At 44.1% G+C, this 120,603-nt stretch overlaps 1 protein-coding gene, 1 long non-coding RNA gene and 2 pseudogenes across 3 annotated transcripts; 2 read left to right on the forward strand and 2 right to left on the reverse strand.

The window, feature by feature from the left end:
• Nucleotides 1-33,174: 33,174 nt before the first annotated feature.
• Nucleotides 33,175-75,448, reverse strand: LOC138847732 (uncharacterized). 2 transcript variants are annotated; one of them, XR_011385681.2, is made up of 3 exons: nucleotides 75,267-75,448; nucleotides 35,289-35,456; nucleotides 33,175-34,656 (listed from the first exon to the last, which is right to left on the reverse strand). It is a non-coding gene; the product is annotated as an uncharacterized LOC138847732 (long non-coding RNA). The 2 variants fall into 2 exon arrangements; XR_016228526.1 differs by lacking the exon at nucleotides 75,267-75,448 and adding an exon at nucleotides 54,424-54,582.
• LOC100341820 (serine/threonine-protein phosphatase 2A 56 kDa regulatory subunit delta isoform-like) lies at nucleotides 35,727-38,111 on the reverse strand (annotated as a pseudogene).
• ZMAT1 (zinc finger matrin-type 1) lies at nucleotides 53,860-89,788 on the forward strand. Its single transcript, XM_089324941.1, has 8 exons — nucleotides 53,860-54,169; nucleotides 67,319-67,369; nucleotides 69,223-69,317; nucleotides 77,229-77,330; nucleotides 77,407-77,581; nucleotides 79,503-79,571; nucleotides 84,747-84,846; nucleotides 87,029-89,788. The coding sequence occupies exons 1-8, from the start codon at nucleotides 53,869-53,871 to the stop codon at nucleotides 88,344-88,346; spliced, it is 2,211 nt and encodes a 736-aa protein (XP_089181067.1). The 5' UTR covers nucleotides 53,860-53,868; the 3' UTR covers nucleotides 88,347-89,788.
• A 6,387-nt stretch (nucleotides 89,789-96,175) lies between these two features.
• On the forward strand, nucleotides 96,176-98,492 carry LOC100342332 (high affinity cAMP-specific and IBMX-insensitive 3',5'-cyclic phosphodiesterase 8A pseudogene; annotated as a pseudogene).
• Nucleotides 98,493-120,603: the final 22,111 nt, after the last annotated feature.

A 120,603-nucleotide genomic window follows, 5' to 3' on the forward strand; every position in this document is an offset into this window, starting at 1 on the left:
GGTGCGCCGGCCGCAGTGTGCCGGCCGCGGCAGCCATTGGAGGGTGAACCAACGGCAAAGGAAGACCTTTCTCTCTGTCTCTCTCACTGTCCACTCTGCCTGTCAAAAAATAAAAAAAAATAAAAAAATAAAAATAAATAAAAAGAAGACACATGCCTTTTACATGATCAGCTCACGGATTGGACTGCTGTGTGCATGGACACTATAGTGCTTCTGATTGGTCACTGCGGGTATATAAACCATGTGGCTTTGTGCTGGGGGCGCTCTCTGGACTTCCGAGTTCAGGAGGCCCGTCTGCACAGATGCCGAATAAATCCTCTTGCTTTTGCATCAGCTGGTCTGGACTCTGAGTCTTTGAGATGTGCCTCTCGACGTGTTAGCATCCTCACTCAGGGGGTCTAACATCATCACTAGATTTTTCAACTTCCTTTTCTTTTCTTGCTTCTCAGTTACATTGTAAAATGCTTTCTAGTCAAAGCCAAACATTACAGGACATTAATGGCCCTCTTTATTTGTTCTTGGCTTTGGCAGAATGCTACTACCATTTCCTCATTAAGTAATACACTAGCATTTTTGTTAAAGTGTGTGCGCACATACATATATATATATATATATATATATGCCATGATATCAACCAATTCCTGTTTTCTTAACTTTTTAAAAACATGAATGTACTGTGGATGCATCAAATATTTTCTCTTTATGAAGATGCTTGTATGATTTCTCTGCTTGGCTCTATTAACTAACATGCATGAGCTCCAACTTAGGCAAAACGGATGGCCCCAGAGAAGTTAGAGTGTTGCAATTAAGATCTAGTCTGCTTCTTGCAGTTCTAGGAGGGAACAGGAAACTGAGTGTCCACACCTCCAGACCAAGTCTGCTGTTGCAACAGGCAGGTGGTGAAGAAAAGGTACATAAACTACCTTAACCTTTCCCTGTCAGTTTGAGTGTGGGTTTTTCTTGATTGTTATTGATTGTGTTAAGGTAGAGAAGCATCCACCGCCCAAGGAACGACTCCAAGAGACACTCTCATGCAATCAGCAGGGGGTTTATTGATCCAGCATGCTGGGGCTCTCTGACACACAGGAACAGAGCAGCCCTGGGAAGTCGAGGGTCAGAGTTTTTATACAATTTTCAGAGGCACTCCACACATCATGGTACCATTTAGCAAATCATCTCATCACACAGGAAATTCAAAGGACATCTCCCAAAAATGGGATGGCTTTGGGATTGATGCCCTTTGAATTGATTGGCCGAAGCATAGGGTCTGAGCTGCTGGGGTGTACGTGCCAAACTGCAGGGTCCTACACAAGATTACGGGAAGGTTTGTGGCTTATCTGGGAACTCAGGGACAGGGAACTGGTTGGGGGAGGCAAGATACAGGAAAGGGGTATGGAGGGGCTTTGTGCAAACAGCGGGTGAGGCAGAGGTTACATAGTTTGTTTCGTTTTGTTTTTTTATCTTTACAGCTGCACATAGTTTCAGCTTTGGGGGAGGAGGCTTAGGCCTGTAACTTTAAATCCAACTCCCCACAATCAAGTTTTATAGTGAAGAATTGAGCTTGCAGAATAGGCAAAATCAAAGAGAAAAGCAGACAGCACAACTTTCTATTTGACTGCTGACACATAGTCAAGAACAAGCTCAATTCTTCAATTGCTGTAGACATTTGACCATTTTCTAAATCTCCTATAAAGGTCCTTTTTTCAGCCTCTAATTAATTATTATTATTATTATTATTGTTTCTTTGGATAAACACCTACCTGTAACTGCCATTTTCCTGGTTTTACTTCTTTCATTACTTTCAATTTTATGTGCTTTCTTCTCTTCTCCTTTTGCCTTGCATGTTTACATTGGAATGATATCTTTCTGTTGAGCTAAGCTTAGGAAGGAAAAAGTACAAAATAACAGAATTTGAAGAGGAGTCTGATGTATAACAGACTGAAATAAGAAGACTGGAATCTCAAAAACAAAAACAGTTAGTGTGACTGGTGTTGTGGCACAGTGGATTAAGCCGATGCCTGTGATGCCGGCATCTCATATCGGAGAGCCAGTTTGAGTCCCGATTGCCCTGCTTCCTAATCCGCTCCCAGCTTACGCACGTGGAAAAGCAATCACAGATGGCCAAAGTGCTTGGGCTCCTGCCACCCACGTGGGGGACCTGGATGGAGTTCTAGGATCCCGACTTTAGCCTGGCCCAGCCTCAGCCATTGAAGTCATATGAGGAGTCAACCAACTGATGAAAGATCCCTCTTTATTTCTCCCTCTCCCTCTCCCAAAACTGCCTTTCAAATAAATAAATCTTTCTATTAAAAAAGAAATATATTAATATTAAAAATACCAGGGGCCACCATTGTGGTACAGTGGGTCAAGCCACCACCTGTGACACCTGCATCCTGTGTGGATTCTGGTTCAGGTCCCAGATGCTCCAGCTTCCTTCTAATGCATCTGGGAGGGCAGCAGAAGATGGCTCAGGTGCTTGGACCCCTGTCACCCACGTGGGAGACCTGGATGAAGCTCCTGGCTCCTTACTTTAGCCTGGTCCACCCCCATCCATTGCAGCCATTTGGGGGAGTGGACCAGTACATAGGGGATCTCTCTCTCTCTTTCTCTCTCTCTCTCCCCATCCCCATGACTCTGCCTTTCAAATAAATAGGTCTTTAAATAAAACAAAAGAATAAAACCCCCAAATTCTTGATGGTGGTCGCCTCTGTAGAAGGAGGCTAATGCAATCATATAACTGGCAATATGGATTTCAGTTGTATATGTCTATTTCATTTCTGAATTTGAGCAAGCGGAAGTCTTTAGCAGGGAGCTGGATCAGAAGCATAGCAGCCAGACTCGAGCTGGCAGTCATTTGGAATGCTGGCATCACAGGCGGCAGCTTAACCTGCTGCACCACAACACTGGTCGCTTTTCTTAATGTATTTCACTATAGGCTTATTACATTGTGTATAACGTTACGTAAAACATGATATTTTTGGCATGGTTGTACCTGTTGGTGCTGGCTATCTGGTGGAAAGGAGGAGAGAAGATATGTAAGGAGAACAAATACACATTTATATATGTACAGTCTCAGCTGCTATATCTGCCATCTTTGCCATGTATATTCTTTTTGCAGAGCTACTGAAATGGGCACAGCCATTTTCTCTGCTGTAATGAGCAATAACAGATTCTGAAAATATGATTTTCAGTCACCTTTTCCCAAAATGTATTCAAAGCCCTATAGTTTCTCAATTTCTGTTACAAAATAATTTCTCGGTATATCCAGAATGTGAAACATTTTTCCATTTGTTCAGACCTAATTTACATTTTTTTCATTCACATTGTTACTCCCCAATGGCATTGTTAACTTTTTAAAAAATATTGCTATCTATATAATTTTAAGTAGCATTTTTGTGACTTAAAGCACTTTTTAACAAAAGTACTAATAACTGTACTATTTAAGGGAGAACACATTTATACCTGCATCTCAGATTATCAGGTGATATGCATAACTTATGGAGCTTTCTCAGTAACAAAAGGCTTGGCAGCGAATTTTTTTTTTTTTTTTGACAGGCAGAGTGGACAGTGAGAGAGAGACAGAGAGAAAGGTCTTCCTTTGCCATTGGTTCACCCTCCAATGGCCACCGTGGCCGGCGCGCTGCCGCTGGCGCACCACACTGATCCGAAGGCAGGAGCCAGGTGCTTCTCCTGGTCTCCCATGCGGGTGCAGGGCCCAAGCACTTGGGCCATCCTCCACTGCCTTCCCTGGCCACAGCAGAGAGCTGGCCTGGAAGAGGGGCAACCAGGACAGAATCCAGTGCCCCGACCGGGGCTAGAACCTGGGGTGCCGGCGCCACAGGTGGAGGATCAGCCTATTGAGCCACGGCGCCGGCCTTGGTAGCAAACTTCAACAGAGAATTCGAACAAATATATCATAAACTATAAACAGACCAGCATATGCCAAAATCCTAAGATCTAAGACAAAAATATAAATCCTATAAACGTGAAGTAGAATGTGATTGCACCTTGGGACAAGACTGTGTGGGGGAGCAGGCATATGTATATCTCACCTGCAGATGTGGGGACAACACCTGGATGATGCACACCATTCTGCGGAACACAGACAGGGGGCAAGAGTCAAGTTGTTAAGAAACACAGATTAAATAAGAGCCATGAATACAAATTTTTATACTGTTCGACATTTTGTATTTAGGTGAAAAATGTTTTGATAAATTTCAACACAAAACATTTATTTTTTAAAAGATTTCTTTATGTATTTGAAATTCAGAGTTACAGAGAGAAAGGGTAAGCAGAGAGAGAGAGAGATCTTCCATCTACTGGTTCACTCCCCCAATGACTGCAATGGTTGGGGCCAGGGTGAAGCCAGGAGCCAGGAGCTTCTTCTGGTTTCTCATGGGGGTTCAAGGCCCAAGCGCTTGGGTCATCTTTCACTGCTTTCCCAGGCACATTGACAGGGAGCTGGATCAGAAGCAGAGCAGCCAGGACTCAAACCGGTGCCCAGCACTGCAGATGGCAGCTTAATCTGCTTTGCCACAGTTCTTGCCCCACACAACAATTTTTCTGAAGAGATTGATAAAGTAATGTTCACATATATTCATTAATTTGAAAGAGCAGTGATTACACTCAATGTTATAGTAAAATTAAGTAGATGACAATTGACTCGATTGTGTGTGTGCGTGTGTGTGTTTCGTATTTCTTCTTTACCTCTGCTCCTCAGCAGTTTAATCTCAATTCAGACGGGGGCTAAAACCAATCTCACTTTTAGATAAGCCTGGACAATAATGGATGCAGGGAGCTTCCTACTATTATTGCAGTAATTCCAGAACATTCTGGGTGATATATTGGAGTCACACTCCCACCTTCTGTCCTTCCCTTCTTTCGGACTTCATGGGCAGATGCACTCAAAGTACGATGCTGGTTCTGGCCACCTGATGGCACCCATCTCAATTTGTCTTTTTCTTTTTTTCATGAAAATGAGTACATATTACACAAGGTAATACATGTTTTTTTTTTCCTAAAAGATTCATTTATTTATTTGAAAGGCAGATAGAGATAGAGGTAAGGAGGGAGGGGGGGAGAGAGAGAGAGAGAAAGAAATATGCATCTTCCATCTATTTGTTCATTTCCCAAATTGTTCATTTCCCAAATGGCCGCAATGGCTAGGACTAGGCCAGGCTGAAGCCAGGAGCCTGAAACTCCATCCACTCCATCTGAGTCTCCCAAGTGGGTGCAGGGGTTCAAGCACTTGGGCCATCTTCTGCTGCTTTCCCAGGTGCATTAGCAGGAGCTTGTTCAAAAGTGGAGCAGCTAGAATTGAACTGACGTTCATATAGGATGCTTAACCTGCTGTGCCACAGATGTAACACATCTTAAAATGCTTTGTCTGCACTGATGACCATTCTGTTTGGCAGATTCACATGTGTATGAAATCAGTACAACTTGCTGTTCGTCCCACATCTATACATGCACTGTGATTTGTCTCTTCCCTCTCTGTGGGTTGAGGTGGCCACACTTCAGGAGTCCCTTCCAGAGAGCAGGGTATTCACCCTGCATTACCTCACCCCTGTACAGGAGTCACCCTTCTCCAGGATGCTATGGCCACACCTGTCCAAATCCCAGTATGGCGCTCTCTTCCTCTCTGTCCCCCCACCTGCCACGAGCCTGCCCACCTGGGACTGCTAAGGTGCCTGTGAGCTCCCTGGTGTTTCATCATATGGATGGCCTAGAGCATATGATTTTTTTAAGATTTATTTATGTATTTGAAAGTCAGAGTTACACAGAGAGAGTAGGAGAGTCAGAGAAAGAGAGAGAGAGAGAGAAAGAGAGAGAGAGAGAGAGAGAGAAGTCTTCCATCTGCTGGTTCACTCCTCACTTGGCTGCAACAGCAGGAGCTGAGCCAATCCGAAGCCAGGAGCCAGGGGCTTCTTCCAGGTCTCCCACATGGGTGTAGGGGCCCAATGACTTGGGCCATCTTCTACTGCTTTCCCAGGCCATAGCAGAGAGCTGGATCGGAAGTGGAGCAGCCGGGACTTGAACCAGCACCCATATGGGATGCCGGCACTGCAGGTGGCAGCTTTACCTGGTACACCACAGCGCTGGCCTCAAGCATGTGATTTTTTTTTTGACAGGCAGAGTGGACAGTGAGAGAGAGAGACAGAAAGAAAGGTCTTCCTTTGCTGTTGGTTCACCTCCCAATGGCCACTGTGGCCGGCGCGCTGTGGCTGGCGCACCGTGCTGATCCGAAGGCAGGAGCCAGGTGCTTCTCCTGGTCTCCCATGCGGGTGCAGGGTCCAAGCACCTGGGCCATCCTCCACTGCACTCCCGGGCCACAGCAGAGAGCTAGACTGGAAGAGGAGCAACCGGAACAGAATCCGGCGCCCTGACCGGGACTAGAACCTGGTGTGCCGGCGCCGCAGGCAGAGGATTAGCCTAGTGAGCTGCAGCGCCGGCCAAGCTTGTGATTTTACAGTCTCCTTTCCTACCTACTGAATGTTTTCCAGACAGAATAAGAAGCGTTCTGTACTTAGGTTCCTAGCTGGGTTATAAGGGAGATATTATGTTTTTTGGTCTTTGTTGACCTGTTGCCTTTCTAGTTGATAATAGGGGTACACTGCTGTCACTTTGTGGCAGAAGCCTGAAATGCAGCTGGAACTTGGCAGAGCACGAAGTTGAGCGGGTAGGGTTGTGGCCCAAGCCCACCCCACAGGAATTTCTGGAAGTCTGGTCAGGGAGGGAACTGTGATGGCCCCAGAGGTTGGCTTAGGGGTTGTTCATTCTGAAGGAGGGAGATTTGTCACTGTGCAAAGCGTTTCTCTAGGGAGGTTCCAGAAACACCTTCTCCCACTGCAGGGGGAGTCCTTGGCATGGCTGCCACTGCCCCTGTACAGACACAGACAGGCCTCCCTCATCAGACAGCAGAAGGATCCGCAGGGTCTTTGGCCTTTGTGACTCTCCCATGCAGCACTGGGGGTGGATGAGGCAGTGCAGTTCTAGGGTTTGTTACTAGAGAGCCCACGTGCCAGCAAGGCCATCTCGTGTGTGGGGAACAACTCGGACTAGACTAAGTTACTGGAATTAAGACTTATTCTATGCATCTGCTCTCCCACAATATGGTGCTGAGAAGGGAGTAAACAACTTCTACGCAGCTGCCTCTTGCCAACTTGAGTGATGACCTGCAGGAGCTGTTCCTGCTCCTGATTGGAGGAGAGCAGCGTACTCGGCGTGTGGGTAGCAGAGTTGGGATTGGTGGAAGAGGACTATAAAGGAGGAGAGAGACAACATGCATCGGGAACATCTAAGGGGAACATCCGGATAACATCTGAGCAGCCCCCGAGAGAGCCGGCCGGCGGTGTGCCGCTTCTCCGTGGAAGCAGGGAAAGTGGCAGGGGGAGCCGCCCCTCCACGGAGGTGGAAGGGACGGCAGCCAACCCGGGAAGAACCAGCAGCAAACCCGGGAAGGGCCAAGCAGACAAAAGAACAGCGCAGGGTTCTGTGTCGTTCCTCCGTGAAGAGGGGGAGCGACATAATGGTGCCGTGACTCGGATATGAAGCCTAGGAGGGATAATGGTGCTGTGACTCGGATTTGAACCGAGGTTGCTGCATACCCATGGTGGAATCCAAACAGATCCCTGCCTTACAATTGGAACATTTCCAGAACTTAATCCATGAGCATTGGATATTGAAAAGAAAACCGAAACAAAACCAGGCCCAACCCTACACTTTGGTTTGTCATGGTGTCAGTGCAGCAGCCTACAACTAAGTTCCTAAATGCCACTTTGGACTAATTTAAAAAAAGAATCCCAATTTTTACTTTTACTCGATGGTGAAATTGGTTGCTCTTGTATTTTATGAAAAAATGATTTTTTTAACCTTCATACATAGAAGCAAAAATACTTTAACTGCTGTAAACCTTCAAAAGTTAATAGAAGTGAGATCATACTGGTTTGTTTCTTATTTTGATTGGAGAAAAATTAAATTGCTGCATTTCGCAGTGACACATTTACATGGTATTCTCAGCTTAGACTGCATAAAAAGAAATATATGTGGTGAAATGTTAAAAAAAAAAAAGACAAGAGTCCTCTTCCACCAATCCCAACTCTACTACCCACACGCCGAGTACGCTGCTCTCCTCCAATCAGGAGCAGGATCAGCTCCTGCAGGTCATCACTCAAGTTGGTGAGAGGCAGCTGCGTAGAAGTTTACTCCTCCCCAGCGCCATATTGTGGGAGAGCAGATGCATAGAATAAGTCTTAATTCCAGTAACTTAGCCTAGTCTCAGTTGCTCCCCACACTCGTGTTCTCCACTATTGCCCTCATATGGAAGAAAGTCCGGGTAGCGTTCTTATTCATTGTGGATCTTCCTAGTTGGTAGAAAGATCAGACTTGGAGCAGGAGTGTATGTGGGGGACCGACCCCTCATGATCCTGCATTTTGGAACAAGGACATTGGAGTAATTGGGCAACCACTGAGACAGAGGAATAGAGCTCACCCCGTGGGCAAAGCAGAGCAAGTGGCCCTGCAGGGACGCTGCGTCCTCAGAGTTCTGGAGGGAGAGGGCCTGGCTGACCAGTTTTTCTCCTTCCAAACTCCTCAGCCAGGAAAGGCATGCTTGCTCTAGAGGAAGTGAGTGTGGAGTGGGACCGGATGTGTTGTGGTCATGGCCGCCCCTCCCATGGTAGAAAACAGCAGGAATGAGGGATTAGAATTCCCCAGGTTAAACTAATAAATAGTGGGGTTGATTAGGTTTCTGCCTACAAAATGACTATTCTTCTAGGCCTGCCTTCTGGAAATAATTCTGAAATCCCTAAAATTCAGTTGATTCGCAGATCATTCAGTGACATGATAATGGACAGCCTCTCAGGATTCTGCCACACAGGGGTAATTTCTTAGTGTAGTGTGTGCATCCTCACCCCTCGGAGGGCCTAGCTCACCTCCAGGAGCCCAGGACAGTTCTCCAGGTCTCTGTGTGCTGGCAGTCCTCCCCTGTTGCCACTTCTAGAGCAAGCAAGATTCCTGACAATGGGGATAAGCTGTGTGCCGCCCAACTGGGCAGAGCTTCACAAAGCACCAGTGGTGTAGCCTAGTTCCTCTAATTGGTAAGATGTCTCAGGTGGCGGCCTGAAGCATGAGGATGTTTTTTCTCTCAGGGAAAGACAGACAAAGAAACCTGCCAAGGCAGTTCTGGTGTGGAGGACTAGCCTGTGCATTGCAGTTTGCCCAGCCATCATCAGGGCAACCTTGCTGACTTTAGTTATTGAGACCAGTATGACTTTTCACGAGGCAAGCCCAACCTGCCTTCAGATGTGTGGACTCAGCTGAGGGTGTGGGTCCCCTGTGGTGGGCACTGAAGTTCCCTGGGGTGTGGGGAGACAAAGGGATCCCAGCTCCAAGCTGGCTCTGTCCTTCTTTGGGACTTGATGCCCCACTGTTTCATGAAGGAGAAGGAGGCGGGACCCTCCTGCTCCCAGGGAGGGAAGTGTCCTGCTCCAGGATGTAAATGGGGAGTGTGGGAGGATGGGACAGGTAACAACTCTCTCTGACCCTAGATTCCACTCTGTGAAATGAGGATAAACTGGCTGGCCCGCAGCATTATGGTAGCCATCAGTGATAACACCTGCTAACTAGAAATCAGCAGCTCCCACTCCCGTGTCTCTCTCTTTCAGATGAGTGTTGAAATATGCAGCTGCTTGGGGCCGGCACTGTGGCATGACAGGTTAACGTTCTGGACTGAAGCGCCAGTATCCCATATGGCCGCCGGTTCGAGACCCAGCTGCTTTACTTCCTATCCAGCTCTCTGCTATGGCCTGGGAAAGCAGTAGAAGATGGCCCAGGTCCTTGCACCCCTGCACCCACATGGGAGACCCAGAAGAAGCTCCTGGCTTCGGATCAGCGCAGCTCTGGCCATTGCGGCCATTTGGGGAATGAACCAGCTGATGGAAGACCTCTCTCTCTGCCTCTTCTCTCTCTGTGTAACTCTGACTTTCAAATAAATAAACAAATCTTTTTTTTAAAAGACAAGAGTTTATATGACATTAGTTAAAATGGTCGGTCAGTGTCAGGTACAAGAATTCAGTGTTTTCAAAATTTTCATGTAGTTTGCTCTATTACAATGAGACTCTGCTGTGTCCCCTAAAATAACCAGATAAGTCTAAATATTATATATCTTTCCCAAGGGCATAACATTTTCAATTTGGTAGTACCCAGTCTTACTACATCTCCTTCTGCCCTGTCCCCAGGCAAGTACAGCATTTCTGTCACTACAGATTTCTTGTCCAAGACATTTATTTAAGTGGAATCATAGAGGTATTTTTGTTCATTTCTTTAAATTTGGGGGGTTTGGTTTCTGTCATTCACCCTATTTTTAGATTCATCTATTTTATTGCACGTATCAGCACGTCTTTTTATTGCTGAGTATTATTCTACTGTGTGTGTATAATTTGTTTTACCATTCACCTCTTGAGGAAATACTGGATTGCTTCCAACTTAGGAATGTTGGACAGTGTTGTACTTATGTAAGTCTTTGCACAGACAAATGTCTTCTTCCTCTAGGAGAAATAGTTTGTAGGGCAATAACTGGATCACATAGTAGACATAAGATTAACACTGTAAGACACTGACAAATGGTTTCCAGTGTGGTTGTACCATTTTTCATTGTCCTTGAATTGTGAGAGTTTCATCCTCCACAAACCTTCCAGTGTATGGAGTGGTTAGGTTTTCTTTTTTCTAATTATTATTATTTTGGTAATTCTGTTAGAATGTAGTTATGTCTCATTATAATTTTCATATACATTTCCTTAATGATTACTAATGTTGAGTATTTTTTTCTTGTACTTATTTGACAGTTGAGTATCTTCTTTAATGGATTACGTATTCAAATCTTTTGACTGTTCCTTTATTGGATTGTTAGTCTTCTTCTTCATATGAGACTTTTATATGTGCTGATTACAAATGCTTTATCACATATATGATTTTAAATTATTTTCTCCTAGCCAAGGTCTTGTCTTTTCACTTTTTCAATAGTGTTTGAAAGAGCTGAAGTTTTAAACTTTGAGGATTACTTCTCTTTTGGGTTGTAGTTTTTGCTGTCTCATTGATGAATTAATCTAACCCAGGAACACAAGAATGTTCTCCTGTATTTTCTGCTAGAAATTTGATAGCTTTAGGGTTTTTTTTAATTTTTAGATCTATGATCCCTTTTGTGACTTTTTTTTTAACAGGCAGAGTGGGCAGTGAGAGAGAGAGAGAGAGAGAGACAGAGAGAAAGGTCTTCCTTTGCCATTGGTTCACCCTCCAATGGCTGCCGCGGCCGGTGCGCTGCGGCCGGCGCACCGCGCTGATCCGAAGGCAGGAGCCAGGTGCCGCAGAGCTGGCCCTTGAGTTGACTTTGTATATGGTACAATATAGGGATCGCATTTTATATCTGAGAATATGGATATCTGCATGTACTTTCACACTTTGTTAAAAATGCAGTCCTATCTTCACGGAATTGCTTTTGCATCTTTGTCAAGCATCAGCTTCTGTATACGTCTGGGTCCGTTTCTGGGTTCTCAATTCCCTTGCTTTGCTGTAATTCTCTACCTTCGTGCCAGCAGCACACTCTCTGGATGACTACCGGTGTTTCAGGAGTCTTGACATCAGCTATGATTTTTGTCCACCTTTGTTCTTTTCAAAATTGTTTTCCCAGTGGTTCCTTCCTGAGCTTTAGAATCAGCACTGTCAATTTCTTTTAAAAACGCGTGTTGAGATTCGTGTTGGGATTTAAGTGAATCCATCATCAGACTGGGAAGAATCGAGATCTTCACAATACGGAGTCTTCTGATCCATGAGCAAGTGTGTTGTCCACTGATTTAGGTCTTCATTAGTTCTCTCAGAGAGATTCTGTGGTGTTCAGTATACAAGCATTGTCTGTTCATGAAACTTCATACGTTTTGATGCTACTGGAAATGGTTTTATTTTTTAATACAGTTGCTAATTGTATTTTCTCTGAGCTGTCAGTGACTAAGTGTTTCTCAGTAGCTGTTGAGGAACTTTTTGATTCAAAGTGCTAGTTATTCTAAGATGAGAAAAGCATGTGGTGATTAATGTGTGTGCACCTGCATTTTTGTATCAGTTTTAAGAAGCCACTGGCGAGGTCTTGAAACTAGGGAGGAGTATGTCCCAGAACAATTCTACAGGTTCATCTTCAGAAAAAAAAATGCACTAGACAGTATAGTTTAGTAGTTTTCAACTTGACATGTGTATTTAGAAGGGAATCTATTACAGTGTGTGGTTTTGTTTCGTTACCTCCCAGTAAATCCACCTCTGTGAATTCCTGGTATTGTGGTGGTGAGAGAGAGAATGGGAAACAGCATGTGCGCATGCGCATGTGTGTGTGTGCGTGTGTGTGTGTGTGTGTGAGAGAGAGAGAGAGAGAGAGAGAGACAGAGGCTGCCAGAAATGTTTATTGTGACTGATACTTGAGATTAATTACTGACAATGTCAGTCATGCTCAATTCCTAGGCCATATTAGGAATAACATCAGAGTCGTGGTTATTTGGGTTGTTTCTCACAGATTTCCTTGGCCAGAATGGTTACCATGGTGACTCAGTGACTGCTGTGAGATTTAGTGCAGATTGAGCGTCCCTTTATGATTTTTGCCTGAGTCACTTATTACTATGGTAACCATTGAGTGCTGCTTTTCCAATGCTGTTATTCCTTCTAGAATTGAATCTGAGCACACGCAGGTGTTTCTCTTCCTTTGCATCTATTCATTTATGTTCTTCCATGTATTAGCATGCCTTGGAGATTTCTGTTTTTCTCAAAGGATTACCCTCAGTCACTGTCATTATATATTTTGGTACCTAAATTGGCCAGTTGAAGGTCCTTCAAGTTAACCGCACTATTTGACACCACCCTAGAATTCCTTGAGCACGTACTTTATCTCTGAACCTGTCTCCCAACTCCAAAAATGAAGTAGCAATGCCTCTCTCAGAACATAGCCTTGGGATTTGAGTAGAAAAATTTGAAAATCACAACTGACTTCATGTGACATATAATAGGCCCTGAAAAATGTTACTTTCCCATTCCGACTTTACTGCTTTTGCTTTTTAATGAGATGCCTCTGATATTAGCATGATAGTATGGCTGCAGGAAGAACACTTGTGAATGTAATAGTAGGCAATGATAAGCCCATGTATTCATATGTCTGAGCTTCAGTATCACAGCTGTGTGTGAGAAGGGGTTGTGGCTGGAGCTGGGGAATAAGAAAGGCATCATTGCACAGTGCCCTATTAACTGAGTGGAGATAGGCAAGCCATTGTCACCCCATCTGCTGTATTTCATGAGCTTTCCCATCCTCCTACTTTCCTCTTTCTTCTATGTACTTGCGTATCCCCTTACTGTCCTTTCTTCTAGATTCACACCAGGGAAGGGTGTGGACTGTGCACCCAGAACCAGAAGTTCTAAGAGGCGATGCAGGTGTGGAATGGAGCTCCTAGACTGGCTAGCAGAGCAAGAGTGAGGAGATCAGGCTCCCATCGTGGCGACAGTAGAGGTAAGTCACGTCCCTCCACCAGCCTCATTTACACAACAGGATGACAACTCCAATGCTCCTGGTAACCAGGAATCCCCTGAAGACTGAGTGATATTCCATGTGGGAAAGCGATCTGAGATACTAGGTGGGAGGGAAGGACCTGTGCACTTTTGAGTGATTGCATTAAGAGAGATACTCTGCATTTCTCAGAACTCTCCATGAGAGGCAAAAAAGTAGGAAAAAGAGAAAGGAAAGAAGGAAAGGAGGAAAGGAGGAAGGAAGTAAGGATGGAAGGAAGGAAGGAAGGCAGGGAACTGTACTCAAATGTCAACTGTTTGAATCAGGATTTTCCAGTTTCGTACTTGCACCACTTCGTCAGAATTTCTAGGAGGTGCTTGTTAAAGTAGCGCATATTGTTTTCCAACCTAAGCCTGCTAAAGCAAAACCAGGGAGCTGACGGTATGTGGGCAGCGGGTTGTTGCTGGGGGTGGGGGATGCCTATATCCATTTGTAGTTATTTTCCAGTTGATTCTGGTGCTCATTCATGTTCAAAAGCAAAATTAAGTCTTTATAAGAATGTCCTCTAATATATTGAATCCTTTAATGTGTAAATGCACTGTTGGTTGCTCTTGCTACTCTGTGTTAAGTGTCTGTGTCTTCTCTGGTTTGTTAGCTAGGGGACAGATCTTGCACTGAATAATGTTCATTCAATGATTTGTACGTGAGGCTCTAATCTAGGCAGCGTCCCTTGAGCTGTCATTCTAGTTGGGAAAAACTGGCTGTCAGCAGGTAGAAAAATCCTTTAGCAGTCATGATTTTTATTTCACGGTTTCTGCTCTAAAGAAATTAAACACAGAGGAGAAAACGACTGGGACAGGGACTATAATAGATGGGATGCAAGTGAAAGTCTGTCTCAGTAAGTGACATTTGAGCTGTGTCCTGAGTGACAAGAAGCCAGGTATGAACAGACCATTTAGAGCAGTGTAGCTGCACCGTATGTGGCAACAGCTGGGCCAGGAGCAGAGGGAAAGCTGGTGTGGCTGCAGCCTGGCGGACACGGTGCACTCACTGGGAGGGGACGTGAAGGGGCCGATGGGAGCCACGTGCACTGGGCCAGGTCAGGATTCAGCTAGGATTCTGAGTGAGGAGGGTTAGAGTCTGGGAGAGACGCGATCTGATTCTTGTCAGAAGGAGATGCTGGCCAGGGTGTGGGAACGGACTGGCGAGGACAAGACAGTGTGGGCGCCATCAGGGGACCTTGAGGAGGCCAGGGGAGGGAGGAGGGATGGGTCGGTGCTTCAGCGAGCAGAGGGAGGGCTGCACCTGTGCAGCGCACCTGGAGGTAGGGCAGGGGAGCCCTCAGTGGCTGAGCCTGGGGGTGTGTGGGCCCAGGCAGAATCAGGGCCGCTCCCTGTTCCTGTGTGCAGTAAGTCACCTTTCAGCGGCTCAGAGGGCACCTGCTTGTCTGAGGTTACCTGGAGGGATGGAAGAGGACGCTGTGCACCTTCAGACGAGAGGAGCGTGGTGCCGATTTTCCTCTCCTTCCCCAACTCCACCGTTAGATGAAAAATTCTGGAGTCATGTATAATTTCTGTCACTTTGTAGTGATAATGATGTGTGTGTTATTGGCATTATTCAGTGCAATTAGGAAAAAATTAACGCGAGCTTTTCCTATCTCACAGCACAGCATCTCCGGCCACCGTGACAGGTGCAGATTTCTCCCCACCACAGCTGATCAGCTCTGCAGAGGTTTCCCAGTGGGCAGCTGGGCGACCCTACTTCCATTCAGCTCCACCACTGCCCACCGCGAGGCAGCTTCACATCCCACAGGTGAGGGCCTGTTCCCACTGCAGATGCCAGCTTGTGACCCGGGCTTCTGAGTGACAGGTTTGAATTGGGATTTCCAGCGGCCATTGGTGACCAACCTTAACCTTCAGCCCCCCTCCCCTCCGCAGAGATTGGGGGTGGGGCTGAAAGCGCCAATCCTGTGATCATGCCTTGTTCTCTCTGGGTGAGCGGCCCCATCCTGAAGCCTTCCATGTCCCCAGGCTCCAGGCATCTTATGGTCATACAAAAGAAGTGGCTACTACGCAGCGATGTCAGGTTTTAGAGATTATTCTCAGGACATGGAGGGCAGCAGAGGCCAGATACGTATTTCTTACTATCATAGTGAGTGTTGTTTATCTGTGCAGAATGGGATCGTGGTTGGTGTGTACTCTTAGACTGCGTGGCTGTTTCACGAAGTGGTTATATGTTTCTCTTGTCAGCATTTGGAATTTTCTACTTCTTCGTTTTAAAGATGTATTTATTATTTATTTGAGAGGTAGATTTACAGACAGAGAGAGGGAGAGACAAAGAGAAAGGTCTTCGGTCGTGGTTCACTCCTAAAATGGCCATAACAGGCAAAACTGGGCCAATCCAAAGCCAGGGGCCAGGAGCTTCATGTAGTTCTCCCACATGCATGCAGGGGCCCAAGGACTTGGGCCATCTTCTGCTGCTTTCCCAGGCCACAACAGAGCGCTGGATCAGAAGAGGAGCAGCTGAGACCCAAACCAGCACTCATATGGGATGCTGGCACTGCAGGCAACGGCTTTACTTACTAGGTAAGCACATTGAACATTTCCTTATTGGAAACCCTAGAGTTTACATATTTAAAACTCAGTTAAATTTATTAGATGAGAATCTTCTACCTCCCCCCACTGTCTGCACAGCACATTAAATAAATCTGTCACTTTCACCCATCAGATTCTGAACATGATTCTTAGTGTACTTCCACATCATTTTGTGATGTGGTTCATGGTTTCAGTATGCACAAAGCTTTCTTATTTTAAAAACTGTAACTCAGGGCAAGCTCCACGGCTCACTAGGCTAATCCTCCACCTGCGGCACCTGCACCCCGGGTTCTAGTCCCAGTCGGGGTGCCGGATTCTGTCCTGGTTGCTCCTCTTCCAGGCCAGCTCTCTGCTGTGGCCCGGGAAGGCAGTGGAGGATGGCCCAAGTGCTTGGGCCCTGCACCCACATGGGAGACCAGGAGGAAGCACCTGGCTCCTGGCTTTGGATCAGCGCAGCGTGCCGGCCGTGATGGCCATTTTGGGGGTGAACCAACGGAAGGAAGACCTTTCTTTCTCTCTCTCTCTCTCTCTCTCTCTCTCTTACTGTCTAACTCTGCCTGGAAAAAAAAAAAACTGTAACTCAGGAGCTGGTCTGTGGTACAATGATTTAAGCCTCTGCTTGCAATGTCGGCATGCCATACTGGAGTGCTGGCTCGAGTCCCCGCTGCTCTGCCTCTGATCCAGCTCCCTGCTACTGTGCCTTTGAAAGCAGTGGGAGATGGCCCACGTGCTCAGGCTCATGCCACTCACATAGGAGACCCAAATGGAGTTTCTAGTTCCTGGTTTGGGTCTGGCCAAGACCTAGATGTCGTGGCCATTTGGGGAGTGAACCAGAAAACAGAAGTCTACCTCCCTCTGCCTTCCAACTAATCTGAATATCTTTGTCATATTAACCAATAACTCCTTTTGCCATTTAAGACATATCAAAGACAATTAGAATGTTGAGCCAGAATTGTGGCACAGTGCATTAAACCGCTGCTGTGATGCCCACATCCCATATTTTAATGCCAATCCCGCTCCCTGCTAATGTACCTGGGAGATCTAGATGCCATTCCAGGCTTCTGCCATTTCTAGAGTTGACCCGTGAATAGAAGATCTCTGTCTCTCCCCTTCTCGGTTACTCTCCTTTCAAATAAATAAAACATCTTTAATAAATAAATAAAATATATATTAGAAGTTAAAATTGCTTTGTATCTTTCTGTTCCCACTTATACCCCAATCCCAGATCAAAGACCTTTTCTTATTGGCACCTATTTTCCATATGTATACCATAACATACCTATAAGTTATTTAAGTGTATTCTCTACCACGATGGAACAATATTGTACATTATATTTTGTGACTTACCTGATTGACTAATTCTGATTTTTTTCTTTCTGCTTTCATTTGTTTTCATATATTAACTGAGGAATTTTTTAATTTAATTTTTTTTACAATTTTTAAAGTTTATTAGAAAGGCAGACACACAAAAAGAGAAGACAGAGTGAGACCGATATTTTTGGTCCACTTCTTAACTCTTCAAATGCCTGTAGTAGTTGGAACTGGGCTAGGCCCAAGCATGGAGTTTCAATTCAATCCCAGTCTCCCACGGGGGTGTCCCGGGACCCAAGAACATGAGCCATTCCCTGCTCTCTGCCAGGGTGCACTTCAGCCAGAAGCTGGAATCAGGAGAACTGGGCCCCGAGCCAGGCACTCTGATTTGGGATGTGGCTTCCCAAGCAGCAATCTAACTGCTGCGCCCAACGCCTGCCCCTTATTCTGCTTCTGTTGTGCACTCTTAATAGCATTGACTTTTTTTTTTTTAAGATTTATTTACCTACCTGAAAGGTGAGCTACAGAGACAGAGGTCTTTCATGCGATGTTTCCCTCCCCAGATGGCCACAATGGCTGGAGCTGCGCCGATCTGAAGCCAGGAGCTTCTTCCAGGTCTCCCACATGGGTGCAGGGGCCCAAAGACTTGGGCCATACTCCACTGCCCTCCCAGGCCACAGCAGAGAGCCGGACTGCAAGTGGAACAGCCGGGACTTGAACCAGCACCCACATAGGATGCCGGCACTTGCAGGCGGCAGCTTTACCTGCTATGCCACAGCGCCAGCCCCAATACCATTGACTTCTAAGAGTAATTCATACCTCAGGGATACAAAACTGGTAGAGGTTGGAAGTAAGTTTTCCTGGGTGTCACACTTCTTTGTTTTCTGCTTTAACTATACTTGTGGAATTTTATGTAGTATTGATAATGTTTGGTAATACACTGTTTTTTGTATTTTTTTTTAATTTTTTGACAGGCAGAGTGGACAGTGAGAGAGAGATAGACAGAGAGAAAGGTCTTCCTTTGCCGTTGGTTCACCCTCCAATGGCCGCCGCGGCCAGTGCGCTGCGCTGCGCTGATCCGAAGCCAGGAGCCAGGTGCTTCTCCTAGTCTCCCATGGGGTGCAGGGCCCAAGCACTTGGGCCATCCTCCACTGCACTCCCGGGCCACAGCAGAGAGCTGGCCTGGAAGAGGGGCAACCGGGACAGTTTCTGGCACCCCGACCAGGTCTAAAACCTGGTGTGCCGGCGCCGCAAGGCAGAGGATTAGCCTAGTGAGCTGCGGCGCCGGCCCGGTAATACACTGTTTTTAAGGGAACAACTCGATAATAATGGTTTGTACATTAAATGTCTATCATTGTTAGTTTCCTCTGCACCCACTGTCCTCTGGGCTGTCTTATGAACAGTGACTGTCTTTCAGTCTCAGAGCAGGAATTTGTAGTTTCCCGCCCAGGTCAGTTAAGCTAATGTTGTATTTATGTTCCCCGGTGCTGGGCAGCAGTCTGAGGGTTAAGACGGGACGGAGTGTGAAACCCACTCCCTGCAGCAGGTGTGTGCACGTGAGCAGCCTGGCCGTCAGCTGCCCTCTCAAGGGACAGGAGCTTGTGCTGCCCCCTGGGTGCAGTTCCGCCTCTCAGGGCACACCCAGGCAGGCCTCTTAGCCCACGGGGCAGGATTTCATCCCACCATCACCGTCAGCAACAGAACACTTAACACAGTGCCCGACTGCAACAAGGGAGCTGCCACGATCGGTGCTTAAGCTCGGGGCTGAAAGCCGTCATCTGGGCGGGAGGCTGCAGGCTGGCCTGAGCAGAGGGGAGATGTACGGACCTTCTGTGAGTCTGAGCCTGGTCCTCTGTGAAAAGGGACTGGGGGAGTCTTCCGTTCAGACTTGTTGTCGGTCGGAAAGGAGGAAACCGGAAGGAACGTCACACACAGAGTAGGACCTTGTTCGGTGTTGCTCCTACCGCCCTGCCTCCTCTGTGGCACAAAGCACAGGACCTGAAACAGCAGCGGGAGATGCGGCAGCATGAAGAATGCTGGACCCGCCTCCCCTTGTACTTTTGTCCCTGTGCTTTCCTGAGTCTCTGTATCCTACTTTGATTGCTGAAGCAGTTTCTGAGTACGCGTCAGAACGAAGTTCTACTGAAGAGTAAAGGGTACTAACGGGATGGCTGGACGAAAACGGAGTCACCAAGCCTGTGGCCTCCTTACTCAGCCCAGTGACTGAGCACAGGACTGTGAGTGAGTATCCTCTGCTGGCGTCTCATGTGACACAGAAGCGCACTGAACACATAAACACCAGTTCAATGTATGGGCTGGGGTTGACAAGAGCCAGTGTTTGACCCTGACAATCATTGATTGTTGGTTGCATGAATTTGATCAAGCACTTTATCAAACACGTGGCATCTAATTGTATCTTTTATTGTTTTTTTTTTTAATATTTATTTGGAAGGCAGAGTTACAGAGAGGCAGAGGCAGAGAGAGAGAGAAAGAGAGAGGTCTTCCATCCCCTGGTTCACTCCTCAGATGGCCACAACGGCCAGAGCCGCGCAGATCCGAAGCCAGGAGCCAGGAACTTCTTCAAGGTCTCTCACGTGGGCACAGGGGCACAAGCACTTGGGCCATCCTCTACTGCTATCCCAGGCCATAGCAGAGAGCTGGATAGGAAGTAGAGCAGCCTGAACTCGAACTGGTGCTCACATGGGAGTTGGAGGCGGCAGCTTTACCTGCTACACCACAGCGCCGGCCCCCATTTGTTGTTAATTGTTGATGATGAAGATGGTAATTCTTTTTTTTGACAGATTAATTTATTTATTTATTCAAAAGGCAGAGTTACAGAGAGACAGGGAGAGGCAGAGAAGTCCTCAGTCTGCTGGTTCACTCCCCAAATGGCCGCAACGGCCAGAACTGGGCTGAACCGAAGTCAGGAGCCAGGAGCCTCCTTCTGGTCTCCCACGTGGGAGCTGTGGCCCAAGCACTTAGGCCATCCTCTACTGCTTTCCCAGGGATGCCAGCAGGGAGCCGGATTGGAGCAGCCAAGACTCAAACTAGCAACCAAATGGGATGCCAGTGCTGCAGGTTACAGCTCCACCTGCTACGCCAGAGCGCTGGCCCCTGAGGATGGTGATTCTTACCACTCATCCCAAGAGTGAATGGTAGGAGAGGGGATTACAGGGCACACATTACAGGGTTCCAGGAACCTAGGATTTTATCACCTGGGATGGAGGTGTTGACCTACAGATTAAACAAGGTGTACAGAAGTCTCATAAGTAGGAGCTATGTCTCTACCTTTGAAATCAATAAAAACAAACTCATAAAAATGAAGTTAGAATGTCTTTTATTTTGATGTTTAATACAAATGCTTCACCTACAAGTTAAAGTTAGTATATAGGATAAAAGTTCAGATAAAAGAAAAAAAACAGTTTTTCCTCTCGGGTCTGAACTAGGAGTGGAATTGCTGAACCACGTGGCAGCCCTGTTTCTCTGTGAGAGGAGCTCAGTGTGCTTTCATGCCCCTGACGGCCTGAGGGGTAGTGGCCTAGTTAGCTGTTTTTCTTGAGATTAGACCAGGACTATGTGTTTTGAGAGGAATGTCACCTCACATCTATGAGTGCGTGATGTCCACATGACGTTGTTGGTGACGGTGACCTTCACGGCAGGTGACGGTGTTTGTGATGGGTCTCCGTGTGCAGCAACTCCCCTCTGTTCACTCCGAGAGCATGTGGACAGAAGGAGGAAATCGCTAGCATGGTTGTAATTTCACTCTCAGTCAGTGCTGTTTCCAGGTGGTGGCATGAGCGCCCCAGTGGGGCTGGAGGAAGGGAAGACGGTGACTGCATTGTTTCTGTTCAACTGTAGACCCAACCCTGTGGACCTGACGCCATGCGTGGAGCGTGGGGTAAGGGAATGAAGTCTCCACCCTCCCCATGCCCTGGGGTTTCTCGCTTGTTTTCACTTCCCTTCTCTGCCCCTCCCTGAGTGACCTGAACTCCTGCCTTCCCTCTGCATCCCCTGTCGTCACAGAGGGTGGAGACAGGCAGCAAAGACTGAGCAAACAGCAGAGGTGGGGCCCCTGGAGGACCTGCTGTTTTGTTTTTCCCACCTGGGGGAGTTGGGCAAAGGCAGAAAATCATCATCCTGTATCTTCTTTCCCCCTGCAGGCAAACTCATGGCTGAGCCGTCCCTGTGACCACACCCCTGGCTTCGTGGCACAAAGGGCCTCTCCATCCTCCTCCTCTGCATGAGGGTCTCCAGAGTGAGTGCCTACAGGACACAATAGTGTGCAAGCGTGCAAATCATGGTCCACGTGGGAAGCTGCCAGTTGTGCTGTGGGGAGGGCGAGAGGCCCTCCTTCCAGTGCTGCCTCTTACCTGGAAAGGCAGAGCTTGGTCTCTGTGACCGGAGCTGAGCCATCTGTGAAATGGGACTCGGGCACCTGCTTCCCGGTGCTGTGCGAGGAGCGGGGCGTTAAGAAAACCTGGGAACTGACCAGGGGACATTGTAGGATTCAGCGTGTGTGTGTCAGTGCCAGCCCCCTGCCTGCTCCCTCCCAGGGTGATGTGCCCTTAACATGAACGTGAGTGAGTTCCTGTAGAGAGAGCACATGGAGAAGCAGCCGCAAGAGGGAAATGTGTTCCCACAACGTGTTAGCTTGGGGCCAGCTCTGAGCCCTGGGGTGAGTTACCTGTGGGAGTTGGGGACAGTATCTCGCTACATCACAAAGCCAGCCCCAAGATGAGACTACATAAAAATGCTAACCTATATAATAGTTGTTAAGTCACAATATTATTGAGAATGAAAGACACATTCTAAATTAAAAAAAAATTCTGTGAAAATCAGGGAGAGAACATTTGCAAACCCACATACTAGATTAGTATCTCAGGTTCGTATAACACATTTACTAATAAAGAAATTAAGGAATAATTTCAAAAAATAATTCACATAAAATCTGAGTATACATGAACATCATACATGTTAAAATATGGCCAAAACCAAGAACATAAGATACCGATGTAAACCCTGAGAATTAATATTAAGTGGAGGCCGGCGCCGCGGCTCAATAGGCTAATCCTCCGCCTTCGGCGCCAGCACACCAGGTTCTAGTCCCGGTTGGGGTGCCGGATTCTGTCCTGGTTGCCCCTCTTCCAGTCCAGCTCTCTGCTATGGCCCGGGAGTGCAGTGGAGGATGGCCCAGGTCCTTGGGCCCTGCACCCGCATGGGAGAGCAGGAGAAGCACCTGGCTCCTGGCTTCGGATCAGCGTGGTGTGCTGGCCACGGCAGCCATTGGAGGGTGATCCAACGGCAAAAGGAAGACCTTTCTCTCTGTCTCTCTCTCTTTCACTGTCCACTCTGCCTGTCCAAAAAAAAAATATTAAGTGGAACAGAATTGTTGCAAAAGGTGAACACTGTGGTTTTGTTTCTGGGGGAAAAAAAATGTGTACATCTAGGTGTGTGTGTTCATGCATACCTCACCTACAGGGACCTGTATATTGACAACAAACCCCTTGGGTCAGGGGGTGGGAGTCAGGCTATTAGGAGACAGATCAATTTCAATTTATAAATGTATTTTTGAATATGGTTTGAAAATGTTCAAATCAAGAAACAAGTATTTTCATAGATATTTGAACACAAAATGTATTTGTGAAAAGCTAATAAAAATCTTTTGGAAAAACATTCATGGTATTCAATTTCATGGAAAACAACGTAGAGAAAAACAACTATTTTTACAGGGTTCTCTGTGTGTGTGTGTGTGTGCGTGCGTGTGCGGGTGTATCTGTTTCTGTGTCTCCTCTGTTAGGAAGAGTTACAGACTGGTGCCTCCTCACATGGGGAACCAAAATGTTGGGAAAAGATGTGCAGAATATAGAGGAGGCAGTGTACAAATTTACAACCAGACCAAATTTATTCAGAGAAAATAAATTTGTAGAGGTGGGTGACCAACTGCCCGTGTGCATATTGATGGAACAAGTGGCAGAAGGCCCTGACCCCTAAGGGCCCTAGGGGTGGGGGTGTGGTAGGGGGCAGTAGGCAAAGGGGAATTCCTGGAACTGGTCTTTCAAGTGTTCAGAGCAACTGGTCTTTTTGGTGGCCATGGGGGGTGGGGTATAAAGGCAATAGGGTGTGAGACCCAATTGAGATTCAAGGGCAAGGAATAGATTCTAATGTTTATCTATTCTTCAGAACGTATTCTAAAGAATACATTCCAATGTTTATCTATTCTAGCAAGAATGGCTAAGGCTTTTGTCCTTGTTCCATCATCCTCTAGCTTTACCACCCCAAGTACGTATTCAGGGGAGTTGGAGTCTTAGTTCAGATATTCCGTAGAATGATAGACACATTGATTACTATAGGTGGGTGAAAAATCCAGAAACTTCTGGGTGATCCCGTTAAGTAAAATTCCCAACCTCTTCCCTTCCCTTTCCTCCTCGTGCCCCCCCCCCCCCCCCCCCGCCCCGTGGCCCTGGTCAGAGGCTTTCAGAGCTGCAATCCTGCCTGTGGCCACCAGATGGAACCCGTCTTCACTTTGCTTTTTGTTTTTAAAATTGAGAGTGGTTTTGAAGGAGTAACAAATGCCTTGGAAAGATTTGCTTACTGTGAAATTAATTGTGTTTGGAAAATCCATAGATATATTAGAGCAATTCTATTAGATGCTTCTCTCAAGTCCCATAGCATTCATTGATTTAACTCTTCCCTCCTCAGTGTGGTGCGAGGTGTCCACTTTGGACACTCAGGTGTCCATTCTCCATTACCTCACACCTAGACAAGCTTCCCAGACCTCCTCTCACTTATCTCTTTTTCAGAGCCCTATGCACACAAGGCCTCAGACCCCGCTCCGGCGCCCCCATCTTCTCTCGGTCACCTCCTACCTGCTCAGCCTTGCCCTATGCCTACCCTCTGATGACTGCCAAGGAGCATTAGAGCTACCTCGTGTTTCATGGTATGGGCACTCCTGCAGGTGGGTGCTTTCACAGTCTTTTTAAAACAGCCATCATTTTTTTTTCTTAGCAAACTGGAATCACTCTGTAGCTGGGATCGTAAGCTGGATTTTAAAGGTTTTCTAACTTTTTGCCACTGGCACACAGCTCTGTAGTAGTGAAGTTGAATGAGGATGGTATGTTGAGGTACCATCTCATCACAGAAACTTAAACTGCAGCTGAAACATTGCTGAGTCGTAAGAATGGAGAGAGGGGCTGTGGCCCAAAGATGGAACTTTCTGGAAGTCCTGATGCAAAAGAAAATGGAGCATTCCAGATGCACAAGAAGAACACTGATGGCTTCCAGATGGAAAGTATAGCCCCTGACTGTGTTGAAGAAAAAGTGCTATGTGAAGGGGCCAGCACTGTGGCACAGTGGGTTAAAGCCCTGGCCTGAAGCGCCGGCATCCCATATGGGCGCCGGTTCCAGGCCAAGCTGCTCCTCTTCCAATCCAGCTCTCTGCTGTGGCCTGGGAAAGCAGCAGAAGATGGCCCAAGTCCTTGGGCCCCTGCACCTGCATGGTAGACCCAGAAGAAGCTCCTAGCTTCTGGCTTTAGATCGGCGCAGCTCCAGCCATTGCGACCAATTGGGGAGTGAACCAGTGGATGGAAGACCTCTCTCTCTCTCTCTCTCTCTCTCTGCCTCTCCTTCTCTCTCTGTGTAACTCTTTCAAATAAATAAATAAATCTTTTTAAAAGGTGCTATGTGAAGAGATTAAGTACATCATTTTTAATTTCTATGCTTTGAAGTCTTTGTACAAACAGACATCTACTAGTATATAAGCAAAAATTAATGTGTCTTTCTGACCTTGGTAAGGTGCATTTTCTCTTATTATGGCTATATTTCCATGTGAGTACATTTCTATTGACAACACTTTAAATTATTTTACAACAAAATTTCAATGTTTTGTTGTTTTATATTAGCATGATGTTTCATGGTGTGGGATACTTCAAAATTCACTTCTTCAGTTCCCTAGTGATAAACATATGCTTTTAAAAAAAAAAAAGATTTATTTATTTGAAAGGCAGAGCTACAGAGAGAAAGAGAGAGGTCTTCCATCTGCTGGCTCACTCCCCAAATGAGTGCAATGGCCAGAGCTAGGCTGATCCAAAGCCAGGAGTCAAGAACTTCTGGGTCTTCCACGCAGGTGCAGGGGTCCAAGCACATGGGCCATCTTCCACTGCTTTCCCAGGCCATAGCAGAGAGCTGGATCGGAAGTGGAGCAGCCAGGATTCGAACCGGCACCCACATGCACTGCAGGTGGCAGATTTACCCATTGTGTCATAGCGCAGGCCCAGAACATATGCTTTCATTACCATATTTCCTCTTACAAACAATAGTACACTTTGTAAACACTTCTGTATAACAGATACCTGAAAGTTTTCTTTCAAAATCTAAAAATTTTCACGGTATATTAATACTTTGCATTCAATATATTGTTGCTAATCTATATTATTTAGTTAGGTCTTTTTTTTTTTACCTATATTATTAACAGAACAGTACAATAGTACCTGTTTTTTCCAAACATTTTAAATAATGCAACTCATTGCTTATGTGATGGTCAAGATATCACGTCTCCTTGTTTGTTTCAATGTAATTCATTTGTCCTACCTTCTGGAATTCCATTCTCTGGATGTTGCGTAACTGATCCTCACAACCTCAGGTTATCCAGAGTGTCATGCCCTATTATCGACACTGTGCGGGTGCGTCTTTTCAGGCTGTGTACATTGCCAGAGGGCATACTTCAGGGCAGAGTTCCAGTGGCTGTTTGCGCTGGTGAACTGAGTATCCTCTGAGCCAGTGACTGTCTTGGGAGAAATCTTGTATTGTGATGACTGAGCCTGGTTGGTATGTGAGTGTGTGTGTGTGTGTGATGACAACCACATGTTTCTCTGTCCTGTTTGGTCCTGCTTCCTAATCTCCAGCCCGAAAGTGAACGGTAGGAATTCTCAGAAAGGCAGTTCTCCTAATCAGAGCCCCTCCACTTCTCTCACTATCTCCTAGGGACAAACTTCTAAAAGGAAAGTTGTTGGTGCAAAGGGCATGCACCTATGTAGCCCCTGATAAATGTGGGCTCACAGCCAGGGAGCTAGTGCCACTTAGTCTCCCCAAAGTGGAATCTCATGAGGAAGTCTGGAGAGGAATGAAAATCGTAAATATGGTGACATCCAGTCACTGAGGGCAGGCCCCAGACTCTGTCTTGGACCCACTCTCCAGCCACTGCCACAGTAGGAAGAAGTGGAACTGATGAGGCATGAACTGGGCTGTGCATACGAGTGCAATCTAGGGTGGCATGTGGGGCAGACTGGGGAAAGGGAATTGGTTGAGAGAACACAAGATGCTGAGTCAGCAGGCCTGGGATGCAGCTGTGCTTTGATATAAACTCATATAAAGCATGTACCTCCAGGCTGTTGTGTGGAAAAGGTAAGTCATTACTGTGGTACAACAGAAGACCAGGCCATAATCATATTTTGAAAAAGGCAGAGGGACAGAAGGAGACAGAGACAGACAGAAATCTCCCATCCACTGATTCATTCCCCAGATGGCTCAGAATGACCAGAGCTAAGCCTGGCCGAAGCGGGTAGTTCCATCCAGGTTTCTTATGTAGGTGGCAGGAGCCCAAGTACTTGAACTGTTACTGCTGCCTCCCAGTGTCTGTATAAATAGGAAGCTGGAATTGGTAGCAGAGCTGGGATTCGAACCCAGGCACTCCAATATGGGATGTGGGCATTCCAAGGGCCATCCTAACTGCTAGGCCAAACACCTGCCCCAGCATCACCACTTTTTTTTTAGCAACTTTAGCATAATCTAACTTACACACAATGAAAGTCACACACATAAGGATAAATCTTTATTTTAGTAAATTTATGGACTTGAATAATCTTCACCATAATACAAATAACACTTTTGCAAGCATACACAGAAAAATGTCAAAAGTGTCTAACCCTGGGTGACAAAATTTAGGCTGTTTGTAATTTTTACATAGTTAATATTCATCCTTGTGCATTTTAACAAACAATAGCTAGCAATTTTTAAGTGCTTACTTTAGGCCAGGCACTCATGCTAAGTACTTTCCGATGTAGCCTCACAACAATCAGACGAGGTAGGTCTTTAACGATGAGGAAAGAGGGGCGGGCATTTGGCACAACAATTAAGGTGCCACTTGGGATGCCTGCATCCCATATATGAGTGCCTGGTTTGAGTCTGGGCCACTCTGCAGCCGATCCAACTTCCTGTTAATGCACACCCTGGGAAGGCAGCAGGTAATGGCACAAGTATTTGGCTCCCTGCACCCCACATGGGAAATTTGAATTGAGTTCCAGGCTGCTGGCTTCAATATAGTCCAGTCCTTGCTGTTGCAGGCATTTGGGGAGTGAACCAGTGCATGGACGATCAGTCTCTCTCTCTCAAATGAAAATAAAAGAATAAATAAGATTTATAACAACGTGGAAAGACACAAGATGTTAAATGACTTGTCCAAGGATACTTAGCCAGAATAAAGTAGCAGAGAAAAATACTCCCCACAGATTCTACAGAATAACTACTCAACTGCTTAGTGAGAAGCACCCTAAAGCTGCAACGTGATTAAGAGGCATTAATATATTACTTATGTTTTACCAACATAATTGTCCACATTTATTAGCTTCAAATAAGTTGCAGAAAGTAGGGAAGCCACAAGGTGGGCTTGGAGAATCTTGTTATGCCAAAAAAAATAAGGATGCTTTAAAAACTAACGGAGTCGTGATAAAGTAAACAGGATACGATTATTTTGCTTTCTTAAAAGATTTTCTTACTTTATTTGAGAGGCAGAGTTACAGACAGAGGGAGAGACCGAACGAAATGCCTTCCATCTGCTGATTCACTCCCTAAATGGCCACAACGGCCAGAGCTGGACAGATCCGAAACCAGGAGCCAGGAGTGTTTTTCGGGTCTCCCATGTGGGTGCAAGGGCCCAAGCACTTGGGCCATCTTTCCCCCCAGGCTATTAGCAGAGAACTGGATCAGAAAAGGAGCAGCCGGAACATGTGCCCATAAGGGATGCCAGTGTCGCAGGCAGAGGCTTAGCCTACTGTGCCACAGTGCCTGCCCCCAGGATACAATTTTAAAGGGCCATAGTTGTGAGGATTTGAACATCAAAAATAAATATTGGAGGTGGGTGTTGGCACAGCAATTTAAGCTATCACTTGAGATGTCTATATTCCATATCAGAGTGCCTGGGTCAGCCTCTGCTTCAGTTCCGGTTTCTTGCTGATGCACACACTAGGAGGTAGCAGGTGACGACTCAAGTGCTTGGGCCCCTGCCACCCAAATCGGAGACCTGGATGGAGTTCCAGGCTCCTGGCTTCGAAATGGCTCCAATATGGCTATTGGGGGCGTTTAGAGTGAACCAGTGGATGAAACAGGTCTCTCTCTCTCTCTCTCAAATAAAAATGACAATAAATTTTTAAAAAATAATTATTATAGTTATTGAATTGAATTTATGAAAATATATAAGTCTAAAACTACACGTAAGAAAGATAAATGAAAGGGAAACTTATTTATCATTATTTTAAGTGATTATTTAAGAAACTTTACATTTGGAAAATTGGTAAATTATTTCAAAATTTATTTTAGTTTTATGTATTTGAAAGGCAGAGAGAGAAAGAGAGAGAGATCTTCTATCTGCTGGTTCACCCCCACAAATGCCCAACAACAGCCAGGCTTAACCCAGACACGCATTTGAAACTGATAACTTAAAGGGGAAAACACAAACACATTTGTATCTTTACAAGTGCAAACTGAATACAGGGTAACTAAACAGTTCCCTCTGATGAAAGCTCTACTTTATAGAACATCAGCTAAACATGTAGATAGGTTGACATAATAAAATCTTTTTTTGGTAGTGCCTGATCAGGCAAGGATTAATGATTACTGTTAGACTTTAGATGAATGATTGATGGGGACTGGACAAATACCTTCATGTCAAAGTAGCAGCAAATCAATATTTCTTGTCTCAAAAGGGAGAACCTAAAGTGCACAATGGCAGGATCAGAATGTTGTAACCCTAATTCGGTGAGCAGTAATGGCATGATGCAAAGTGAGTCCTCACCATGACCCCATGCACAGTACTCTTGTTGCTTAAAAAGTCAACGTAATGGAAAAATATTGATTTCTATTTAAATGAACCCAAGGTTTATAGTAACCCAATGGATTAATGTGGTCCCTAATTAGTATTAGTTTAAATTGAGGTCAGTTGGGATAATTTGAATATTGACTACTTTGTTATGGAATAGTTAATTCATTTTGTTGAGTGTAACAATGTCATGTTGACTGTGTGGAAGCCGTGTCCTTATTTTTTTTTCTAGAGATGAATGCTTAATGCCATGATGTCTCTAATTTATTTGAAAATAACTCAGGCAGAAAGGGCACAGGGAAATATGTGAATGCCCAGGAAAAGCAAAACTGTTTGTCAAGTAAACCCAATGTATGCATCTCAAGTAAAGCCAATGTATGCATCTCTCTGTACAAATCCAAACGCAGCCCCTGATGGAGACAGGCTCATCAGTGTCGCCACCTAAATAGACAAGTCCTGAATCAATGAAGAATGAAATGTTTCTGGTCTTCCTAAAGGTATCCATCTGTGCATAGTGCAGCTTCCAGTGGACACCTGCACTGAGCAAACAGGTTTCAGATTGAAGTTTGGGCCCAGTAGAACTAACTACTCACTTACTTCATTCATTTGTCTTCTACCAACATCATGGCCCACTTTAGGTTCTGGGTGAGTAGCCTGATGAATTGGAGTGTCTGTGTTAAAAAAAATCTATGCCCATCCAATGGCAACTACTACATTCTTCATCAAATATAACTCTGTTGGTTTGTTTTATATGTGTATACAGTTTACATTAAAATAAAACACATGCTTTTGTTAGGAACAGATTCAGATAGGTGAGACAGAAAGGACAAATTAACAGTGGTGTAAATATACAAGGTAATATTGTCTCACAGAAAAGAGATCCCGAGGAAGGCAATGTGAGGATAGTTCACTGGTTCTGTGGAGCAGCTAGTGAGTCAGGCTCCCTGCACTTACTCTCTGAAGGCAATTCTGCACGGCATTTCTTCTGTTTTGTGTCTGATATTTTTCCCTCAAACTATCTTTTTAATGATGTTTTCAGAGAAACAGCCTTCAAAGATAGAGATGGTGTCTCATTCCAAGTTAGAAAGCAGATTCGATTCCTGGAAAGAATAGTAAACGTAATGCCTCTTTGCTGAGCAAATATTAGCCAGATTTTCCAGCCATCTCCTTGTAAAATTAGAATTTTCCTAAATCCAATGTCCTGTGGCTGTGACACTATTTACATTTTACATTCTGTATGTAAGTTGAAATATTTACAGCAAGCATATGCACTATCACATTTATACTCTGCAAAAGCGTTGGAGTTATAACCTTTAAAATATTAAGGAGAGGTGGATATTGGGTGCAGTGGTTTAGATGCTGCTTGGGATGCCGACATTTCACATGAAAGTGCCTGGGACTGAGTCCTGGCTCTGCTTCTAATTCCAGTTTCTGGTCAATGTACATTATTTTTCCTCTAGGTTAGCAACTACACTGTCCCTCACTGTGCTGCAAGCCAGGCTCACTCCAGGTTCTTCCTGCAGCTTTATTGCCAGTGGCTTGGACTACTGCATTCTGGTCTTGCCTCACTCTCCAAAGCTGGTGCTGAGGCTCTTGGCTGCTGGGGTCCTGAGCTGTGTGCATCCACACCTTCCATGTAGATCTACAATGTCCCTCTAATTTATGGGGAGTTTCCTCTGCAGTTTGCTCCCTAACTCTTCCCTGAGATTACACTCTGTCCACTTTTATGTTAACTATCTTGCCCTAGACCAGAGCAATAAGTTCCCCCCCTGTTCTGCCATCTTGGAATCCACAATCCTGGATTGAGTTCTTGACTCTTCGCTTTAACCTAGCCCAGTCTCCACTGTTGCAGGCACTTGGAGAATGGCCCAACAGGTATGAGCTCTCTGCCTCTCTCATTCTCTCTCTCTTTGACGCTCTCTGTTTCTCTGTATACAGTCTCCTTGCTTTTCAAATAAATTTGAAAATAAATAATTTTTGAAAATAATAAGGAAGTTTAAAGGAAGGTAAATGATAGCATGGTAAAGATGGCTTTACAAATCTCTTCATATATACATGTCTCCAAACTACTACCAGTCTAAAGTGAGTGACAACATGATTGCAATTAGGTAATTCCATAATTATCTCATGTTTTACTCTCCAGAACTAGAATTATCTAAGGGAAAAACTGCAGAGGGAAAAATGAGAAGCCAGTAACAACCCAAGTCCTGGCATTGATAGTTAAGATTCAATATAAATGGTTGGCGCCACAGCTCACTAGGCTAATCCTCCGCCTTGCAGCGCCGGCACACCGGGTTCTAGTCCCGGTCGGGACGCCGGATTCTGTCCCGGTTGCTCCTCTTCCAGGCCAGCTCTCTGCTGTGGCCAGGGAGTGCAGTGGAGGATGGCCCAGGTCCTTGGGCCCTGCACCTGCATGGGAGACCAGGAAGAAGCACCTGGCTCCTGGCTTCAGATCAGCGCAGTGTGCCAGCCGCAGCGGCCATTTGTGGGGTGAACCAACAGAAGGAAGACCTTTCTCTCTGTCTCTATCTCACTGTCTAACTCTGCCTGTCAAAAAAAAAAAGCTTCAATATACAATAGTGATTACTAGAGTTTGGGAAAGGTGTGATTAATGGGAATAGAGAGAGGTTTACTAATATACCTCTGTAACAGATACTGAAAGAGATAGAAGGGAGATGTACTTGTGTTCCACAGCATACTGGGGTGACTAGAGTTCACAATAACCTATTATGTATTTTATGGGTGAACCAAGGGAAAAGGAAGACCTTTCTCTCTGTCTCTCTCTCTCACTGTCCACTCTGCCTGTCAAAAAAAAAAAAAGAACTAAATGTTCTAGATAAGCTCAAAAGCTCCGAATATTAAAAAGAGATAAAGAGATGGAAATACTAACTTCTGTGATTTGATAAGTACATACTGTATAAATGTTTTTTTAAAAAAGATTTGTTTATTTATTTTGAAGTCAGAATTACACAGAAAGAGAAGGAGAGGCAGAGAGAGAGAAAGGTCTTCCATCCACTGGTTCACCCCCAATTGGCTGCAATGGCCAGAGCTGTACCGATCTGAAGCCAGGAGCCAGGAGCTTCTGGGTCTCCCATGCGCGTTTAGGGGCCCAAGGACTTAGGCCATCTTCTACTGCTTTCCCAGGCCATAGCAGAGAGCTGAATTGGAAGTGGAGCAGCCGGGACACGAACCAGCACCCATATGGGCTGCCAGCACTGTAGGCGGCAGCCTTACCTGCTACGTCACAGTGATAGCCCCATGTATAAATGTTTTAAATATTGCACTGTACCCAAAATATGTACAATTATTTCATGAAAATAAAAAATGTACAAAATCCTTGAATAATGTTAAAAAAAAGATAAATTACAAAAAAGGAAAAAAACTGGGCAGAGGGAGAAGAAGGAACAGAGTTGTCCCTTTGGAGAAGCTGCAGGAACTAACAGGGACCTTGGTAATGGAACTGAGGTTCACATGCCATTCTTCGCTTCATTCTTTCCTCTTCTTCTAACAAGAACTTTTTCATTTCTGTTCTCACAATTAACCTCTTCATTTGCTCCCAGAGACAAGGACCACTTCCACAGACAGTTCTACATGCAAATTCTTAAGTCTCCATCGTAAACACAAATGCAAGCAAACAAAAAGTTTTCTGTTCTTTTTTAAAGATTTATTTTATTTATTTAAATGACAGAGTTACAAAGAGAGGTAGAAACAGAGAGAGAGGATTTCCACCCTCTGGTTCACTCTTGAAATGGCCACAACGACTGGAGCTGCGCTAATCCAAAGCCAGGAACCAGGAGCTTCTTCTGGGTCTCCCACGTCGGTGCAGGGGCCCGAGCACTTGGGCCATCTTCTACTGCTTTCCTAGGCCATAGCAGAGAGCTGATTGGAAGTGGAGCATCCAGAACTCGAACCAGTACCCATGTGGGATGCTGGCACTGCAGGCCGGGGCTCTAACCCGCTGTGTCACAGCCCCGGCCCCCAAAAGATAGCGTTTCAATTCTTGAGGGGATGAAAAGACCTCCAGAAAGTTTACAGGTTCAGTTGTGTTCCGTCCCAATTCTGAGAAATTGCTGTGGCTGTGGTTTGGAAAGGTCAAGTGTTTCATCAGCTGAGCCTGCAGACAGTGAAGCGCGTCACGCTCTGATTGATCCCTGCCGTAGTCACAGTGTGCTTTCCCACACTGCAGACCGTGAAGCACTTGTTAATCATGAACAGGGTACTGGGGGGAAGAGAGAGAGAGGGACACAGCAGGAGACAACAAAATGTCAGAATAAAATAGGGCAAATTAGAAGATGAATCTCAGTATTCAGAGTTCTTGACCCAATATTTTGTTTAGCTATTTTTGTGTATTTGTGTAGTTCCTTGTGTTACCTGGGTCTATTGAAAAATCTATTTTTTTAGTATGGATTAAAGCAAAGTTTGAAAAACTGAGAATAAAATCCACAAAATGTAGGTTCTATAGGTAGGGTATGTGCAAAGTTATTTTGCTATAGACTTTCTACAGCTACTTTTAGCCTTTCATTCTCACTTTAGTTGGCATCCAGCAGGACAATCCAAACAGAGTTGAGGTGGGGTGTCTCATTTACATAAATTCGTGCATTGCACATATCCATGATGACTATAAAAATGTTGAACATCTTTTCATGTGCCTCTTGGCCACTTGTACACACATACATATTCTTGGGAATAATGTCTTTTCAAGTTATTCACTAATTTTCTAATTGGGTTGTTTGGTTATTGCTATTGAATTAGATTTATTCTTGATATATTCTGGATATTAGCCCCTTAACATATATATGTATATATATATGTGTGTGTGTGTGTGTGTGTGTGTATGTTTTTTCTCTCTCTGTCGCACCCTTTTCTTTATGTCACATAAAGATGTCCTTTAGCATCTGTTGTGTCAACTTTGTATAAAATGAACTTTCCATAGACACAGGGATTTACTTCTACACTCTCAATTCTGTTCCATTGATCGCCATGTCTATGCTTATGTTATTATTATACTCTCTTGATTATTGTAGAAAGTTTTAATGCCAGGAAATGGAGTCTTCCAAGTTTATTTTTTTCAGATTATTTTGAACTTTCAGATCCCATGAAATTTCCTGTGACTTTTAGGATCTTTTCTGTTTCTGCAAAAAAAAAAAAAAAAAAAAAAAAGATAGTTGTGATTTCTGTAGGCTTTGCCTCAAATCTGTATATGACATTGGTAGGATTGCCATTTTAATATTATATCTTTCAATCCATGAATACTTGATACCTTTCAATTTATTTAGTTTTTCTTTCATTTATTTTATTTATTTATTTTTTTTGACTTCTCAGATACCCACTTTATTCAGTTCTGTACATATGGAGACATCAGCCCAAGTCCACTCAACCTTGGCATGTATTACACTGTGGAGAATAAAGACCCCTATGTACACAGCCAGAACTTACACTGCTTATGCCCCTGGAACCTCGGTCCAGCTCTCCTTGGCCCCTTGCCTCTGCAAGGTGCCTAAAAGGGACAGAGAGCCTGCCCAGCATCAGCACGAACAAGGAAATAAATAGATGCCAGGGGATTCTCGGGTTACTGCTCCCTGCTTCTTTCTTTGTAGCTTTGGGAACCAACCACACCGGAAAGCAGTCAGTCCCAGGGTGATCCCTTCCATGTTTGTGATCCCCAGGCTGCTGCTCATCAAAAGGGCAGAGGGTGGGGTGTTTGTTCATCCTCCCATTTTGGTCCATCTGGGCCCGAAATTCATCACTTCTGCTTTTGACCTACCTTGTCTTGGTCAGGCAGGGAGTAAGAGAAAATAATAATACCACCTCATCAGCCTGCACACTGCTGGGGCTGGGGGCTTGGGACTGGCTCCTCTCCAGCTACTCCAGAGGCCAATGGAGGTGGACATATGTTTGTTGAGAATCATCTCTTGCTACTCGCTGTGAGCCTCTGTAAGGGAGAGAGAAGAGGAGACAGCTGGAGTTGCGATGAGAATGGAGGGAAGGGGAGAGGAGCATACATCTTCCTGTACACTCCTCAGAGCAGCCTCATGTAGCTGTGGGGTTAGGAGCAGGAGGGGGACAGGCATCCCCAGGTTGTCTGAGCATCAGTGCTCAACCTGTGTGTACTAGGCACAGGGAGGCATGAACACATTCTGGGGAGAAGAAGGAACACTCTAGTTGTCCGTACTTCAAGAGTCTGCTTCCTTCTCTAGGAAAGCTAGAGAGGTGATACCTTGCCCCAAGTCAGCCAGTGGGGAGCAGAGGATGGAGGGCTGGGGCAGTGTTCCAGGGCCGAGTGGGCTGTTACTCTCTGGTGGGAAGGTGAGGGGTCAGCGAGCCTCCCGGCTTTCTTGATGGCCTTTAGCATTTGTGCAGCCACGGTCTCCATTGTTTTCTTCAGAAACATTGGGTCTCTGTCTTCATGGAGTACAGGGGCCAGTGGCAGAGGAGTTTGGAACATGGGCTACTGGGGATTAAGCCAGACCAGCTCCTCCGTCTTCTGCTCCCTCTTCTCTTTCTTTCGTTTGGAATCAGCCCTTCTGCTTTTTTGCCTTGTATCATGTGCAGTCATAAATCAGCTTCTGATTCATTTCTGTGAACAGCTTCAGGGCATTATGAATCGGTCCATGGATTGTTTTGTTCCAGTGGCTCTTGGAATACCTTTAGTGTGCAGGGAACATGATGGGGAGGACGTGGGCAGCATCGTCAATTATCAGGCTCCTGATGCATTCACTGTTCCAGCAATAGAGCGTGCACTCTGCCACCTGGAAGTAGGGACTGGAGACACACTTGGCGAGCTGGTGGAAAAGGGGCTCCACACTTTGCTGAATTCTGAAGGTTCAATGATGTCCAGAATCCCCTCTAGCTCATTCAGGAACATCACTTCTTTGGGGCTTGTAGTTTTGGGCCAAAATTTGAGAATTCTCACAATCGCAGCTCAATCACTCTGCTCTCCTTATCCAGAAGTATGCCAGCTGTGGGTGGTAGACACTCAGCAACTTGACCTTGTGAAAGGGAAGCAAGACATGGATGAGGAACATCTTGTGCTCTTTCCTAAGGGGCAGGGAAAAGCCATTGGTTGCAGTGACTGTTCCTCGCCACCGCCGGAGAATTAGGCAGGCTGCCCGCAGCTTGCCTTGACCGAGGAGGGAAAAGTGTGCCATCCACCACTCAGCCTTCCCCAAACCTGGGGGACAACCAGGCGCAGTGTGGAGCCCAGTCGAAGCAGGGTCTCACTTTATTGTAAAAGGGAGGTGTATATATAGCTGAGGTACAGAGCGGATGAGCGGATGCGGGCAAGGGGTGGGGTGTTGTGATGCAAAAGGGTCCTAGCCACTCCTGTTATACCACCTTAATGATCCTTAGGCAGAAGCGCCCTGGGGCTGGGGTGTTTGCTACCAGGGATTTGAAACTTAAAGTCAGGTTTTCAAATTCGAGGCAGGCTCAGGAAGTTCCTCTAGGCCTCTCCGGATTCAGCGTCCCCCACAATTGGTGACGCCGCCCAGGGTCTTCAGGAGCTCACCAATTCCATTGTGACACTCCATCTCATAGATGAACCTGTGATGTGGTTGATCTACCGACGGATGCAAGCCCAGAGCCCCCAAAACTTGCCATAGATGCCATTCTCAATGTCGAATAGATGTAGATGTAGATGTTTGGCTAGAAATCAGACTTGTGGAAACGTAAGAAAAACTCTTTGGATCCTGAGTTTTGGCCTAACAGATTAAGCCTTGGCTATAACTTGAGTCCTGGTTGCTCCATTTTCAATCCAGCACACTGCAAATGTACCTGGGAAAGCAAAAGAAGATGGACCAAATACTTGAGCCCCTGCCACCCACGTGGGAGACTAGATAGAGTTCCAGGTACCTGGCTTAGGCCTGGCCAAGCCATTTGGGGAGTGAAGCAAAAGATGGAAAAATCTCTCTGTGTGGGTCTCTCCTTCTCTAACTCTGACTTTCAAATAAAATAAATATTTTAAAAACAAATAAACAATACAAAGAGAAACTCAAACATGAGCTGGACATGTAGCTAGGCAGCTTTCAGGGCACGCTGCTCTTCCTCTGCGTCAAACTTGGCCCTGTGAGATCGGATGAAGATAGCAGTGTCTGGAAGAGATTCACTGAAACCATAGTGACAGCCTCAGGGTAAATGGCCTCGGCGACACGTCACGGCTATCTCGTTCAGACTTGCCCCTTCGCCACCTTGAATTTGAGGTCACTGAGTGACTCTGACACAAAGCCCAAAAGGACATAGCATTGGCGGAGCTTCCGTGTAAATAGCTCTGCCAGCTCCTTGCTGGGCAGGGAGCTTCTGCAGCTCCCAGGTCTTGCTGAGGTTGAAGTGGGAAGAGCTTTGCCATTGCCTCTTCTTAACAATCTAGGGATCCCTGAGTACTTGATCTTGCTGAGCTGCGTACAGTGTGGTGTGCTGTTGCTGACACGCTTGTTGGATGACAGTGGCTGTGATTTGAGGTGGTGCCTTGTGATTGTGGCTGGGCCTCTTTGGCATTCACGCCTCCACCATCCTTGTCCAAGCTGCTGGGCTTGGCTGCATCTTTGGCAAGCATAGGGGACCCCTTCTCTTCGCTCAGGTTATAAGGCATCTTGGCCCATGCAGATCTGGCCCAGCTCCTGTGGACCCATGCAGCTCTGGCTTTGCTTTACTGCACTTGGCCTTCTCAGTGTTTGAGTGCCACCACCTGCACGCTGAGCTCAGGTTGAACAGTCTCTGTCTCATTTATCTCACCAATATTCTTTTGGGTGTTCAAAACATGTGTCTGCTTGATTGAATTGATTCCTAAGTATTTTATTGTTTTTCATGTTGTTATAAATGACATTGTTTTCTCGGTTTTGAACAGGAGAAAACAGCAGAAGAAAAGCAGAGGAAGTGCATTTTCAGGGGAGAGTTGGAGAGAAGTTTGCAATGGAAATTCTACCGAAGGAAGAAGGATGCCATAGAACAGTGAGGAAGGTGTGGACACGCAGCAACCAGCACAGCCACCACACATGACCCCTGCAGCTGGTACCTAGCAGAGATGCCAACTTTGGAGATCATGGTGAGAGCAGATTGCGGCAGCCCATGCCACTGATGATACTGCCTGAAGGGGAGCCTTGCGGACCACACTGTCTTCTGTCTTTGAGTCCTTCCTGGAGCCCTAGTGGGGGACAAGATACCCACCAACTTCAAGGAAAGAAAAGGGCGCCTGGCAACTGGCAGGGAGAGGGGCCATTTTGACACCAGTAGACAGAAAATCAGCAAAGAAACAACAGAGCTAATATACACTATGGACCAAGTGGATCTAACTCATATCTACGCAACATTTCACCCCAGAGTTGCAGAATATACATTCTTTTCATCAGTGCCTGGAGCTTTCTCTTGTATAGATCATATGCTAGGCCATAAATCAAGTCTTAGCAAATCGAAGAAAATCAAAATCATACCAAATATCTTTTCTGACCACAATGGAATGAAGCTGGAAATTAACAACTTAAGAATCTCTTGAAAATATGCAAACACACGGAGGTTAAACAACACTCTCATGAATGAATGTGGTCATAGAAGAAATCAAAAGGGAAATAAATAAATTCCTGGGAATGAGTGAAGATGACAACACAACATATCAAATCTTATGGGATACACAAAAAAACAATGTTAAGAGGGAAGTTCATAGCAATTGGTGCCTACATCAAGAAATTGGAAAGGTATCAAATAAATGAGCTATCAACACATCTCAAGGATCTGGAAAAATATCAAGCAAAACCCCAAATTAATAGCAGGAAAGAAATAATTAAAATTAGAGAAGAAATAATCAAAATTAAAACCAGAAAAAAAGACAATGTAATGAGCTAGGTTTTTTTTTTTTTGAAAAAATAAACAAAATTGATACACCATTGATCTAATTAACCAAGAAAGAGGGAGACAACCAAAATTAATAAAATAAATTATGAAGAAGGAAATGCAACAACGGGTACTAAAGATATAAAAAGAATCATCAGGAAGTATTACAAAGAGCTATATGCCAAGAAATTGGGAAATCTAGAAGAAATGAATAGATTCATGGATACATACAATCTACCAAAATTGAGTCATAGAAAACCTAAACAGACCAGTAACCAAAATGGAGATTGAATCAATAATAAAGACCCTCCCAACATAGAAAAGCCCAGGACCGGACAGCTTCACTGCCGAATTCTACCAGAGATTTAAAGAACTAACTCCAATTATTCTCAAGCTGTTCAAAACAACTGAAATGGAAGGAATCTTCCCAAACTCCTTCTATGAGGCCAGCATCACTTTAATTCCAAAATCAGAAAAAGAAACAAAAAGGTTTTAAGAGTTCTAATTCATTTTTGTGATTTTTTGCAAATTTGTCTTCTCACAAATCTTACTGTGTGTAAACATTGTGTGTGCACACAAAAATGTTGAAACTTCTTCAGAGGTGAAGAGATGCCCTTGTTTGTATATCTACACTTGTAAAGACAAAAGGTTTAAAGTTCTCAGCTCTTTGACTACATATGCTGTGGAGACCCATTGCAGGTTTCAATAAATTGTGTCAAAAGACTTAAGCTATCTATCAAAATAGTTCATAAGATGGGGGCTGGCGCTGTGGTGTAGCGGATAAAGCCACTGCCTGCAGTGCCAGCATCCCATATGGGCACCCGCTGGATTCCCGGCTGCTCCACTTCTGATCCAGCTCTCTGCTATGGCCTGGGAAAGCAGTGGAAGATGGCCCAAGTCCTTGGGCCCCTGCACCCATATAGGAGACCTGGAGGAAGCTCCTGGCTCTTGGCTTCCGATTGGTTCAGCCCCAGCCGTTGTGGCCATCTGGGGAGTGAACCAGCAGATGAAAGACCTCTTTCTCTATCTGTGTGTGTGTGTGTGTGTGTGTCTGTAACTCCACCTTTCAAATAAATAAATAAATCTTTAAAATATAGTTCATATGACTGCAGCTATAAAGCTGGTTGCTCACAATTACCAATTATAAGGATGTGTATTTATGTATTTTGCTTTTTGACCTATTTCTTTATGAATACAGTTTGCTCAAAACTCTTAAATTCATGCAACTGTCATTACTATCACTGAATGCTCTGTGTGCAAAATATGGATATAATTAGTATTTTATCATGTAAAATAACCTATAAAGTGTTCAGTCATGTTTTTGTTTCTCAAATTTTTTTGAAATGTGGATAAATACCTTTTAATTTTTTCTAGATTTATATAGGAATCTGAACTTTTCAGATTTTAGACTTTAAGAATTTGTTTTCCAGTATATCAACAGTTGAGATTCTAGCATTTTCAATTTGTGTGTTTCAGGATTGTTGCCCAAAACTGTTCTATCCACTGTATGAACTGGGTTACGAAGTCTCAAATTACAGGGTGGCACAACGAATTAAGCCAGCACCTGCGATGCCAGCATCCCACGAAACTGCTGGATCAAGTCCCCGCTGCTCTACTTCCCATCCAGCTCCCTGCTTACAAGCCTGGCAAGGCAGTTGAAGATGGCCCACGTACGTGGGCCCCTGACACCCATATGGGAGACCCAGATGGAGTTCTCCCTTTCACATCCATAAAAATAAAATTTTAAAAATATTTCCTTAAAAAACTCTCCAATTACAATCAGTATATCTACCTTTAAATGTTTTTGTCAAAAATGGGCTTGGAGGCCGGTGCCACAGCTCACTAGGCTAATCCTCCATCTGCGGCGCCAGTACCCGGGGTTCTAGTCCCAGTCGGGGCGCCAGATTCTGTCCCGGTTGCTCCTCTTCCAGTCCAGCTCTCTGCTGTGGCCCAGGAAGGCAGTGGAGGATGGCCCAAGTGCTTGGGCCCCGCACCTGCATGGGAGACCAGGAGATGCACCTGGCTCCTGCCTTTGGATCAGCACAGTGCGCCAGCCGTAGCGGCCATTTGAAGGGTGAACCAAAGGAAGGAGGACCTTTCTCTCTGCCTCTCACTCTCTCTCTCTCTGTCTAACTCTGCCTGTAAAAAAAAAAAATGGGCTTGGAAACCTCTGCAGTTGGGAATTCTCTGAGGTGGGTGAAACTAAAGGAATTGATTGTTTTAGTCCTTGAAAGAGTCACCGGCCTGGTTGAGATCCACAACTGCAGTTGTTTGACAGTAAGGACAGTACTGCTTCCTCTGTACTAGCAGCCGGCACCAGGGGAGCAGGTTACTGCCAGTGAGAAGTGTGAGCAATGGTATGCAAGCAATTTAAAATATCGCAGTGTTCTGGTACAACAAAGCAGCGGCTTCTCTCTTCACCGTATCTTCTGCTGGTTGCTGCTACGTTTTTTATTAGACTCCGTAACTCTATAAAAATTGAACCTGACTGTTGTTACCAAATCATGAGTTACTTTGGAGGTAGGAAATAGTCCTGGAGTTTTTATTTCACCATTTTTTGTTATGTCACTCAACCTTCCTGATTTCTTTTGTATTGAGTTTTCTTCCTTTTTTTAAAAAAAATGCAAACTGTTTATTTGAATAGAAGAGAGAGAGAGAGAGAGAGAGAGAGAGAGAGAACTGCCACCCTCTGCTTCACTCCCAAGTGCAGGCAATGTCCAGGACCGAGCCAGGTCAAAGTTAGGAGCTGGAAACTTAATCCAGATCTCCCATATGGGTGACAGGAATCCAGTTCCTTGAGCCAATCCTCCTGCCTCTCAGGGATCTACACTGGCAGGGAGCTGGAATCAGGAGCTGGGACCAGGAGCCAAACTCAGGTACTCTGATGTGGGACATGGGGATCTCAACTACTAAGCTAAATGTCTACCAGGTAGAAATAAGGAAAGGAGAAAACAAGCAAGAAAAGAAGTTGTGTCTTAATTTTTAAGATAAAAAATTTAGGATAGAAGCTTTGCGCTAATCTATACAAACACCTAGAGTCTCATATTCCCTGGCAACAGCATCCCTATCTTAAGTACTCTAAGACTGACTGAGTGCTGTTAGTTTAAGCCTCTAATCAAAGTAAAGGTAGGTCTGACGTTACTGCATTTCGGAGTTTCTCTTCTAGCATAAGCCAGAGCAAAGAACTGCATTGCTCTGTATACCAAGCTGGTGCATCTTTTTCTTTCTACACTTTCAATGCTTATATGTCCCATTAAGGGGTCTGGATGAACACAGGGATCGCTGTTGCAGTTTCCTTCCATGTACAGGCCCTAGTGCTTCTATCCTGTCACTGCAAGGGAATTCAGACTCTAAGTTAGGCTGGACTCCTTTGCTCTCTCAACATTTGATCTATGCCCTCCTTATCATGCATCCCATTTCATGTAAAGAAGAGTAAAAATCAGGCACATGCAATTGGATTGGAGAGGGCAGAGGGTAGTGACAGAATACCGAGCAAGAACCAAATAACATTCTCTCTCAATCTCTAGAGCTGACTGTCCCAGGAAGCCTCTTATTGACTTGGCCCAGGTCATCTTCCCACACCTAGAGCCATTAGATGTGGCTCAGGGGCTATATGCCCTTTATTGGCTGAACCAGTAGAAAGAAGAAATGACTACTCTTACTGGATGCTAGCAGCATCCTAATGTTTTCCCTAATTGTAGGTTGCTATGATTATGTTTATTAAAATGAAAGCATATAAACTACAAACAAGCAGAATAAAATAAATATGAGTGCTTTAGAGCAGTAATATTAGAGTGCAGTGAGCTTGCAATTTTTTATTTAGCTATTTCTGTGCTGCTTTGGAACCCTTAGTTATGTGCTTCATTGAATTTATTAATTTAGGTCCTTTTGGAAAATATGTTTAGGATATGTTTCATCTATTAATACTGTTTTCCTTAGGTGGGTATTTTATTTAGCTCAGTAAGACTGTTTGCTTTGTTTCGTCTTTTATTAGAAGGTACAACATTATAGTATTATCACTCCCTCGGTGCCAGCCTCTTGATCACCCACTCTCAGTGCTCATTGAATGCTTCTCATTCTCCCACTGAGTTAACAATCAGATGTATTAATTTCTCCTCTGTTCTTCATTGGCAAACTCCATGTTTCCTCTCTTCTTGCCATATTTCACCGAGCCCCATTCCTGCTGCACTCTCAGTCTTCATTCCACAGACCACTTACGGTGCATTTTTAAAGTGAATATGCTAATCATTCTAATTTCTTTCTGAATTTGCTAATAGAAACCAGTCAAAAGCACAACACAAATTTCATAATAGATTCAATATATTAGAATAAAGTCTTAAGGAGCCGGTGCTCTGGCGTAGCAGTAAAGCTGCTGCCAGCAGGGCCGGCATCCTATATGGGTGCCAGTTCGAGTCGCAGCTGCACCACTTCTGATCCAGCTCTCTGCTGTGGCCTGGGAAAGCAGTGGAGGATGGCCCAGGTCCTTGGGTCCCTGCACCCACGTGAGAGACCTGGAAGAGACTCCTGGCTCCTGTCATCCCCCCCACCCCGCCTCTCTCTCTCTCGGCTTCTGCCTCTCTATAACTCTGCCTTTCAAATAAATAAATAAATCTTTAAAAGAAGAAATAAATAAATAACTTATTATATAACACAATAATTTATGAGGCTACTATGCTAAAAATAGCATTGTGGAAACATTTATATAGCATACTAACAAACATAAGCATTTTGAAAGGCCTGATGAAAATTAAGTGACTTACTGAAACATTTTTTGTTTTTGTTTTTGTTTTTATGATCTCTAAAAAAGAGCCTTGATTTCCAAAAATTTTGTTCCATAATTATAACAAAATCAAGTGACACTACCCTGGGGCCTTCACTTGCAGATAATTTTGAGACAGATTTTCTCAGTCTCTTTGGGCAGAAATATCATTTTTCAAATCCATTTATAATATTTCTATAATATTCTGGAATAATGATAGAGATAATGTCCTGATAAAGGAGGGTGATTTGTCCTGAATTCTGACTCTAATGATGATAATATTATTATTTCTGCATGAAACAAACATATTCCAACTTGTCATATCACCAACGGAATTTGAAACATGTACTGAGATTATCCCAGGAATTTCTTTTTTATTTAATACCACAAAGTGATTTATGTGCCTTTAAGGCTACTTGTAAGAGTTTGTGGAGGTTATTTGAGACGACAATGTCTAGTCAGGAGAGACAGGTCCAATAGCTTAAGGATATATACTAGGAAGTCCTGAACTGTAAGGTGGGCCCATAAGATGCTTGTTGAGTGAGTAAATTGCGTGATATTACATGATAGGTACCCAAAAGAAGAATCCATCCGCCAATGCTAAGATATAGACCTTGTTGCAGAGGATGTAACTATGTCTCCCTGAAAGTCACTGTAGTATCACTCAAGCTGAGCTTACTGGAAAGTCACCCTCTGAAAATTGCTGGATATCTGAAATTTAGGGATGCCAAAGAAATACAGAACACATCCAGTTAAACAGGCATGTCCAATAAGGAGGGAATACATTTTTAGCCTAGGGGCCAGAGTTGTGGCAAAACAGGTTAACCGACAACTGCAACACGGACATCTTTGGACTTATTTCAGATGGCTTAGAGCGGCCTCAATGAAAACCTGTCATTCTGCCCTTGCCCACATTTTAGGATCCTGGTGACAATGAGCCACGGCAGAGGAGAATTGAAATGAACTCCAGGAAAGGAGTAAGAGAATAAGACCGGAATGATGAACTGAATGACCCACAAAAGTTTATCTGTTAGTCACTCTAAAAAGAGGAAATTTTGTGTAATATTTTTATTGAGATATAATTCATATACTATAAAATTCACCCTTTTAAGGAAAGCATTACTTGGTTTTTAGGATGTCCACAGAGTTGTGCAACCATCATTGCTGTCTAATTTTAGAAAATTTTCATCACCCCTAAAAGGAATTTCATATACTTTTGTAGTCACTCTCCATCCTTCAGCCCTTTTTAATTCATGTTATTTTGAGCTATGGCTTTCTCTTTATCTCTCCAACCACAATGAACGTTTGCTTTCTTCAGAGCCCTTCATTAATTACAATGGTGTAATAAAAATCTAAATAAGAGTCTACCTTTGGATGCAGTAATTTACCACTAGTTATTTACTCAAGAAATGAAAATATGTATCCACAGAAAGCTTTGTACAGAATGTCCCTAGAGGCCATCGCTGCGGCTCAAAAGGCCAATCCTCCTCCTGCAATGCCGGCACACCAGGTTCTAATCTCCGTCGGGGCGCCAGATTCTGTCCCGGTTGCTCCTCTTCCAGTCCAGCTCTCTGCTGTGGCCTGGAAGGGCAGTGGAGGATGGCCCAAGTGCTTGGGCCCTGCATCCCATGGGAGACTAGGAGAAGCACCTGGCTCCTGGCTTCGGATCAGCGCAGCGCGCCGGCCACGGCGGCCATTGGGGGGTGGGGGGGTGAACCAACGGAAAAAGAAAGACCTTTCTTTCTGTCTCTCTCTCACTGTCCACTCTGCCTGTCAAAAACAAAACAAAACAAAACCAAAAACAACAACAACAACAACAACAAAAAAAAAACAAGAATAGAATGTCCCTAGCATATTTCATTGAAAACAGCCAAACTGAAAACAGCCTAGATGGCAATCAGCAGAAGAATAGATTAATCGATTATGGTTTACTTGTATAAAGGAATTTAAAAAAAGTGAACTCAGAAATGATAAAGAATTAACTGCTGATACTGCAGATGATATACTGGATGTATCTCAAAAGCCTTATGTGGGGACAACATAGCCAGACATAAAAAAATACCACAGGATTCAATTTATCTGAAATTCTAGAATATCTAAAACTAACATCTGGTGATAGAAATCATACCACTGGTTGATTCTAGGATGGGAGGTGGCAGTTTGACCGCAAAGAGAAATAGAAGTACTTTTCCTGATATTCAAAGTGTTCTTTATCTTGATATGGGTATAGGTTATCTGAGTGCATATCTTGCCAAAACTGAATCAATGGTACATTTAAGGGTTGATTAATCTTTTTAATCTTTTTTAAAGATTTATTTATTTTAGAAGCAGAAAGAGAGAGAGAGAGAAAGATCTTCCATCCACTGGTTCACTCCCCAAATGGCCGCAACTGCCGGAGCTGGGCCAATCTGAAGCCTGGAGCCAAGAGCTTCATCCAGGTCTCCCAAAATCAACCAGGGTCCAGTGAACCTGTTTGAGCCTTCTTATGATACTATAGATTATTCTGGTTTGTTCTACTTGTTTACAATATTTATTTTTAAATTTTATTTGAAAAGCAAACAGGCAGAGATCTCCCAACCTGTGAGTCAATCATCAAATGTCTGCAACAGCCAAGACTAAACTAAACAAAGCCAGGAGCCTGGAATTCAATCCAGGTCTCCCATGTGGGTGGCAGGATGACTTGAGCCATCATCTGCTCCTTCCTAGGGTGAACATTAGCAGAAAGCTGGAATTGTAAGTAGAGTCAGGACTGGAACCCAACCGCTTGAGTATAGGGTGTGTGTCCCAAGTGATGTCTTAGCCACTGTGACAAATGCCTGTCCCATGGTTCTATTTATTCTATTTGCCTTTGGATTCTTTTTAAAAATTCATAACCAATGGAATTAAAAGATAAGTTTATTTTGGCGAAAAAAATTGAAATCCATGCATAGCTATTCCATAATATGCACAGATGTGAAGAGTCTTCAAAATACATATTATGAAAAATATGCATAAATTGCAGAAGTTTTTCCCACTAAAGTAAACTTATACTTTAAAAACTCTTAAAATATAAACTCTTTCGAGAGGCAGAGAGATGAGCTGGGGTGGGGCGGGAGTGGGCAGACAGAGAAAGAGAGTTCCTATTCACTGATGAGCTACTCAAATGTCCACAGAGGCCAGAGCGGGGCTAGGTCCAAAGCCGGGAGAGAGAAGCACAATCCAGGTTGCCCACATGTGTGGCATGAACCCCATCATCGGACTCATTGCCACTGCCTTCCATGGTCTGCATCAGCAGGGATCTGGTCTAAGGAGGTGGAACTGGTTATTGAACCAATGTACTCTGATACGGAGTGTGGGCATCTTCTCTCCTATCTGCTAGGCCAGATGCCTGTCCCAATTTATCTTTTAATTCTATTCTCCTTTTTATAACCACTTGTCATGTCAATAAAGATATACTTCAATTCCATAAAAGTATTAAGAGGTGGTGCCCTTTGGAGATGAATAGTTATTGCTCTATAAAACAGCTTGAAGAGGGCGAGCATTGTGGTGCAGTGCGTTCAGTCACCACTTGGGACAACCATATCCCAGCCTGAGATTGAGTCCCACCTCCATCTGATCCAGTTTCCTGCTAATGTGCCTGGGCCTGTGTCATCTACATGGGAGACCTGGATGGAGTTCCTGGCTCCTGCTGTGGGCATTTGGAGAATGAACCAGCAGATGGAAGCTCTCTCGTTATCTCTCTCTCTCGCTTTTGCTCTCACTCTGCCTTTCAAGTAAATAATAATTAAACAATTTGTAGTTGAAAAAGGGCTTGAGGGAGTGAGTTCACCCTTCTCCCTTCCTCCAACATGTGAGGACACATTGTCCATCCCTTTTGCCTCCCACTCTCCCCCTTCCACCTTGTGAGGATGCAAAAAGAAGATCTGCACCAAACACTAAGTTCCAGAGCCTTGATCTCAGATATTTTGTTACAACAACACAGACAATACTATTTTATGGCCTTTTACTTGCACATCTCAAGGTGTCTATTTGCTTTTCTTTAATTTTAGAGTTGTTGAAGAACTTTGGATATTTTCCATTCTTTCTCATCTTTGAAAGTTTTGTCAATAAAATAAAATATTACTCTCCTACCTACTCAGATTCATTTTTATTTCAATAATATTAGTTATATGACACCTAAATTATATTGTAATTATCTCTTCCATTTTATGATGCCTTTAAATATATTGGGTTTGGTGATAATGACTTTGTAATTGCTCCACGTTATCACAAATGAATTCTATATATTTCACTATAAATAGAGAAAGCACCACAGGTATGCTTTTGTTTGTAATGACTTCTCATATATGCAAAAATATTCTTCTATTCCTTTTTAGGACTTTTGGTCTCCACCTTAGACCTAACTTCCCTCCCCACTCCCATCTCCCATCTATGATTTTGGGGATTGGTGGTTAATATTAACTTCAATTCATACAGTCTCCTCCCTGTGTTCCACTGATATAAACAGACCATTTCAATAACTAAGTTAAAAATCATGGAAAAGTTATTTACATTCATGAGGATGCTTTTTGCATTCTTTCAATGGGATTGATGAGCCCTATATAACATGATCATTGTGAGAAGATTGGGGAATTACAGACAACTTCTGGACCCCTGCAGGCTTTCACCAATTGTTACTCTCTGCCACATTCCACCTCCTCTCTTTGGCATTCACTTCGGCATTCACTTCATAACATTATTGTCATACAGACCAAAAATACGTGTAAGAGGAAGAAACAAATGGTGTGTTTATTATTGTAGTGTATGACTCAGATTTAGTGGCATTTTCATACTATGGCAGTCACCAAATGCAGCTAAGGAATAGGGAGAAAATTAACTAAGTCCTTTTTTTTATTTTAGAGAGAGAGAGGCATAGAAAGGGACAGACATAGAGATAAAGCTGCTATTTGTTGGTTCACTTCCCCAGTGTCTGTAATGGCCAGCGTTGACTCACCGGAAGGCAGAGGCCAGGAACACAATTCAAATGTCCCATGTGGTGACAGGAACCCAATTACTTGAGAAATCACCTTCTGCCTCCCAGGATCTGCCTTAGCAGGAAGTTGGACTCAGGAGATGGAGACATGCATTGAACACAGGCCTTTTGATATGGGATGTTGGCACCTTAACTACTAGGACAAATGCCTACTCCCTATTAAAATTCATGCCCTTATGTTCTCCCTTCTTCTTACTGTTTGGACAGTAGAAACATAATTTTTCACAGAGATTAAGAAGGGAGAAGTCAAATACCATAATTCAGTAAATATTACTGCCACTCTCGCAGATCAGCCAAAGTCTTTGGTAACAAGATTTGCAGAAGAACCCTAAAATCAAGCTCAAAAGTCCATGTTTTATATCTACTGGATTCCAGATAAAGAACGGCTTTAATCTTCATTCTGGTAATAAAGTATTATGCAAATGCATATAGCTGGTGGGACCTAGACCATATTCAGGATTCTGCTGGCCACAAGTCTGGACAGGGAAATTCACAAGATTCCAGCTTCTGCAGTAGAGGAGAGATTACAGAAGGGGATGAGATGCCTTCCAAGTGACAGCTGACAATATCTGGAAAAGTCTCCTGAATTTTATTTTTCTAAGGTTTCACACTTTTTAAAAAAATATTTATTTATTTGAAAGGCAGAGTTACAGATAGGCAGAGAGAGAGAAAGAGAGAGAGAGAGGTCTTCCACCCGCTGGTTTATTCCGCAAATGAACGCAACAGCTGGAGCTGGGCTGATCTGAAGCCAGGGGCCAGGAGATTCTTCCAGGTCTCCCACGTGGGTGCAGGGACCTAAGGATTTAGGCCATCCTCTACTGCTTTCCCAGGCCATAGCAGAGAGCTGGATCAGAAGTGGAACAGCCAGGACTCTAACCGGAGCCTATTATATGGGATGCTGGCACCACAGATGGTAGCTTTACCTGCTACACCACAGTGCCGGCCCTCTGACTTTTTAACTACCTGAGTCCATACCTTAAAATTTTCTGTTCAAAATAATTAGTGTAGTTTCTCTTTTGCTGACTGAATGGTGAGTAATGCACACTCCTCCTGAGATTTTTTTTTATTTGACAGGTAGAGTTATAGACAGTGAGAGAGAGAGACAGAGAGAAAGGTCTTCCTTCCGTTGGTTCACTTCCCAAATGGCCGCTACGGCCGGCGCTGCGCCGATCCGAAGCCAGGAACCAGGTGCTTCTTCTGGTCTCCCATGGGGTGCAGGGCCCAAGCATTTGGGCCATCCTCCACTGCACTCCCTGGCCACAGCAGAGAGCTGGACTGGAAGAAGAGCAACCGGGACTAGAACCCAGCACCCATATGGGATGCCGGCGCCGCAAGGCGGAGGATTACCCAAGTGAGCCACGGTGCCGGCCCCATTCTCCAGAGATTTTAATTGAATATTTCCTATAAAATGGACTGTGAATCATATTTTGAGAATCAGTGCATTCAAGGGATTTCTTCCTTCGTATCAGAAGGAATAAAATTACATCTCATTTTTATGTTTACCCTGGCATAATGGTTTTCAGCAAAATATTTCTTGTTCCTGGCCTATTCAGTAATCTCTCTGATAAATAAAAGCTATATTAACTTATAAAAGGACAAGATAGAAGAGTAGAGAAACAAAGCACTGACTCAGTCTTCCAGAAATTACTTTGTCACAAAAACAACATAAAGACACGTTTTTAAGATCCTAGCACTCGGGCCAGCACTGTGGCATAGCAGGTAAAGCTGCCACCTGTAGTGCAGGTACCCCATAGGGGTGCTGGTTTGAATCCTGGCTGCTGCATTTCCCATCCAGCTCTCTGCTGTGGCCTGGGAAAGCAGTAGAAGATGGCCCAAGTCCTTGGGCCCCTGCACCCCCATGGGAGACCTGGAAGAAGCTCCTGGCTCCTGGCTTCAGATCGGTGCAGCTCCGGCAGTTGCGGCCAATTGGGAAGTAAACCAGTGGATGGAAGACCTCTCTCTCTCTCTGCCTCTCCTTTTCTCTCTGTGTAACTTTGACTTTCAAGTAAATAAATAAATCTTTAAAAAATAAACAAATAAATATTTTTTAAAAAGATACTAGCACTCTAAGTCTCTGACTTTGTTATTCAGTTCTAGCCAATTATTGCCAGTGAGGAATGTACCGCCAATACTGCCAAATCTTCAAATGTTTTTAAGAGACTTTTTTTTGTGTGTGTGTGTAATGCCCTTTTCAAATGTTAAAGAGGATATAAATAAACAATTCTGTGAGTAAAAGAAAAGGTATTTGTGGGCCAAACTAGGAACTAAAGGGACCTGGGCCTCAGAGCCACTGCTTTTGGACCTCTGTCCTAAGACTTTATTGGGCTTGAGAATGAGGAGTCAAAAATAAAAATCTTCTGTCTTAAAATAGCCCCAGGCTTTTAAGAAGAGAGGCATGGAGTACAGTCTGTTACAATAAAAATATGCGCCAGCTGTAAGTGTAGAACAGTAGAGGGTCAAATTAACTCTAAGCAGGAACAGAATAGGTTACATGAAAAAGTGTTGTGAGTAGTATCTGGGTTTCCAGGGGGTTCAAGGGTTCTTTAGGCTGATGCCCAACATGGAGAACAGAGCATTTCAAGAACAGAGAAGAACATTATCAAAGGTGACTTTTAAAACTCCATGGGAAATAAAATGAAAAGTATGTGTTTATTTTGGTACAAAATAATTTTGAAATCCATGTATAATTTTTTCATAATATATACTTTCCAGAGCCAGTGCTGTGTTGCAGTGGTTTAAGCTGTCACCTACAGTGCCAGCATCCCATATGGGTGCTGGTTCCTCTCCCAGCTGCTCCACTTCCGATCCAGCTCCTTGATAATGCTCTTGGGAAAGTAATAAAAGATGGCCTAAATCCTTTGGCCCCTGCACCCATGTGGGAGACCTGGATAAAGCTCCTGGCTCCTGGCTTTGGCCTGGCCTAGCCCTGACCATTGTGGCCATTTGGGGAGTGAACCAGTGGATGGAAGATGAACCTTTCTCTCTTCCTCTCTCTCTCTTTCTCTCCCTAATTCTGACTTTTAAATTAAAAAAAAATAACTCCTAGATCCTTCTTTAAACACACACACACACACACACTTTCCAAGTATTATGAAAAAAATTTTGGTGCCCCCCCCCAAAAATTTTACACCAAACTCATATTTTTAATTCCATTTCCATGAACTTTTTCAACTACCCTCATATAATAACACTGCATCATAAAATTACAAGGAGTCTTTAAGATTCAGTATTACTGAATCACAAAGTAAAGTAGGGGAGTGGTGGGAACAGTGGGAAGGAATGAGATCAAGGAGGTGAGAGAAGAGACTATTAGTGCCAAACTGTGCACTTTGACTTTATCTAAATAAGCAATGAGAGCGCCAGTGATGAATGACAACATTATGGAAATACATTGGAGGAACTGGGACCAGAGGAAAGATGACTTGTGGGATAGAAGCCATAGCTGACAAGACATAACGAGGACTGGAAATACAGCCAGGGAACTGAGAGCAGAAAGGAGGGCACACAGAAAAGAAACTCACACAAATGTTTCCCTTGGGCATCTCATCAGCAAGGAAATGAATGGGATATTGTACAACCCTGACAGCTACAAACAACAACATGGATGAAAATTCGAAACTGAATGTTGAATGAAAGAAACAAGTCTCAGAATGCTACCTAGTAAAAGATACAAATTTTTCATTGTTAAATTTGAAGACAATCAAAACGAAATAAACCTAGTTAGGTATGTATCTATGTCACAAGAAAATACGTTAAAAGAGAAAAGAAGTACTTAATGTGCTGTACATTGTGATTTAATGCTATAACTAGTACTGAAACAGTATTTTTCACTTTGTGTTTCTATGTGGGTGCAAACTGTTGAAATCTTTACTTAATATATGCTAAACTGATCTTCTGTATATAAAGAGAATTGAAAATTAATCTTGATGTGAATGGAAGGGGGGAGGGAGAGGGAAAGGGGAGGGTTGCGTGTGGGAGGGAAGTTGTGGGGGGGAAGCCATTGTAATCCATAAGCTGTACTTTGGAAATTTATATTCATTAAATAAAAGTTAAAAAAAAGATAAAAGAAATAATAAACATAAATCAAAAAGCAAATTGGTTTTTTAGGAAGGGAGGTCAGGGGGAAAATGCTAAGGGGAATTAAATTATTAGTAATATTCTACTTCTGTTGGGTACCAGATTTACGGCAGATTTTCAAAATGTAGATGGGTAGATCAATAGATACAGCCCTTTAAGGGGCCATAAAGACAATGTGTCATAACCAAAGATTCTGTTTATTTCTATTTTCTGTAATAACAGCTCCAAGAAAAGAGATGTACGAATATTTTAGGATCCCTTAGGAGAGGAATCAGTAACTTCCCCCCCCTTTTTTTTATTGGTTTTAGATTAACTCCTCCAAAGGAAGCGTCTTCATTGTGTGATCCCCACATGCCTTTACATCCCGCGCTTTTTCCCCTTTTCTCTTGGGCATTGCCTCCTGGGCAAAGACAATGCGTCAACGCCAAGCAGTGCGTGGCGGGGTGGGGTGGGGTGGGGTGGGGACTGGGGACGGGGGTAGGGGTGGAGAGCAGCCTGTGGATCTTAACCTTTACGATTGGGCAGAAGAAGCAAGGAGCGAGATCCAAGCTCCAGCCGGGGCGAAGGAAAGAGGGGCGAGGGGGCGGGGCCAAGAGGGGGCGGGGCCAAGAGGGGCGGGGCTAAAGGAGCAAAACCAGAGCGAGGCGCAAGTGCGACTGTCCGCGCCTCGCTGCGATGGCCGCGGCGTTGAACACAGTCACGCCGCTGGCCACGGAGTCTTCCCCTCAGGAAGCTACAGTCTCTGATGCCTCCTATACCGCCTTCGCGGCGGCGGCGGCGGCGGCGGCCGCGGCCACAGCCACGGCCACGGCCCCGGCAGTGATTGTGCCTACCTCCTCCGCCACGTCCACCTCTGCCCGCCTGCCTGCCGGTGGCTGTGGCGACGGCGGCAGCGGCTTTGGCGGCTCCACTATGGCGGCGGCGGGGAGGGGGGGCAGTAGTTTTAAAGTAGACACCCGCCCTTGCCTCAGAGAAGGTGAGTTCCCGTCCTGGGGTGCGGGCACGGCCCCATCTCCTTCGCTGCCTATTATCAGCCCGTCGGAAATCAGGCTGGGCGAGATTCGCCCCTTCCCCAACCCCCAACTGCTGTGGCGCAGTAGAGGCCAAGGTGCCTCGTCCCGCCCCGTGGTATTAGCCCCCAGTGTGCCAGGTCTCCTTGAAGCAGTGAGGGGTTTCCCTGGCCCCAGAAAAGGATGCAGGCCCCCAGGCAAAGAAACTGAAGGTACTCACCAGGCAGGAGTTTGAAGGGAGAAAAACACACACACACACACACACACACACATCATTTCTCGCTCAGCAAGACGCCTTCGTGTGCACTAGGAGATGTGATTTGGGAAAGAGGCGAGGTTCTGAGTGCTGTGGCCCTAGAGGGGCAAGCAGGAAAAGAGAAGGGCGAGTGATGGAGAGAGGCGACAGAGAAAAAGAAGAAAAGCTAAGGAAATCAGAAATCAGACAGAGAAAAAACCCTCTGGTAAAATCCGAGGTCCTGTGGTGTGGAAACTCGGAGTAGTACATTTATGGAGAGATGGGGTTAGGCATTTGGGAAGGTTAGCGTGTATACTTGAGCTTTAAAGTAGGATCGGTTGGATTTTAGGATTGTAGGGTCTGGTGGAGGGTGCTCTGCTGGGGAAAAAACATTGGAAGAATGTGGCAGAAGCACAAATTTCACGCATCACTTTGGAGAGGTTTCTTTGGCTTTTTAAGGTTATGACCTAGTAAAGCAAAGCTTATGGGCCCATCTTTAAGGTTGTTTCGGCTTTAAGAGGTGCTGTTGTACCTACAAACACATATTACTCCTAACAAAAAGATATTTCTGGACTATCCCAATATAAGTGGTCATTAGTTCACATAAAGTGCAATATATTTGTAAGCAGCCTACCAATAGCAAACTGTAAAATTTACCATTGAAATGTATTGTAAAGCAGTTTTGTAAATGCTCTTAGGCCGATTCCATGGCAGAAGATCGCAATCGAGCATTTTGTCATCTAAGTTCAATAATGTCCGTCTTTGTATGTTACCTTTTCCTTCTAACTTGCCTACAAAACGAAACACTGTAGATGCCAACGTACAGCAAAATGATTTAACTTGATTTTTGTAGGAACAGAACATTCCGTTAAAATTATCTCATAAAAATAATTTCTTCTGCCTAATGATATATTCCTCTATGCTATTTCATAACCATTCACACTTTTCACTTTGGAAAAATGGTAAAGCAGTAAAACAAACAAACAAACAAAAAAACCCTTAACATATTTGTAGCAGACACCTTGTACCGTTGCTAGTCACTAAATAAGCAAGTTGGAAATACACTGAAACATAATGGCATTTTATTTATCAGCTATTACCAAAGGCAATCTTCACAAGAAACACTTCATTTAGTGTCTTCAGTCAGCCTGAATTTGTACCATTGTTGTGGAATGAAACATGAAATCTCCTGAGTATAGAAATTTTGTGTCAAACTTTCTGTCCATAACCAGCAAGAAACCTCACCATGGCATGTTCACAATAAAGTTTAGGGTCCAAATCTCGTGTAAAAATGCTATTGTGCCTGCCTCTGTAAACTGAATTGTTTGCAGTATTTTCTAATAATGTACAAGGGTACTTCAAAAAAGTTTGTGGAAAATTGAATTAAAAGATGCTTGTTTCTGTAAAAAAATTGAAATCTGTGCATACAAGAAGTCTTTAAAAAGTTCACAGAGAGATGGGCATTTGGAGTAGTGGTTAAGAACAGATTTGGATGCTGCATCTGGTGTCAGAAATGCCTGGTTTCTAGTCCTGGCTCTATTCCCAGTCCCAGCTTCCTGCTAATGACACACTAGGAGGCAGCAGGTGTTGGCTCAACTACCTGGGTCTCTACCCACCTGGGAGACTTGGATTGCGCTCTGGGCTCCCAGCTTCGGCCTGACCCGGTCTCAGCTGTTGCCGGCATTTGCAGAGCAAACCAAGAGATACTGTCTATCTCTGTTTCTCTGTCTACTTCTGTGCCTTTTTGCCTCTAGAATTAAACAAACAAACTTAAATAGTTCATGGGAAATGTGATTCATGATTGCTTTAAAGTACCCTCATATGCGAATATTTAGAACTTTAAGATATATGCTTATAAAGTAGCAGCAATACCTTTTCTATGCTTTTACTAGGTGATAAAATGAGAGCCCTGACATAGGAGTCTGGTTGAATGAACACAGATTCTGTTGACAACTAATTCAATAGACTTGCTGACCCTGAATAGGTCCCAGACTTCTTGGATTTGGGATTTAGGTTTCTCTGAATCTTCCTGGGTTTGATCTCTGAAATAGGGGAATTGAACAAATCGAACTTTGAGGTTGATTTCAGATCTGAAAGTATTAACCAGAATGTTGAAGTTCTGCATTGATATTCTTTTGATGGCATTTCTAGGGCTGGGCATTAGAATAGTAGTTCATAAATCATAATAAATCTTAATAGATAGATAGCCTCTAACATTCAGTGAGTAATGAAATCTGTATTGAGTTGTGTTAAGACTGTTTATTAGGATATGAAAAAACAAATATAATGGTTACTAGTTTTTCATTGTAGTTAATCAGTCTTCCCTCCAATCTAAAACTCTTCTAGCTTTTTACTTAACGAGTGGTAAATATTTGATATATTGCACTGTCTAAAACACTATTGGCCTTAAAATGTTTTTGTTTAGATTTTTATAAAGGCCATAAATGGTTGTCAGATATAATACTGGATAATGCAGAAAAGAGAAAAATGTTGTCTGGTGGTGTGCCAGTGTCTTGCTTATTTTTCTTTTTTTCATTTTGAAGATTTATTTATTTGTTTGAAAGGCAGAGATACAGAGAAAGAAAGAGAGAGAGAGGAGAGATAGATCTTCTATCTGCTGGTTCACTCCCCAAGTGGCCACAAAGGCTAGGGCTGGACCAGGCTGAAGCCAGGAGTCAGGAGATTCCTCTGGGTCTCCCACGTGGATGTAGGGGCTCAGGTACTTGGGCCATCTTCAGCTGTTTTTCCCAGGCACATTAGCAGGGAACTGAATCGGAAGTGGAACAGCCGGAACTCCAACCAGTGCCCATATGGGATGCTGGTGCAGATGGAGGCTTAACCTTCTATACCACAGAGCTGGCCCCTGCTTTTTTTTTCTTAATCCTAGTTCAGACATTGGTGTAAAGATGTTAAAGAATGGTCAAGATTCCAATTATGGGATCAGTAAAACTTGTTTTTTTAAGCCATCTATTACTGAGAGTTCAGGGCTCTTATTGTCTACGATTCATTTTTTAAAGATTTATTTCATTTATTTGAAAGACAGAGTTACAGAGAGAGGTGGAGACAGAGACAGAGGTCTTCTATCTGCTGGTTCACTCCCCAGATGGCTGCAACGGCCGGAGCTGAGCCGATCCGAAGCCAGGAGCCAGGATCTTCTTCCAGGTCTCCCAGATGAATGAAGGGGCCCAAGCACTTGGGTCATCTTCCACTGCTTTCCCAGGCCATAGCAGAGAACTGGATCAGAAGAAGAACAGCCAGGACTAGAACCGGTGCCCATATGGGATTCTGGTGCTTCAGGCCAGGGCTTTAACCCACTGCACCACAGCACCGGCCCCTCAGTAAAACTTGTTTTAAAGAGCATTTGCTGATTGATTTTTAGCTGTAGCTAACACTCCTGAAAATCTCATCTGTCTTGGGGTTAGTACTGAGCACATGTCAATGGTGATTAGACATTGCCAATCAGTGAATCTTAGAAGCATTCAAAAGTTACAAATGGATATTGAGCAATAAACTTAAAAAAAGATAAATGCCCAATGAGAAGCCCTAGGAAAATACACACATACATGCAAGAATTCATGGTAAGGGAATCATGAAATTTTACAGGACACTTCACATTTCATTAAGCAAACATTTTCAAATGTTTAATGGCTCAGAAATGAATTTTCACCCAGTAATGATGTTACTCATCATTTTACTCACAGTAAAAATCACAACCAAAATAAGCAAAAAACTCCTTTGTCTATTTACCTTTTCCCTTTAAGAAAAAGAAATGATAAAGATAGAGCCTGTTCTTAGACTAGAAGAAACTCTGGCTTTTTATTTAGTTATTAATCAATTTGCATAGGAATTATCTACAAGGTTTTCCTTGTCTCCATATTGTTTAGTAATGTTTCAAGTCAAATGCCCGTAAGTCCACAAAAAGAAAATCCAGCAAAATCTTTTCCTTTATTTATTCAGGATTCATTTGTTGACATGTATAAATGTGTGTGCCAATCATTATGCTTAGTGCTGAGAGTGTAGAGACACATTAGACACAGCTGTAGTAAAGAGCTGACTATGTGCTTTATAGTAAAATCATAAAATAAATAGGAAAGCACATTTCCAAACTATCAGGACTGTTCCATTGTTGTAAATCTGTACTCTGCCATGGTGTCTTATAAACTGTAAGCACGAGAAAGCATTATGATTCTGTAAATCTGATGTTGGTGTCTGGAAAGAATAATTAGTAAATGGTTAGCATTGATTTTTAATTCTCTGCATTTGATAGGTTGGGAATGTTTGCAGAGAGATTAATGACCATGTGTTAGTTTCTGACTCTGTCTTTATTAGATACTAGCATGTGAAAAAATTCACTAAACTTGTTGTGAAGGCCAATTTGAGCATGCTCCTTAGTGTATTATCACCTATCTGTTAGTGCAGAACTTTGATTCTTTGCCATCTGATATCGATCTTGCAGATTAATTCAGATTTATTAACCAGTTGGAATGAATGGCATGTATTTAGTGGCTTTCTGATGCAAAGTATCTGTCATGGGAGCAAGCAAATTAATGGATTTACACAGCTCTTTGATTCAGTTTCTGACTTAACAAGCATAACTCCTGACCTCCTAGCCTCAGAGTCCTTATGATTGTAAGAAAAAGAGGCGCAGCTTGGTGCCTCCTCACACGGGGCACCAAATGTAAGAAAAAGAGTTGCAGAACAGAGTGGAGGCAGGGTACAAATTTGCAGCCAGACCGATGGTATTCAGGGAAAATCAATCCTCAGAGGTGGGGGACCAACCACTGGTGTGCACATTGACTGAACAGCAGGCTGGGCCTCTATGTCTTAGGTGGGCTAGGGGTGGGTTTGAGAGTGGGGGTGGGGACCAGTAGTTGGAGGTGAACTTCTCCCTGCTCGTTCTTCCAGTTTGGACCACTGGCTTCCAGACCTGGGGAAGAATCCAGGGAGTAGGTGAGGAACAATACAAGATATGAGACTGAACTGGTTTCTTGAAAGAAGGCAGGAGGAACAAGAACCTAAACTCGCTGAGGCTTATGTCCTTGTTCCATCAATGATTATGAAGGTCAAGGACTTTGTTTAAATGACAACATAAATATTAGACATATAGCCAGTTCTCTCAATTATCTTGTTAATTCCATTGTATTTTATAATTGTTTTGCTATGGGAATCCATTTTTTGAATTGTGATCATCTGTATACAGTATAAAATAGCTAAAATTTGCCAAACTCTCAAGTCCGGTGCTCATTAAATAACCTGAGAAACTAAGGGAACTAGAAAGCATTATAACTATGAGTGTTCATCATGCTGACAGGTAAAGATCTGCATTTCTTGCACAATTATTATTTCCAAAAATTTCTGAAGTGTGGTATGATGTTTAGGAGAAAAAGAAAGTCAAAATGCTTTTGGAAAGATTAACAAAATGCCCCAGTCTCCCATAGCTTAATGCTGTGCTCAGCTCATTCTTTCCTAAGATTATGATGGTATTAAAAGATTGCAAAGGTCAAATAAGTTTTTTTAAATATTTATTTATTTATTTGAAAGTCAGAGTTACACAGAGAGAGGAGAGGCAGAGAGAGAGAGAGAGAGAGAGTCTTCCATCCGCTGGTTCACTCCCCAATTGGCCGCAATGGTCAGAGCTGTGCTGATCTGAAGCCAGGAGCCAGGAGCCTCCTCCAGGTCTCCCATGCGGGTGCAGGGGCCCAGGGACTTGGGCTATCCTCCACTGCTTTTCCAGGACATAGCAGAAAGCTGGACTGGAAGAGGGGCAACTGGGACTAGAACCGGCGCCCACATGGGATACCGGCGCCTCAGGCCAGGGCGTTAACCCACTGTGCCACAGCGCCAGCCCCATCAAATTAGTTTTTAAAAAATCCTATTTAATTAAGGATGCTTAAGGGAGGTTATCTCTAAATATGTAATCATGAAAAATACAGTGCTAGTGCTATTTGCACAATTAAAATAATTTCTCAGATTCTTTTAAGCTTTAAGACTTATTTCTTTGAAGGGAGAGTAAAAGAGAGAGAGAGGGAGAAAGAGAATATCTTTCATCCAGTGGTTCACTCCCTAAATGGCCACTGGATCCAGCTCTGGGAAAGGCCGAAGTCAGTAGCCCAGAACTCTATCCAGGTCTCCCCTGTGGGTGCAGGGGCCCAAGCACTTGGGCCATCTTCTGTTGCTTTCCCAGGTACATTAGCAGGGAGTTGGATAGGAAATGGAGAAGCTGGGACTCAATCAGGCGCTCTGATATGGGATGCCAGCACTACAGATGCTTTGACACTAGCTATGTGACGTTGGACAAACTTCTTAACTTCTCCAAGCCTGAGGTACTATTTTTTTTTCATTTTGGCATAGAACTTAAGAGTATTTTACTTTAATATAGTTGTGCTACTGCTATCTGGTGTAGACCCAATTCAGCAAAAGTCATTAAAAAGTAAATTTCTGTCAGATGAATCTCTTTAAAGATCACATTAACGTCAAATCTAGAGGAAATGCACCTTGAAAATATTCAGGTCTCAAGCCTACAACTGGCTCCTAACTAAAATACCCATTTTAAGTCTTCTTCCCCCTTTATTGAATACAGAATTAAATCCAAGTATCCTAATGAAGCCTTTCATTATTTGGCTCCATTTCAGTCTCTCCGTTGTTGTCTTTCATAATCTTTCCTCCCCTGCAATATTTTATTCTGCTCTTTAAAACTTGGAATTTCAGGGCCGGCATTGTGGCATAGTGGGCAAAGTCACCACCTGCAATGCCAGCATCCCATATGGACACTGGTTTGTGTTCTGGTTGCTCCGTTTATGATTCAGCTCCCTACTAATGACCTGGGAAAGCAGCAGAAGATAGCCCAAGTGTTTGGACCCTTGACATCCCTGTGGGAGACCTGGATGAAGCCCCCAGCTCCTGGTTTCAGCCTGACCCAGTGCTGGCAGTTGTGGCTCTCTGGGGAGTGAACCAATGGATAGAAGATACCTCTCTCTGTGTCTCATTTTCTCTCTCTCTCTCTCTCTCTCTCTCTCTCTCTGTGTGTGTCTCCCTCTCTGTAACTCCAACTTTCAAATAAATCATAAATCTTTAAAAAATAAATAAAATTTGGATTTTATACATCTTTTAAAGTTTAGTTCTTTTTTAAATATTTATTTATTTATTTGAAAGGCAGAGTTACAGAGAGAGAGAAAGAGAGAAAGAGAGAGGTCTTCCATCCACTGGTTCACTCCCCAGATGGCCACAACAGCCAGAGTGCCCTGATCTGAAGCCATGATCCAGGATCCAGGAGCTTCTTCCATGTCTCCCACACGGGTGCAGGGGCCTAAGGACTTGGGCCATCTTCTACTGCTTTCCCAAGCCATAGTAGAGAGCTGGATCAGAAATGGAGCAGCCGGGACAGGAACTGGCGTCCATAGGGATGCTGGTACTGCAGGCGGCGGCTTTACCTGCTAGACCACAGTGCCAGCCCCTGAAGCTTGGTTCTAAATTTGTTCTCTTCCATAAAACTTTTCCCAAAATTCTCACTGTCCTGTACCTTCATACGTCTTACAGCACTTATAATATTTTGGTCTTCTATCATAGTTCTTTCTATATACATCTTATCTTCCTTACAAAATTTTAAATTCTTTGAGATTAGGAATTATTCACTTGTTATTTCCAGCATGTGAAGCAATTATTTACGTATAATGGAAAGAATCAAGATAAACCAACTTAAACCAGTTCAGCTTCATTAAGTAGCATGCGACAAGTTATTTGGATTTCACTGACCCCCAATTTCCTAATCTTCAGAATCTAGGAAGTGCCATGTGCCTTGCACATTTGTCTTTAGGTCTAAAGGGATGGTCTATCATCTTGATTCAGGTGCAGAAGGCTCTCAATGAGTTTTCATTCTTGTCTTCCTCTTTCCAAAATATCTACCATAGTACTTTGGAACTAAACTCAATAAATATCAGTGAAGCCAAATGATGTCCATAGACATGGAGGGACTGAACTATGTAGTGTTATATGAAATTAAAAGGAAGGAGTAGATAGGAAAGAATGTTATAAGCTGGAATTGACATGAATTGGTAATATGCTAGGGAGAATGGCTGAGCTTTTGAACCTGGAAATATTGTGCCATTTAATAAAGAGAAACAGAGCAAGAAATTGTTTGAGGAAATGAGTCAAAGGCAATGAGTGTAGGCAGTACTACTCTAAAGGAAAAGTTGAAGAGGAACCAGTATTTTCATGGGCTTCATAGAAATGATATGGAGTACCAGTATTGAAAACCTGGGTTAAAGAAAAATGCCACCTTGGTATTTACCAACTTAAGTGGCTGTTTCAAACTCAGAGTATTAATAGTGGCGAAATCTGAATTTAAAGGTTGATCTAGAAAAGTAATGCGTGTTAAATTTTAGGAATCCTGAAACCTCTAAATTAGTAGTTTCCTTTTGTCTTTTTAAAAATTATTTTTATTTATTTGAAAGGCAGAGAAACAGAGATCGCCCATCCACTGGTTCATTGCCCAAATTCCCACAACGACCAGGACTGGACTAGGCCAAGCTAGGAGCCAGGAAATTCAATCCAGGTCTCCAATGTGAGTGGCAAGGACCCAGGCACTTGAGCCTCCACCTGCTGCTTCCCAAGTTGCACATTAACAGGAAGCTGAAATTGGAGGCAGAGTTGGGACTTGGGCTCACGCACTCCAAACTGGGATGTGGGAATCCCCAGAGACACCTTAACTTCTATACCAAACACCTCTCCTTTATCTTACTAAAGAAAACATTTCTTCTGTATGTAATAAGTTATATTACCACCGAATAATAATATTTATTCATCAGAGATACTCTTGGGAAGTTCAAACTCAAACCACTATGCTCAGATTGGGTGTAGTAGTTTATTTTTAAACAAATGAAGTCCTGAGGTACATTTTAGCTAAACTATTTAAATAGCTGGTGTTAAAGTCAAAGTTAGATACATCATGTAACATCATGTATTTTAAAAGAACCTTAAAAATAACAATGTTATAAAAGAAAGTAATGAAATAAAATACACTAAATTACAGGGATAAATTTGTAACTATACATGAAGTCATTACTGACATATTTCAAATTATGGTTATTATCCTGATCATGGTTTTTTTTTTAAGATTTATTTATTTATTTGAAAGGCAGAGTTACAGAGAGGCAGAGGCAGAGAGAGAAAGAGAGGTCTTCACTCCCCAGATAGCCGCAACAGCTGGAGCTGTGCCGATCCGAAGCCAGGAGCCAGGAGCTTCTTCCAGGTCTCCCATGCAGGTGCAGGGGCCCAAGGACTTGGGCCATCTTCTAATGCTTTCCTAGGCCATAGCAGAGAGCCATATTGGAAAAGGATCAGCCAGGACTTGAACTGGAGCCCATATGGGATGCTGGCATTGCAGGTGGTGGCTTTACCTGCTACACCACAGTGCCGGCCCCATGAAGTTTTTAAAATAAACCCTTTTGATCCAAAAAGTGTTATTGAAAATGAACCTTAATTGAAGATTTTTCACATAACTTTTAAATAAATATCTTCAGTAGTTTTTATCTAAGTATAGCTATTCCTGCTGTTTTGGATTCCATTTGCCTGGAATGTCATTTTTCCATCCCTTCACTTTCAGTCTACTATGTCTTTACAGGTGAATTGAGTCTCTTATAGGCAGCATATAGTTGGGTCTTGTTTTTTCATCCATTCAGGACATTGTGTATCCTTTCATTAGATAATTTAATCCATTCAAATTCAAAGTTATTATGGATATGTAAGTACTTACTGCTGACATTTTATTAATTATTGTTTCCTGGTTGTTTTGTAGATCTTTTGTTCCCTTCTGTTTTCCTTTGTGATTAAGTGCTTTTCCCTAGTATGCTTTGATTCCTTTTTATGTATCTACTCTGTAGTAGTAATAGTTTTTGCTTTGTGGTTATCATGAGGCTTACAAAATGTCTTATAATTTTAACAGCTATTTTAAGCTGATAATAGTTTAACTTCGATCACATAAAAATACACTTCTGTTCTCCCCTCACATTTTATGTTTTTGTCTTAATTTACACATTTTATATTGTGCATTCCTTAACAAATTATTGTGGCTATTAGTAGTAGTAGTAGTAGTTTTGTCTTTCAGTCTTCATACTAAAGATATAAATGATTTACCTACCACTATTACAATATTAGAGTATTCTGAATTTGCATACTTATATTTACCAGTGAGTTTTACATTTTTATGTTTTTGTGTTACTAATTAGCATCTTTTTCTTTCAACTTGAAGAATTTCAGCTTTTGTTTGTATGGCAAAGTTTTTAATCTTTCCTTCATTTCTGAAGGACAGCTTTGCTGGGTACAGCATGCTTGTTTGGTAGTTTATTTCTGTTGCAATTCCAAATGTATCATCCCACCTTTATCTGGCTTGTAAGTTGTTTGCAAAAGGAATCCACTCCTAGTTTTATTGGAATCGGCCTACTATGTTATTCGCTTCTTTTCTCTTGTTATTTTTAGAATCCTTTCTTTGTCCTTGATTTTTGACAGTTTGATTATGATGTGGCTTGGGGTAGTCTTATTTGGTTTGAATCACATTGGAGACCTTTGACTTTCCTGTATCTGAATACTTAACGTCTTTCTCCAAAGTTGAAAAGTATTCTAGGGCTGATATTGTGGTACAGTTGATTGGGCCGCTTCCTGTAATGCCAGCATCCCATATCAGTGCCAGTTCCAGTCTCGGCTGCTCCACTTCCGATCCAGCTCCCTGCTAATGCGCCTTGGAAAGCAGCAGAAGATGGCCTGAGTATATGGGCCCCTGTCACTGATGTGGGAGACTCAGATGGAGTTCTGGGTTCTGGGCTTTGCCCTGGTTCAGTAGATGAAAAATCTCTCTCTCCCTTTCTCTCTGTAACCTTCAAATAAAGAAATAAATCTTAAAAAGAGAAGCATAGAAAAGTTATGTTATTTCTTTTTAAAAAAATTTGAAAAGATTTGTTTGTTATTTAAGGCAGAATTACAGAGAGAGAGAGAGAGAGAGAGAGAGAGAGAGAGAAACGTTCATCCACCTGCTGGTTCACTCCCCAAAAGGCTGGGGCTGTGCCAGGCTGAAGCCAGGACAGGAGCTTAATCTAGGTCTCCCACATGGGTGCAGGAGCCCAAGCTCTTGGGCCATCTTCCACTGATTTCCCAGATGCATTAGCAGGGAGCTAGATTGGAGGTGAGCAGCTGGGTCTCGAACCTGTACCCATATGGGATGCTGGTGTTGCAAGCGGAGGCCCAACCTGCTGCACCACAGGCTGGCCCCTGTTGTTGTGTCTTTAATGACCTTTTTATCTTTCTTTTCTCTTCACAAACTCCTGTAAATATTTGCTCTTTAGATACTGTCTCCTAAGTCACGTAAGCTTTATTCATCACTTTGCATTCTTATTTTTTTCTCATCTTAATATTTTCAAATAAACTGTTTTCAAGTTCAGATTCTTTCTTCTGCCTGATCAAATTTGATGTTGATGTGTTTTTTTTACTGCATTCATTGTATTTATTGGCTCCAGAATTTGTTTTTTCTATACAATTTAAAGCTCTCTGTTAAATTTCTAATTTTGATCATTTATTGTTTTCTTGAGTTCACTGAATAATTTCTCTGTATTTTCTTGAAGTTCACTGAGCATCCTTAAAACAATTATTTTCATTTCTTTGTCATGCAGTTAGGATGTCTACATTTCTTTGAAGTCAGCTACTGGGATATTATTGTATCCTTTTGATGATATTGCCTGATTTTTCATGGGTCTTATTGACGTCCATTGATTTCTATGCATTTGAAGACATAGAGATTTATTTAAAGTCTTTGCAGACTGGATTTTCCTGGGAAAGCCCTTCACCAGTCAACCCATCCAGAGATCTGGCGCAGAGCATCTGGCATGGTCTTCAGGCAGGCTTGCTGCTGGAATCCTTTGGAAGGTCGGATTAGTGCCTGGGTTAGCAAATGAATGAGCGTGGCACTGGGTCCTCCGAGTTGGGCCTAGAGCTTGGCTCTACAAAGATAGTCCTAGAGCCTGTATTTGTGAGAGGTGGCCTGCAGCCTGGGCACACAGGGACCTGCTTTGTGCTGAGGATGGCCTTGAGCCCAAGTCTGCAGGAACTGGCGTGGCTTTAGGGCAGGCCTTGCACTTGAAATCACTGGGAAAAGCCTGGAGTATGGGTCTGAAGGAGTGATATTAACACTTCAGTGCAGGGGTCCATTGTGGCACTGAAGTATACTGACTGGGCCTGGACCCTAGGTTCTCTGGAGTTTGTGATAATGAGGACCAGCCTGGAGCCTGGGTCTGGCTTAGTGCTTGGGCCCACAAGGGGTTGATCTGGAGGCTAGGTAAGCAGTTGCTGGATTACAGGCTAAGGCGTGACAGCTAGCCTGGGTCCTGAGACCTTAGCATCAACCTGGGACTTGAGGACACAGGGATGCTCCTAAAGCCTAGGCCTGTGGGTGATGCTCCAGTGCTGGGGGCTGGTGGGACAGATCTATCTCTGATCAAATAGAACATGCGACTGCAAGGACTGGCCTGGAAGGCACAGTTACAGGGACTGACCTGGTGCTATGAGATCTGGCCTGACAGGCAGGCTTGGAGACTCAACCCGCAGTTACCAGCCTGCAGTCTAGATGCACAGGGGCTGACCTGGGGGCTAAGTACACATTAACCAGCCTGATAACTAGGGCTTCAGGGATTGGCCTGGTACTGAGGGAGGCCTGGTGCCTGAGGCTGCAGGTTTCAGCTTGTTGTCAGAACAGGACTGAAGGCTCAGTTTCCAAGCATCAGCCTAGAGCCAGGAGCTATAGGGACATTTTGAGTACTGAGTTCTAAAGTGGTGTGCTCAGTGTTGGTGTTTCAGATGAAGTGTGGTGCTGACTTCCCTCTGCGTCCTCCACCCACAGGGTATCTTGCTCCATGCCAGGCAGCCTGGGAATGGAGGAGGGGTGGTGCAGGTAAGCTAAATTTGTCCTCTGTGTACTCTTCAGTGCATCTTCTCTTATGTCTGTGCTATGTCCAGGGCTGTATCTCTTATCTGGTTTCCTTAGTTTTTGTGAAGGTTGTTTTGACATGTTGTTCAATTGATGTTTCTGTGGAGGGAACAAGGACTGGAAAATCCTTTTCCACCATCTTCCTGACACCCCCTCTAATGGTTTATAATTAAAAATTCCTGCGTTGTGTTTACAAAATTATATCAATTGCAAAGAGAGTAAAATATTAAATTCCCCCCTTTTTTTCTAATCTCACTTTCCAAAGTCAACCGCTTTTAAATTTAGTTTATATTACTCCAGATTTTTCTATGTCTGTTTATATGTGCATACATTTAATTTTTATTAGCGTTTTGAATTGGATATATATGTGTTTCCTTTTTTTAAAGATTTATTTACTTATTTGAAAGGCAGATTTACAGAGAGGCAAAGAGAGAGAGAGAAAGAGAGAGGTCTTCCATCCACTGGTTCATTCCCCAAATGGCCGCAATGGCTGGAGCTGTGCCGATCCAAAACCAGCAGCCAGGAGCTTCTTCCGGGTCTCTCAGGTGGGTGCAGAGGCCCAAAGACTTGGGCCATCTTCTATTGCTTTCCCAGGCCATAGCAGAGAACTGGATTGGAAGTGGAGCAGTCAGAACTCAAACCGGCGCCCATATGGGATGCCGGCACCGTACGCAGCAGTTTTACTCCACAGCACCAGCCCTATACTTCTTCTATAACTTTGCATTCTTTTAATATATCACTGAAATCTCCCCATGAAAGTGTATGTAGTGTCAGTTTATTTATTTAAATAGCCAAATAGCAAACAAAATTTTGATGTGTTGTGACTCATGCCCTATAGAAACTTTGGCAGAATACATTTCAGCTGTTAACAATTTTAGATATAAGTGTGGTACTCAAGTGCAAGTGCAGAAATGTTTGGCACTTTTTATTTGTTACAATGAGAAACACTGTAGCACAATTTTTTAGGTCTTAGTATATGAGCATTACTTTGAAGCTTTGAAGAACTTGAGTCGAAGTATTGGACCAAATGACTGTCCTAGTGTTTGTTCAATGACAGAGAATTATTGCCCATCATAAGTAAAGATAGTGACTTCTAGATAAAGATAGTTATTTTTAGATAATATGAGAGCAATAGCTCAAGTTAAATGACAGTCCTAAAACAATACACTTCTTAGGATTATCTGCTGTAAAACACACACACACAAATAAGGCTTACTTTTTAAATCCGAGTTTTTTGTTGGTGGTATCCCAAATCATTCCACGAATCTAATGAAGTTGCTGGTGCCCTCTATAACTATTCCTTCAGAATGGCATCGCCTAGACTGGTTGTACTAAATAAATAATTCTTACCACATCAGACATCAGAGCCATATTTAATATGTGCATATTAAGGTGAATACTCAGGGGCCATCACCTGCAGTGCCAGCATCCCATATGGGCGCCGGTTTGAATTCCAGCTGCTCCACTTCTGATCCAGCTCTCTGCTATGGCCTGGGAAGGTAATAGAGGATGGCCCAAGTCCTTGGGCCTCTGTACCAGCCTGGAAGACCCAGAAGAGGCTCCTGGCTCCTGGCTTCGGATTGGCCCAGCTTTGGCTGTTGTGGCCATTTGGGGAGTGAACCAGTGGACAGAAGACCTCTCTCTCTCTTACTGCCTCTGCTTCTCTGTAACTCTGCTTTTCAAATAAATAAATAAATATATTTTTTAAAAAGGTGAATACTCAAACAAAAAGCTCAAATTTGAAGTGCTGTAGAGGAATGAAAACACTGCCTCTAAGTATTCATTAATGTGATATATCATGTTCACTTTATTTGTAGGTACTGCCTGGAATCAACAACTTTTTAGAGATAACCTTTGTCAACTATGTGGTGTTGTGCTACAGTTTGAATCACAACGGATTTCCCATTATAAGGTAAATTAATAGAAGAAATAATGGGAATAAGATCTAAAGTAAGTTTTTCATACGGCAGGTAAACTTAATCTTATGTACTAGATGGTGTCATTTCCCTTTGATGGATGAGGAGATTGGCTCAGAGTGTGACAGTACCAAGATAGCTGAAGTTTGGTGAATTTAGATTTACACTTGATATTTTTTACTCCAAAACTTTTCTTCTCTTCATACCATTCTGCTTCCTTTATATGCATCTGGCCACTATGCCATTCATTCTTGTAGTAAATGTAAGGTTGACATTATGAAGCTTGCATAGTAAACTGTTAATGTGAATCAAGACATATTGTAGAATTCCCAGATTCTTTCTTTATAGTAAAGGAAGACTAGAAATACAAAAAGAACCAGTTTTGCTCTTGGCTTAGCCACATGTTTTTAGGCACAGAGTTACAGAATTCTAGAGCTAGCAGAGAAAATATCTAATGTTGCTGCTCTCTTAGTTTATAGATTAAAAAATTGAGACCCAGAGGCAAGCATTTAGCATAGCAGTAAGGCCACTAGTTAGGATGTCAGTATCCCACATCAGAATACCTGGGTTCAATACGCGGGTCCAGTTCCTGCTTCCTGATAATGCAGAACCAGCAGCCAGCTGTGATGGCTCAAGTGATTTGTGCTCCTGAAACCCATGTGGAGGCCTGGATTGAGTTTCTGGCTCCTGGCTTGATTTAACGCAGTCCCAGCCATTGCAGACATTTGGGGAGGGAGAATATGGAATATCATATTCTCTTCTTCTCTCTGTCTCTCTGACTCGCTCTCTTTCTCTCTCTCTCTCTCCTCCCTTCTTCCCTCCCTCTTGAATACACAAATATTTTTTAAAACTACATTTAGACCCAGAGAGTGAGTGACTGACAATAATTATTGGCAATCATGCAATAATTGGCATGACAAAGCTTAAAAATAATTTCAAGTCCATTGTTCTTTTCCTTTGGTAGCATTGCCTCACATTTCTATATCATCTGATGAGTGTTACCAGTCACGGAGGGGAGGGCGGTTGCCAGAGAGAGTCTCGTGGGTTCTTTTCCTCAGCTTAGTATAGACATGAAAAACAGGAAAACAATTTGCAAAGAGGCAGGAACTTTTATTAGAAAAGAAGCTTTTATTTGATTGGCAAGCTACAGAGAAAGCATCTGGTCTGAGAAGAGACCAGGGGGAGTGCCCAAGCAGGACACTGGCTTTGAGGAAGTGTCCTTAGTTTTTAAGGCATTACTGTCTGTACATTGAGTTATCCTACTGGGAGTGCCCATTGGATGGGGTCGGGGGAGTGGTTTCACATACGTATGTTGATTGGCCTGAGCTTCATGGAGATAGCAAGGGTCTCCTGGAGATGGCCTGTCTCCTTAGGGGCTCAGCCCCCTCCTCTCCTAGCTCAGGGTGAAAGACTGCAGCCACCCTGGAGGTGTGATTTAAAGCCATAAGGTTACACTAGATAGCCAGGGCCTCCTGGAGCTGGTCTGACTCTCCCCAAGTGCTCAGCCCCTTCCCTTGCCAGCAGTGGGTGAAAGATAGCAGCCACCCTGGAGGTGTGATTTAAAGGTGCAGGGTCACACATGCAGCAAAACAAGCTGTTAGTGGGGGAGATGCCAGTGGGTCTGGAGACAGGCTTTCCAGCCCAGCTGCTAGCCTGCTTGGGAAGGACATTCTACCTACATCTGAAGGGACCCACAGACCCCAAGCCCCACTGGCAGGCCTCAAATCTGTTGGATTTCTTTCTTATCTGCTATCTAGACTGCCCAAAGTACTAGGTACATTTACTTAAAACAATATAATCCCAGTTCTACTTTTCAAATACTTCACCTTATTTTTCCCATTGCTAATCTGATTTGTCACTACAATTTAGTTTCAATGTTGACTGGGATTAAATTGCCATAATTACAAATAGCTGTTGGCTATGAATTGAGAAGAACTGAGTTCAAGTCATGACTTCACCATAACCCTGTAGAAATCAGTGTAACTTCTTGAACATGTTTCTTGAACCTGCAAGATGAGGGTGGTAAGTTTCTCTTAATAAACATGTGAAGATTGAGTAAAAATCAAATGTGTGAGAGTGCCTATCCATCCTCAGACCCTCCCCCATCAGAAAGCTATGGAATTAATCAAGAAAAATGAACAGTCAAGGGGCTCTGTGAAAACTGCAGTTGGAACCATTTAAATTTAAATTTAAATCTGAAAAACATTTTATGGGATTATAAAGTACTGTTCAATGCAGAAAATATACAAAAGAACAATAAGTATCAATTATAATTCTATCACTTGCTATTAACTATCATTTACTTTCTCCTGTGTTTAGCTGATTCCAAAATGCTTTCTGTCCATGCATGTGCACACACACACACGCACACACATTTTTCACCAAAAATAAAAAAAGAACTGTATTGTTGTTTTATGCTCATTTTTTCATATGAGATCATATTCTGGAATTCTGTCCTATCGTTACATTTTTTTTCTGTAATATTTTAGTGATTGTAAACTATCATACTATGTAGATGTATGATTTTTAAAAGATTTATTTATTTGTTTGAAAGGCAGAGAGAGAGAGAGAGAGAGGTCTTCCATTCACTGGTTCACTTCCAAATTACTGCAATGGCCAGGGCTGGGCCAGGCAGAAGCCAGGAGCAAGGAGCTTTATCTGGGTCTCCTACATGGGTGCAAGGGCCCAAGGACCTGGGCCATCTTCTGCTACTTTCCCAGGAGCGCTAGCAGGGAGCAGGATGGGAAATGGAGCAGCCAGGACTTGAACCTGTGCACATATGGGAAGCCAGCACTGCAGGGGGAAGCTTAACCTTCTAAGCCACAACTTCCACTCCCACTTGTATCATTTCTCTTTTTTTAATGTTTATTTATTTGAAAGGCAGAGTTAAAGGGCAGGGCGAGATAGAGAGAGGTCTTCCATCCGCTGAGTCACTCTCCAAATGGCCACAACTGCTGGAGCTGGGCCAGTCTGAAGCCAGGAGCTAAGAACTTCTTCTGGGTCTCCCACACAGGTGCAGGGGCCCAAGCACCAGGGCTATCTTCTACTGCTTTCCCAGGCCATAGCAGAGCGCTGGATCAGAAGAGAAGCAACCGGGATACAAACTAGTGCCCATATGGGATGCCGGCACTGCAGGCAGAGGCTTAGCCTACTAGGCCACAGTGCTTGCCCCTGTATCATTTCTGAATTTCACTTTCAGTGTAGTTTGCAGTTGGGTGATAAATGCGACAGAAGCAAGCTGTCCCCTAGAAACTCTCGGACCTGTCTCTCTTGTAGAGTGCTGTCTTGGTCAGCCTGCAGGGGCCCTCTAATCTCTCAGAGGAGCATTTGAAGTGCCTTACTCTGGAAATGCTGCTGTGTACACCACTTCTGCCGGCAGCCGCTGCTGCTGCTGCTGCTGCTGCTGCTGCTGCTGCCTCCAGCAGTGGCCCTGTCTCCAGGAACACAAGCAGGGTTGAGGGGAGGGGAGGGCCTGTAGTCGCTGGCTCTGGGCTGAACGGACATGCATCTCTATCTGTTCAGGTTCCTTAGGTGGCAGAAGGGTGAAGCAGGTAGTGGGCTCTCTGATGGGGAGTGGGGGCTCTTCTGGTTCTCCCTGGAGAATCGGTGGAGAGACTGTGGAAGTCCTGGTGGGCCCTCGATCTCCAGACCTGGGGCTGAGTCCTGGTCACAAGAATTTTGCTCTGCTCCTGCCTGTCAGCGCAGACCCATATCCAAGGGGTTGAGTTAATGCAATTTGTAACCAAGAATTTATATATATGGGAACTCATCTGGGTGCTCTACCTATCTGGTTATTACCAGGTACACCTTCAGTGACCTCTGGAGCTCCTGTGCTGGGCTCCCATGGCAGCCAGCAGTGGCAGGCCAGCAGACAGAGCCTCAACATCAAGGACCTGCGCATTTCCCCACCGCTGGGCCAGCAGGTGCCTCGGGCTCCCTGGTGAGCGGGAGGGGCAGCACACATCACAGGCTCACAGGCACAATGCCTGGCATAGAGCACACTGGGCCCCCAGGCTGTCCATCCAATTGGCCAGGCCCTGTAGCCCAGGGCCACTCTCTCCTCCACACCCCAGCACAGGTTTCCCTGAAGAGCCGCAGCAGCAGCAATGGCTGCAAAGTGGCCTCTAACAGCTGTTTCACATCAAAAGTTGGCCCTTCACTTTATAGACCTTTTTTTAATTAAACCAAAAGTTTTTAACTTGGTAAGATCCACCTTAGAAGCCATAATAAAGCTCTGATTACCCATTGTTGCCTTGCCGGATCTGCTAAACCCAGTAACAAAATAAGCCTGGCAGATTAAACAGCAAAAATTTTTCTTTAAAGCAGTGGTCTTTTTGGTCTTAAAAGAGAAATTTCTTTTTTTTTTTGAAAGATTTTTTTTTTATTTATTTGAAAGAGTTACACAGAAAAGGAGAGGCAGAGAGAGAGGTCTTCCATCCACTGGTTCACTCCCCAATGGGCCACAATGGCCAGAGCTGCACCAATCTGAAGCCAGGACCCAGGAGCCTCCTCCAGGTCTCCTACACAGGTGCAGGGGCCCAAGGACTTGGGCCACAGCAGAGAGCTGGATCTGAAGTGGAGCAGCCAGGATGCTGGCACTGCAGGCAGCAGCCCTACCCGCTATGTCACAGCACTGGCTCTGAAAAATTTCTTTAAACTTAATGTCCAGTTATATTTTACCAAATTATCACAAAAGCTATAACTGGTGGCGGCGCCACGGCTCAATAGGCTAATCCTCCACCTGCGGCGCCGGCACACCAGGTTCTAGTCCCAGTCGGGGCGCCAGGTTCTAGTCCCAGTCGGGGCGCCATGTTCTAGTCCTGGTCAGGGCGCCGGATTCTGTCCCGGTCCTTCTTCCTGTCCAGCTCTATGCTGTGGCCCTGGAGTGCAGTGGAGGATGGCCCAAGTGCTTGGGCCCTGCACCCCATGGGAGACCAGGAGAAGCACCTGGCTCCTGCCTTCAGATCAGCGCGGTGTGCCGGCCGCAGCACGCCGGCCACAGCGGCCATTGTGGGGTGAACCAACGGAAAAGGAAGACCTTTCTCTCTGTCTCTCTCTCTCACTGTCCACTCTGCCTGTCAAAAAAAAAAGCAATTTTATGCGTGAGATTGTTACTTATCAAGTATGTCTCCCTAGATTTTAAGTTGAATTTGAGCCCAGTCTTTCACCAAACAAGTGTCCCAGGCTGCACCCAGTCAACAGATACCTGGGACTGCCTCTGAAACAAAGTTGTTCAGGCAGCTGCAAGATGTGTCCCAAGAGTGACTGTGGGTGAGAGGGCTGGGATATCATGGGCGAAAAGCTCACTGGCGATTGTTAACTTGATTTAGGAGACTTTCAAGTATCATTGCCCCATGCTGACAGGCAGCTGACCTTTCTCCTCCCCACTTCCAGCAAAGGGGTAGAGTTAACATGCCACAAACCAAAGAGAGGAAAAAAGTCTAAAATGTCCCTCTTTTTTTTTTTTCATTCAGAACACAATTTTATGCTTGCAACCCTTTTTAAAGTTTTTATCATATAGTCTAGAACAGTTGGTTTTGAATGGCATTTTCCCATAATGTGCCACCCTTGGTCGGTGTCCCAGAACAAGAGACAAAGACCTCTGGAACAGGCACTGATCCGGAGTGTGATCGCTTCGCCTGCCTGACCCCTCTCCTTGTAGAGAACACAGAACTGCAGGTTAGGGCTCAATCAGACTCCATAGCCGCAGGGCCATGGAGCCACAAACACATTCACACCACATACACTCCCTCTTCCATTAGAGACCCTAGACGGGTACCTCCCTAGGAGGACCCAACAGAAGCAATTGCTATGATTGCTGTTACCAGAAGGGTGCCCCACCAGGAGGACCCAACAGATGCAATCACTATGATTGCCAGGAGGTGATCAGTATCCCCTTCCACACAAAGGCAGACCCGAATACTGAGCACCCCAGGGCGACTTACCGGGTCCTGAAGTCCAGGAGATCTGTCCACTTGTCCTATTTGGTGGGCCATGGGGAGTCGGTCTGGGGGGAGTGGGTACGGCTTGGGGAGTTAAGATCCTGGGGAATGAGTTGGGAGGCAGGCCTTCCAATCCTCCAGGGGCTTTCCCAGGCCCCAGCTGGCTGAGTCCTGCAGGTCAAGGCTCAAAGGGCTAGCCTTGTTTGAACACACAGGAGTTTCCCAACACTTGCTAATGGGCACAGCAGGAGTTTCCTGGCCAATGCACCAAAATGTTACAGAAACCTGGAGAGGGAAGGCTCCCGTTGTTTAAATAGGCACAAGAGACAGTGGAGGATCCAGCAGTTTATTATGCCAGCAGGTTCATCAGCATCATACCTTAGCTGTTATAGCGTTAGTGGGTTTAAATTGCAGCCTGCATGACTTAGGACCACACTACCAATGGGCAGTGGGCCTGGTATGTTTGTAAAAGTGACACCAGGGGCAGATTTATTAGGGCAGACTTATGGCTGGAGTTTAAAGAAGCAGAGCTTAGGACTTCTTCCCTCCCTAGACAGATAACAGTGGGCAGCTGCTTCACTCGTTAACTGGGAGCAGCCTCTTTTCAAGGTCTGCATTGGGAGAATGACATTAATTCCTTCATGGCTCCCCCAATGACCTAATTACCTTCCACTAGTTCCCCCTCAAAGGTCTCACCACCTGTCACATCATCAGACTAGGTACCAAGCCTCAAACACATGAACCCAAATCATAGGCGATATATACTTAAGGATTCCATTTTTATAAGATTTTTAAAAGACCATATTATGTAATACCATATGGATGCATGCAGATGTAGTAGCAGAATAAAAACATTAAAAAAGTATATACACCAACTTTAAGATAATGGTTACCTATGGGGAGGGACAGAGGAGGAAAAGATTGTAAGCATGAGGGTATAGGACTATATCTGTAAATTTGATCTCTTCATTTGAAAGAAATGTAACGGAGTGCTAACATTAGTTACAATTAGATAATGGATATTTCTTGTTCTTATCTATACAGTAGATATATTTTACAATTTAAAATTCTGCAGAATTGTCTCATGTTTGTTCAGGAAATGTGTTTCTCCACACACCACTTTGGTTATATTTTCTAATGTGTATTTCTTCATAAAAAAAGAGAACATGTTTCTTCACATAAAAGAATTTGAGAGGTGGACAGTGAAGGAATGATATAACAGCTCCATGACATCAGGGACCTAAACATTTCCTGTCTTTCTGCTCTGATGAATCGCACTTCATCCTCAAGGTCCCTCATGGTCCAAGATGACTGTTGAATTCCATTGCCAAGATTTGTAACTAAGGAAGGAGAAGATATTTGATCTTGTGTAGTAGCTAGCTGTGTGTCATTTAGTTTTCCTTTATTTATTTTCATTTATTTGAAAGACAGAGTTACAGAGAGAGGAGGTAGAGACCGAGAGAGAGAGAGAGAGGTCTTCCATCTTCTGGTTCTCTCCCCAGATGGCTGCAATGGTTGGGGCCGCGCCAATCAAAAGCCAGGAGCCAGGAGCTTCCTCCGGGTCTCCCACGTGGGTGCAGGGGCCCAAGGACTTGGGCCATCTTCCACTGCCTTCCCAGGCCATAGCAGAGAGCTGGTTCAGAAGTGCAGCAGCCAGAACTAGAACCGGCACACATATGGGATGCGGGCGCCGCAGGCCAGGGTCTCAAGCCGCTGTGCCACAGCGCCGGCCCCGTTAGCAGTGTGTCAGAAACAAGAATCTAAGAGTTAATAACTTCTGAGTTGTAGCATTATTTTCATTTTAACTGATATTTAGAGGTTTGAAAGCCAATGAAGCTCTTTCATAAATTTAATACAGACCAAATATATTAAAACTCATGAGTACTCTCCTCAAACTTAGAGAGGTGTGAATTTTAGGTGACTCTGCTACTGAATAAACAAAGTCGTATTATATCTTTTTTTCAGAGTGAACAACATGCTCAAAATGTTAGGTTTTATTTTGAAGTACATAGGGAACAATTTGAAGTTCCTGGTGAGAAAATGAAGACACATGCGGAGAATTTTCCGGTAAGTGATCTGTGTTGATGTGTGATTCTAAACTTTGAGTCATTGAATCTTTTTAACAAGATTATGTTTGTTTCAGGTGCGTAAGAGTGGATTACTGGACAAAAACAGATTTTGTGATATGTACAACATGATTTTCAGCTCTCCAGTTGTTGCTCAGTCTCACTATATGGGGAAGGTTCATGCTAGAAAACTGAAGCCATTAATGGAGGGAACTGATCATGTGCCTGCATTAGGATTTCAGCCAGAAATGGGTAAGATTCCATCTACCTCTTATCTGCAATACAGTGTCTATCGTTTTTTAAAAGAAATTTATTTATTTGAAAGGCAGAGTTACAGAGAGGCAGAGGCAGAGAGAAAGAGAGAAATCTTCATCTGCTGGTTCATCCCCAAACAGCTGCAACAGCCAGAGCTGGGCCGATCCGAAGCCAGGAGCCTGGAGCTTCTTCCATCTGCTGGTTCACTCCCCAAATGGCTGCAATGGCCGGAGCTGGGCTGATCTGAAGCCAAGAGCCTGGAGTTTCATCTAGGTCTCCCACGTGGGTGCAGGGGCCCAAGGACTTGGGCCATCTTCTCCTGCTTTCCCAGGCCATAGCAGAGAGCTGGATCAGACAGAAGTGGAGCAGCTGGGACCCAAATGGGATGCCAGGACTGCAGGTGGTGGCTTTACCCACTTATGCCACAGCACCGGCCCTGTGGATCTATTTTTTTTTCTCAACTCTGCCATCCATTTTTTAATTGGGGACATTTTCACTCTGGTTGAAAAAAAATTGATTTTTCTTCTGCTCATTTAATTTATTTCTGTCCTTGTCATCTAATATGAAGATTGAAATTACTCGCTGAATGTTATTATCTCTCCTTTTCATTTTGCTAAATCCAAATAAAAGGAAGTGATTTGCTACACTGCTTTAAACAACAATAAGCAGCTAGAGCTTGGTCAGGTTCTCATTATATCATAAAAAGTTAGCACTTTCTTCTTTGCTTTGGCATCTTTTTTTGTTTTAGTACTTTTCAAACTAATTTCTCCTGTTCAGATCAGTGTCTTCACTATAGCATAGATATGGTCACAGTGTTTGCTGACTATACCTGTTGGCCAAAATAAATTTACTGAAGCTTCTTCTACCATGATAGCCCATTTCTTTCATCCTATAAATATAAAAAAGAAAGTACCACCAGCATCATCCATCAGTAATTACTGAGTACCTATGATAAACCCCAAAGATAGACAATTATAAAATGTTGCCTCTTTCCTCCTTCCAATGTTTTTGGTCCAGCAATAATACATATAACAGAGTAGAACATGCAAAACTGTACTTGCATTTTGGAAAAACTTGTATGGTATAACAAAAAATATGATTAATCCTCTGGAATAAATAAATTACCACACTATTAACAACTTCAGTACTTTATGACCAAAGCATTGCTAGCATAGAAAATCCACCAAGATTAATTTCCAACTCACCATATAAGTACCACCTGATAAAGTCAATGCCACAGGAAACATTGTGAAAATTTTTTCTTAATAAATGAAACCAGAATTCATTTTTAAGTTTAATCTAGTCTCAATAATTGTTGTATGTTTGTTTTTCTACTTGTCAGTCTAAAAAGGAATGGAATCAGTATGCCCTATAAGAGAAAGTATCACGTAGAAAGCCTTGTATTCAGTCTCCCAAATTCATTTGGAAGATTTGTTTTCAAGGAAGAGAGTAATTGAAAGAGCCATGAAATAACTGGAATTTTTGGGAACATGTAAAGTATTTTAGTCTTAGCTGAATAAATTTTATTCTGATGCAAACATCACAAATCTACACTGATTAGATGTCTTACTATATTACTCAAGAAAGACACCAACTTAGAACTTGGTATTTTACTATTACTAATTTCAAAGAATCATATTAAGATGGCTGCATTGATCACTGAAGCTCAAAACTAATGGGCATTTAATTGGGCAACACCTAATTCAGAACACTGATTCCTTCATGACAAACTCATATTCAAATTTCCATTCTTATAAAAGGAAATTATTTTTACATGACTACCTTTATTCATCAGCTCTCTGCTAAAAATCCAAAGATAATGGGGTTTTAGAGATTTATAATTTTTCAAACATTTTACAATGAACGCAGCTCTAATATGTGAACATATGTTGATCTTTTCTCATTACAACTATTTCAGCAGGTGTGCCTATTCCTACTTCTACAGAGTCAACCTTCCCGAAATTCCTTGCTGGCAAGCCTCCTCCAGGTGGGATTAAAGACAAGACTATGCCTTCCTCTACCAGCAGTGCTTTGGATTTGAATGATCCAAACAAATATTGCAAGCTCTGTCCTGCTTCCTTTAATAGTCCAATAGTGGCCCAACAACATTATGTTGGGAAAAAACACAAAAGAAATGAAGCTAGGAAGACGTTTGTAGACAAGATCAGAGAGAAACTTCTTCCAGCAAAATCAAATGCAAATGGTAAACAATAAAATTATCCCAAACTCTTTCTAGGGAGTTTATATTTTCTAAAATGTGCCAGATAATTTATATGCCATTTTATGCCTATTGAATGAGAGATCTACAGTATTCATGGGGGTCATAGAATTTTAGACAAATGGCTTTTGAGTCCATCTACTTTTATCGCTTCATTTTCTAGAAAATGAGGCCCAGAATGGTTTAAACAACATCCATTGATTAATCTATCAAATATAAATATTCGCATGGTTCCATGCTATCTTTGGTACATAAAGAAGTTTTTTAGTTTAGTATCCTACAGTTTATCATTCACTAAATATGGTTTAAAAGTCGCTTGATTGCTAAGCTAGACATTCTTGGGAATACAAATGAGAATGTACCATTTTCCCTGAAAAAGTAAGTACATAAACTATTTGGATTAATAACAGTTCATTGCAAGAGGTTACAGACATGGATTTTTGTAGTTTTGGTAACTAGAGAAATGAAACATCATGATCCAGAAAATCTTCATAGATTTCATGTATTTCAATTGATATAAGTGAGAAAGAGAGATGATGAAAAAAAAACCTCAAGCTAAGAAAGAGTGGCAAAAATTCAGGTGAAATACAGAGACTGATCTTGACTGGAGAGCCACTTGCTCTTCTAACCATATATATACTTTTTTCCATTTTCCCCCACAGGCACCTTCTCACTACTAGTGTATTTTATTCCCCTTTCATACTCTCTCTTCCACTCACTTCCTTCCCTCTACTTGCTGTTATTTTAAATTCCTTCCTTCCTAGACCTTACTGCTTCATGGGAAAACGTTCATTACTCCCTCCTTCTTGAAGCTTTATTCTTTGTTATGTATAACTATTTACCCTCTGATTCTTCTCCTGTGTTTTTCACTGTTTCTTATCTATTTTCCTTATGGGCTCTTTTTTTTTATTGTTTACTTGTAGGTAGGTATTCACATGGTCCCATTCTTGACCTTACTCTACTTGATTTAATCTGTTCCCTTGGTTTCACCTCTCACCTGTATGCGTATGACCTTTCTGTAAAGTTTTAGACTCACATATCCGAATGGCAACTACTACTTCATGTGGATACCTCATAGTTATTTTACATTGACTCAATCATTCAAAGGGAACACTTGCTGAACACTCGTTGAAATCCCCAACACAACCTTCTTCACTTTCTATATTCACTGGAGCACCAAGCCATGACTATTTTACCTCCTGTATATCACTGTTCCCTTATCCCCAACCCTGCTCTTCCCATACTAGCTTAGGTCGTTAAGATCTTTCCTAGAGTTTTGCTATCCAAAATGTGGGTTGTGACTCAACACTGTTGGTTATCACCTAAGAGCTTGCTAAAAAAAAAATCTCAGAGCCCCTTCAAACCTACTGAATCAGAATGTACATTTTAACAAGATACCTGGGTGATTTGTACTCAGTAAATTTGGAAAGGCATTATCCTAATGTATTGCCACAAGCTCCTGACTACTCTTCTTGCCTCTAGTTTGTCTCCCCAAATCCACCCTCAATTTAACCTCTACAATGTTTCACTTAAAACATAAATATTTCTATGTCATTTCCCCTCTTAAAAACCTTCAGTGTTTCTCCATCTTCTAAAGATAAAATCTGAACTCCATAGGACTTCTCCATCTTGTTCCTGACTGCCTTCTCCAGACTTACCCACTGTTGTTTGCTGCCATGATCTATGTGGGTCAGTCCTTACAAATCACTTATGGTTTCTAGAAACCATTACCATATTTCTCATTTCTATGTCCTTATGCATGTTGCTGTTTTGCCTGGAATATCCCCATAACCCTCTTCTCATGGATAAGTCCTACTTATTCTTGCTGCCTTGGCCTGGTAGCCTTTTCACATCCTTCAAAGCTAATCTTCCATGCTTCTTTAGCCTGCATAATGCAGGGTCTTTGAGGGAAGGGATTTATCTAACTCATCTGCATTTCCAATCCTCCTGTGATCCTGAATTCCTCTTCAGCCAATCTGGTCTCCTGTTCCCTTCTCAGCATTTTTGGTTATTGTTACTTTAATCTCTTGCTGTCTTCACTTGTTCTTCACTGCTCAGTTCACTGCCATGCGCTGGTGCACATTCCACCAGCCTTCATTTCCCCTCTCCGCTGAAACTACTTCTCTCAGGGCCGTAGTGACCTCTACATTACTAAATCCAAGGGCCACTTTTATTTAGCTCCTTGGATGTCACTGTCTCCTGTTCATCATTATAACTCCCTGTTCTTTACTTCATGGACTTTTCATAGTCTCTTCCATCTCAACCATCTTAAAGAGCAACACTCTCTGGGGTTTCGTATCATGATGTTGCTATTCCTGTGCACACTCAGGCATTGTCCTCAGGAGCTTTCATCTAGTTTAACTATTTGAACTACCCCAGTGGTCTGACATCTTCAAAATCTCTCTTACCTATTTCCACCTTCAAACTCCAGTATGCAGGTGTAACTACCTATTGGACACCCTTACATGGAAGTCCCACAGATACTTCAGACTCTGTTCAAACCTAACATTCACCACAGCTTACTCTTTCACCTGCTAAAACACTGTTTCCTTCTGGAATTCCAATCTCAGTTAATGAGATAATCACTGGAGTTATCAAACTAGGATTCTGGCAATGATTTTATAACCTTCTGGTTTCCTCCTCCTCCCTTGAGCCTCACATTCAGTCACTAAGTTTTGAAGGATTTTTTTGTTTTGTTTTTTTGACAGGCAGAGTGGACAGTGAGAGAGAGAGACAGAGAGAAAGGTCTTCTTTTGCCGTTGGTTCACCCTCCAATGGCTGCCGCGGCCGGCGCACCACGCTGGTCCAAAGGCAGGAAATGGAAAGCTATTCCCTATGTATATTTCTTACAGAGTGATAGTGATCACTTGTGGTATTCACTAAAATACAAGTTGTTTGTCCCTGCCCCAGAAACACTGAATCATGTTCTTCAGGGCAGTGGCCTGGGAATCTATACTTTTAACTAACAGCCCAAGTGATTCTTAACAGGGAAGTTTGGGAAACATTGTAGTTTTGAGTTAATGTATTATCATTCAGATATTGATTTATGATAAATAGTAGGAGTAGTTAGATAATTTCAGTTCCTAATTTTTCTTGAGGTCTGTCATGCAGGGTATCATTTTCTTGGTGTCAAAGAATATGGGAAATCAAATTATAAAGTAACATGGTGAGCACAACATCAGATGACAGGGAAGGAGGATAATTTTGAGAGATCTTTCATTCAGATTGTGATGTAACCTGCTGAATTCTTCTAGTCTCCCAATGAAGTTTATGTTAATAGTGATCAGAGTCATATGTTCTTCAAAATCAGCAGCTTTCATTCCTTGTCAGAGTAATCTTGCTTCTGTGAATAATCTTTGCTCAGAGGAGGACAATATACTTGGTAATGATTAACCTAATAATTAATCAGCCCAGCGATAGGTATTTTTAGATTAAAATCAAGGGCTTAATGCTCCACTAGCTAAATTTAACAAATAAAAGCAAAAAGACCCCAGTTTAGAGGGAATATAGACTAGGGCTATAAATAATTATCAAGTGGAAAGATGATTATTTCACCCATATAAAGTACATTTTAAGGTAATCATAGGTCATTAAAACTATAGTAGTATAACATTATTAACCATTGATTTGGCAAAGGATTAATTTCTGTACTATCCATTATTTTTCATTGATTTATGTGATGGGTTTTTTTTATGTGATGGTTTTAATTACTATATCTTTGTAGTATGCTTTGAAGTCAGGTATTATGATGCCTATAGCCTGAATATTTTTTTGCTTAGGATCGCTTCAGCTATTCTGGGTCTTTGCGATTCCATATGAATTTTAGGAATTCTTTTCTAATTTTGTAAAGAATGTCATTACTTGATAATTTTTTAAAGATTTATTTATTTGAAAGGCAGAGCTAGAGAGAGAGAGAGAGAGAGAGAGAGAGAGAGAAAGAGAGGTCTTCTATCCACTAGTTCACTACCCAAATGACTGCAACGGCCAGAGCTGGGCTGATCCAAAGCCAGGAGCCAGGAGCTTCTTCAGGGTCTCCCACGCAGATGCAGGGGCCCAAGCACTTGGCCATCTTCCTCTGCCTTCCCAGGCCATAGCAGAGAGCTGGATGGGAAGTGGAGCAACCAGGACTCGAACCAGTGCCCATATGGGATGCCGGCACTGCAGGCGGCAGCTTTACTCACTATCCCACAGTGCTGGCCCACTCGTGAAATTTATTAATTTGCTGCTTCTGATCAAAGAAAATGTAGAAGGATCAAGAGATTAAGAAAATAAAAATTAATCAATCTTCTGCTTCTAGTTCTACCTAAGAAACAGAATAGTGAAGTAACTGTTACATAGTTCCAATTCTATAGTTCTACACAGTAGTAATGAGTAGTTTTGCTTTAGAATTATGCTTTCAGCTTTTATCCTGAGAGTGGGGCTCACTGAACCTCTCTCTGTGGAAGTTACTTTTGATAACTAATGCACTACAGTGATTTCAGGTAAGAGAGTAAAAATTTACTTTTATTTGTCTTTAATCTTTTGGGACATTTCAGGTTTTGGTTGGGTGAAAAGAGAATTTGGACAAGCAAAAATATGTTGGCTGAAGGATTAAGAGTCAAAGGTTGATTTGGAATGCTAAATTTGAGGTGCCTGCTGCCCTTCGATGTAGCAATGGTAAGCAGGCAGATAAAAGATTCTCAGGGAAGAAATCAAGACTAGAGAAACATTGTGGCATGGTGTGAAGAAATCTGGACACTAAATTAAGACACATGGCCTCTGAGAGGCCAACTCTACTGCTACCTGACTCTATGACTTCGACCAAATCATTTTACCTCTCTGGACTCAATCTTTATTGAGAAATTTCCAGTAGATGATCTCTAATAAATTCTTGTCCAGCTGTAATATTATTTAATTTGAAGTATATCCGTACTGACCCTAACCTGAATTCTCTATTTTTTTCAGCATTTAGTATGAAAACCTATGTTTGTCATATTTGCAGTATCACTTTTACATCTTTAGCTATGTTTCGGTACCACATGCAAGGAAGTGAACATCAAGCTAAGTAAGTATTTTTGCATAAATGTTCCTAGGACACTAAAGACTAGGGCTTCTAATCCAGTACCCTTTTATGTACTTGTATTTGTTTATTTATTTATTTGAAAGGCAGAGTTACATAGAGTAGAGGCAGAGGGGGAGAGAGGTCTTCCATCTGCTGGTTCACTCCTCAAATGGCTGCAATGACCGGAGCTGGGCTGATCTGAAGCCAGGAGCCTGGAGTTTCTTCCGGGTCTCCCACGCGGGTGCAGGGGCCCAAGGACTTGGGCCATCTTCTACTGCTTTCCCAGGCCATAGCAGAGAGCTGGATCGGAAGAGCACCCGGGACCAGAACCAGTGCCCATATGACGGCACTGCAGGTGGCGGCTTTACCCGCTATGCCACAGCACCAGCTCCATCCTTTTATGTATTTTACAAACTTACTAGGCAGTCATTTCCCTGTAAGTTGAACATGGATATGGTATTCAGTATTCATAACACATTGTACACTATTGTTTCCGAGTGAATTCTCTAGTCATGAAAATGTACTGACAGAACTGGCTAATTGATACCTTTTCTAACCAAACAATGCTGGCCTTTTTGGGGAGATGCTAAACAATAATTTTTAGTCTAGTCATACAAATTCAAGGAATTTTTGGAAGGTTGGCTTTGTTACAGGTGTTCAGTTACCCAGGCATCATCCTTCCATTTTGGTATAGTGGTTACGAACAAAGGTCTTGTTGTTAGACAGACCTGGAGCAGAATACCAGATTTATCTTTCTATCAAGGCTGTAACTGTGGACAGTTCTGACACAAGATTGTTACAGTGAAATCTAATCATATTTATAAAGTGCTTGTCTTGGCACAAAGTAGGAGCTCAATAAATGTTTAGTCCATTCTATTCTGTTATCTTAAGGAGAAGAGAACTGAATGGACATGGGCAATTCAGGTTGCAGGTCAGAGGGACATTTAACTATTGTTTAATTGGTGTGTTGATTTTGAAATCAATTTATTCTAGTAGAATATGTTTACATTATTTGAGTTCAAGTACTTAGAAGCTAAATCGTCTGACTCACCAAATTAAAGTAAATTTAAACATTTTAAATTCAGATTTCCAGCATAAATATCTGTAACATTTATAGATCCATACAAGGAACTGATTAACCAAAACTTTAAAAACGACATGAAATTCACATCAGACCATTTCTCAAGGTTCTTGATATTATTGATACTTACCTATACATCCCACCATGCCTTAGTATCTTTAGTACCACAACAGCATCAAATGTGTCTGCTCCTTTATACCCATCCTTGCTTCCATCCTAGGCCTGAGAATTTTTTTCTTTTGCATAAAAATTTTTAAGATCTCTGCTGCTATTTTTTTGCATAAAAAATTCATTATCTATAGCTTTCATACTGAAGTAAGTTTTTTTAAAAAGATTTTATTTATTTCAGAGGTAGAGTTACAGACAGTGAGAGGGAAAGACAGAGAGAAAGGTCTTCTGTCCGCTGGTTCATTCCCCAAATGGCCGCTACGGCCGGTACTGCGCCGATCCGAAGCCAGGAGCCAGGTGCTTCTTCCAGGTCTCCCATGTGGGTGCAGGGGCTCAAGCACTTGGGCCATCCTTCACTGCTTTCCCGGGCCACAGCAGAGAGCTGGACTGGAAGAGGAGCAACCGGGACTAGAATCGGCGCCCATATGGGATGCTGGTGCCGCAGGCGGAGGATTAACCTACTGCACCACAGCACTGGCCCCCTGAAGTGGGTTTTTAAAATTTGTTTTGGCCCTTGCTGTTTAATTTTTTTCAGATAGTTTTTTAAAATTTAATTGAAAGGCAGACAGACAGAGAAAGAGAGAGAGAGAGAGATCTTCAATCCATTGGTTCACTCCCCAAATGCCTGCAACAGCCAGTCCCATGCCAGATTGAAGCCAGGAACCTGGAACTCAATCCAGGTCTCTGACATGGTTGGCAGGGACCCAACTTCTTGAGCTGTCGCCTGCTACCTCCCAAAGTATGCATTAGCAGAAGCTGGAATCAAGTGGAGCTGGAATAGGAACCCGCACACTCCAATATAGGATGTAGACTTCCCAAGTAGCATCTTGACTGCTGCTCCAAACACTCATCCCTATACTAATATTTTTGATGGCAAAGAAAATATTTGGAAGAAAATAATATGGTAACAAGGACTTCCTGTTGTATTCTTTTCAGAGAATCCTTTGTTAACAATCTAGTGATGAATTCAAAGCAGACACGAGACTCTTACCAAAATGACTCTGAAGATTACATCAACATGCAGAAAGCCAGAGAATTAAAGCCCACGACTTATTTCAGAAGTATGGAAGGGAGTTCTTTGGAAACCCATAGGTACAGAGAAGCGGTTGATTCCAGATTCAGCCATAGAGCGTTTGAACAAAGACTCCCATCTGAGACTTCCTGGACATACAGAGGACCATCCGATATTTCTCAAAGAATGGAAAACCAGTTACCTCATATCTTACCAGCTTATTCAGAGAAGACATATGATCCTTTCCAAGATGAACTTGAAGAATACATCAAAGTGCAGAAATCCAGAGGACTAGAGCCAAAGACTTGTTTTAGAAAGATAAGAGAGAGCTCTATGGAGACTCCTGGGTATAGAGAAATGTCTGGTTGTCAACCTAACCCAAGAATGTTTGAGCAAAGATTTTCATCTGAGACTCCCCAGACTTACCAACATCCATATACCGTTTCACCAGTGAAAAGCCAGTTACCTCACTGGTTACCAGCTCATTCAAAGAGGAAATATAAGTCTTTCCAAGATGAACTAGAAGATTATATTAAAGTGCAGAAAGCCAGAGGATTAGAGCCACAGACTTGTTTCAGAAAGCCAGGTGCTAGCTCTATGGAAACTCACAGGCACAGAGAAATGGTTTATACCAAACCCAGGCATGAAATGTTTGAGGAAAGACTCCCATTTGAGACGTTCCAGACCCATCCAGGGCTATATGGTACTTCACAAGCCGTGCAAAACAGTTTACCTCATTGCTTGCCAGTTGATGACAACAGACAGAGACTAGAATCGATGAACTACGATCAAGTCACTAGAAACTATTTCCCAGAAGAACCAGTACCCCTGAGCCTTAGTCAGCAAGAGAATAACTCTGGCCCAAACAGTGTAGAATCTGACGTCTGCGGACACTTCTCAGAAAACTCTGCCCGTGAGTATCAAGCAGATGATGAACAGAGGCGTGAGAAGAGGAGACGACACCTGGAGGAAGGCGAGGAAGGCGGGGAAAGGGCAGAGAAGGAGCAGTCAAAGCACGGAAGGACAAAGAGTTGCGAGGATACAGATTTAGCCAAAGATAAGGAGGATAGAAAGGAAGATAAAGCCAGGGTCAGGAGAGGAAAGCTTAAGCATCAGAAAAAGAGAAAAAGCCGTGATGTCTCTGCTGAGAAAGAACGCAAGCACAAGAAAGAGAAGAAGAAGTCCGCTGAAGAAAGGACCGAAGAAGAAATGCTCTGGGATGAATCAATTCTTGGGTTTTGAACTTATAGTTCAAAGAATGAATGACAGAAAGCAGTTAATATAATGGATTTAAGTAAAAGCGGAACCATCAAATGAAGAGAAGAAGTCGATGGTGTCAGTTCAGGAAAGCTTTGCTTTTCGGTGTGTGTCAACATTGAACTTTAACTGAAAGGGTGAACAACAAATTCTAAACCTGCCCTCTGAGAAAGAATGGAAGAACGCAGGAAGAACATGACAGAAATAGAAACTTGTTTAAGACAAGCCTCAAGAGTCAGTATCTTGGACTGAGTCCGTCTTTGAATTTGGAATTTTTCGTTCTGTTTCCTCAAGGATGAAGTGAAGAAAGCAGTTAATAAAATGGGTTCAGAAAAAATCACAGCATGAGATGAAGGAAAGCAGAGGTGGAAAGAGGGAGTGCCAATTCTGGAAAGCTGGTTTTTGTTTTCTGTAAAGAAGTTTCATTGAAAGGAGAAACAAAAAAGCGTAAACCTAGCCTCTGAGAAACAAGAACATAAACAAAAAAGGAACTTTCTGAAGAAAAGACAGAATTGTCTATGTTTTGCACCTACTCTTGCATCTTGAAAGGTAGTTTCATTTACTTGAGAATGGACTGAAGATATCAGTGAAGAAAATGAATTTAAACAAAACCAAGAGCATGACATGAAGGAAAGGAGAATTGAACATAGTTGAGTACCAGTTCAGGAAAACTGGCTTTTGCTTTTGTTTTTGGGAAAAGTTGAAGTTTAATTGAAAGAAGAAAAACAAACAAAAACACACACACACACACCTAAGGCTAGCCCCTGAAAATCAAGAACACAAGAACATCAGAGAAAAAGAAACCTTCTGAAGAAAAGAATTGTCAGTGTTTTGAGTCTACTCTTGGATTTTAAATGTTTCAGTTTTGTTTCCTTAAGGTTGAATAAATAGGTTGAAGAATTTGGTGTCTTGAAATTCATGTTATTTGAATTTTTTTATGTGAACAGGTACTTAGTGATCTCTGGCAAAAGCCAAGTGAAGCATAAGTATTCAATGCCTTTTTGTCAAATTACTTTTCCTTTGTTTTCCAAAAAATATGTTTCCTACAAATAGTGAATTTTCCTAAATGAAGTTGTCTATACTTTGTTCATAAAATTGATATGACATTAAATTATTTACCCATGGGAGATAATTTATTTTAAGTGAAAGGATTACCAGGCGTTGCTGAATCCATTCCTTCTTTGGGTTTGTTAATATTCATGGTATTTTATTGTTGTTGCCGTGTCTTTGTTTATATTCTTGGTTCTGTGCAAGGAAAATGTACAAAATAATTCACTTATTTTTTTCTTTGTTAAATCTAATTTGAAGTGTATTTTGTATTTTCTAGTTCTAAAAGTGGAAAATTAAATAGTCTATTATAAACTTAGATTATATATAGTTTTAAAAAGCTCTCAAAAGTACTGTTGCAAAAAATATCAGTCTATATTCTGGAAATGTTTATATTAAAGTGTTTTAATTTGTTCATGTGTAGTGGTCTATTTTCCATTGCTATAAGAAAACACTTGACCTTGAGAACTTAATAAATAAAAGAGGTTTACTTGGTTCACAATTTTGGAAGCTAACTGTCCAAAATCAAGTGGCCCTATCAGTTTAGCTTATGGTAATTACGGCTTAATGACAGCTAGTATCATAATGAGACAAGAAGTCAGAAGGTGAGAAGGGGCCAGTCTTTCTTTTCATAACCACCCTCTAGCAAGAACTAACCAGGGTCCCACAACTACATTAATTCCTCACAGGGGCAGTGTCCTGAGTGATTCAGTTACCTTGAATTAAGCCCCACTTTTTAAAGGTTCTACCACTTAACATTGCCACAGTGAGGACTAGGCTTCTAATACATGAACCCTTAACAGTATCAAAACCATAGAAATGCTGTGTTATATAAATAATTATTCTACATCCAAAGATAATTATTTTGGTAGTGAGTGGGGGCAGTAATTAAATGGTTTGTTTGCATTTAATATCTCTGGAAAGATCACACAGTTGAAATTGTGATAATTTCATTTTTCTACATCTTGTCTAGTAAAAGCTAGACAAAACTTTAATCTTGAGTTCAGTTTTTTAAAAAAGATTTATTTATTTGAAAATCAGAGCTACACAGAGAGAAAAGGAGAGGCAGAGAGACAGAGGTCTTCCATCTGCTGATTCACTCCCCAATTGCCTGCAATGGCTGAAGCTGTGCCGATCCAAAGCCAGGAGCCAGGAGCTTCCTCTGGGTCTCCCACGTGGGTGCACAGGCCCAAGGACTTGGGCCATCTTCTGCTTTCCCAGGCCATAGCAGAGAGCTGGTTCGGAGGTGGAGCAGCCGGGACTCGAACTGGCGCCAATATGGGATGTCAGCACTGCAGGCTGTGGCTTTAACCCACTGCGCCACAGCACCGGCCCCTTGAGTTCAGTTTTAAACAATAAAAATGTGACCAAAAAATACTTAAAACTGAAAAAAGAAAAATTTTAAATGACTGATGACCATGAGGATGTTACCTTTAAATTGTTCAATTTTGATTTTTTTTTATTCTGGTGCTCCCTTTTATATGATCAGCAGCCCATGTAAATATTTGAACATCACTATGATCTAGTAGAAAGTGTGATGACCTGGGAATTGAATCTCAAGATTCTGGTCTAAGCTATACCATCAAGTTGCTGTGTGGCCTTGTGAAAATAACATGACATCACCAGGAATGGGAAAAAAAACAGGCTATGGGATGGATTCCCTTCAGCTGTTAATTCTATGAAAATAGCAAATTTAGATGGTAACTATCTGCTTCAAGCAAGGCATTTAAGTCTTTTTCTTTGAGATTTGAATGAGATGACTAATATGAGCTGACATATAATATGATTGATTGGGGTTATACCTAGTTGAATAAGTGGCCTCAGAGTTAGGGGATTCCCAGGTCAACTTTTTTTCCATGACACTGTTAGCATAAGATTATTTTATACCATGATATCATCCCCCTTTTCATAACACATGAACTGAAAAGAAGGAAAGGAAAAGTAAGAACCAGAGTAGAAAAAGATACAGGGCTCTTTCCCTGCATATCTCTGAAGAGGGATATGCCCAAGGTGAGGTCTTCAATTTGGTGCTGGGATTGAGGGTAAGGGTAGGAGAGACGAGCTAGTATCCAGTAGGAAGACTGATCTCTGATACCCCTTCTTGGGCCTTCAACTCTGTTTCTCTAACATAGATTTTTTAAAGATTTATTTTATTTGAAAGACAGAGTTACAGAGAGGCAGAGAGAGAGAGAGGTCTTCTATCCGCTGGTTCACTCCCCAGAGGGCTGCAATGGCCGGAGCTGCACTCATCCGAAAAGAGAAGCCAGGAGCTTCTTCCAGGTCTCCCACATGGGTGAGGGGCCCAAGGACTTGGGCCTTCCTCCACTGATTTCCCAGGCCATAAGCAGAGAGCTGGATGGGAAGTGGAGCAGCCAGGACTCGAACAGGCACCCATATAGGATGCCGGCACTGCAGACAGCGGCTTTACCCACTATGCCACAGCACCGGTCCCTCTATCATAGATTTTGACTTTGGACACAAGCCAAAGCCAAACCTATTTCCTGGTTGGCCTGTCTGGCACTGGACAAAAGGCCCCCAACATCAAAAACCCGAATCTCTGCAAAACTGAGGTGAGGTGTGATACTTATATAGTCCTGTGAGCAGAAAGGAAGGGCTCATCAGAGTGGTGGCAGGAGACAACAGGGAAATGGATTTGTAGGCAAGGGAGGGACCGTGGGTGCAGGTCCACTGCCTGCCAGGTCCTCTGAGAAGACCATGGTGTGTGCTTTCTCTCTCTCTCTCTCTCTCTCTCTCTCTCTCTCTCTCTTGCTTTTGCTCTTGCTCTCGTTCTCTTGCTCTCTCTCCCTCTCCCTCCCTCCCCTTCTTCTGAGCTGCTCCCCTTTCCACCTGGTCGGGTGTGTTTCTCCCGTCTGTACATCTGGCTGCCTCCAGCACACCCCCCCGTAGTTGTGTTCCGGGAAGCAGGGCTCCCTGTCCTCACCAGGGACAGAGATGCTGGAGACATGGACTCCGGTGGGTCCTCCAGCCCAGGGCCTCGTACTGACTCAGGCTTCCTGTCCTTGGACTGAGACGGGGCTGGCTTCCCCTCCCCTGTCCTGAGAGGGGCCTTCCTTCCCTTGCTCCAGAGAGGTCCTCCCTGCCTGTTCCAGGCTGACAGGGGAGCTTTCGTGCCTGACACTAAAGGCTGAGGCTCCAGGTGGCTGGCAGCAGGATGTATGTTCCTCTGGTGCAGTGCTATCATCATGGTAAGTCAAAAAACAAAACAAAACGAAAACAGAAACAAAACATGGTAGGTCAAGGGAGAGATCACACCAGGCCACCAGACTTTCTTGTCCCAAAATATCTCACCAAACTGAAATGCCCACAATTATTCACCATTTTGACTTAAAAATATTTGGAATTATCTTTGGAATGTGAATAATAAAATGCACACAAATTTCCCAGGTAGAACAACATCTATGGAAAATACAGAAAGCCAGCACTCAACTAACATATGCACAAAGACTAATTTTAAGATTGCTATCGACCACCTCTTGAGAGCATAGGGAGCTCTGGGACACATCAGGAAGTAGCAAAACAAGTACTCATTATCCTCTGAAATCCTCGATTTTTTGATCATATGAACGAGATATTTCCTTCTTTTATAATATGTAGCTTTATGGAGGCAAGCCCCATCAGAAAGAATGTGACATTCATTTTTAACCAGGTAAAAAGAGAATTTTGTTGGGGAGATGAGTTCATCTAGGGGTTGGGGGTAGTCCTAGTACTGATATGTATGTGTGGTGAAGGGTAGACACAAATCTGTGAGTATAGACATTTTTAACATCTATATTCATATGTATTGATGAGAACATGCATAAAACTGTTGTGGTAAAGACCTAGCTGAAGTCTTTTGGAGGCAATATTTTCATAGCATTGTCAGCCATACTCTAGGGTTCAATCTATACCATGAATATAAAACGTTGAATGGCTTAGTGTTCTCAAAAGGGAAAACACATGTTTGGAACACAAACGATTAACCAAGAGCGGCCCCCACTCATTTTTTGTCCAGCTGATCCACTCCGGGAAAACTTTAGGTCTGATTCTTAGAATTCTGAGCTCTGCAGGATTAGAAGTCCTGATCCCTAAAAGAGGATCACTTTCACCAGGGACAACACAAGATTACCATTAACTTATAAACTACAAATGTCACCTATGTACCTTGTCCTTCTTCTTCTTCTTCTTCTTCCCAAAGAAACCTTTTATTTAAGGAATACAAATTTTATAAGTACAACTTTAGGAATATAGTGATTCTTTCCACTACACCCACTCTCCCACCCCCTCTCTCTCATCCTAACTCCTCCTCCCTCTCCCATTCCCAGTCCTATTCTCCATTAAGATTCATTATCAATTAACTTTATACACAGAAGACTGACTCTAAAATAACTAAAGATTTCAACAATTTGCACACACACACACACACACACTCACAACAAACTGTTTGAGAACAATTTTTACAGTTAACTCTCATAATACAACTCATTGAGGACAGAGGTCCTGCATGGGAAGTTAGTACACAGTGACTCCTGTTGTTAATTTTTTTTGACAGTTAGAGTTAGACAGTGAGTGAGAGAGAGAGACAGAGAGAAAGGTCTTCCTTCCGTTGGTTCACTCCCCAAATGGCCGCTATGGCCAGCGCTGTGCCAATCCACAGCCAGGAGCCAGGTGCTTCCTCCTGGTCTCCCACGCGGGTCCAGGGCCCAAGCACCTGGGCCATCCTCCACTGCCTTCCCGGGCCACAGCACAGAGCTGGACTGGAAGAGAAGCAATTGGGACAGAATCTGGCGCCGCAACTGGGACTAGAACCCGGGGTGCTGGTGCCGCAGGAGGAGGATTAGCCAAGTGAGCCGCGGCACTGGCCTCTTGTCATTAATTTAACAATTAACACTCTTATGTATGACACAAGTGATCACCCAAGGGTCTTAACATGAGCTGCCAAGGCTATGGAAGCCTTTTGAATCCACAAACTCCATCAGTAATTAGACAGGGCCATATGCAAAGTGGAAGTTCTCTCTTCCCTTCAGAGAAAAGTATATCCTTCTGTGATGGCCCCTTCTTTCCACTGGGTTCTCACTCAGCGAGATCCTTCATGTAGCACATTTTTTGCCACAGTAATTTTGCTTTCCATATCTGAATAGCTCTCATGGGCTTTTCAGCCAGATCAGAGTGCCTTAAGGGCTGAGTCTGAGGTCAGAGTGCTATTTAAAATAATTGTCATTCTATGAGTCTGCTGTGTGGACTACTTGCCATATTGGAACATTTTCTCCTTTTTAATTGTATCTATTATTATTACCATACACTTGCTCTTATGTATACGATTCCTTTAACACTTAATCCTATCCATATGATCATTTTAATACATAATATGATCACTTCAACACTTAAGATGGCATTTTTACCACCCATCTTAATGGGATTTGGGATCCCATGGCAAGTTTATAAACTGTATCCTTAGAAGTAAGTTTGTAGGAATGTATGCAGAACTATACAGCTTTACAGTTACAGACTTCCTCCTCCCTCTCTTATTCCCACTCTTATCTTTTACTGAGATCTATTTCAATTGACTTCATACACATATGATTAGCTCTAGGTTAAGAGTTCAACAAATAGTATAAAGAAAAAAAAACTCTTCCTTGACAGTTGAGACGAGGGCTGTTCAAGTCATTGTTTCTCAAAGTGTAAATTTCACTTCTACAGATTTCCTTTTAGGTGCTCTATTGGTTATCACAGATCAGGGAGAACATATGGTATTTGTCCCTTTGGGACTGGCTTATTTCACTAAGTATGATGTTTTCCAGATTCATCCATTTTGTTGCAAGTGACCGATTTCATTTTTTTACCACTGTGTAGTATTCCATAGAGCACATATCCCATAATTTCTTTATCCGGTCTTCAGTTGATGGGCATTTAGGTTGATTCCATGTCTTAGCTATTGTGAATTGAGCTGCAATAAACATGGGGGCACAGATAACTCTTATTTGCTGTTTTCATTTCCCTTGGGTAAATTCCCAGGAGTGGGATGGCTGGGTCATATGGTAGGTCTATATTCAGGTTTCTGAGGTGTCTCCAAACTGTCTTCCACAGTGGTTTTACCAGTCTACAATCCCACCAACAGTGGATTTGGGTACCTTTTTCCCACACCCTCACCAGCATTTGTTGTTTGTTGATTTCTGTATGAAAGCCCATTCTAGACCATCACCGCAGCTTATTTGGCTATTCCTCCGCCTGTGGCGTTGGCACCCCAGGTTCTAGTCCCAGTCAGGGCACCAGATTCTGTCCTGGTTGCTCCTCTTCCAGTCCAGCTCTGTGCTGTGGCCCAGGAGTGCAGTGGAGGATGGCCCAGGTGTTTGGGCCCTGCACCCATGTGGGAGACCAGGAGGAAGCACCTGGCCCCTGGCTGTGGATTGGCACAGTGCACCAGCCATAGCGGCCATTTGGGGGGTGAACCAATGGAAAAAGGAAGACCTTTTCTCTCTGCCTGTAAAAAAAAAAAAGCCCATTCTGGCCCTGGGAAGGTGCTTCTCACAAGGGGTTGCTCAAGCTCAAGCACCTCTCCCTTTTCCCTCCCTTCCTCCCTCTCTCTCTCTTCCCCCTCTCCCTCTTTCTCCCTCTCTCTCTCTTTCTCTCTCTCCTGCCTCCACCCCTTCCCTGTTCCCAGTGATCCTTCATCCTCATGCACGCTACCACAGCCACACCCACCATCCTCACCTGATGCCCAAACCGCTGAGGCCACCTGACCTTGAACCTGACCCTCCAAAACTGTAGCAGTAGCTGACATGCAGTTTGGTCCCATGAGATTTCATCAAGATCAACTTCAGGTACTTTTGTTGTTTACCAAAGAAGATAACCAGTGTAATGGACTGTTCAGGGCATGTGAAAAAGCAGGGTTTAAATGGGTCACCAAGGAGGCCCAGGCTGTGCCGGCCTGTTTCCTGGACAAACATCATGACATCATCATCATGGACCACAGGAACCCCCGACGGCTGGATGCAGAGGCACTGTGCAGGTCTATCAGATAATCCAAACTCTCAGAAAACAGTCATTGTTGGTGTAGGATGGATAAGGAGGAACTGTCTGTGATGCCCTTCCTTCATTGCTTCTGGCTTCACCAGGAGGTATGTAGAGAACCCCAGCATCATGGTCTGTTACAATGAGCTGCTGCACCTGGAGTTTGGAAAGCTGTGGTTGCTGCTGAAACTCAGGGCTTCTAACTCACTATTCACTGCATTAAAGAAAAGTCAAGAAGAAATTGAAATTACAAATGAAGACCACATTACACAGTAGGCAAATCCTGCATTTGAAACAACAATGGGCTATCAGTCAGGTGAATTAATAGGAAAGGAGTTAGCAGAAGTGCCTATAAATGAAATAAAGGCTGACTTGCTGGATACCATAAATTCGTGCATCAGGATAGGCAAGGAGTTTATATGCCAGAAAGAAAAGTGGAGATAATATACAACAAAATGTGAAGATAATACCTGTTATTGGACAGGGATGAAAAAGTAGACACTATGTGTCCAAAGTAGACACTATGTGTCCATTATAAGAATGTGCAATGGCAACAATAAGGCTGAGGAAATACCTGAATGTGTTCAGTCTGACACTGATGCAGAGACCCTGACAGGCAAACATGAAGACAGGAGGAAAGGCTCACTGGACGTCAGAGCTATTGCCTCTTGCACAAGTGAAGTGTCCAGCCAGAGACGCCATTCTTCCATGGCCCGTGTACATTCCATGATGATCGAGGGACCCATCACCAAGTTGATCAATATTATCAATGCTGCCCAGGACAGCAGTCCCATGCCTGTGACAGAAGCCTTGGAACCCCTGAGAACCACTGAATTATATTCTCCACAGTTAGTGTTAAAGATGATGACCCCCATGCCAATGACCTTGTCAGGGGCTTAATGTCTGATGGTTTGCTGAGGCTGTCAGGGAATGAATATGTCCTTTCAACAAAAAGCCTCCCACAGGTCTCAAGCAGTATGATCACTCCCGCCCTTCCAAGGATAGCTCCAGCCATGGAAGACGAAGAAACCTGGGACTTCAACATTTTTGAACTGGAAGCTGCCACCCACAATAGGATTTTGATTTTTGATTTTATCTTGATCTCAAAACCTTTGCTCCTTTGGAATCTGTGAATTCTTAAACTACTCTGAGTCAACATTGAGATCCTGGCTACAAATTATTGAAGCCAATTACCATTCTTCTAACCCCTACCACAGTTCTACACATTCTGCCGATGTGCTTCATGCCACGACCTACTTCCTGTCCAAGGAGAGGATAAAGGAAACTCTAGACCCAACTGACGAAGTGCCTGCCCTCATTGCAACCACCATTCACAGCGTGGACCACCCTAGGAGAACCAACTTGTTCCTGTGTAACACTGGGAGGGAGCTAGCCATCTTGCACAACTACATCACTGTGCTGGAGAGCCACCATGTGGCCTTGGCCTTCCAGCTGACCCTTGGAGATGATACGTGCAATATCTTTAAAAACATGGAGAGGAATGACTATCGGACATTGCTCCAGGGTATTATCAACATGGTCCTGGCCATGGAGATAACAAAGCAGTTTGAGCACGTCAGCAAATTTGTCAACAGCATCAACAAACCCTTAGCAGCACTAGAAGAAAATGCGGAAACTATGATAAAGGTCATGAAGCCATGAAAACTATGCTCAGAACTCCAGAGAACCGAACTGTAACCAAACGAATGCCGATCCAGTTTGCTGATGTGTCCAGTCCTTGTTGACTACTAGACTACTGAGTGGGCTGCATGCCTCTCCAAATAATATTTTTCTCAGACCGATAAAGAGAAGCGGCTGGACTTGCCTGTGGTGATGCTGGTGTTTGACAGGAATGCCCACAGCATCCCCAAGTCCCAGACCTCCTTCACTGACTACTTCATCGCCAACATGTTCGACTCTTGGTATGCCTTCGTGCCCCTGCCTGATTTAATCCAGCATCTTGACAACAACTTTAACTACTGTAAAGGACTGGATGAGATGGAGCTGCTGAGCCTGCAGCCACCTCCAGAAGAGTGTGGGAAGGAACCGCTCTCTCCCATCAATGGGAATCCCTGAGGGCAGCCAGATCTCCTTGGTCTCTTCAATATTAGGCAGAACTGTCCTAGTCCACAGGGCCTGTGAAAGTGCATGGGACCCTCTGCAGCCACCATCCAATGCCACTGCCATCCAGCAAAATTTGGCCACAAGAGTGGGGGCCAGCGCTGGCACTGTGGCATAGCAGGTAAAGCTGCTGCCTGCAGTGCTAGCATCCCATATGGGCACCAGTTCGAGTCCTGGCTCCCGCATTTCCAATCCAGCTCTCTGCTGTGGCCTCGGAAAGCAGTAGAGGCTAGCCTGGGTCCTTGAGCCCCTGCACCGGTGTGGGAGACCCGGAAGAAGCCCCTGGCTCCGGGCTTTGGATCAGGGCAGCTCCGACCATTGCGGCCGCCTGGGAAGTGAACCAGCGGGTGGAAGATCTCTCTCTCTCTCTCTCTCTCTCTCTCTCTCTCTGCTTCTCCTTATCTCTCTTTGTAACTCTGACTTTCAAATAAATAGATAAATCTTAAAAAAAAAAAAAGGAGTGGGGGGCCTGCGGCAGGAGCTCTGCAGAGTGGGCCCCGGGCACCGCAATTTACATCACCTGCCCAGTGAGACAGTGCTCCCTGCACTCAGAGACATAGCTGCCCTTTCACATCACAGAAGGTGCAATCACTCACTTTGCAACGCTACTGAAAGTGAGTTCTCTTTAAAAATGTAGCAAATGAAAAATAAAAAGGAAATTCTGAAGTTGATTATTGCTATAAATTATTAAAATGTTTTATTTATTTTGAGTTCAATATTTTCTATGAATTTAAAAATACTTCAGGGCCGGCGCTGCGGCTCACTAGGCTAATCCTCCGCCTAGCGGCGCCGGCACACCAGATTCTAGTCCCGGTCAGGAAGCCGGATTCTGTCCCGGTTGCCCCTCTTCCAGGCCAGCTCTCTGCTGTGGCCAGGGAGTGCAGTGGAGGATGGCCCAAGTGCTTGGGCCCTGCACCCCATGGGAGACCAGGAAAAGCACCTGGCTCCTGGCTCCTGCCATCGGATCAGCGCGGTGCGCTGGCCGCAGCGCGCCGGCCGCGGCGGCCATTGGAGGGTGAACCAACGGCAAAAGGAAGACCTTTCTCTCTGTCTCTCTCTCTCACTGTCCACTCTGCCTGTCCAAAAAATTTAAAAAAAAAACTTCAAAGCCAAAGCCAACTTCAAATGCCATGATCAAATTTAGATGACTGGTATCCATTAAATATGTGTTTTGCGGACTTATTTTCCTAATGAGAATTTAAAATATTATAGAATGACACATTTTTATTGCACTATAGAAACATTTGTGTATGTTAAGCTGTTTTCTGATTGATGCTAATTGGAAGAAGCATTTTGCCAGTGTTATTCCAGGGAGCAGAGGAGATGGTGTCTTCGAATGGAAGACACAGGGCTCTGGAACACCCTGGCACACCATAAGCTTTGCAGCGACACCCCAAATAAAATTACACTTGCCTCACTTTGCAAAGAAAAGTTAGGACTTAACACTTTTTCCTAAAATTTATATGTGAATTTCCAGAAGTCTGCCTTATTTTATACTGTTTCTATAAAATATTCCCTACAAAAACAAGAGCAAAAATGGAAGATTTAATGAATTGACTTTTTTAAAAGAATTATCTTATTTATTTGAAAGTCAGAGTTACAGAGAGAAGTAGAGCCAGAGAGAGAGGTCTTCCATTCCACTGGTTCACTCCCCAAGTGATCGTAATGGCCAGAGCTGAGCTGATCCGAAGCTAGGAGCCGGCAGCTTCTTCCGGGTCTCCTACGACAGGGCAGGGGCCCAAGGAGCTGGGCCATCTTCTACTGCTTTCCCACACCATAGCAGAGAGCTGGATTGGAACAGGAGCAGCCAGGACACAAACCAGCGCCTATATGGGAGGCAGGAGCCACAGGCCGGGGATTTAACCCACTGCACCACAGTGCTGGCCCCCACATTGTCTTTTTCTAATTTTTTAAAAGATCTATTTATTTATTTACTTGAAAGGCACAGTGAGAGAGAAAGAGGGCGTGAGTGAAACAGAGGGGGAGATCTTCCACCCATTGGTTCACTCCCCCTAAATGCCTACAACAGCCATAGTTGGTTGGACCAGGCTGAAACCAAGAACCCAGAACTCTATCCAGATCTCCCACGTGTCCTAGGAAGGACCCAAGCACTTGCATCATTATCTGCTGCCTTCCCAGGAATTCTAGCAGGAAACTGGATCAGAATCAGAGTAGCCATGATTGGAACCAGCACTCTGATATGGGATGCCAGCATCTCAAGCAAAAACTTAATCTGTTTCACCACAGTACGTGTCCCTTTTTCTAATGTTTAGTGTCCAGGTTTTTTGGTCTCAGAGCATTTTTTAATCATGTTGCTTTTACTGATAATTTGTTTTATCTCTAAATAATAATGGAATTAGAACCTGGACAAATCAGCAAATATGAGTGCACCAAAATGAATGGAAAGGAAGAATATTCTTAACACATGCAAAATGATCATCACTCTTTTTTTTTTCAATTGACTTTGTCAGCTTCTTTTGAGGCCTCTAACTATGACTGCCTCCTTTTTCTTTTTCTTTTTCAAGATTTATTTATTTGAAAGGCAGAGCTAGAGAGAAAGAGAGAGAAGAGAGAGAGAGAGAGGTCTTCCACTCACTGGTTCACTCCCCAGATTACTGCTAAGGCTGGAGCTGAGCTGATCCTAAGCCAGGAGCTTCTTCCAGGTCTCCCACGATGGTGCGGGAGCCAAAGGACTTGAGCCATCCTCTACTGCACTTCCAGGCCATAGCAGAGAGCTGGATCGGAAGTGGAGCAGCCTATACTCAAACTGGTGCCTATATGGGATGTCGGCACTGCAGGTGGCAGCTTTACCTGCTACGCCACAGTGCCAGCCTCAGGATCATTGCTCTTTTTTAGGCACAGCTCTTTGAAAGGAGGAAAAGAAAATCTCAGCACATCAATTATTACAAATAAGATTAAGATAAAAGGCTGATGTACGGGATGTTCATTCAAATGGCCTTAGAAGTTATAACATAGATCTGGAGGGAAGCCAAGAAGTTAAATTTGGAACATTTTATCCTCTCTGAATATAAGAAAACAAATAAATAAAACACTGAGTTAATGATCACCATCTAACTACCTAGAATGAGGGCCTGGTATATTGCAGTCTGACATGGACAGAGAAGTAACTGTGAGTTTCTAGTCAATGAAAGCAGGAGGCAAGTAGGATTAAGGAAACACCCTGGAACTCTCTTGAGTCTGACACTGTGGAGGGTTGTTCTGTCCTGAACTGAGCACTGTGAATATTCACTCATGGTTTCTGTCTTACCCTGCAACAGTTCTGGGAAGTTGTCTTTTGAATTATGCTGAGTAAGAATCCATTTGTTCATACCCTAAAAGAGTTTCCTGTTGGTCTCTTCTTTAAACTGAAGGAAAGTGATCTGATGGCATGTAGGACCAAAGTGGGTGTCCAGTTAAACTGGTGGTACAACATGGAAATCTTTGACAAACCTTAAAGCCATTGCTTGGAATCTTGTGGAGAAGAAAGAATTTGGTGTAGTTCAAAGTTGAATATGCATTTGAGGAAGTTAAAGTGTTACTGAAGCTCTTGAGGGTATCAATTCAGGCATCTATGGATGCTGGAAAAATCTGGGATCTGGGCAGACCAGTGCAGAGAGGAGTGTCACTTCCGGGATGGAGAGTGTGTGTGAACTAGGCTCCTGTCTGGAAAAGAGCACCACGGGACTGCATTTTCTGCGACTGATCTTAGGCGCATCCTGCTGCACTAAACTGAAAGTCAGCCTCTCAGACCTTCCTTCCTCACAAGAGATCAAAGCTATGGAGACTGGATTGAACTGGACTTCAGAATTTCAACTGGAAAGAATGCACTGAGGGGCAGGTGCTGTGGCACAGAGGGTTAAAGTCCTGGCCTGAAGCACCGGCATCCCATACGGACACCAGTTCAAGTCCCGGCTGCTCCTCTTCCGATCCAGCTCTCTGCTATGGCCTGGGAAAGCAGTAGAAGATGGCCCAAGTCCTTGGGCCCCTGCACCCGCATGGGAGACCTGGAGGAGGCTCCTGGCTCCTGACTTCAGATAGGCGCAGCTCCGGCTGTGGCGGCCAACTGGGGAGTGAACCAGCGGATAGAGGACCTCTCTCTCTCTCTGCCTCTCCTCTCTCTCTCTCTGTGTAACTCTGACTTTCAAGTAAATAAATAAATCTTAAAAAAAGAATATTCTTCCTTTCCATTTATTTTGGCACACTCATGTTCATTGATTTGTCCAGTGCTTGGTAGAGGAGACATTAAGGCAGCACATCATTCAAGCTGCAGCATGGGTGTTATTTGCTTCTTTCAGTAAGTGTTACAGAGAGAATCAAGAACGAAAAGGAGCAGAGGGGCCGGCGCTGTGGCATAGTGAGTAAAGCCGCTGCCTGCAGTGCCAGCATCTTATATGGGTGCAGGTTCGAGTCCTAGCTGCTCCACTTCCGATCCAGCTCTCTACTATGACCTGGGAAAGCAGTGGAAGATGGCCCAAGTCCTTGGGCCCCTGAACCTCTGTGGGAGACCCAGAAGCTCCTGGTTTCTGGCTTTGTATCAGCCCAGCTCTGGCTTTTGTGGCCATCTGGGGAGTGAACCAGTGGATGGAAGATCTCTCTCTCTCTCTCTCTCTCTCTCTCTCTCTCTGCCTCTGCCTATCTGTAACTCTGTCTTTCAAATAAATAAATAGATCTTTAAAAAAAAAAAGAACAGAATGGACATATTTGGAAAATTCACAGCCTGGCCAGGAAAAGGAAGAAAAAAATTTTTTTTAGGACAGGAAGGTGTATTAAACAAACTACTTGCTAAGGAGATTAGCTATCAAGTGAAAGATAGCCACATGCCAATGGAGAAAGTAAAGGGAGAATGACCCTGAAGACATTTCAGGTATCTTCCAGACTAATCCGCCCATCACAGTCCTATCAGAGATTTAAAAGTAGAAGTTTTTCTCGAGGATCTTCCAGGGAAGAATTCTTTCAGGAAACATCCTCACAGCACCCTGCTCACCTAGTTTTCCAATGGCATGATCCATATTCTGGTTTGCTGGCAAAGTGCCCCAGGGTTGCTGCAACTGGGGTTCAAGTAGAGTGAACCTGGCTGGATGCACACCTTGGCATTAGCCACCTGATAATGGTTTTGCAGGCATGAAAAAAGCAAGAGAGTTCTAGAGTCACAGATTCCACCAACATTTCAAAGGAAAGTCTAGGAGGCCCGGGAGAGCTGTGATGCCGGTTCAGAGCCCTGATACCGAGGTGTGGGAGCAAAGCCGCAGTGGAGAGTTCAGACAAGTAGAAGTACCAGCAACATGAGACCCGCACTGAGGAGAGCTGCAAGCATGTGCCAGGCAAGCTTGGGAAAGCTGCTGCCATCAGTGTGCAACTGCAGAGATGAACCACACTGGCAAAGACCAAGAGAGTCCAAGAGGCATGTAGGCCTCCACCACGATTAATAAGGATGTTTTGTGCAAAGTGTGGGCCCAGACAAAGGTTGGTCACAGGAACACAGTCACTGCAGAGTCTATACTAGGGCAGTACCAAGTGCAAAAGTGCTGGGGGGGGGGCAATTGGGGTTGTTGCAGACAGTCCCTACCAGGGCAATGCCTAGTAGAGCTGCAGAAATGAGACTCCAGCCCAAAGAACACTGAAGCATAGGTGGAAGCCAGAAAAGCCACAGGGCCAGAGCTGCCCAAATCCTTGGGAGCTCACCTTCAATAGAGTGTGGCCAGGAGGCTGGAATGGAGTTTCAGGTTTCCATGTGTTCCCTGCTGTGTTTTGGGATTGTTCAGGACCAATGAATCCTTTCTATTTTGTTGTGTCCCCTTCTGAAATAGAAGTGTATAGCCTGTGCCTGTCCTACCATTGTGTCTTGTATGGAACTTGTTTTTAGTTGTACAGGGCTCACAGATTAATGCAGTTGCCTTGAGTCTCAGATGAGACTTTGCATGAATTCTGAAGCAAGTTAAAATCTTGAGCCTTTTGAATGATTGTACATTGAACTTGAAAAGGACACGGGTTTTGTGGTTCCAGGGACAGAATTCTGTGGGGTTTGAATAGGGTTTGGCTCCCTATACTTGCAAACATTTTAAACACCAAAGTCCTGTTGATGGTTAATGGATTACTGTTACTAGCTAATGGAATAAAGGTGGGTGCTTGATTCAATTATAGTGATTAGGAGGTAGAGCCAGTGAAATGTTCCTGAGTGACAGGGGTATGCCCTTGGCAGGTCTTCTTGAAAGGGGGTTGGTTACATAAGCAGAGTTGAACTTAACCACTTTCTCTTCTTCCTGGCTCTCCATACCTGCTCTGCCATCGCCATTGCCATTGCCACCCTCTGTCAAAAGCCTCACTAGTGGTGTCACCCAGTTTTGGACTATGAACTTCCAAAGTGTGAGGCAAAAGAAATCTTTTTCCCTGAGTAACTTCTCTTAGGCATTTTTAAGTTAAAAAAATCTGACTATTACAATTTTGTTTCCATTTTCATTTATTTAAATAATTTTTAAAATTTTCTTCTTAATTTCTTCCCTATCCCATTAGTTGTTCAGGAATAAGTTGTTTAATGTCCATGTATTCATGTAGATTCCAATGGTTGTCTTGTTACTGATTTCTAGTTTTATTGAATTATACTCAGAAAAGGTACTCAGTATGATTTCTATTTTTTCTAAAATAGCAGTAGAAGAACTAAGACAGGAAGTTACTGGGTTCCGATTAGGCCAGAGGAGGGGGTCCTCACGGTAAGGATCATGCCGAGGTGGGAAAGGAATGCACAGACCTCTTGTCTCTCCACGAGCGCATGCCGAGGATAGACCACGTGAGCACAGACGGAGAAGGCAGCTGCTTACGAGCCCTGGGGAGAGTGCTCACCAGACACCGCGTCTGCTGGCACCTGGCTCTTCCACTGCTTGGCCTCCATGGCTCTGAGGAATGCTGTGCCATAGTTTAAGCTGCCCAGTCTATGGAGCTTCGTTATCGCTGTGTACAAGACAAGACAGCACAAACACACACACACATGTGTTCGGTAGAAATGGAATGGCTGCAAATCCTACTGTACAACGTACCTGATTTAACTGAGCATCAGGTTCCCAGACTGCTATTTGTGTGTGTCTTGTTGAGATGTCTCAGAAGGTTGATTACATTCCTAAAGTTTTCCAGGAACTTTCACACTTGCATGTCGCTGGAAATTACTCTGCTGCTTAAACAGAGTTCCTGGTTCATACAGTAGTCTGAGGTACGCGCGGATAACCTGCCCTCCAATTTGTTGAGGGTTAATTAGATTTTCTTCACTGTGCTTGGCAGTATTTTCTGTATGGTTTAAAATGCTGTGGAATATTTTTGTAACAAACCGGGTCTGCCCCGTGTCTCATTTTAAACTGCAAGAGCACCAGGTTGGGAGGTGCAGTGGAGAAAGCAGCCACGTTGGTTCCAATCTGGGTTGGGTCGGGAAACTGCGTGTGATTTGGGTGGCTAGTGTAGGTCCTTCTGCCTCAGGCTACGTGCCCTGGGAGCCCGGAACATAAGCCCTCAAGCACAGGACTCCCCAGGACAGGAGCTGTGACAAAATCCATGTGGTGGATCTGTGCTCCCCTGTGGATCAGTGACAGGGCCCTCAGACAGTGACATGACGACATCCGCTGCTTCCGTGGGTGTTCCCACTGCACACTGTAAGCCCACGGCCCTGACCCCAGACCACATACCCCTGCCAGCACCCGCAGCACAGTGTGGCTCTCTGGGTGCTCTGTACAGTGGAAGCGCTGGTGTTGTTTCCCTTAGGATGACAGAGCAAGTGCAATTCTTGCACCTGAAGCTCTACAGGGGTGCGCTGCAGAAACTTCCTGGGCCTGCTGTAGCCAGGCAACAAAGTGACGAAGCGGCGAAGCCACTTGCTATCTAGAGCCAGGAACATACTTTTGAATTGTTCAAACACTATCTACAAAGTCAGGAACAAAATCAGAAGCCAGGCACATTATTCTGATTTTCTGTGAAAAGCGTTACACGTAATACCGAGAAGACATCAATATCTAGGAGGGAGAGTGAAGGTGGTTAAGCAGTCTCCTCCTGTTGCACTGTATCAGAAGGTTTCTTGAGTGGGGGTCTGAATGGCCAAATGTGGCTACAGCCTGGACCAGACCAGCACGCAGAAGTTCTGCCAGAGAGTCTGGAGTAGAAAGGTGTGAGCACGGGAGACTCTAAGGAGAGACCCACAGGGACCTGTGGGAGTAGAAAGGTGTGAGCATGGGAGACTCTAAGGAGAGACCCACAGGGACCTGTGGGAGTAGAAAGGTGTGAGCATAGGGAACTCTAAGGAGAGACCCAGAGGGACGCGTGTGATAGAATGGTGTGAACAGAGGTAACTCCAAAGAGAGACCTGGAGAGACCTGTGTGGGTAGAATGGTGTGAAGACAGGAACTCTAGACCCAGAGGGACCTGTGTGGATAGAAAGGTGTGAAGACAGGGAACCCTAAGGAGAGACCCAGAGGGGTGTGTGGGTAGAAAGGTGTGAACACGGGAGACTCTAAGGAGAGACCTGGAGAGACTTGTGTGGGTAGAAAGCTGTGAGCATAGGGAACTCTAAGGAGAGACCCAGAGGGACCTGTTTGGGTAGAGAGGTGTGAGCAGGGGGACTCTAAGGAGAGACCCACAGGGACCTGTGCGGGTATAAAGGTGAAAGCAGGGGGAACTCTGAGGAGAGACCCACAGGGACCTGTGAGGGTAGAGAGGTGTGAGCAGGGGAGACTCTAAGGAGAGACACAAAGGGACGTGTGGGAGTAGAAAGGGGTGAGCAGGGGGACTCTAAGGAGAGACCCAGACGGACCTGTGCGGGTAGAGAAGTGTGAGCACGGGAACTCTCTGGAGAGACCCAGAGGGACCTGTGTGGGTAGAGAGGTGTGAGTAGGGGCACTCAAAGGAGAGACGCAGAGGGACCTGTGCGGGAAGAGAGGTGTGAGTAGGGGAACTCTAAGGAGAGACCCAGAGGGACCTGTGTGCGTAGAGAGGTGTGAGTAGGGGAACTCTAAGGAGAGACCCAGAAGGACCTGTGCGGGAAGAGAGGTGTGAGTAGGGGAACTCTAAGGAGAGACCCAGAGAGACCTGAGCGGGTAGAGAGGTGTGAGTAGGGGAACTCTGAGGAGAGACCCAGAGGGAGCTGTGCGGGTAGAGAGGTGTGAACACGGGAACTCTCTGGAGAGACCCAGAGGGACCTGTGCGGGTAGAGAGGTGTGAACATGGGAACTCTAAGAAGAGACCCAGAGGGACCTGTGTGCGTAGAGAGGTGTGAGTAGGGGAACTCTAAGGAGAGACCCAGAAGGACCTGTGCGGGAAGAGAGGTGTGAGTAGGGGAACTCTAAGGAGATACCCAGAGAGACCTGAGCGGGAAGAGAGGTGTGAGTAAGGGAACTCTAAGAAGAGACCCAGAGGGACCTGCGCGGGTATAGAGGTGTGAGCAGGGGAACTCTGAGGAGAGACCCAGAGGGACCTGTGCGGTTAGAGAGGTGTGAACATGGGAACTCATAGGAGAGACCCAGAGGGACCTCTAAGGAGAGACCCAGAGGGACCTGTGCGGGTAGAGAGGTGTGAGTAGGGGAACTCTGAGGAGAGACCCAGAGGGACCTGTGTGGGTAGAGAGGTGTGAGTAGGGGAACCCAAAGGAGAGACGCAGAGGGACCTGTGCGGGAAGAGAGGTGTGAGTAGGGGAACTCTAAGGAGAGACGCAGAGGGACCAGTGCGGGAAGAGAGGTGTGAGTAGGGGAACTCTAAGGAGAGACCCAGAGGGACCTATGCAGGTATAGAGGTGTGAGCAGGGGAACTCTGAGGAGAGACCCAGAGGGACCTGTGCGGGTAGAGAGGTATGAACACGGGAACTCTAAGGAGAGACCCAGAGTGACCTGCGCGGGTAGAGAGGTGTGAGCAGGGGAACTCTGAGGAGAGACACAGAGGGACATGTGCGGCTGGAGAGGTGTGAGTAGGGGAACTCTAAGGAGAGACCCAGAGGGACCTGTGCGGGTAGAGAGGTGTGAGTAGGGGAACTCTAAGGAGAGACCCAGAGGGACCTGTGCGGGAAGGGAGGTGTGAGCAGGGGAACTCTAAGGAGAGACGCAGAGGGACCAGTGCGGGAAGAGAGGTGTGAGTAGGGGAACTCTAAGGAGAGACCCAGAGGGACCTGTGTGCGTAGAGAGGTGTGAGTAGGGGAACTCTAAGGAGAGACCCAGAGGGAGCTGTGCGGGAAGAGAGGTGTGAGTAGGGGAACTCTAAGGAGAGACCCAGAGGGACCTGTGCGGGTAGACAGGGGTGAGCAGGGGAACTCTAAGGAGAGACCCAGAGGGAGCTGTGCGGATATAGAGGTGTGAGCAGGGGAACTCTGAGGATAGACCCAGAGGGACATGTGCGGGTAGAGAGGTGTGAACACAGGAACTCTAAGGAGAGACCCAGAGGGACCTGTGCAAGTAGAGAGGTGTGAGTAGGGAAACTCTAAGGAGACATCCAGAGGGACATTTGCGGGAAGAGAGGTGTGAGCAGGGGAACTCTGAGGAGAGACCCAGAGGGACCTGTGTGGGTAGAGAGGTGTGAGTAGGGGAACTCTAAGGAGAGACCCAGAGGGACCTGTGTGGGAAGAGAGGTGTGAGTAGGGGAACTCTAAGGAGAGACCCAGAGAGACCTGCGCGGGTATAGAGGTGTGAGCAGGGGAACTCTGAGGAGAGACCCAGAGGGACCTGTGCGGTTAGAGAGGTGTGAACATGGGAACTCATAGGAGAGACCCAGAGGGACCTCTAAGGAGAGACCCAGAGTGACCTGTGTGGGTAGAGAGGTGTGAGTAGGGGAACTCTAAGGAGAGACCCAGAGGGACCTGTGCGGGAAGAGAGGTGTGAGTAGGGGAACTCTAAGGAGAGACCCAGAGGGACCTGTGCGTGTAGAGAAGTGTGAACACGGGAACTCTAAGTGAGACCCAGAGGGTTTTCCTTTCCTCCGTTGCTACAACTCAAGGGCTCTTAGGCAAGGACACAAAGCAACCTTCCCTGTGTTTTCTGTCCCAGTTGGTCCTGGTGAAGGACTTCTTGCTCTTGAATTTCCTCATAAACCGAACACGTCCGTGACAGCTGGGTCTCCATCCGTTCTGATCTCTGCTGAGACTTCCACGACTTGACCTTAGGCTGCCGCGCTCCCCGCTCTCCTTTCTCCCTCGTGACCTGTCTTTGATGACGCAGATCTGCTTAATTGCCGATGAAAATCACTGGAAACTCCTCAGGACCCTTACTCCAAGATCTGTCCTTGAAATGCACAGAGTTCTTCAAAACTGCCTCTATGTTAGCTGAAAAGGCCAGAAGGAAAGCCCCACCGTCCCCATATGCTGTTCTCTAGGGCACGAAGCTCCTCCTGTCTTGCGGCATCCACAATAGCTGTGCTGTCATCCATCATTCCTGTAGGAATCTCCATAGTGGATTAGCTGGATGGTGAGCGCCCACTTCCGCCCGCCCTCCCCGCAGACCATTCCTCTGTACTCCTCCCAGCCAGAGCCTCCTGCCAGCGGACAGTGGAGCCCTGCCAGGCCATGCAGGAGGCCTCACCAAACTTAGGCCCGGCTCCCAGGACGCATGCAGCCGGCGGGATGCATGGAGGGGCCAGGAAGGCGTCCTGGGTGTTGGATCACTCCCCTGATCCAAAACCAGGTGACAGGAGCTTCTGCCAGGGGCCCATGGAATTGGCACCTCTTCTACTGCTTTCCCAGGCCATAGCAGAAAGCGGGATCGCAAGTGGGCCAACTGGGACTTGAACCGGTGCCCACATCGGATGCCCGCACTAGCCTTTACCCCCATTGCCACACCGCCGGCCCCTCAGTGTGCTAATTCTTATCCAGACCTGCTGAATTAGAAACTCTTGGGGGTATCTGTAAGCAATCGTTTAACAAGCCAGCTGAAGTTTGAGACTCATAATCTACAAAACAATGTAGTAAAAGTGTGGACTGCTAAATTAAGCAATTAAGCACGAGTTTATCTCTCATACTTGTGCATAACCTTCAGTCAAAGTAGAATATATTCGTTTCTCAAGTATTTTTTCCATGACAAAATAAAACAACTAGGAGGCCAGTGCCATCTGGTGACCAAATTCAGAACTGCAGTTTGGTTATCACCTTTTTTTTTTTTTTTTTTTTTAACTAGCATGCCTTTTAAAAGAGCATGTTCATTTATTTGAAAGGCAGAGAGAAAAGGAGGGGGACCAGGACTGAGATGGAGAGAGGAGAGGGGATGGGAGGGGGAGGAGGAGGAGGAGGGGGAGGGGAGAGGGAGAGGGAGAGGGAGAGGGAGAGGGAGAGGGAGAGGGAGAGGGAGAGGGAGAGGGAGAGGGAGACTCAAACCCACTTGGTTCACTCTCCAAAGGCTCTCAACAGCCGCGACTTTGCCAGGCTGAAACCAGAAGCCTGGAACCCACTCCAGGGGTCACACTCAGACTGCAGAGACCCAAGGAGCTGGCACATCACTTATGGCCTCTGCGAGCGCATGCTAGCAGGCAGTTGCAAGGGAAGCAGGGTCAGGACTCCAATCCCAGGACTCTGATACGGGGTGTGGGCCTTCCAAGTGCGTTAACTCCTGTGCCAATGCCTGCCCCTGGCTATCACGTTTCAGTAGAAGACCCAGGAAGGAGGGAGGGATGGAGAGGAGAGGAGGATCCCCCCTGGGGAAGCCGATGGGCAGAAATTGCCTGGGCATTGGTTGGCAAAGGAAGCAATCATTAAACAGTGAAGTAGGCAGAGCCCACAGGTCACGTGACAGGGCAGAGCACATGTGCACCTGTGGCTGCTTAGTGGCTAGAGACACAAAGCTGTACATCACCTCCTTTCCATGTCACAGTTCACCTTTTCAATACCGACAATTCTATTCTTGCAGCGTTCATTTCATAAATCAAACCACAGCTCGGCTTACTGTGCTTCATATTTTTATCTTCCTTATCTGGCTAAGATCCGCGTCCGTGCTCGCCCAGACCTTAAGGACACCCCCACATGCTGAAGTGACCACTTCCTTCTTTCTTATCTTAAAATACGTATTCACACTCCGAGCTTCATATGTAGGCGGCTGCAGCGCTGTGCTGACCTCTCTGAACTGGGAACAAAGCAGCCTAGCGTCAGAGAGAACTGCCTCGTGTCTCCTTCCTTCCATGTCCTGCCCCGAGATAACCGAGCGGTGTATTTGGAAAGGGTCTGCACGTGCTTCTGTGGGCTTCTGCATACTGGAAAGATGACGTAGGTGTACATGTCCTAATGAAAATGCCTCTTGTTCAAAAGTTAGGCCATGTTGCACACTATATGTTGCGTCTAGCTTATATACGTGTGTATGTTGCTCAGTGCTTTTCGTTACATTTCCTTAATCTTGGCCTTGACTGAGGTCTTTGCCATATGGAGCTTGCCACTCATTTTTCTCTGAATTCTCCATAGGCACAGAGGGACGCGACTCCTTTTGCTCTGCTAGTTTCTTTAGTTGTCAGGCAGATTGCTTACGTCTCTAAGTTATCTTGCAAATGCGTCCTGTCCCATGTAAGACCCGCCCCTGGACCCTGATCAGAGCACTTCAGGGGTGCCCTTGTGGGAAGGGGTGGTAGTCAGGCAGCCACTCCGGACACATCAGTGCTGAGCTGTGCACGGTGCTCCCTGCCTTCAGGAAGGTGAGCCTTATCGGCACCTGGTGCTTCCTTCCGACATCCTGGCCACTGCCCCTGTAGCAATACATCTCTTCATGTCCTGGCCTCTGTGCTCTGACCCTGGGCCATTGCACCCACTGGCTCCAGGAGAGATCAGCAAGGGCTGCAGCCACTTCAACGTGGCAGTTCCTCACTTGAGTTAAATGCTTTAACACAAGGGAAAGGGAGGAAGTGGGGACCTCAGGCTGGGGTTATCCTTATTTTACTGAAAAGGGTGTTTTACAGCGACCATGGGAAAATGATGCTCTAACAGGCTGTCCATTGTGCCAAACTAATGCTCCAGGATATTAACCATCCTGCTTGCACCCTCTTCCAACCGGAAGCTATGCGTTATTAACAAGTCGTGCGCTGTCAATTTTGGGTACATCTTGAAGAGATGGACAGGTACTTCTCCAAGTGTAAAACATATCCTATTTTTTATATTTGAAAGAGTTACAGAGAGACACATGGACAGAGAGAGAGGGTTCTTCCACCCGCTGGTTCACTCCCCAAATGACCCGCAACAGCCAGTGCTGAGGTGATCCAAAGCCTGGAACCAGACGCTTCTTCCGGGACTCCCACATGGGTGCGGGGGCCCAAGGTCTTGGGCCATCTTCTACTGCTTTCCCAGGCCATAGCAGAAAGCTGCATCAGAAGTGGAGGAGCCGGGTCTCGATCTGGTGCCCATAAGGGAGGCTGGCACTACAGGCCACAGCTTTAACCCATTGGACCACTGTGCCAGCCCCAAAACAAGTTCTTTTAAATACTGACCACCCTCTGCCCACAGCGCTGACACGTCTCCCTGTCTCACACAGTATGAGCGATTATCTGGTGTTCATCAGTTATATTACTGGGAGTTTTCTCAAAATTGTCACTGGGTATTTATGTTGGTTTTTATGTACAGTCCCAGCAGAGAGTTTAATATTTTACCACCTCTCTGTCCATTAAGCGGTGAAACATATTAGCCCCAGATAGGCCATACAGGTTAGACACTGTCTCTAGGTTTCACACACACTTTATTTTTCAATTTTGCGATGAGGATGATGGGGACAGGTAGATGGATAGGCAGCTACACAGCCAGCTATGAAATCAGTAAAACTCATTGTTAGCGAGACATGTGCTAAACAATACGCCCAAGCTCACTGACTCCCCCGACCACTGAGCAGAAAAATGTGGGCACTCTGTGTAATACAGCCTGTGAGTTCCTGAGCATTCATTTACCAGATTCTTCCTCTGGGGAAAGTGACGCAACTTCTCACCACCCAGGCTCCCTAAACTGTGATTCGCCAACAGTGCGAGTGGCTTGAATAGCTGTAAGTTGAAATCAGGCAAAGCATAAGGTCGCTATTGGTTCAAGTCCTGGTGCAAATGTCAAGAACTTTTCAAAGGTCACCTTCCAGAGAGAGGGAGCGACAGCCTCTTTCACAGAAGCCTTGTTAATGTTTCAGGGACCAGCTCGATCGTGTGGTTCCTGCACCGGGTCTCCTGGCGGAACAGTTCCTCTCTGTAGTCAATATCCCGTTGGGAAGAACGCATGTGGACACAGGTCTGGGGTGGGCTCAAAACATCATTCTGTGAAGCCGATCACCTCAGAGGAGGCTTATGGGTGGACTTGGGTAGAGAAAGCGAGAGAAGTCTCCCCCTGCTCCTGACTTGTCGCGACCACCCTTGAAAAGCACAGTGCTCTCTGGGGCCACAATGAAGCCCTGTAACACGGAAGCCGTGACCCATTTCTCAGAGACTCCTGATGGGAAAGAAAGAGCCGAAAACCTATAAAATGTCTAGCACAACGTAGGACTTGCACAGATGTGTGTTCCTGCTTGTGCTGCATCCTCCCTCCCACGAGAGAAATGACCTCTGATCAGCCCAAGACTACACCTACTGTAGCGTAGGGCTAGAAATGCAGCCACGAAACAGAAAGTCACAGGGATTTGCCAAACGCAGAACCTGTGGTGGCATTTCTCTGTCGGGGGGATGAATTAAGTGAGGAACTTTGAGACAGGGAAGAAAAGAACGATTGGACTTTATTTCAGGTGATTTCCTGTCCCCTTACTGTCCTCCAGGTTTGGTACCCAAGGAGCACTTTCCAATTAAACCCTTGAAAAAGGTCATCGAAGCAAAAAAGCAACAGCTGGACCCAGTCTCTCCAGGACCTCGAGTGAGCCCCGTCGCCTGCGCTCTCTCCAGCCCCAACTCAGAGCACTGGGCACGGCATGGGCTTTAGGGCAAGATACAGCTGCACCTGCACTTGGACCTTTAGGTGAGGGGTCACAGTCTTGAGTAAGCAATTTCCACTCTCTGAGTCTCTGTCTACTCTGCAAGACGAGGATATATTGGATTTATGATGAAAACAAAACAGGGAAACACCTTCCGTTTGTGCTAAAAGGAACCTGGGACGGTAGCTGCCCCTCAGAGTTGCCGTGCAGATGAACACACTGAGGGCAAGGCCCAGCACCTTCTGGCACTGAATACACTTCTCAGTATTGTGATTCTCATTGCTCCTCCCACCACTCAGCAAGAGAGCATGTGGGCAACTTGGCATTGTCAGCTGATGTGACTGTGCCGTGTTGCTGCGACCACACCATGGAGGGCAAAAGACTGGCTGATACACATTTTAAAGGAAGACTCTAGAAAGTGCATGAATAGACTCAGATACATAATTAGAGTGAGACAGGTGGAGCTTTCTCCATCAGTGTCTTGAGATGCAGGGTCCTAGAAGGGCACAAGTGCATACGCTAGGCTGATGCTAAAAAGATTTGTTTGTTACCTATAGAGCCTGTCAAATAGACAAGGTGCTATAGAGAGTGATAAAAGTAGCATCTATGTGCTCACTACCCCGGTTAAGCAATGAACTGGACAAACGCTTCCAGCCCACACCTTAATTGTACATTTCTTTCCCTGCCCCCATGCGATGTGTCCGAATACCCATAAGAACGTATCTTTCTCTCCATGTGTTGTGTTATAGGCCTGTCGGGAGTGAGAACATTCTTTAAGATTTCATGTCTAGGTCCTGGAGGTGGGGGGTGGGGCGGGGATCCATGCTGGCTGAACGGTGAGAAGCCACAATGACCTCAGCCACATGCAGATACAGAGAAACACAGTGAAGAACCCAGTTCCCAGAGGGCTGAGGAGAGTAGATTTAAAACAAGACCCATCTCTGCTGCCTACAAGAAACGCACTTCACAAGTAAAGCTACGCACAGCCTGAAAGGAAAAGCCCGGAAAGAGGAATTCCAGAAATAGAAATGAAAAGGGAGCAAGAGTAGCTACACTCATATTACACAAAGCAGACTTTAAGGCAAAAACTGTTAAAGGAGACAGATCAGGACGTTAGGTAGTAGATTAAGGGAACAATGAGACAAGAAGATGTGACCGCTGCAAACGTATATGCACTCAGTGGTAGTGCACCGAATTTTATAAAACAAACATTAGGGGGCCGGAGCTGTGGTGCAGAGGGTTAGGGCCCTGGACTGAAATGCTGGCATCCCATATGGGCGCCAGTTCGAGTCCCAGCTGCTCCACTTCCGATCCAGCTCTCTACTATGGCCTAGGAAAGCAGCAGAAGATGGCCAAGTCTTTGGGCCCCTGCACCCGTGTGGGAGACCCGGAGGAGGCACCTGGCTCCTGGCTTTGGATTGGTGCAGCTCGGGCTGTTGCAGCCATTTGGGGAGTGGGCCACCAGATGGAGGACCTCTCTCTATGTCTCTACTTCTCTCTGTGACTCTGTCTTTCAAATGCATAAAATAAATCTTTAAAAAAACATTAAATCTAAAGGGAGATAGCAGTTCCACTACAACAGATGTGACCACAGCAAACATATATGCACTCCATGGTAAGGCACTGAGTTTTATCAAACAACTGTTAATGGATCTAAAGGGAGATAGCAGCACCAATACCACAACAATGGGGTATTCAACATCCCCCTTTCATCAATGGACAGATCAAACCACTCAAACAAATCAGCAAACAACAGAGCTAGCCTACACCACAGGCCACATGAACCCATTTGTATATACAGAACATTTCCGTATGTATTCCCAGGAGTTTCATCCCCCAGCTGAGAATATACTTTCTTTGCTTAATGCAGGACAAATTCTCTAGGCCAGGCCATACAGTAGGCCACAAAACAAGTCTCAAGACATGAAAAGAAAAAGAAATCTTAGCAAGTGCCTTTTCTGACCACAGTGGAGTGAAGCCAGAAAGTAACGAGACAAGAATCGATAGAAAAAAAAAGGCAAGATGGCGGAATAGGAAGGGAGCACACTGATAGTCCGGGGAGAGACAGTTTAATAAAAGTGGAGATACTGCAGGTTCAAGGAAGAGTAGGGGAGGAAACAGCAGAAGAAACTCTTCCGGAACGAGTGATTCACAGTGGACCTGTGTGGAGAGCATGGGAGCCCACAGTTCGGGACACCAGTGGCAGACTCAACACACCAGCGCTGGAACGCGAGGTGAGCTGAACCTCAATAGCCCGAGACACCGGCAGGCAAGCGGAGAGAGGAGACTAGAGGGAACGACCCCCGGGGCGGGGGGGGGGGGAAGTTCACCAGGCTAACTAGAAGAGAGAGAGGAAAAAAAAAGTGACTGATACGGACACGGGTTTCTCTCTCTCTGCTCACTTCTCAAAGGCGAGCAAGACAAAGAGTAGGCACCATCTTGGACATACGTCATAAGCAGAGCGACCTCTGGTCTGCACCGGCCCTGAGCCTAGCAGAAAAACCTGACTTTGGGCGGGGTGAATTTTCAGATTAGGAGCTAGTGAATTTGTGGTGCTACTGAACTGAGACTGTGAAAAAAGAGATGGTGGGGGAGAGAACTCACAGAATTCACGTGATTACTCTCCAGAGACGCTACAATTCTGTAACTTTGGCAACCCAGTGGGAGACTGAAGGAGAATTTGAGCCCACTCTGAGGGCAGAACAGATTCCCTGTGTGGTCCTTGGGAAAGAGCTTCCAATCTCTGGCTCCTGTGGGTATATCATTTGCCTGCTAACTACCTCCAACTTCGTTCAGCTGTGCGGAATTACTTCACTTTTGAATCAAAAAAAGAAAGAAAGAAAGAGAGAGAGAGATCTACCACGCCTATCCTGGGAGTGTCACCTTTGGCACACCAAACAGAGCTCTCAGGCCACACCCATCTCAAGCCTCTAAGGCTCCATCAAAAACAGACAGTCCACTTAATCTAGAGTCATAGTATAACAAGAAAAAGCACCACAGTGAAGAAACCAAATATCTCCAATATGCCAAATAGCAAATGCAAAAACCGAGGTAATAAAAACAAGGAAGTCACTATGACGCCCCCAAATGAAAAAGACACCCCAATTCAAGATTATGAAGATGATGAGATAGAAGAAATGCAAGAAGCAGATCTCAAAAAATTGATAAGAACATTAAGAAGTTCTCAAAAACAAATTCTTGAACTACAGAAATCCTTAATGGACAAGATAGAAAATCTCTCTCGTGAAAATGAAATATTAAGGAGGAATCAAAATGAAATGAAACAGCTAGTAGAACAGGAAGCTGTGAGAGTGACGAGAAATCATAATGAAGTGAAGAATTCAATAGATCAAATGAAAAACACATTAGAGAGCCTTAAAAACAGAATGGGTGAAGCAGAAGAGAGAATATCGGACTTAGAAGACAGAGAACAGGAAAGGATACAGTCAGACCAAAGAAAAGAAGAGGAAATTTGAAATCTAAAACATATTGTCGGGAATCTTCAGGATACTATTAAAAAACCCAACATTCGGGTTCTAGGAGTTCCTGAAGTCATGGAGAGGGAGAGAGGATTAGAAGGACTTTTTAATGAGATATTAGCAGAAAATTTCCCAGATTTGGAGAAGGACAGAGACATCCTAGTACAGGAAGCTCATAGAACCCCTAATAAACACGACCAAAAGAGATCCTCACCACGACACGTTGTAATTAAACTCTCCACAGTGAAACATAAAGAAAAGATCCTAAAATGTGCAAGAGAGAAACGTCAGATTACTCTCAGAGGATCTCCAATCAGGCTCACAGCTGACTTCTCATCAGAAACCCTACAAGCTAGAAGGGAATGGCGAGATATAGCCCAGGTACTAAGAGAGAAAAACTGCCAGCCCAGAATATTATATCCTGCAAAGCTCTCATTTGTGAATGAAGGTGAAATAAAGACTTTTCATAGCAATCAGAAATTGAAAGAATTTGTCGCCACTCGTCCAGCCCTGCAAAAGATGCTTAAAGATGTGTTGCACACAGAAACACAGAAACACGGTCATCAATATGAAAGAAGGTAAAGGAAGGAAACCTCACAGCAAAAGATCACAGGGAATTCAAAGCATATATTAGAACTTATCTTTGGCAAATGGCAGGGCAAAGTTACCACTTATCATTAGTCACATTGAACATTAATGGCCTGAACTGTCCAGTTAAAAGACACCGATTGGCTGATTGGGTTCAGGAACAAAACCCATCTATTTGCTGCTTACAAGAAACACATCTTTCCAACAAAGATGCATACAGACTGAAAGTGAAAGGCTGGAAAAAGATATACCATGCCAACAGAAATGAAAAAAGAGCGGGCATAGCCATCTTAATATTGGACAACATAAACTTTACCACAAAAACTGTTAAGAGAGACAAAGAGGGACACTATATCATGATTAAGGGATCAATTCAACAGGAAGATATAACAATTATCAATGTATATGCACCTAATTACAGGGCACCGGTTTATTTAAAAGATTTGTTAAGGGACTTAAAGGGAGACTTAGACCCCAATACAATAGTACTGGGGGACTTCAATACTCCACTCTCAGAAATAGACAGATCAACAGGACAGAAGATCAACAAGGAGACAGTAGATTTAAACGACACTATAGCCCAAATGGATCTAACAGATATCTACAGAACTTTCAATCCTACAGCTAAAGATTTTACATTCTTCTCAGCAGTACATGGAACCTTCTCTAGGACTGACCACATACTAGGCCATAAAGCAAGTCTCAGCAAATTCAAAAGTGTTAGAATCATACCATGCAGCTTCTCAGACCATAAAGGAATGAAGTTGGAAATTAGCAACTCAGGAATCCCTAGAGCACACGCAAACACATGGAGATTGAACAACATGCTCCTGAATGAACAATGGGTCATAGAAGAAATTAAAAGAGAAATCAAAAATTTTCTGCAAGTAAATGAGGATAGCAGCACAACATACCAAAACTTATGGGACGCAGCAAAAGCAGTGTTAAGAGGAAAGTTTATATCAATAGGTGCCTACATCAAAAAATTGGAAAGGCACCAAATAGATGAGCTTTCAATTCACCTCAAGGATCTAGAAAACCTACAGCAAACCAGACCCAAATCTAGTAGGAGAAGAGAAATAATTAAAATCAGAGAAGAAATCAACAGGATTGAATCCAAAAAAAATTACAAAAAATCAGCCAAACGAGGAGCTGGTTTTTTGAAAAAATAAACAAAATTGACACCCCATTGGCCCAACTAACTAAAAAAAGAAAAGACCCAAATCAATAAAATCAGAGATGAAAAAGGAAACGTAACAACAGACACCACAGAAATAAAAAAGAATCATCAGAAATTACTACAAGGACTTGTATGCCAGCAAACAGGGAAACCTATCAGAAATGGATAGATTCCTGGACACATGCAACCTACCTAAATTGAACCAGGAAGACATCGAAAACCTAAACAGACCCATAACTGAGACAGAAATTGAAACAGTAATAAAGGCCCTCCCAACAAAGAAAAGCCCAGGACCGGATGGATTCACTGCTGAATTCTACCAGACATTTAAAGAAGAACTAACTCCAATTCTTCTCAAACTATTCAGAACAATCGAAAAAGAGGGAGTCCTCCCTAATTCTTTCTATGAAGCCAGCATCACCTTAATTCCTAAGCCGGAAAAAGATGCAGCACTGAAAGAGAATTACAGACCAATATCCCTGATGAACATAGATGCAAAAATCCTCAATAAAATTCTGGCCAATAGAATGCAACAACACATCAGAAAGATCATCCACCCAGACCAAGTGGGATTTATCCCTGGTATGCAGGGATGGTTTAATGTGTGCAAAACAATCAATGTGATACACCACATTAACAGACTGCAGAAGAAAAACCATATGTTTTTCTCAATAGACACCGAGAAAGCATTTGATAAAATACAACACCCTTTCATGATGAAAACTCTAAGCAAACTGGGTATGGAAGGAACATTCCTCAATACAATCAAAGCAATTTATGACAAACCCACAGCCAACATCCTATTGAATGGGGAACAGTTGGAAGCATTTCCACTGAGATCTGGTACCAGACAGGGATGCCCACTCTCACCACTGCTATTCAACATAGTTCTGGAAGTTCTAGCCAGAGCTATTAGGCAAGAAAAAGAAATTAAAGGGATACAAATTGGGAAGGAAGAACTCAAACAA

The sequence above is a fragment of the Oryctolagus cuniculus genome, chromosome X (genome assembly GCF_051225735.1).
Source record: "Oryctolagus cuniculus isolate XC-2025 breed Fujian yellow rabbit chromosome X, ASM5122573v1, whole genome shotgun sequence".
In the NCBI taxonomy this organism is placed as follows: Eukaryota; Metazoa; Chordata; class Mammalia; order Lagomorpha; family Leporidae; genus Oryctolagus; species Oryctolagus cuniculus.

What these genes read in the sequence shown, in the direction of transcription:
- ZMAT1 (XM_089324941.1), top strand. Translation starts at nt 53,869, where the DNA reads ATGGCCGCGGCGTTGAACACAGTCACGCCGCTGGCCACGGAGTCTTCC. An exon ending in AGGATTTCAGCCAGAAATGG is followed by an intron (nt 77,582 to 79,502) that starts GTAAGATTCCAT and finishes CAACTATTTCAG; the next exon opens with CAGGTGTGCCTATTCCTACT. An exon ending in GGAAGTGAACATCAAGCTAA is followed by an intron (nt 84,847 to 87,028) that starts GTAAGTATTTTT and finishes TATTCTTTTCAG; the next exon opens with AGAATCCTTTGTTAACAATC.